General features: G+C 48.5%; 10 protein-coding genes across 15 annotated transcripts; 4 read left to right on the forward strand and 6 right to left on the reverse strand.

The window, feature by feature from the left end:
- The first annotated feature begins 3,366 nt into the window (after positions 1-3,366).
- ELOVL1 (ELOVL fatty acid elongase 1) lies at positions 3,367-17,205 on the forward strand. Of its 2 annotated transcripts, none has more exons than XM_033067083.2 (8): positions 3,367-3,408; positions 13,588-13,649; positions 14,058-14,248; positions 14,407-14,487; positions 14,697-14,753; positions 14,975-15,080; positions 15,235-15,371; positions 15,766-17,205. In XM_033067083.2, the coding sequence occupies exons 2-8, from the start codon at positions 13,604-13,606 to the stop codon at positions 16,018-16,020; spliced, it is 873 nt and encodes a 290-aa protein (XP_032922974.1). In that variant the 5' UTR covers positions 3,367-3,408; positions 13,588-13,603; the 3' UTR covers positions 16,021-17,205. The 2 variants fall into 2 exon arrangements, with proteins under 2 accessions (XP_032922974.1, XP_032922975.1); XM_033067084.2 differs by lacking the exon at positions 3,367-3,408 and adding an exon at positions 11,643-11,773.
- Positions 17,206-20,217: 3,012 nt separating this feature from the next.
- CDC20 (cell division cycle 20) lies at positions 20,218-25,041 on the reverse strand. The gene is made up of 10 exons (XM_033067085.2): positions 24,849-25,041; positions 24,153-24,298; positions 23,422-23,518; positions 22,774-22,902; positions 22,241-22,437; positions 21,813-21,907; positions 21,266-21,497; positions 21,030-21,155; positions 20,768-20,885; positions 20,218-20,477 (listed from the first exon to the last, which is right to left on the reverse strand). The coding sequence occupies exons 1-10, from the start codon at positions 25,039-25,041 to the stop codon at positions 20,299-20,301; spliced, it is 1,512 nt and encodes a 503-aa protein (XP_032922976.1). The 3' UTR covers positions 20,218-20,298.
- Positions 25,042-25,696: 655 nt separating this feature from the next.
- On the reverse strand, positions 25,697-31,423 carry MPL (MPL proto-oncogene, thrombopoietin receptor). Its single transcript, XM_042779555.1, has 11 exons — positions 31,161-31,423; positions 28,979-29,108; positions 28,463-28,638; positions 27,985-28,244; positions 27,451-27,902; positions 27,009-27,181; positions 26,763-26,905; positions 26,456-26,615; positions 26,190-26,277; positions 25,987-26,074; positions 25,697-25,900 (listed from the first exon to the last, which is right to left on the reverse strand). The coding sequence occupies exons 1-11, from the start codon at positions 31,411-31,413 to the stop codon at positions 25,697-25,699; spliced, it is 2,127 nt and encodes a 708-aa protein (XP_042635489.1). The 5' UTR covers positions 31,414-31,423.
- A 1,714-nt stretch (positions 31,424-33,137) lies between these two features.
- TIE1 (tyrosine kinase with immunoglobulin like and EGF like domains 1) lies at positions 33,138-46,603 on the reverse strand. 3 transcript variants are annotated; one of them, XM_033067086.2, is made up of 23 exons: positions 45,657-46,600; positions 44,903-45,190; positions 41,413-41,523; positions 41,148-41,303; positions 40,927-41,058; positions 40,498-40,638; positions 40,162-40,290; positions 39,641-39,786; positions 39,353-39,497; positions 38,950-39,108; positions 38,710-38,847; positions 38,309-38,599; positions 36,990-37,280; positions 36,149-36,462; positions 35,838-36,048; positions 35,576-35,686; positions 35,281-35,471; positions 35,060-35,173; positions 34,824-34,894; positions 34,555-34,595; positions 34,336-34,432; positions 33,987-34,086; positions 33,138-33,748 (listed from the first exon to the last, which is right to left on the reverse strand). In XM_033067086.2, exons 1-23 carry the CDS (start codon positions 45,700-45,702, stop codon positions 33,677-33,679), a joined length of 3,495 nt encoding a protein of 1,164 aa, XP_032922977.1. In that variant the 5' UTR covers positions 45,703-46,600; the 3' UTR covers positions 33,138-33,676. The 3 variants fall into 3 exon arrangements, with proteins under 3 accessions (XP_032922977.1, XP_032922978.1, XP_032922980.1); XM_033067087.2 differs by having other exon boundaries at positions 36,269-36,462; positions 45,657-46,599; XM_033067089.2 differs by lacking the exons at positions 33,138-33,748; positions 33,987-34,086; positions 34,336-34,432; ... (2 more) ...; positions 35,060-35,173; positions 35,281-35,471 and having other exon boundaries at positions 35,618-36,048; positions 45,657-46,603.
- Positions 46,604-49,637: 3,034 nt separating this feature from the next.
- C9H1orf210 (chromosome 9 C1orf210 homolog) lies at positions 49,638-65,000 on the forward strand. 2 transcript variants are annotated; one of them, XR_004418728.1, is made up of 4 exons: positions 49,638-52,145; positions 52,770-52,916; positions 53,361-54,737; positions 64,937-65,000. XR_004418728.1 is itself a non-coding variant. In XM_033067828.1 (3 exons), exons 1-3 carry the CDS (start codon positions 51,734-51,736, stop codon positions 53,693-53,695), a joined length of 894 nt encoding a protein of 297 aa, XP_032923719.1. In that variant the 5' UTR covers positions 49,638-51,733; the 3' UTR covers positions 53,696-56,979. The 2 variants fall into 2 exon arrangements, 1 of the variants encoding a protein (XP_032923719.1); XM_033067828.1 differs by lacking the exon at positions 64,937-65,000 and having other exon boundaries at positions 53,361-56,979.
- TMEM125 (transmembrane protein 125) lies at positions 56,911-60,070 on the reverse strand. The gene is made up of 2 exons (XM_033067829.2): positions 59,866-60,070; positions 56,911-59,758 (listed from the first exon to the last, which is right to left on the reverse strand). The coding sequence occupies exon 2, from the start codon at positions 59,442-59,444 to the stop codon at positions 58,782-58,784; it is 663 nt and encodes a 220-aa protein (XP_032923720.1). The 5' UTR covers positions 59,445-59,758; positions 59,866-60,070; the 3' UTR covers positions 56,911-58,781.
- Positions 65,001-67,881: 2,881 nt separating the features above from the next.
- On the reverse strand, positions 67,882-91,176 carry CFAP57 (cilia and flagella associated protein 57). The gene is made up of 22 exons (XM_033067585.1): positions 91,020-91,176; positions 90,623-90,939; positions 89,013-89,299; positions 88,681-88,846; positions 86,648-86,800; positions 85,478-85,617; positions 84,655-84,820; positions 84,152-84,265; positions 83,440-83,652; positions 82,562-82,735; positions 81,244-81,405; positions 80,652-80,807; positions 78,475-78,568; positions 77,681-77,871; positions 76,782-76,955; positions 75,913-76,071; positions 75,366-75,509; positions 74,154-74,270; positions 73,075-73,209; positions 72,848-72,991; positions 68,936-69,062; positions 67,882-68,659 (listed from the first exon to the last, which is right to left on the reverse strand). The coding sequence occupies exons 1-22, from the start codon at positions 91,174-91,176 to the stop codon at positions 68,511-68,513; spliced, it is 3,639 nt and encodes a 1,212-aa protein (XP_032923476.1). The 3' UTR covers positions 67,882-68,510.
- A 67-nt stretch (positions 91,177-91,243) lies between these two features.
- EBNA1BP2 (EBNA1 binding protein 2) lies at positions 91,244-95,739 on the forward strand. Its single transcript, XM_033068013.2, has 9 exons — positions 91,244-91,347; positions 91,431-91,514; positions 91,749-91,906; positions 92,556-92,679; positions 93,898-93,987; positions 94,218-94,293; positions 94,553-94,643; positions 94,934-95,114; positions 95,458-95,739. The coding sequence occupies exons 1-9, from the start codon at positions 91,267-91,269 to the stop codon at positions 95,506-95,508; spliced, it is 936 nt and encodes a 311-aa protein (XP_032923904.1). The 5' UTR covers positions 91,244-91,266; the 3' UTR covers positions 95,509-95,739.
- On the reverse strand, positions 95,698-99,174 carry FAM183A (family with sequence similarity 183 member A). 2 transcript variants are annotated; one of them, XM_033068015.1, is made up of 4 exons: positions 99,057-99,174; positions 98,273-98,332; positions 97,268-97,371; positions 95,698-96,241 (listed from the first exon to the last, which is right to left on the reverse strand). In XM_033068015.1, the coding sequence occupies exons 1-4, from the start codon at positions 99,154-99,156 to the stop codon at positions 96,137-96,139; spliced, it is 369 nt and encodes a 122-aa protein (XP_032923906.1). In that variant the 5' UTR covers positions 99,157-99,174; the 3' UTR covers positions 95,698-96,136. The 2 variants fall into 2 exon arrangements, with proteins under 2 accessions (XP_032923906.1, XP_032923905.1); XM_033068014.1 differs by having other exon boundaries at positions 99,031-99,174.
- A 235-nt stretch (positions 99,175-99,409) lies between these two features.
- PIF1 (PIF1 5'-to-3' DNA helicase) lies at positions 99,410-105,711 on the forward strand. Its single transcript, XM_042779581.1, has 11 exons — positions 99,410-99,883; positions 99,961-100,273; positions 100,371-100,524; positions 101,071-101,185; positions 101,261-101,367; positions 101,775-101,914; positions 102,587-102,693; positions 103,480-103,567; positions 104,076-104,221; positions 105,122-105,313; positions 105,624-105,711. Exons 1-11 carry the CDS (start codon positions 99,410-99,412, stop codon positions 105,678-105,680), a joined length of 1,893 nt encoding a protein of 630 aa, XP_042635515.1. The 3' UTR covers positions 105,681-105,711.
- The last annotated feature ends 13,409 nt before the right edge of the window (positions 105,712-119,120 follow it).

The raw sequence follows: 119,120 nt of genomic DNA on the forward strand, positions 1-119,120 counted from the left end.
TTTTTGCCAAATAAAACTCTCACCATTCAATTGATCAATGTATTAAAAAATAAATTCGTAGTTATTAATTAATTGAATAAGAGAATATAAATTTACTATATAAACCAGGCATGATCAAAAAGATATTTTAGTTCCCCAGGAAACCAGGATTTTTAGAATTTCTAAATTCTCAGAAAACTGAGAAACTTGACACCTGAGGATACTGAAACCTCCCTTTTCCCCACCCAGCTGCATGGTGAGCCTAAGCCAGTCTTCAAGACTGGCACCAGAAAAGGTGCAACACTGTACCAACATCACTCATTACATGCAGAAAAAATTATCATTACTGATCCCTGAGGTCATAACCTCTCAATGAACTTCATTCCTTTTTCATTGCTTAGTTCTTACAGACCGTCCCATCTGATAGTCTGGTAATTGTGCGCACTGAGATGGCTTCTGTACTTGTGCCTTCAGCAAGTTACACTAGCCCACGCCTGCTTTTTGCACCAGGGCAGAGCCATGAGGGGAAAGAGAGATGCACTTGGCTCTGCAAGAAGGAAGAAGACAAGGACTGGTGGAGGGAACAGTGCAAAGGAGGAATGCAGAGGCTCCCAGCCACCTCCATCTGATTGGATCCCCACGCTAAGAAGGACCCTCACTAAAGCTGAAGTGAAAACTATGTGTTGTTCTCCAGGATAAGAAACAGATGAAGGAGCTTCAGCTTTTCCAAACTGGAGCCTGGTGCAGCCCAGGCTGTTTCATGAATTGCAGGTGAAGAGTTAATGACTTGTAGGACTTTGCCAGCTGCAGGAGCGGCTAGTGCAGGCAGGACTCCCTCGTGCAGGCATGTGACAGGATCATCTCTGGTCTGGTGGTCCCGACTGTAGTCAGGGTGACACACTTGGCTGGCTGTGAAAGCTTCTCTCTCCCAGATTTAAGGTCAGATGGGCAGAATTCAAGATGGAAGCAGATTATCCATCCATAAAAGATTCTGTCCCAAGATGCTTTGGGTAGATCAGCCTGTACACAACAGGTCACATCACTTGTCTCCCCCACCTCCTTTATTTCTGAGGGATTTTATTTTCTATGTGTTCTTGTGATACCCTGCTTCCAAAGAGGCTGGAAGGCAGAAACCCAGATCCACAGCGTGTAGCAGATTAGTGAAATCCTTGTTGAAGGCCTGTCCCCAAATTTTAGTCTGGGACCCTGCATCCCCCCCTTGGACAGCACAGCACCAAATCCGTGTCCCTGCAGCCAGAGTGCCCCTGCAGAGCAGGGTCCTTGCTCCAGCTGGAGCTCCTGCCCAGGCTGCTGCAGTGCTGCAAATGTTGTGGGAAGGGTGAACACCAAGGAGCCCAGACACCCACTAAGCATGAGAAGTAAACAAAGGCCAACATGCAGACAAAGGGAGCCCATCAAAGCTACTGACTGTGAAAAGAACAAACTGATGGAGGAGAAATAAAATAGTAAAATCTCTTTGATGTGTTGGAAAATTAAGGAGGAAAGCAGAAGATGCAGTAGAAAGGAAAAATGAATGAGCAAATACGACACAGAAATGATGGTGGGGGTGGCAGACACAACAGAGAAATAGAGTCCAGGACCAAGAGAAGAGAAATAAATTGCGTTCAGAGCAGAAGAAAAGAGAGTGACCTGGAAATTAATTCCAATAGCAGGAAGAGGCTGGGCTGTGCAATTTGGGCCTCATTGTTAGATCCTGACAAGCCTGCCAGCAAGGGTGGATCCAGAGGAGAGAAGGAATGCTTGGAGAAAGCTATGAGATGCAGGATACAAGGTGGAAAATAATCCAGTACTAGGAAGTGTGAAGGAACCCACTGATTTCCAATTTCGTGGCAAGGTTTCCACTGACTTTGATCACAAATCAAATGAAAATAGAGAAATGTTACAAAATAAAATTAGTACAAAAAAAGAAAAAAATGAAGAGTAACAAACAGGGCTGATGTCTATACTTAACAAGGGAGAAAAAGTGATCCAGACTGCTTGGGCTCTGCCAGCCTGGGGTTAACAGTATCCAGTTAAAGAGTAACACAGCACACAGACAGGAAATGGAGGATAGAATAGAGTTTGTTTTATCGATTAACTTGATAGTTAAAAAAAATTCCTTTCTGTAAAGCTATAGGCCCTGCACGACTCCAGGGAAGTAGCTCTGAACCTTGGGACCAATTAGTAATTGTGATAGGTGTTGGGGCAGAAACAAACACAGGAATTCCACGTGCGAAGGAGAGGTTAAGGTCAAGATGACAGCAAAGACTTAGGAAAGGGAGCATATCAGGACACATGTTATTATTGAGGTTATTACTGAGGTATTTTGTGGATATTTTTATAAATTAATTTCCTTAAGGACTGGCATAAATATAAGGGGTAATCTGATGAAATCAGAGTGTTGTAGCGCATTAACAATGTAAAGGAAAGTAAAAGAATGCTGTACCACTAAAAAAGAGCAATAAAGTCACCAGGAGAGGCACTGACCTACCTGCCTCTGCAAATGCAGCCCTGCCTGTATCCAGATGGGGAATTCTCACTAGGTGAGCTCAAAACTGCAACTGCTCCTGGTCACCTATCTTCAGGAGAGGAACTCTGAACAGCAGTACAGCAAAAAGAGCTACCATGGCATTAGGTGCAGGTATGCAGGCTAGTAAGAAAATGCTGGAAAAACTTGTTTAGTCCTGCCTGTAATGGCTGAGAGGGACTTGATTGCAGTCTCCAAAATACACTGTAGCATGAACACGAAGGCAGAACGTGGGTGAGATAAATTACAACACCGGCATAGCAACAAATGTTTATTAACCAGCCATGCATCAAATTAAGCTGGAAATGAGAAGATGATTCCTAACAATTAGAGTAGTGAGTTCTGAAAAAGCCTTCAGCCCAGACGAGCGCGAGTCAAGTCCTGGCCACTTTTTCGGATGCACGTTGGCATGGCTGTGCAGGCGCCACAGGATGGAAACCCTCTGGAAACTGCACGCGCTCAGAGTCGGCCTCTGCGTTCTGCCCGGTGTCTCCGAAAGTTCCCGGTGCCTGTTGCGGTGTCACGAGGGAGAAAAAAGCCCATGATCTGCTGGTTTACGGACCTGTACGGGTCTCCCTTATGCCGTCACTACGATTCTCGAGCCAGCCCTCCGCACCGCACGCTGCCCTTGCCCACCCCACATCCTTCCCCAGCCATTTTCACTTCACCGCTCAGCCCGCGGGTAGAGCCCGCCCGGCTCCCGCCGCAGCCCCGGCCCCTCACGGCTCCGCGAAGGGCGTGGCCACGGAACGGGCGGGACGCGGCGGACGCGCCGATTGGCCCCGGCTGCCCTGGGGGCGGAGCTCTGCACTTTCTGCCAATCGGCAGCGATGAGGGGGCGGGGCTTCTCGCTTTAATGGCTGGGGCGGCCGTGGCGGCTGTACAACGGGGTGCGGCTGGCGGTGAGTGCGGGTGGCCGTGGGTGGCGGGTTCGAGGCATGTTCTTTTCTGGCGGGGGTGGGCTGGGGCTGTCTGATCTGTTCCAGTGGTCCTTTGGGGAATCTGTGAGTGGGGAGTTTGGGTGAAGGCGTCCGAGGTTAGCGGAGGGTCGAGGCTGGTCGTTGGGGTGTGCTGAGGGGGTTTCGGAAGGTTGTTGCAGAGCTGGAGGGTACTGAGGAGGCCTTAGAAGGGTTCAGCTGCTTTGTGGGGGTTAAGCTTTGCTGCCAGGAATGTCGGGTCCTGCCCCGGGGAGCCATGTGCTGGCTTGGCACCTGTTAGCTAGCCTGCTGGAGGCGGCTCGTGTGTGTCTATGTCCATGTTCCCTCACCTGGGATGCTCGTGGCCATGGGAGGAGGCGTGTGGTGTCCCCTCACCTCAGGGCTGGAGGGGCGCGTCGGGGGAGGCGGTGGCCTGATGGGTGGGATGAGTGTCGTGATACTGTGACGTGCCCTTGGCGGGTGATCACGCTGGGTGCGGCTGTAGAGGCTGTCATCCCCCGGAAAGGGGGTAACCGCAGTACCGTGTGGCAAGTCTATAGATGTGTAAAGCTGCTCGTGTCAGACAGAGAGACACAAGTGGAGTCCGAGTTGAGTTGTTGAATTTTTTTTTTCTTAAAAGTAGCGGGGTCCTGGCTGTGGTAAGGGCTGCTCTGCTCCATGGCTCACAGCCTGTTGCCGCTGCCCCAGCGCACCCATGGTGCCAGGGAAGGGTGCAATTCCCTTTCCGCAGCCGGCTGCTCCCCTTCGGGGCAGAGCCGGCCCTTCTGTGCGAGGCTGGGATGCCTTCCCGGCTGCCCGGGGGGAAGAACTGTCCCTCCGGGCTATGCGCCGTGGCACAAACACTGGCTTGTCCCCCCCCGCAGGTCTCTGCCAGAGGCCGCGCTGGGTCCCGGCCGTGACGGGGCTGCCTCCCCACTGCTGGCCGGTGGCCCGACCCAGGGTACGCCCGCTCCCGGCTCAGGGACCGGTGGCTGCGCAGCCTCAGGAACGAGATCGGCATCGCCTTCCTGGCCTTTTGGCGGGACTGTCCCAGCTCCGCAGGCAGCGGAGCAGCCCCGCAGGCTCGCTGAAAGGTGGCTGAACCCCCACACATGGTGGTGGCGGCGGCGCGGGGCCTCTCTGGCCCGCTGCGGCCCTTCCCCGCCGCGCAGGCCCCGCTGGGCCGCGGCCCCGCTTCCGGGCCCGTCCGCGCCACACCCGAGCCGGGCCGGGAACCTCCCAGGCAGGGGGGACCCGGCGCTCCCTCCGGCGGCAGCGAGGCCGGGGCCTTTGCCAGAGGGACTCGCAGGGGTGGCAGCAGGGCTGAGCGGGGCTGCCCGGCTCCTGCCCTGGGCACCGGGCTGAGAGCTGCAGGTACTCTGAGCAGCCCAGGGCTGTGGTCTCCTGCGGCTTCTCTGCAGCGGGGCGCGAGCAGCCCCCGGTGGCTGGGGAGCTTTCTTTTAACCAGCTCTCGGCATCAATGTAACCATTCAGATGGCTCTTCCCTCCTCCTCCGGGCAGGGTGGCAGTACCAGGCCTCCCCCGCTGCTGCGACACAATGTCAGCTTTGAGTGCCGGCTCGTGTAGGTGCTTGGCCTCCCGCTGGCCCTCGCTCTGGAACGCGGTGGCAGGAGGGAGGAGGTCACTGTCACCCCCCTGGTGGCAGCAGTTGCCTGGCCTCGGGCTCACCTGGCACTGCTATGGTCGTGAACAGGGGGCTGCGCTTCCTGGGCCACTGCGAGCTCCATAATCACTGTCAGTACAGGGCTTGGTCTGTAGATCTCTTTAAGTGGGCCAGTTACTCTATTGTAACGAAGGGGAAGCTCGGAAAGCTACTTCTTTTTTACGTTGTAACAGACTAAATGAGGCAGCATATGTAGACGTTGCAACAAGAGGTGAAACTTTGCGGGTGGCAGTCTATGCCTCGGAGCCTGGGCTGCAGCCTGTAGGGGGTCTGTCAGCTGCTTTCACTGTGACTGATCATATTGGTTCTGAAGACCTAAAGGCAGGGAGGGAGAAGTGGGGTGAATACCCCTTCCTGTGCTCACTGGGCAGCATGGGATAACACAGGACGCTGTACCTGCTAGTGCATTTCCTCAGAGCATGTGTTCCCCTCCTGAAGGCCAGGATTGCCTGTGCAGCAGGGCATCCATCCCACTGTGCTGTCCCAAATTGACCACCTTCTCTTCTACCAGAATGCAGCCAGGGCAGATTCCTAGCTGGATGGAGCTGACCTTCCCACCAGACCTGCTGGGCAGCTTCTTGAGGATAGTTTAGAGTCAAACAGCTGGCTGAGCCCTTGGGGCTTGGCTGATACTGCTGTGCCTTATCTCTTTCCTAGGAAGCCCCTCTAGCTCATGGGTGTGAGCTGCTGCTAACAGCCCATTCCTATGAGAAACAGTAAGATGCCAGCTGTTGCAGCATCTACTTGCTGCATCTTGCTGCAGGGATTAAGCTATGCCACCCACACAGCCTGGGACTCTGTGGTCCTGCCTTATGTTGTATTATTTTTGTGTCCTGAAAGTCTGTTCGTGGGGATGATTATGTGGTCTTGCAGGGAAGAAGTGTAATATGAGAGAAAGCACTGTTAAAACTGGGACTTGGGAGTAAGAGCTCTGACCTAGAGGTGTCTCGTACCGTAAGTTAGAGATAAAAAATAAGGGAGCTTATTGAAGTTGCATAGTGTCTCCTTTCTCTCTTGATTCAGAAAAGCTTTGCATCCTGAGGAACCTCTGACGCTGGTGTCAAAAGCAGGTGCTTGGCTGGGTGCTGTCCTTGAGTGTTCCAAGTGAATGCATTCTCCCTTTCTGCTGGGGGTTATGGCACAGTGAACACTGGGATGCTTAAAGGAGCACTGGGAGTGGTGCCTGTGATGGCCTGAGAGATGTTCTGTGCTTTTGTGTTGGAGTTCTGGTAGTGTGCGCCTTACTGGCTGTCAGATGGTGGGAGTACTTGGGCTGGAAAGTCTGGTTCCTCCCAGTTGAACAGGTGAGGCAGCTTGGGCTCTTACAGGGAGGAGACAGTCCCCAGGAGCCAGGACTCTTCCCTGCAGGAGTTGTGGGGCTGCTGTTGCTGAGATGACAAGTTACAGCCGCCACAGCCTATTCCCCACCATCAGGCTGTTGTCTGCGTTCTGAACCTTTAGTGGCTTGATGATGGAGGAGGTGGTAACTGGATCTGATGTTTCTTGATTTCCCTTAGTGTTTTATAGGGTCAATTCTTCATTTTGGGGTAGTAAGCTGTCACTGGCAGCAAGTTCTCCAGCTGTCTTGCAAGGAGTGCTCTTTACCTGTGGATCAGATCAGCTAGCTTGCTCTGATAGTTTAAGGTTTGCTCCATACACACACAGATTTTGTAACTGCTGCTTCTACTTAACCTTAAGAGGCTTTCCCTGTCTGTACAGCAGTAGAAGCAAGTGTGCTGACATTGAGTGCTCCATCTACACCTGTGTTGAGGTAACCAGGCTTTGTGCTTCACTTTCTTTGTGCTTGGAAGGTTGTGAACCTGTTTGAACATGGTAACCATCAAGCTCTAGGTGTATATACTGTGCTACAGGAGTATGACATCTGCATATGGTCAGAGAACATCCTGCTCTCTTGTAAGAATATTGTGACTGCACTGCCTTCTTGGTGTGCAGGGTACAGGACCCAAAGCTGCTGTCATGGTAAATTCCAGGCAGTGGCCCTTTGTCTTGTTGAGAAGTGGCTCTGGGTTCACACCTGTGCTTCTTGAATAATCCAAATAAAGCTGTTGGAGGGGATTTGAGAGTCTCTCCTTTCTGCATCTTGCTATGTAGATTTTAATGTCCATCATGTCTTGATGTGCTTGTCTAATTAATGCAGGGACCTGAATTGGGCAGAGCACACTAATCATTACTGTGTCATGATTATAGCCAGGGCTGTGAGAATAGAGATGAAGCCTTGTATTGAGGCATTTGCATAGTGATTAAAACCAGAGATGAATGCTGTGGTACAGCATGTCCTGCCTCCAGATAGGGGTACTCTATTTATTTGCTAGGTGGATTTAGAAGGCTTGACCTGATTTTGGATGCAGGTGTTAGAAGTTGGTCTTGCTCAATGTAGCCTTGCCTGCCCTCCTGTCACCTGCTTAGTTCTGTCCTTCCTGAGAGTGCTCTGTGCACTCTGGAGGGCTGCTGAGTGCCTTCACTTCAAAGAGGGAGCTCAGCCATCTCTACCTTCCCCCTTCATCTGGTGCTGTATGAGGGAGTGACATACATCAATATGGTTAGCTCAGAAAGGAAATACCTTTTCCACTTTTGTTTGTGTCTCACATTGTTTCTTTTCTTACTTCAGTTCTTCACTCCACTGTTCCTTGCTATGTTAGATTTTCTGCCTAATGTTGCCTTTTCTGTCTTTTTTTTTTCTCTGGCTGCTTTCATCTCTACTGGTATCAGTTCTGTGAATATGCAGCCACCAGCTTTGACTATGATAAAGAGTAAACCTATTCTTAACAGTTTGGGAAGGTGCTGCCCCTGAAAAGATCAGCTGTGCATATTAAGCCTCTTACTACAAGGTATGCTCTTATGGGACCTTGAAATCTGATTATCTGCCTTGATTTTGTACAAGGTTACCAGTATCCTATTGCAATGGGTGTCTTCCTTTCCCTGAAAGCTTGTAAGGTGCCATACTGACTGTCAGTCAGAGCTTTCCTGCTAATCTGGGAGTCTCCTCTTGCTTTCCCTGCTACCAGTGAGCATGGGAAGTGGAGAGCTTAATCTGTTTGTAGGATGCTATCCAAAGGCCTCAGGGTTTTGCAGCCACTGAGAGAGTTGTAGGGTATTAACACATGCTTGGTGAAGATGAGGAAACTGCTCAACTTCAGGCAGGACACTTCCTGCCACTTGGATCCAGTGTGCCAGGAGCAGCAGCCAGCCAGTGTGATTCCCACACTGGTTGCAATGGCAGCTCTTGCAAGAGCTGTTACGTATCACGACTTTGAGAGTTTGCATCCCTTATGTGAACACAGACCTCCTGTACTGACTTCAGAATATGCTGGCATAGAACATACGGTACCAGGTGTTGGCCATGTCCTTTGACACTCAGCATAAAGTAGATGAGCCAGAGGAAGTGACCAATGGATAGGATTCAAATAGGAGGACTTACCTGGTAGTGCTAGCATAAAGTTTTCTTGCAGTCTTTGTAGTTATGTTGTAGACTGAGTTCTGGAACTGGGTGTTCTCAAACTCCAATCAGAGTTTGCCCTGAGTCCTCAGGGCTGAGGTGCCAGGCTAGCAGGGCTCTTTACTGCTCTGCCCTAATCTGTTGGTATGGCTTTCCATACTTAAAACATAGAAACTCTGGCAGTCCTACCAGGCTTGTCTTCTGTGGCTGGTGAGCTGTTGACAGGCATGTTTTCAGGCTGATTTCTTTTGAGAAAAAACATGACTTTAGGAGCATGTGGACAATGCCATCTTGAGTTTTCAGTGAATGGCTGAAATTATTAGCAGGAATGCAAGCAGACTTGAATACAGACAGCTCTCCTGTTCAGTGGCCTCTGCTGCATATGTTTGAGCTGGTGTTAGGAGATGCTGTGTGAAGTAAGTGTGTACTGCCTGGCTACAAGCCCCTATTCCTTTCACTGGGCACAGAGCAGCAGAGGAGATCCCAGTTCAGTTTTCTATGCTTCACTGTACATTTCAGTCTTAGAGTGATCCCCCTGCAGAGCTGATAAGAAACAGGGGTTTGCAGCTTATAGTGGGCTGGGCTCCTTTTCCCTCTTGTCTTGCTCTGACTGCCTTGCTGCCCGTGTGTTTTTTGGGGCAGATAAATTTTCATGTTCCTCATCTTGCTGGATTCAAGATAAGCATAAGCTCAGGAAAGATTCTGGAGTTGTGTCTGTCAGCTCTTGGTGATGTTTTGTGATGCCAGCCTCGTGTGTGCAGTACGCACTCCTATCTGTGCCTAGCCTAAGCCTGGCTTGATCAGTTCCACTCCTCTACAGGGAAATATAGTCATGCGAGGCTGTGTGCAGGCCTTGCTGGACCCCACAGTGACTTTCTGGATCTCCAGGCAACTGGGCAGGTGCTATGGTGGGGAGCTGGAGGAGGAAGATCTCTCTTCCTGAGAGGTGGTGGAGCTCACAGCTGCACCAGGCAGCAGGTTTTGATGCCAGCCTGTAGGACAGGGATGTGAGTTAGTTTCACATCTGGCCAAGTGATTATCTCCTGACCTCTGAGGGCTGCTACTCCCTGGGAACTCCACAGGGGCCAGGCCTGCTTTAGCCAGTTCAACAAGGGCCCTGTGCCAGCTCTCCCTGGGGTGGCAGCTCTGTGACCACTACCAGATGGTTTTGGTGCTGCCTTTAATTAAACTAGTAGGGAGATGAGGGTGTTTGCTTTTGCACTTATTATAGGACTGATTTCTGACCTGAATGCTGAGGGGTAGGAGTGCTCAATGTCTGGGGCAGAGTCTGTTTCTTGCAGGTAGTTGTCGTGTGGGGAGATGTGTGCCTTGCAAGGCTGTTAACAAAGCTAACTGGGTTGAGCTCTAGTCTCTGTCAGTGTTATAGTTCTGACAGTGCTGTGGTCTGACTGAGGTTGGTCATAAAAGGCCTTGCTGTTGTTGCTGAAGTTGCACTAATTAGCTGTATAGCTTGCTGGAAATATGCAGTGTACACATTGCTTGGTGTAAGCAAGTATTTAATCCTTGATGTTGGTTACTGGAGCAGATTGTGACCTGATACTCTAGTTTGCAAATAGTGAGAACTTTTTCTCTGACATGGGGAAGTGACTCCCTGTTGCTGAGAGATAGAAGATGTGTTGCAAGGTTTCTCTGTATCACGCAGGGTGTGTTTGGGCCCCTAGGGTTCCTGCTCATTTGGGATGCTTGGACCTATTTATCTTCAGCTGTTCAAGGCTCAGCTTTGGGTTCCTCATCTCCTTACAACTCCTTGTCTAAGAAGGTCAGGACTTATGAGGAGTCAGGGGAAAGTAAGTGTCCCCCATGTGCAGAGAGGACATATCCCACCACTGAGCCTCCAGTATGTGATGTGGAGTGCAGTAAGGGTAAGATCAAATGCCTGTCTGGATGGTGAGCTCCTCTCCAAGTGCAGAGGGGTGTTGTGCACAGAGGAGAGTTCAGGTTCCTGGACAGTTGATGCTCTGTGCTGGAAAACCCCTGCCTGCAGCAGAAAGGCTGGCTTGGAGCAGCCATGGTTTAAGCAGGCCAGTGCCCTTCACATCCCCCTGCCTAGTTAAGGTAACTCTTGGGCCTGCCCTGCAACTCCCACTTTGCTGTTCAACTGTCAACACCCCAAGGCCAGTGGCTGCTCCTTGAGGGACAGAGGAGGGCAAGACAGACCTGCATCTGCTTACTGAGCAAGGCATACTTTGGCTTCTTTGATGCAGGATCATGTAGCATGCCAGTGTGAATAGATGCCAGGTCTTGCCAAGACCTGAAGACCTCAGGGTTTCACTGGAGATGTGGTTGGTCTGTTAGTTTCATTTGGCAGGATGTTGTTCTGCCAAGAGAAACTGAGGAAAACTTATAACTTTCCATAAAGGCCCATAGCATAATTCTACTGTTTCTGTCCTGGTAGATGTCTTGGTGCTTGCCCAGAGCCTGTGTTCAGGACAAGTCCAATGCCTCCCAACTTCCTGTGGCATGTGAGGCTGTAGGAGTGTTGGATGTGTGTCACAAAACAGCAATAAGAGACTTGTTGCTCTTCATGCTGGTGGGGACTTCTGCGCTAGTCCTGGTTTGAGATGGGCTTCTCCCACTGCTTGCTTGGCACTGCCATAGTTGTCATGGGCCCTGAATTGTTTTGAGCTGGAGTCCTAGTTGGCCAGTGCTACTGTGTGCTTTGGCCCAGGATCAGTGAAGCGATCTGTAGTGCCTGAGCTGAAGTGTTTTGCTGCAGTGTGAAATGTAGCTTTGAGCTCAAAGGCAGTTCACACTCTCTTCTTATCCTAGCCTGCCCAAAATGGGCAAGTACTTGGCAGGATTTTTGTCTCTGCCCTGGACCTGTGGCAAGGCTGACTCATTCACCTTGATAAGATAAACACAGACCTTGAATAGTCAGGTGCCTCTGCTGGGAGCTGACTCTTGAGGGCTCCTCAATCTAGCAAATAAAGGTGTAGCTGGATGTAGTGGTTGAAAGCTGAAACTAGACAGACAAGTTTGGAGCTTGTTCTTAGCCATTAAAGCAACATAAAGCTCAGCAGCTTTCCAGACTTGTACTTACTGTATTTCCCACAGCTGAGTCTTGAGTGTCTCTTAAGGATGCAGTAGTTCCTGCTACACTTTCAGCTGGCCTTTGCTGCGTGTGGACAGTGGATTATCTTGGCAGTGCCCGGAACCTTAAGTATTACTGGCATCACAGTGATACTAAAGTGAGTACTACTTGCTATTAAACCCTTTGAAACCTTGGGTTTGGAGGGTGAACATATATTTTGATGCTGAGGTGCTCCTGATGTGTGGGGGAATCAGTCCTAAGTGGGCTTTGTCCTGTTGCTCTATCTGCCTCCGAGGTGGCACAAGGAACAACCTTCTGTGCGTTCTGAAACACAGCAAAACTTATTAGGCTCTGTCCTTGGGCTGCATGGCTGTGCAGGCTACTCTGGAGTCTTGCTTGGTGGAATGGGTCTTTTGGAGGATTGAGGTGAAGGAGGAGACTTCTTCCTGCCTACTGCTCTTGCAGGGAGGTTAGGTGGCATTCTCCTGGAGGAATGCAGAGGGTATGACTGGGCAGGCACAGAGCCAGCTCTGCTGCTGCACCAAACTGATTTGCAAGGAATGGTGAGCCAGAACAGTGTGTGCCAGGCCCCTCTGAAGATTACTGCTAGCAAAGCCTGCCATGGAGGTGCCTGGTAGCTCTGCACAGGCAGTGTCTACTGCCATCCTGCCTACAGTGAGGATGACATGGAGTTCTTCCTCTTGCTGTGAAGCTGAAGGAGTGGTGCTGGTGTTGGCTGGTGAGGGCTTGAGGTGGCAGTGGCTGCTGAGTACTCGGGGACCTTACTGGGAAGAAGGGTACTCTGGCTTCAGCCTCCTCGCTGCTGGCCTAGAGGAGGCCGTGTGCTTCCTGCTGGTGACAGCAATATAGCTCCTGGGGAGACTGGGCTGGGGACCCATTTCCCCAGGCCATGTGTGGGCAGTAACTCCTGTGCACCTTCTTGGAGGGAAAGGGTAGGTGGGGTGTCTGGTAGCAGCTGTGGGGAATGCCTCCCTCGAAGATGGATGAGTCAGGCCTATGCTCTGCCTCCCTTCCTGCTGCTCTGGTATCCTGTGGGCTGGGGAGAGGTTGGGAGCACAGGGGGATGGGTGAGGGTGTTTCCAACTTGCCTGAAGCAGTAAGAGCCTCGGCCCTTCCTGCTTTTCTGGAGAGCACCTGCCCAGATCACTTTCTGGTGTGTGCTCACACTGAGGCTGAGCAAGTGTAGGGAGTACCAGTCATTCTCCCTGCAGCCTTTGTAGGGCTTTCTCTTGTCCTGAAGGTGAGTGGAAATGCCATTGCTGAGAAGGATGCACCTGGCCTCTGAGGTACTAGGTTATGTGGTAGTAGTTTCTTCTCTTGAGGGTTCTGTGCAAGGATGTGAAACCAGGAACTTTCACACCAGAAACCGATGTTTGTTTTTGAATCTATGGATTTCCTTCCTCATGTAATGGGCCTGCCAGTGATGCTACTTCTGTGGTGGGAATAGGTTGGTAGGACCCCAAAGCTGATCATAAAGGCACTGCACTGTGGAGAGTGTGGGCCCGCCCTGTATGCCTGCATCAGGGTCAGAGAGAGACGTGTGCTGAGTAGCTATGGCTGCCAATGCTGGTGGCAGTGTCCTGGTGCTTGTGGATGGTAATACTTGAGCTTGTACAGCAGGAGCGAGATTAAGGGGCTGGAGATAGAGTGCTGAGGTTGGAAGCTTTTCTAGCTGGCTTGAAATGCTGGGTTCTTGTCTTGGAAGGACTGCTGGCATTGGATGATGGGGTTCCCAGCAGAGCTGGGGAAACAGGGCCAGGCTCTGTGAGAAGTAAGGTCTGTGGCTTAGCTGGAAAGTGGATGCTGGTGTGTGATCAGCTGAAAGCAACACTGGCACAAACACATGACTGTCTAAAATTGGACTTGGAGTTTGCTGATCTGCAGGGCTATGCTCTGTAGGCTGCCCTGCTGGAAAAATAGGTGCTTGATCTTCCCTGCCTCTTTCCACAGGGATACTGCCACCACCATGGAGGGGATTGTGACTATGTATCAGGACTTCATGAAGAAAGCAGGTGAGTGGCTCTGCCCACCTATCAGACAGGTAGCACTACAGGCTTTACTGCCAGAGGCACTGGAGGGTGGTCTGTCATCCCTGGAGCATCCCTGGGTCTAATTGCATCCTGTCTTTGCCCTTACACAGATTCAGCTCTGGGGTTTTTGTGCTCAGTGCCTGTGCAAATAATGTTGGGGCACTTGTGCTCTCCTGGGCAGATCTCCAGGCTGCCGTGCAGCATGGCTACAGGCTGTACTGTGCTGAGTCTGGCTGATTTCACCAGCCTCTGCTCCCAGACTGCTTCCCTACTTGCACTTGTGTCCTAGAACAGGATTGCTGTGCCCTTGCCTCTACTGTGGCAGTAGCACTGCTGGCAGCAGGCTGGGGTGAGGATGCTAACTGCTCTGCACTGTGGCTCTTTCTGCAGACCCCCGCATCGCTGATTATCCACTGATGCAGTCCCCATTCCTTGTGATGGGCATCCTTCTGGGATATGTCTACTTTGTCTTATCCTTGGGTCCCCGGCTAATGGCTAACAGGAAGCCTTTAAACCTGAAGAAGTTCATGGTGCTATACAACTTCTTTCTGGTGGGACTCTCCCTTTACATAGTCTATGAGGTGAGTTGTCAGTAGCTTGGTCGGGCATGTGTAAAGCAGTGTGTGCAGGCTGTGTGGGTGATGGGGAGCCCTTTTTCTGGCTGTTCCCTGCCCTTTGTGCAGAGCTTGATATGCAGTGGGTGATGTTAGGCCTCACCCTGATGATGCTCTTGTTGCAGTTCCTGATGGCAGGGTGGCTTACTGGGTACACCTGGCGATGTGACCCTGTGGACTTCTCACAGGACCCCAAGGCCCTCAGGGTGAGTTCTCATCCCTCTCCTGATAAGTGGGGATGGTCTTTAGTGCTTATGTTTGGACAGCAGGATTACAACCACTGCCTTTCCCGAGGCAGAGAATGTGCAGTCTCTGGGCCTTGATTTCATGCCAGGGTATATCTGTATGAAGCCCTTTGGTCACCCAGCTTGTTCAGGCTGAGATGAGTCTCTAATGTTAACCTGTTCTGTTACAGATGGTCAGTGTTGCTTGGCTCTTTGTTTTCTCCAAATTCATCGAACTAACAGACACGGTGAGTTACTGAGAAGGCCTTGTCACCACAGGGAATTGAGGCCCAGTGTATTTGGGGTAGGTGCTTTTGCTACTCCTCTAGAAACTGTGGGGTGGCCTAATGGGTGGTAACAGTGGATGTGGAGGGAGGCATTACTGAGACCAGATGCTGAATTAGTGGCCTAGCCTGCTCTAGCTGCTCCCAGGGCTGCAGGTCCTTAATGTATTGGGCTTTCATTGCAGGTGATCTTTGTCCTGCGGAAGAAGAATGAACAGGTCACATTCCTGCACCTTTTCCACCACTCTGTTCTGCCATGGAGCTGGTGGTGGGGAGCAAAGTTTGGTCCAGGTAAGATGGCAACTGTCTGGGTGGATGGATTTGCGGTGAGGTTACCCCAGCATTCTGAGAAGGGGGTTTTGGCCCTGCTGTGCTCTTAGCAGCTCTGTGTAGTGCTGATTGCTGTAGAGTATTGACTTACACTAAGAAAAATCTATCTTAACAGGGGGAATGGGCTCATTCCACGCCATGATCAATTCCATGGTGCATGTTGTCATGTATTTCTACTATGGGCTCTCAGCAGCAGGACCTGCCTTTCAGAAGTACCTGTGGTGGAAGAAGCATATCACAGCCATCCAGCTGGTAAGTGTGTGTGAGCAAAGCATGTGCCTTATGTGACGGGCAGGCCAGCCTTTTTACCTTTTGAAAGGTGCAGCCAGTAGCAATATTTGTCTCCTCTGTAGCATATATTGTTCTGAGTTTTTAGCAGCTCTGCTCCACCATGGGCCTCTGATAGCCTGGTTGGGGTGTGGGTGCTGTTCAGCTCCTGGGCTGCAGGCATGTTGGGTGGGTGAGAGACATGCTGCTCTGAGACTGGTGCCTGCCTCTTCCAGCTGCTGCTGACTGCTTCACCATAGGGACCTCTTGCTTCAGACTGGGAAAGGAGTCTAGGTGTTGCCTTTAAAAATAAGGTCTCTAGTGGGTTCCCTGACCCTGCTCCTATGAATAACCTGTTCTTACTTTGCCTTGCTCCCAGGCACAGTTTGTGATTGTCTCCGTCCACATCTCCCAGTATTACTTCATGCCCAACTGCCAATACCAGTTCCCCATCTTCATTCACCTTATCTGGATTTATGGGACCATCTTCTTCATCCTCTTCTCCAACTTTTGGTACCAGTCCTACACCAAGGGCAAGCGGTTGCCCAGGGTGGCTCAACAAGCAGCCCAGCACAACGGTAGCAGCATCCATGAAAATGGCACTGTCACCAATGGCAAGGTCAAAGCCAATTAGAGGGTAAAGTGCTCCCAGAGCCAATGAGAGCCCCGGGGCAGAGGCAGCTGGGACCTGTCCCTCTGCTCCTGGGTGCCACTAGCCAAGTCAAGTGCCTACAGACTGTTGTACCCCTGTGCCCAGTCCTGCTGTCCCCTGTCTGCATGCTCAGCCCCTCTGCTCTGAGCAGCCATGTGCCACTTCTACTCCTGGGAGGGCTTGTGCTGTTTCTCAGTGTTGCTGAGCAGAGAGGCAGCTGCCTGCATCACAGCTGTGGGACTGCAATCCCATTCCAGTGTTTCCAAAGGAACTTTCCCCAAGTGCCTACATCTGGCTCTTCTGCCTAGGGGCCATTTCCTTCTGAGTAGGACCAAAAGAAGAGACTGCTTCCTGTCCTGGTGCCCTCTGCTCTTCCCTGTCTCGCAAGAGCTTGTGGGGATAAGCAGATTTGTCCCTGGCTGCTTGTTACTGCCAGCTCATGTGTGAGTGCTCCTGCTCTACAATGCCTTGTGCCACTTTGTTCCATGCCACAGTGCTGCATGTCCCTTCTGGTCCCTGTGTGCCCACCTTGAGAGTCCTGCCCTGGCATATCTGTGCCGAGGTGTCTGTGGAGAACGTAGGGGCAGTACTTATGGGACTTAAGGGCCCAGACCTGCCCAGTACGGTACACACGCCCTGTGCCGAATACATAGAAGGGGCTGTGAAAGCCTGAAAGGCTTCCCCCACATGGTTAGCCCAGGCTGCCTTGCTGTTCTTGTGCCTGGGCTGGGTGCTCTGTGTGTGCTTAAGCCACACTTACCTGATCCTCTGTGGCAGCTGGTGCCTTGCTCCAGAGTGGGGGTGACCAAGCTCAACCTAGTCTTGGACCACTTCCATTCCTGTAAATTCAAGACTTGAGCAATAAGTGCCCCTTAAATCAGCTCCTGGGCTCTCCTGGTTGGGACCAGTCCTGGTAGAGGGTGGTTTTAGTGTGCTAGGCTGTGGTGCAAGAGTGAGCACCTGTTGCCTCTGTGGATCTGACTGGGCCTGTGTGAAGATGTGCTCTGCCCTTCAGCAGGGCAATGCAGCAGCTCTCCTGGCCTGGTGCCTGTCACCTGCTCTGGCTGTAACCAAAACATGCTGATGGCCTTGAGGATGAGGTGAAGGAGCCAGGCCCTGTCAGATTGGGCTGCTCTTCTATCACAAATAAACCAACAGAAGGAGAAATGGCTCTGTCCTCTTGTTTTCTTGGCTCAATGTAAGCAAAAGCTGTTCCAGGTGCTTGGTCCTGCCCAGGGTGGTTGGAGGCAGGGCTGGGAGAAGCAGCTGGTGTAGCAGGTTTGTGCTGGGGGACGAGAGTGATAGTTGTGTGCTGATGAAGCAGATGGCAGATTGTTTCCAAGTGTTTTGGTAGAGCAGTGCTCAGGCTGGACGTGTGTCAAGACTTCTGTTGTGAAAGTGACTCCACCCTGTCAAAAAATGGCTGGGGTGGAGTGTGGGTGTGGGCTGGGCCCTGGGCCACCTGCCCAGGAAGAACTGCCGCTTTTCAGAAATCATGTGGATTTAAGGTATGGCAGAGCAGTGAATAGAAGCTTTGGAAACTTGTGTTTGGGAAACAGCAGTTTGTTGCTTACAGCAGCTGCTGAAGCAAGAACTGCCATCTGTGAATGCCCCTGCAGCATAGATCTGTGCAGAATGTAGCTCAGCTTGGTTAGAGGAAGGTTGATGTTGTTGCTGCATTGCTTTTGCTGCATTGTTGCCTGGCTGGGCTCTGTTCTCTTTCTAACTGTCCCCTCAGTGCTGTTGGGGTGGAGGGCTGCATTCCCCATCACCCCATGACTGGGGCTCTCTTGAGCAAAGGCCAGCCTGGATGCTGACTCAAGCCTGGGAAGAAGTGTGGGGAGCTAGCTGGTCAACTTGTGACTGGGAGTAATGTGTTAAAACAGCACCTTCCAGATGCCGAGTTTCACTGAAGGTTTGGTTCTGGGGTGGCAGGGCTTTGGTAGATGTCCAGCCAACGCCCTGGAGCAGAGTTTGGTGTGAGAGAGCTCTGCTGATAAGACCTGATCTGACCTGTACACCTCTAAGGGCATGCTCTGAAATGTAGGAAAGCATCTTCAAGTGACCTGAACTGGTGTGACTAATATGCTTAAACAACACAAGGACATCATCCTCTTCTACAGCCCTCAATGTCCTTGTATGCAAGAAGTCAAAGTGGGATCTGGCTGCTGTACTGTGCTGTGTTCTTCCAGTTGTTGATGCTTCTCTGGGAGTGAAGGCTTGGATGAGAATTTGTTCTTATCTGTGCAGAAGTGGTGTGTAATGTTAGTTTAGTGCTCAGAAGTCACCCTTGCAGGAGCTGTGGGTGATGGTCCAGCTGATATAGACCTTTTCCTGTCAAGCCTCCTTTTCTCCCTCCAGCTGGCTCTTGGTAGAGACAAGACTGTCTTTGCTTTTGCCCAAAATAGTAACAATGCTTTAAACTACTTATGCTTGGTATTTTAGAATGGGCTGCTCCCTGCATGTGCTCTGCTCTCCCTTCCTCCAATTGTTCCTGTTAGCCGTGCTGTTCTATGGCCTGGCCATGGCACTTGGAAATTAATATGCTGTCATGCTGTGAACTGAATTCACACCTTATAGGGCTGTGTTTGCTGGGCCTGCTGGATCAGTGCCCACTTCCTTCCTCTGCTCCTCCTCACTTCAAGACTGTAAGGGAACAGTATAGAGCCAAAGACCCTATAATATCATAACCCTGTAGTAATGCCCAGAGGACCGTCAAGGGCTGTGTAATGCACGGCATCTGCAAGTGGGGTATATGCTGAGAAAGAGCCTGTCAGAGAAAGCTGAGCTGCTCTTACCTTGGAGTGAAAAAATTATAACTACTGTCAGGCATATAAAGCCTTCCTTCCAGGTCAGGGACCAGGGAAGGTTGTACACCTGCTTCCCCATTAGGGGCAACTGAGGCTTTGTGTCTGAAGAGGGAGAGCTCCTGCTTTGGACCTCCTGTGGTCTTTCCCAAGTGGCCCAGGGGGATGTACCAGCAGCGCTGCTGCTGCTGGAAGACTGTGCTCCCCATAGCAGCTCTGTGTGTGGTGGGGGTGTTCTGGTGCATGTGGTTACACCCTTACTGGCCTTGCCAGAGCACAATTTGGAACCTTAGAAGGTTCCAGCCGGTGTAAATCTGAGGAGACAGAGCTGGTGCTAGGTACAGTGTGGTACTGTGCTGAGAGGAAGGTGAAAACAGTTAATAATCTACCCTCAGCTTATCATTGAGGGCTGGTGGGAGGCACAGGCTTGGTGGAGCTGCTTTGAACAGGCCAAGGTGCTTATCAACTGTGCAGTGGCCCCAGCAGCCCCTGGCAAGGCTGGTGCAGCTGAAGGACAGGCTTGATGGGTCTGGTGCAGCTCCACAACCTCAGACACAGTGGCTCCACAATGCAAAGCAGCAAGGGTGAGCTGGCTGGTGCTCAGGTAAGGACTCAAATATTTCCTGCAACTTGCTCCAGCACAATTCAGCCTGGAAAAAAAAGGCGTTTTTTCCAAGTGCAGGGGACTCAAGCTCTAACAAATCTCAGCTAAGCCCTGGTGTCTGTCTGCTCCCCTGCATGAAACCTCAGCAAGGCACCAGTGCTTCCTGTCAGCAGGAGGGGAAGACAGATGAGAGCTGTTGGAAGAAGAAGTCACTGAAGGCTGAGCAGAGGGTTGGTGGTGCTTTGCCTGGCTCTTGCCTGACATCCAAGCTGGCTCTGGCAATGTAAACCAACCTTTTGTTTTGCATCAGGCTTTATGCCAGTAGCAGCCCCTTTCTGGCCCTTGGGGTGATTATAGCTGTTCCTCTTTCCCTAATAGCAATTCAGTCTGCAAAAGCAGCTGTTTCTGCTCCAGCACCATAAGCAGGCCGTGATGACTGAGGGTTGCCTGCAGAGCCACAGTAAGGGAGCTGTGGTTTTGAGACAGGACACAACAGAAACTGAGGCAACAGAGATGCTGTGCTTTCAGTTGAGCCTGTGGAGGAGCTGCTGTGCTTGTAGTCAGCATCTAGATGGGGCAGGTGATCTGTCCCAGCTAACAACTGACATAAGCAAAAGTACAGCCATTGCACTTGCACAGCATCAGGGTGCCTGTAAACTGGTCCTAAAGAACTGAGGGCTCCAGGCCTTGCCCAGCTCCCCAGCCTCAGAGAGAAGGACTTGGGGCTGGGAGCCATGGCTTTTTCTTCCATTGGACTCCATTAGGAAAAAGTTAAGCAGTTTATTAACATTTAAAATACTGTACAGTATGTAAACCAAGTGTCCCCCTCCCCACAACACCCCAGTGCTCTCAACGGATGCTCTGGTGAATAATACTGCTTTTGGCACTGTTTGCCTTTTCTTTCTCCTTCTTCTTTATGGGGTCCATCTCAAAACAGCGCCAGAGCCGCAGTGTTTCATCAGCAGCTACTGAGGCTACTGTTGTACCATCAGGGCTCATGGTCAGGTTCAGGATTCTGGCAGTATGACCTGAGGAGGAAGAATGAGCAGTCAGGCCTGAGCTGATCAGCACATGCCCATTTATTTCTATATGCTCCCATGAGCCCTGCTAGCTTGCATAGCTGTCCCCCGCAGTGGCTGTGGCAGTGTGATTTCAGACCCCAAGCATACATACAGTATTTCTTCCACAGTCTGTGGGCATGCCTTACTTCTAGCAGCCTGCCCCTGGATCCCATCCTGTATCAGTGATGCTCAAAGCAAAGAGTGCAGCTGCCTTCTACCTCTACCAGCCCCTCATCATCCAGGCCCTGTCCACCTACCTTGCAGCTCAGCAACCTTAGTCATTGTTGGATACTTCCATAGAACGAGCTGATTCTGTGCAAAGCCATGGCCTGAAATGAACTCCTTGTAGTTTGTTGACCACAGGATAGAACAGACCTGAGAAGAGGCAGTAACACACGTAAGACAAGCTGCTTGTGCAGGTTCCCTCCTTTCTCATGCCTTGGGGCCTGAAGAGCCAGCAGCTCTGTGTAGGTGTGCTGCCAGAAGGTGTTTGTCTCCAAGCTGATGTTCATGTCTCACCTGTGAATGGGCATCAACAGCACTGAGGCAGGCGCCAGAACACACATTCCAGATGCGGATATGTCTGTCACTCGTGCCACCTCCAGTGGCTAGAACATTCATCTGCCATGGGCACCACGCCACAGCCTGAGAGAGAAGAGTTCATTTTAAGACATACAAGAGGCAACCTGCACCCAAGCCAGTGCTGCATGTCTGCCTTGCACACAGATATCTGCCCATGGCAGCCCTGTGCTCACCTTGACAGCACCCTGGTGCTGAGTGAAGGTCTGTACAGGAGCAAAGTCTCCACCCCCGCCTTGGGTGCATGGCCAGACGTTTACTAGATTGTCATTGCCACCACTGGCCAGGTAGCGGCCATCTAGAGACCATTTGAGTCCACACACCTCCTGTGTGTGGCCAGTAAGGGTGGCCACATGATGCTCAGCCACTCGGACATCATGGTGATGGATGTGGCCAGTCCGTGCCCCACTGCAGAGAGAGAAGAAAGCTTGCAGGGTGAGGGTGACACATTTCCACACAAATCCATTTTTGTTGTTGCAAGACTGCTGTACCTGCCACTGGATTTCAACCAGTGCAACCAGCAACACCCACACAAGCTCTTTATGACTTCAGCACAAAGTGCAATAAAGAGGAGAGGCCTTTTCCCTCACGGTCTCAACAGATAAGGCTGAGTAAGAATCCCAAGCCAGGAAAAACTCTGTGCCATCCCCAACCCACACCATGCATAGATTGAGGGATAGGAATTTGCAACACCTGGACACTGCCCTTGACCCAGTACTTTACCTGGAGAGGATGTAGCTGTTCCAGCTGAGGGTTCCCACACGGGCGCAATGGCTGGTCATGTTTCGGAGGCGTTTCTGCTGCTGAATGTCCCAGAGCTAGAGAGGCAAAATAAAAAGTTCTCCAGAGGAAACACAGCCCTGTTGCTATGCCCTAGGAACCTCACTGCACAGGCCTTCAGCCATCTCATTAAGAGAACAGAGAAAATGTGTATCTCACAACTGTACTGTAGAAGGTAACACCACTTAGCAGAAAACCCCCAAACCAAACCCTGTCTTGCACTCTGCACTGGGCTGGGGCAGTTCCACCCCACATCAGGAAAGACAAGTCAAGTGCATGGCATCCTTCCTCTGCCAGCCAGGCTTTTGTCCCCAGGCCCCACAGTTCTGTGAATCCCTAGAAAACACCTCTAGTTTTACTCCTGCATTCACCTGGACCTCAGCACTACTTGTGCCAACAGCAAGGTAGTTTCCTTCTTTAATCCATGACACAGAGGAAATGTAAACATCTGGATGCTCCATCTGCAGCAGCTGGATAATCTCCCCAGAAGCGTGATTCCACAGATAAACAGAGTTGTCCAGAGCCACTGCCAGGAAGTTCTGGGAGCTCCAGTCTATGAGATTCAGATCTACAATTTGAAAGAGCAATGCAGGTCACACACCATGCTTACCTAGAGAGCCCTGCCCTTCACCCATGCTGATGCAGCAAGCACATGCGCACGCATGCACGTACAAGTAAGGGGCAGCTTTGTGGGTGTCACTATGCCCAGCTCGTGGGGTCAGATTCCCTGCTCAGAGTCATCTGCACAGTGCCCTAGACCACTGTTCCTGTAAGGCTACACAGGGACACTTTGGAAGTGGTCTGTGCTAGCCTGGGCACATAAAATAATACAAACAGCCCAGTTACTCTGTCCTAGGAACAGAACTTTCCAGATGCCTAGCACTGAACCAGGCAGCCTACTTACAGTAGTCATTGCGGATCTCCGGTGCATCCAGGATGCGGTCGGGCATTGAGGGAATATATCTGCTATTCTTCCTGCTGGATCCAGGCGTCATTTTCTGACTGTAGAGCACTTTCAGGTTATTCTGATAGCCTGTGTGCAAAGGAACAGGTTTGTTAACCTGAGTTAGTTTCCTGCCAGCTGAATGCTGCTCATCCAACTGGGAATCCCTTGGAGGGAAAATAAAGGCCTAAGAGATACACTCACAAGAGTGCAGTGTGCTAACATCACTGGCAGTATGAACTGCTAAACCAGGGTGAGCTACAACTTCTTCATTCACGGAAACAACACTTGGGTTTTTGCATTCCATTATCTTTAGTGGGTTAAGCTAGAAAGTGCACAGCAGAGTTTGATGTTCTTACAGACCTCATGAAGGTTTGCAACCTGCAGTACAGGTGAGCAACTGGCAGTCATTGCAACTTTCCTAAATAAATTCACTGTAACTGTTCTGCTCTCCCTCAACCTCTGGAACCCTAAAAAAGAAGACTCAAGTGTGTATAACTCTAAGAAACCAGTTGATTTCTCCTGTGACCATACACAGAGCCTCTGTGTTGCTGTTCCCCTGAGCAGCTCCCCCCTACTGATTCAGCTCACACAGACCCTGTATCATACCTTCTGGAGCATTTTGTGGTTTTCCACTGAGGCGGAGGATCTTTGCCTCTTCTACATCAAAACCATTCAGATTCACTGCCCAGGCTTTCTGTTGCTCCTACAGAGACAAATCACTCTCAGTGCAATGCATTTAAAACAACTTCCATACTGCAGTTAAAACAGACACCCAAGTCCCCTTCTCTTAGAATCAAGAGGTGTTCAGCTGTGCTGCAAGAGTCAGTCACAGACAAGCAGGTCAAAGCAGTTTTTCCTAAGACTTTCACACATTGTCCTGCTCACATTTTCATACAAATTCAGTGTCATTGCCAGCAGGAAAAGCCACAGCCACAAGTGACCAAATGCTTCATAAACAGATTTCAGAACACAGTGCAAAACATTCCAGAAGCGTTCCTTGTGTAGACATTGTCCTAGAATAGCTACCACCAGCAGTTTCACTTTGCATAGGCTCACAGCTTTGTGTTTTTGTTGCCTGCTATATTTTAAAGCCTCATTAGTCAAAAGCCAAGTTTTGCTGCCAGAAGCAGCATAGGCTAGAGTGCACAGCAGTCTCTACAGCTTCGATCTCATCCTAGGCTCCTGAAGCCCAGAGTTGCAAGTAGCGATGGCTGGGGCTTGTCAGTCCCATGGGTCCACCTGATTGAACCTATAGTTTACCTCTCTGTAAAGGGGCAGGAAGGATTAGGTGTTTGGTAGTGGTTGTTGAAGTAATTGTAACTTAGCAACATACTCACCTTCTTGGTAGGGGATTCCTCAGCAGGGTCATTCTCTTTGGTTAGGAGGAAATTTGCCATCTCCATCTGCATAGTGCTGCGGTTGGGAATGTAGCGATCCCCCCCAGCCTTTGTGGGGGTGCTTTGAATTTTGGATCCAGATTTACCTGCATTCACATACGAAAATATTGTCTGTCTTACAGCTATTTACAGCCTGTATTAGAGCTTTCACCCAGCACCCTTCCACATCACACCCACCAGACAAGTTCTAGATAAGCAGAACTCTGAGATCTCACACCACCCAGTCCCAACTAGCTTATATTTTCCCCCCGCCACCAAGCTCCGGTTAGGGACTGTCAGGAAACAACTCCTTGGGTCTAGTGCAATAATCCCGGTGTCTACAGATGAGGGGAGGATACAAAAACACTGTTACAGGATGTAAAGTGTCAGCTGACAGTCCCGCCCACACTTGTCCCAACATGCAGCTGTGCCACCAAGGCTCAGCTGGGGGATCAGCAGTTCGCCAGCCCCAGTGCTCAGAGCTCTGCCCCTCATGCTGGAAGGAGGTGGGCAATTGCCAGGAGCACAGCCCACCTCCTCCTGCCTGAACAGCAAGCTGCTGGGGCAGCGAGGCCAGAGCCTCATGGCTACAAACAAGCAAAGCAGCCTGGGCGAGGCTCCTGCACTCAACCTCAGCCGCTGGTGGCCGGCGCTCACCGGGTGTCTTGGACGGCGTCTTGCTGAAGCTGTGGGAGCGATTAGCTGGCTTCATGGGCGACACGCCGACGGGGCTGGGCCCGGGGCCGCTCTCCTTGGCCTTGCGCTGCCATCGTGCCGGCGGCGCGTTCGGGATCGGCGTGTCCAGCTTCAGCAGCCCGTGCAGGTCCGCCTCGAACAGGAACTGCGCCATGGTCCTGCGGGCGGGCGGCGTCAGCCGTGCCCACCGGCTCCGACAGGCCGCTCCAGCCTCCCCAGCACCGGACATTCCTAACCCTCCGGCCGTTCCTCAGGGTCCTCCCCACCACCGGACACCTCCCGTTCTCCCCAACCGCTCCTCGGGGCACTTGCCATCTGCCGAAACACCCTCCCTCCGCTCGTCGGGAGACCTTTCTATCAGCCGACACCCCTTCTAGCCGCTCTCCGCTAAGCGACATTCTCCCTTCCCCTCATCCGCTTCACCACAGCCTCCCCGCTCGACACTGCGCCTCAAAGCTGCCTCCCCAACCACATCGCTCGCTCACCTCCGCCGCGCCGCCGCCGCTCGCCCGCCCCGCCTGCGCCGCAGCATTTTAAACGGCGCGCGGACGGGGTCCCGGTTGGCCGCTTCAAACCCAACGGCCGCGCGCTGCCAGGCGACGGCCGCGCGACGCAACGCGATTGGCTGAGCGGCGGGGCGGGGCGGGGCGTCCCCCGCGTGCAGTCAGGGGGCGGGACCGGGGGCGGGGAGTTCATGATGGGGCGGAGCTATCGGGGCGGGGCGACCAGAGCGGGGTCCGGAGCGATCCGGAGGCGGGACCGGGGCGGAGAAGGAGGGTCCAGGCGGGTGCTTGAATGTGGACGCGTGTTTATGGCGGGGTGGGGGCGGTCGTGGCTCCCCGCGGCTCCCAGCCGCTCATGAGCAGGTACGATTGGTTGGCGATGTCGGTGCTGGACAGGCGGCCCCCAGCGGGCTCCGGCGGCGGGCCCGCCTCGCGCCGCGGGCTGGGCAGCACCTCCAGCAGGCAGGGCAGGACGGCCTCCTCCGGCGGCTGCTTGTCGAAAGCGCTGACCTGGGGGGACAGGGAGTGGGCTCGGTAGGGGCTGCCGTTCGGGCTGCCCCCGGGAGGGGCTGAGCCGCCCTGCCCCAGCCCCTTACCTGGCCGTGCTTGCCGCTCTCCTGGATAAAGCTGCCCAGAGCACGGTGCAGGTCAGGAACGGGCGGCCAGAGTTTCTGCTTCACGTTGCTGAGTGGGGAAGGGGCATCTAAGGTACCCTCAGATTTGGGGTGCCGTGATGCCCCGTCAAGGTGCCCAGGCTTGGTGCTGGACCCCCTAGCCTGCCCCTGGCGCAGACCTTTACCTGTAGAGGGAGGGGAAGGTGCACCGCAGCCCCAGAAGCACTGCTGAGAGGAGCAGCGGCACCATCGTGACACTGGGGATGAGCCAGCCTGCATCGGAGGAGGAGCGCTGGAACTGTAGCCCTTCTCAGACCCCCCACTTCTGAGCCCTTCGCAGCTCCGTCACCCTCTGCCCGGTGCTCCCACCCCATTTCCAGCACTCTCCGTCTCCTGCGGTCAGCTGTGCGGCTCCTCTGGCCGCAGCCTCCAGCCCTGCCCTGTCCCTTACCCGTATCGGCCACGGCATCGACCACAACGGGTTTGGACCAGGCGCTCCAGCTGCCCTGATACCATGGCCCGCTGGGCTGGGCCCGCACCTGGGCGTGGTAGCGGGTGCCAGGCCGCAGGTCCAGGACTTCTTTCCTAGCTCCTCGTGGAACCTGCAGGACCTGCGGGGCAGAGCCGAGCTGAGGCATGGCTGCTGTGGGGTGGCCAAGGCACCCAGGGGCAGGTCCCGATTTGCCTGGTTCCGTGCCTGCCGTGTGTCAGCAGCGGAGGCGGGCAGGGCTGCTCGGGATATCCTGGCCAGGCCTTACCTTCCAGTCATGGCTGTTCTCAATGGCGTAGCGGACCTGGTAGTCCAGCTGCTCTGCCAGCAGCTCCAGGGGTGGCAGCCACTGCAGGCTCAGCTGGTTGTGCGACACTGTCGCCTGCACAAGCTGTGGGGCATCTGTGAGCACTGTTGGTATTGGGGACAAGCATGTGTTGCTCCTGTGAAATGGGACATGGGACACTATGTCCCCTGTGAACCAGGCAGGGGCTGTGGCAGTACTGGGACTCACCAGCTTGGTGCAGCAAAAAGGGCTCCTTGAAGTAGCTGAGTGTGGGCAGTTTGTGTGTCCGGGTGACATTCACCAGGACAGAGATGGCACTGCCAGCCTTGGGCTGGAAGGTGCAGGAATGGGTGCCCTGTGCCCCCCTGCTCACCTCCTCACACTGTTGCCATGCATTTTCCCTGCGGGAGGAGTGGGGAGCCAGTCAGTCCAACCAAAGCTTACCCACAGCCAGCACTCTTCCTGCACTTGCCCAGGAAAGCTACTACTGCTTGTAGTCGGAGATGCAATGTGGCCAGGAGAGGTGGTGAGGAGGTATGAGATTGGTGGTGGTAGGGCAGGACAGAGCAGGGCATGGGCAAGGGGCCCAGTGTGGGATATTGGGACATGGCAGGACCAGTGGTCCCTAGGATGTGCCTCCTGAGTGCCATATGCCTGCCATGTGCCTTACCTTGTGCCAGCCCCGCTCGAAGGTGGCCGGTAGAAGAGCTGGTGGGAGCTGTGGGGCTCTGCAGGGTCCCAACTCCACTCGCAGTGCACGTGCCGCAGGTCAGGGGTACTGCAGCACAGCCCAATGTCTCCTGGGCAGGTGAGAGCCATGGCAGGGAGGGGGCTGCTTCCCCTTGGCCCCCCAAAACTTGGGTGTTGCACCTCACCCACAGCAGGACCCCACCCCCTGCAGTCCCAGGCGGGGATGCCTCCCTGCTGTTCCTGCCAGCAACCCTGCAGAGGGAATGGCTGCTCACCGGAGGAGCGGGGTGTCTCTGCAGCCACTGCCTGTGACCAGGGCCCCCAGACACCGTCCATGGAGGTACCGTCGGGCTTGCTGCGCACCTGGATGTGGTACCTCACCCCTGGCTGCAGGTCCCGGAGCACCACCCAGGTGTTGGCCTGGACCAGCCTCTGAAGGAGAGGGGCCAAGCTGAGGAGCAACTGCAGGCCCCAAAGCCCTCTGCCCATGCCCATCCTTGACCCCTCTATGTACCTGCCCCACTGCCGGGGAGGATACCCCAGCCCAGGGTCTGTGAGTGCTGACAGCTGACTGAATGGAGGGGTCTCCAGGGTGCTGCCCACCAGGATTCAATGTGGTGCTGCAGGGTGTCCCTGGGGAGATGGCAGGGCAGCACTGCACCTCGTAGAGGAAGAAGTTCCATAAGTCAGCGAGTGGTGGCTGCCACGACACGCAGAGCTGCCCAGCAGCCCCAGCCCAGCGGGCTGTGATGTTCTCTGGGGGACCAATGAGACCTGCAGAGAACATGCCAGGGTGTTTGCCCTCCTGCAGCAGCCCTGGTCTGAGCAATGCCTGGTCCTGCTGGGGGACACATGAAAGTCCCCCCAAGGCTGCCTGTGCCCAGCATGCTCAGGTGTTGCCAGCCCTTGTAGTGGGCAGAAGGTCATGGGGCCCAGATCTGGGGACTGACTGTCCTGTTGTCACAGGGTATTGCCCAGTCAGAGGGACTCACCCACTGCATCCACACTGAGCTCCCGCCAATACTTTGTCTGGTTTGTGGTGGCATCCAGGATGCATAGGTGGAGCTGGGCGAAGAGCCTCACGTCCTGGCTGGGGAAGACGCAGACATGTCGCTTCCCACCAGCCCCATGGTGCCACATGGAGACCACGCACACTCTGGGCACATCCCTGAGGAAAGGAGAGCAGGGTCTTGCAGCACCTCGCATCTCCTGCCTCAGGCCAAGCTTGAGGAGAGGGAATGTGGGACACAGCACTGAGACCTTGGTGTCACCAGCTCCTTTCCTGTGCCACCATCCACTGCAAGGCACTATCCTCATGGGACTGAGGGACAGCCAAGGCCCCAGCCCTGCTGCAGGGTGTGCAGTGGCTGCTGTTTAGCTTCTGTGGGCTCTCCATCTCTCCTTGTAGCTTGGAGCCACTGGGATGGACCAGATTGCTGTGACACCCTGACCCTGCTGCTCCCTGTGCAGAAAGGAGGAGGCTGGGCTGTATCTCCATCATCTCCTACCTGTTGTACCAGTAGTAGAAGTGGTACATCTCAGTGGTTGTCTCCTCCTCATCCCAGAAGCAGGTGAGGTCCTCGAAGGAGCGGGAGAAACAGAGGATGTCCTCGGTCACGCCTGCTAGCAGTGCAGCATCTGGGAGGAGTGTGGGCATGAAGGAGACCCTGGGCACAGACTCGTCCCCATCTCACCTGTTTCCACCTGCCCCATGCCTGCTGGCACGCGGGGCAGCCTGAGCATGGCTGTGGCACAGGTGCTCTCCACCAGCTTGGCACACTGGGGAGGGACATGGCACCCATGCTGGCTACTGGTTTGCACTGGGGTCCTGGCTGGTGCAGGGCTCCCCCCGGCTCCACCATGCCCCCCTCCTCAGTACACGAGGTCCTTGAGGACAAACAAACATCCCGAAATAGCCCTGCGGTCAGAGGGGAGCTCAGGGCCCAGCGATCAGGGGGAAGCACTCATGCCGGAAGGTGCGCGGAAGCGAGATAAGGAGGAGCAGCACCCCAGGGAAAGGGAAAGGGCCTGGGGGCTATGTGGGGCATTTGAGCAGCGGGTGTACCAAACCCCTGCCCAGGGACAGCGCTGGATGTATGTCTGTCCTCTAAGCTGTGCTCCCTGTCGTTATGTGGACAAACTGGAGCATCACACCCTGCAGGATCTCTATCCTTTGCTGACATATGGGTGTCTGCCCCTGTTGTCGTGGAAGAGGGGACAGCCCCAAGATGCAGATGTGTGATGCACAGGGGTGGTCTTGCTGCCCCCAGCATTGCTTCAGCAGTCCATTCTCCTTCACTCGCTCTGCCCTGGGACCTGCTCCAGCCCTCTTCCTCCTCTTCTTCCTACTGGTGTTTGCTGCCTTGCCCAGGGGCTGCCCCCAGCTTTGGGACCCCACGCTGCCGATGTTTGCTGCATTTGCTGAGTGTTTCCATTCTCTGCTACACACCCACTGCACTGCCAAATGAGCCCACCCTGGGCAAAGAATAAGTCACAGTTCTCAAATGTTCTCAACACCTTCTTAGTGTCCTTCTGCTCACCCTGTCCTCTCTCTTGGCCTGACCGCCCCAACCCAGTTCCTCATTTCCCAGCCGTGTGTTGCTTTCTTCACCATGCCCATTGTCCCATCTCTGCCACAGCCCCCCACCTGTTCTCTTTTTGCCCCCCGTTACCCCACCCCAGGCCTCATGCTGGCTCCATGACCTCACCCAGCTCCAAGCACCAGGAGATTAAGTGGCCAGGTCCCATCACCTCGGTGGCATAGCGACCCATGGCATCAGTGGGAGGCCACCCTGATCCTGTGGGTTATCAGAGCATCTTTGCTGAGCACAGCCCAGCGCAGGAAAGGCAGCTGCCCAGCTCTGCAGCCCACACCAGCCTGAGCCAGCGGAGGGCTCAAGGCACAATGATTTTGCAGAGGCTGTGGGCAGAGAGGATGAATCCAACCCTGACCCTTATCCCACTGCTCCTATGCAGGTGACTCAAAATGTGCTCCCGAGTCTGTCCTGACCAGAGACCTGGGGTGGGGCTGGAGAAACAAGCAGGAGATCAACAGGGATTTATTCAGTTAATGCTTTTCATGGTGTTACAGAAAGTTCTAAAGGGGGTAAAGAGGTGCTCAAAGAAGGCATGGAGAAGCCTGAAATGAGACAAAGTTGGGGAGTGGCTCTGGTAGATGCAGTGAGCCAGACTGGGGCCAGCTATCAGCTAAGACAAGGCTGTCCAGCAGGACAGTAAGATCATGGCAAGGCTGGTGCAGGAGCACTGGGGCTAGCCTGGAAGTGCCACTGCATTGCCCACGGTGCAAAGCTGTGGCAGAAGATGTTAACTTGAGTCTTGCTCAAATCCTCATCATGTCATAACTCTCAGAACTTCTGATGAGTGAGGAGCTCCTCTGCTACCTGAGCAGGACTGGGAGCACCAGGCTGCCACCCTCAGGGGCAACCTATGGGCAGCCAAGATCTGCTTACAGAGACCATGGATGTTCTTTTACTCCAAGCATCTCAGGGTATCCAACAGGTGAGAAGGGCACTCCATAGCTTGCCCTGAACACCCCCTGCACATCCTCCTGGAATGCCCCCCTCCCAATCCTGTAGATTTTGGCTGCTGTGGGTGCTCACCGCCCACACCTGGGATTCTAGCTCCTCTCTAGCCCATGCTTTGGGGGAGAAAATAGCCCCAAGGACCTACCTTGGGATGTCACTGGCTCAGGGGCTGACGGTGGGCTGCGGAGGCTGAGCAGGATGGCAGGGAGCAGTGAGAACTGCCAGCCCTGGCACAGGCAGGCTGCCATCCTGCAACCTGTGTGCCAGAGCCACACGTGCTGCAGTCGACCCTTTCCAGTGTCCTGGGAGCTGCTGTGGCTCCTCCAGGCGATACCTTTATCTGGGAAGTGGTGGCTGTGCAGCTCAGGAAGCCTGGCTGGGGGCTCCCCCTGCCCCATTACCAGCACTTCCCTGTGCCTGAAACCACAATGCCACAGCCCCTCTGCCGCCGGCCACAGTGCCAAGAGAGACTGCTCCTATCAGATAGGCGGCATGTCCTGCCCTTGTGGCTACTGGCATGCTGGGAGGATAGGAAGAAAAACAACCCTCGAGAAACTAGGGAGGCCCCTATGTGGGGCAGGGCAGGCTGTTGGGGCTGCTGCCACACGGGAGCACGGGATATGGCACAGCTGATCTGCCTCCGTCGTGTCCTGTGCCACCTGGCACCAGTGTGCTCCAGGTGTGCTCTGCCAGCAGCACTGTCCCCGTGGCTGTGCTGGGAGCAGAGCTGTAGGCACAGGGGACAGAACATACACAGGTGCAAGTGGTGGTGGTGCAGGAGCAGGACCACCACAGTGAGGTCCCGCAGTCATGCTCAACCTCATGCCAGTCCACTATTTCTGGTGGCTGGAGGGTCTCCCACCCTGCCAGAGCACAGCACTGTTGCATAGTCTGGGGGGCACCAGGGCACAAGGAGCCACTTGCACACATGTCCCCTGTGCACCAAGGCCAGGTTTGCATCTTCAAGCCCAGCATCTGAGGACAGCACCAGAGATACTGAGGGGAGACAGGAGCAGCTAGCCCCACCTTGCCACAGACAAATTTTGTCCAAAAAAGCAGAAAGACCTAGATGTGAGCAGGACTGGTGACACTGCCAAAGACATTGTTCCCAGCTGGGAGCAGAGAGGGTGCAGAGGCAGTGGCACTTGTTGGTGTCACAGACAGTGGCACTGTGAGGGCCAGTCCCCATCACTGATTTGCTGGGGACCTCAGGGATGAGGCAGAGAGGCTGCTCACTAACAGCTCCAGTTGACACCAAAGAGCACTGGATGCCAGAATGGAAAATCAGAATGATATTGTCAGGGCTCAGAGACCTTCTGGGGATAAAAGACTTGCCCAGGACAATGCAAATGCAAGGATATCTTCAGCAGGGATACCAGGCTCTTCAGGAGCCACTCTTGCTTCTCATGGGACTTCAGAAGACAGACAGGGAGCTGGGTGGCATGTCCAGAGCTGAGTAAGCTGAAGCCAGCAGACGTGAAGCCCAACCACTCTCAGGGTAACAAACAGCAGCAGTGCAGGTGAGGGACTAAAGCCTGGGACAGGAGCTCCTCCAGGTGAGTCAGCACAGAGCCCAGGTGACCCTCCAGGGATGGGCATGTGAGGATCATCCTGGCAGCACACGTTCAAGCAGGCTGGTCAAACACAGCCGTCACTTTGCCAGATGGGCAAAGTTACCTGATGGCTCAGCACAGTGCTGGGAGGTGCCAGCTGGCCAGGGTGGGAAGGGTGTGGAGTTGCACAGCTCCACAGGACCCAGCTGGAGGAGCAGCCAGCTGAGAGGAAGCTGCATGAACAATTTTCAAGCATGCAAGAAGCAGCTGTGCATAGGAAGGACATAGTCTGTTTTCCACATCCCTTTGGGGACAAGACCAAGTCTTAAATTGTGTGTGTGGGAAAATATCCCAGTTGGATCCTAAGAAAACCCATCTCCATGGCATGATGAGACCCAGAACTTGTCTGGGAATGCTGGGACATTCCTGGGGATTATCAGAGGACCCCAATGGGAGCAGGATTCTGAGGAGTGCCCACCACAGCATCAGATCACTGGGCCCTCATATCCTGTTCCCCAGTGCTGTCAGCAGGGCAGAGCTGGGTCTCCACCAACACTCCTCAGGACCCGGCTATTGCATGATCTTTATTGTCCATAAGGCAGAGCTGACAGCTTCAAAGGGCCACTGCAGAGCTGGAGCTGTGCACAGCCAACACTGTCCCTTTGCACCTGCCAGGGTGGCCCCATCCCATACCAGCAGCACTGCTCACAGCCCCTGGCACCACTTCAGGCCCAGAGCATGCTGAGAGCTGCAGGGCAGGCAGCTGCTGTGTTGCTGCTTCTTCCTCTCGCCCCAAAGCTTGAGCATTTGTGTCCGTGGGCTTAGGCAGTTCGCCGGCTCCTGAGGGAGGCCCTCTCCTGCCTGCTCTGCTGCCAGCACCCTGCTGCTGCTTGTCCTTGGGGGCCATCCCAGTGTGTCCCCAGCAGTGTAGGGTTGTTAGTGGCCGGCACCATACAGGGAGGGATGGCACAGTCCTGCTGCAGGAAAGACACTCTTGGGAAGGGTCAGTGCCATTTGACTGAAGTGGGACAAGCAGCCCCTTGTCCCCACAGCACTGTTCCAGCAGGCTGGGGCCAGCGTTGCCCCTCTGAGCGGTGCCAGCGCAGCCTCACGCCTCCTCGGCGGTGGCATCGATCCCCGCGTAGGTGAAGTTCTCAAACAGGGCCATGTTCACGTAGGCCTGTGGGAGAGCCCCAGTTAGGAGCCAGTTATGAGCATGTTCACACTACCTCCCAGCTCCACTAGCATGCTCACAGGCACTGTGCCCTGCTGTCTCGCTGCACCCAAAAAGTGATGGTGGGGTTAAGCCCCACATGTGGTTCTGCTGCTGGCTGTCCAGTCCTTGGGCCCAAGGGATGCTCCAGCATGCGGAAAAGCTGCCCCGTGGGCATCCCTCCCACTGAGCTGCTGCCACTCACCTTCCTGGCCTCCAGCATGCGGATGAGCTGCATGGAGATCTGGGCGAAGGGAGGGCGCTCGTAGGGACGGTCGCGCCAGCACTGCCGCATCAGCTCGTACCTGGGGGCAGAGAGTCGTGGGCGGCTCAGTGCGCACAGGGGGAGAGGGGACAGAAAAGCGCTTTGTGGGAGATGGGGGAAGCAGGCGGGAAACTAAAGCCCAGCAAAGGTGTTTGGGTGTGGGACCTCAGGCCATCCCTCAGCCACAATGCAGAGCAAACCGTGCAGAAGCTACTACACATTGGTGCAAGCCCTGTGGGGCAGTGGGGTTACAGGGCTGCCACCATCAGCCGAGGCTCTGTCCACTTACACCTCATCGTCGCAGTTGCGCGGCTTCTCCATGCGGTATCCCTGGGGAAGCTTCTCATAGAGCTCGGCACACGTCATCCCACAGTATGGTGTCCCCCCTACAGCCAGAGACACACAGGCCCTGAGGAGGTGATAGTCCCTAGGGTGTTCCCCCTGGGGCTCCAGGATAACCAGACCTACGGGGAACTGAGTGAAGGCAGGGGACGGAGAAGAACCTTACCCAAGCTGACTATCTCCCAGAGCAGGACACCGAATGACCACCTGAAAGGGGAGCAGCCGAGGCTGTGATAGAGTACCCAGCTGTGCCCTGGTGATGGGCACAGGGCAAAGCCCAGGATGGAACAGACAGCCAGGTCTTGGGCTGAGCCAGCAGCTCCTCAGAGAGATGCACCAGCATCACCTCCCACCCTTGTAGCACCCAGAGCAATAGCACTGCCTCTCTGTCTGTGCCAGAGTGGGGTGGAGGTGGCGACAGCCTGCAGCACTTACACATCGCTCTTGGTGGTGTACACGCTGTAGTTGAGGGACTCGATGGCCATCCAGCGAACAGGCAAACGGCCCTGGGGAAAGGGAAAGCCACCATCAGGGCTGGGGGAGTGCCCCCTGGGTGGAAGACAGCTGTGATCCAGCCAGTCCTGCCATGGTGGGTTGGTCACACTGAGGGGTGGGCATCCTGCCCACCACACTGGTGCAGGCCCTGTGGAGATGTTTCACTCCTGGCTCACCATTGTCTTCTTCACATAGACCTCCTCCCCTCTGGAAAGGCCAAAGTCAGCAATTTTGGAGGCCAGGTTTTCTCCCACCAGAATGTTTCTTGCTGCCAGGTCCCTGTGAATGAACTGAAAGGGAAGAGCATTTAGCAGGAGCTTCCTGCTGGCCCCACAGACTTCATGCCTCCATGGGGAACCCCCAGGCCTCAGGGAAAAGGTAATCTGAGGGGATGTACCTGCTTCTCACTCAGGTACTGCATGCCCTTGGCCACGTCTGAAGCAAACTGGAGGAGCTGCTGGGATGTGAGGGTGGAGGCAGTGCCGTGCTCCTTGGCAAAGGCTGGGTCTGTCTCCAAGACTCGGCTTTTGCGGAGGAAGTCGAGGAGGTTTCCATACGGAGCATACTCAATGGCGATGTACAGGTAGCCTGGGGGGCAGGAGGAGGTTGGTCTACTGAGGTTCTCCCCAGCAAAAAGGAATAGACAGCTGGGCAGAGGTTGTGAGGCCTGGGTAGAATGGGACAGCCCTCACCCTTGTTCTCACAGGCACCCAGCAAGTTGATGATGTTGGGGTGATGGCCCAGTTTGCACAGCACCTCCAGCTCCCCGGCAAAGTCCCGATGGTCATTCTCTGAAGCAAACTCTGGAAGCAAAGAGGGGATGAACACTTCATGCCTACAACATGGCCTTTCCTCTGCTTCTCTGCAAAGGACTCCTGATGCTCCCCTGACAAGCGTGGCTCAGGACACAGCCGCAGCACTCAGCCCACCCTGCTTGCCTCCCCCAGCACTCACCTTTCAGCATCTTGATGGCTGCATTCATTTTCAGGCCGTCCTTTTTGATCATGGCCCTGATTACCTGCCCAAAGTTGCCCTCCCCGATCATGTCCTCAAACTTGATGTCTTCCCACTCCAGGATGGGGTAGCTGAGGGGCTCAGGCTGTGGCTTGGGCCGGCGTGTCAGGGTCAGCGTTCCCGAGTTGAACTGAAGGATGGTCTCTTCCCCCTGGCAGATGGAAGCAGGTGAGGTTAGAGGCACCAGGCACCTCTCTGCCCATGCGGCATCCCAGCAGGACAGGAGTCATGGGCAAGGGCGGGCTCCGCACCCTCTCCGTGTGGAAGTGAGGTCTGGCTGCATCCGGACTGGAGGCTATGGAACGTGACCTGGATCGGGCTGGGACGTGGGGAGCAGGGGACACGGTCCTGGTGGGGCAGGCAGCACTCACCGAGCCAGACTGGTAGGTAAAGGTGCGGCGCCGGTGGAAGAAATTCTTCTTGATGAGGAAAAGTGCCAGGAGAGCAAAGAGGATGGTGAAGCAAGTGACGGACACAGAGCCAACAATGGCCAAGAGCAGCTGCTGGTCTGTTCCTGCCTGCTCAGTGCTCTGGCTGCCCAGGCTGGGCGGCACACTCAGCACTCCTGCCAAAAGGGAGGGACAGAGGGTTGTGGTCCATGGTCGAGCCTTGCCTGGCCTGCATTAGTGGCCAACCACCATGACAGCAGCACCTCCTCTCCCAGCACCCAGGCCCCCAGTGAAGATATCATAACCACATCTTGAGCTCCTGGTGCCACAGTGGCACAGAGGGGAAAGTGTCACAACCCAGTTCCTGGCACTTAACCACTGGCTTCTGGAGCTCCAGCCAGCTCCAGTCATGGTCAAGCCATGATCTCCTCCCATGCTGGCTCTCCTCTGCTCCCCTAGCCCCTTGATTCACATCTCCCTCTGCCCAAGGCAGACCCACTCTGTCATCATGCCACCCCTGCCCCCGTAGGACTAGGATGAACAGGTTTGCTTAAGACACCAAGAGTTTTGGTCTTGGGCTGCTGCTTCAGAGCCACACTCAGAGGTTATCACAAGCACCCCAATTATTCTTTGCTGACCCAGAATCTGAGCCCAAGCTGCAGCAGAGCTGTGAGCCCCGTGCCTGCTGGGACACCCCTCTCACCATCCCCGAGGGTCTTGGCTTTCACAGGCTGGCTCCATTCCCCTGGAACATGGGAGTTGGCACGGACACGAAACTGGTAGCTGGTGCTGGCGTTCAGGCCCCCAATGATCTTGGTGGTCTCAGCGCCGCTGTCGGTGTCAATCCACTGGGGTTCACTGGTGCCCCCCACCTGCTGCAGCTCCACAATGTATTTGGTGATGCCCCCGTTGGGGTACTCGGGCACCTGCCAGGACAGCCTGACAGCAGTGTCGGACACGGGCTCTGCCGAGAGCAGCTGTGGGGAGGAGGGCCCTGGGACCAAGAGAAGAAAGTGTCAGTCCCTGAATGGGGCTCCTTGTGCTGCTGGGCTCAGTGCTGCTCTTAGCACTGGACCCTGCAGATGGCAATGGCAACCAGAGCCAAGTCAGCTTTGAGGGACCTTCAGGGACCCCTGGCCTCCACTTGGAGAAGGTGGAGGTGCTCCTCATGTACCACAGTGAAGCAGGACTGAAGTGCCCCCAAATGTTCCAGCCACACAGGCCATCTGAGGTTTGGATGCCTGTGTATTGACTAGTTCTTGTGACATTTTATTTTTTCAGGCCTCTCTCACATACTGTGCTCCTACCACCTCCTCTGAGCCTTCTCCTGCCTGCCCATATCCCTAATCCCAAATTCCCAAATCACACAAAGCTCTTACAAGCAGAGAGCAGAAGAAACCTCTCATCCTTCAAGCCAGTTGCTTACCAGTCCTCTCAACGTGTACCATACAGTGCCAAGCCTTCCCAAAGGCCACGTGCATGCCTTTTCCCTTGGTTGCCACAAAGCTTGGTTAGGTTGGTGCTCCATCTGCCCATGGTCTTCCACCTACTTCAGGGACTGCATGTGTGTGTGCCTACAGGTGGGACTGCAGGGGTCCCCAAGCCCTAGTGACCACCCAGCAAAATTACCTTGCAGCAGGGTTAAAGAAAACTAAAGGAAAATATTTTTTTCATGCAGAGTATAATTATATCAAGAAACTTGTTACTACAGGGTATTGTAGAGGCTGCAAGTATAGACAGGTCCATCAGGGTTTGGGCAAAGGTGCAGAGAACAGATCTGTTTGTGAGCATCACTCATGATGGCCTGAATGTCACATTCAGTTAGGATGTTTCTCAGCTCCTTCGTGCTGGAGGCTGCAGGGTCTAGTGAGGAAAGGAGGGCCCATTTTCCCCAAAAAGCTGTTCATGTTCTACCAGAGATGGGATAAGGAGAGCCAGACCTGGGGATGGTTGCTGTTACAACTATAACTGATTTATCATTGTGATTCCCTGTTATAGTTCCCCGCATCCCACTGGACCCACCTTTGCTGTTGATCATGACCTTATAGGGGTCAGAGGGTGGCCCCAGGCTGGTGCAGTGGTACACCAGCACCTCCAGCCTGTACTCCTTGTTAAACTCCAAGTCTCCAATGCGGGCAGAGAGCACAGAGATGGATGTGATGTTTTTCTCTGAGACCAACCGTCTTGCAGAGTCGAAGAGGTGGACAATGAACCCATGTGCTGGCTCATGGCTGCTTGGCAACTTCCAGTTGACATGAAGCATGTTTTTATCTTCTATGGACCAGCCTTCGATCACAGGCTTGACTGTGGGCTCTGCAAACAAAAGGCAGCAAAACCTCACAGCACATCAACTGTGAGACTTTGCAGGCTCTCTGTTGTGCAGGGTCAGGGTCAGGGTCAGGGTCAGGGAGATGGAGGCTCACCGAGGCAGTCAGTCACCATGATGGCTTCAGGACCCGTGCTGCCCTCTCCACCAGCCCCTGGCCGGCTCAGCTGCACCTTGACAATGTAGGCAGTCACTGGCCGGAGGTTCATGAGCGTGATGTTCTCGCTGTTGTCCACTGTTGGCCAAAGGAACATGTCAAAACCACAGTCTAACCTGCAACTGGCATCCTCCTCAGCCACAGGTTCCATCTGTGTGCCCCAGCCCTGCAGACACATACCCACAATGGATGACCATGCTGAATTGTCATCCTTGGGCTTGTAGAAGAGCTTGATGGAGGTGATGGGTCCATCACCAGAGAAGCTGTCCACAGGTGACACCACAAGCTGGCGACTCTGCTTGGCCAGCAGCCGGGGGGCACTCAAGGGCACTGGTGGCACTTGGGAGGAAGAAGGGAATGACACTGGTAGGACTGGGAGCAACAAGGATCTGAGCATGGATATACCTGCCACATCTTGGTTCCTTCCAGCTTTGTTATCAAAGTCTTTTATAATTACCCAAACCTGTCTGCTGGCACTGCAGCCCACGATGGGAGGCACCCAGTCTGGCACAGCGGTGGTATTGCCACACCATGCTGGCAGCCTCCCTCAGCAACCGTGCTCATGCCACCACACTTTCCTCACCTCGGATATTGACCTTGACTTTCCGGCTGTCCTGGCCCCCGGTGGTGGAGACCCGGCACTCCCAGAGCCCCGTGTCTGCCTTTGTCAGGTGCCGCACCTCAAACTCGCAGGTGATCTGCTTTGGCTCGATGATGGTTTTGATGACCTGTGGCACAGAGGGTGCTGTCAGCCCCTCCACAGCCTCTGGCTCAGCCCCGCCATCAGTCTGACACTCCCCAGCAGCCCCAGATACTCTTGAGGGAGCTGTCAACATGGAGATGGTGGTGGGGCAAGGGCATGGGGCAGTACCTTGAGCACGGTGCCGTCAGCCTTGCGCAGCTCCACGCTGTCCCTGGTAGGCAGTGGGTTGCCAATGGCCACGCAGCTGATGATGGGTTCTGAGCCCAGGTTGAACTCCAGCTCTGACGCCAATTGGATGATCTGGGGGTACCGGTCTGGTACACAGAAATCAACATTAGAGCTGACCCTGCTCCTCCCCTGGCACAAGAAAGCCTGGCACCTTTGCTTGGACCCAGATGTGGCCAGACTGTGGTGCCAAGGGATGCTGTGGTAGAGCTCTGATCCCCACTCCACGTGCTGGGCTCAGCAACCCTCTCAGCACAGATAATGCTGGGATGCCAGACCAGATGCTGCCCTTTCAATGTCCTGGTTTCCACAGACTTGGAGGCTATTTCTGTAGGCAAGGGGTCCTGCTGAACCAGCTGTCGAGACCAATAGCCAATGGCCCTCCCAGTCACTGGTGAGGAAGGAGCCAGTGCTCACTTGAGGGTGAGGGATGGAAACCCACCACAGCCCTGTGCCAGTCTCACCTGACTTCTCACAGTGCTGCCCATGCCAGCCTGCAGGGCAGACACAGCCACTGAAGCGGTTACAGCTGCCTCCATTTTGGCAGGTGCACTCCAGGGCACAGTCAGGGCCATAGAATCCTGAGGGACAGGCTGTGGGAAGAGAAGAGCTCACTGCTACCCCTGGACATGGCAGAAGTCCACAGAGACAGCAAACAGCTGATGCAGGCAGCAGTACTGCTCAGCCTTTGCTGACCCTCAGATGCAGAGAGGTTTGCAGAGGTGCTGCTGGAGAGCAGCCAGGCCCTGGAGGAAGCCCAGGGTGGGGGGGAGAGCTGATGGACACCCACGTCCCTGTACCTTGGTCGCAGCGGGAGCCACTCCAGCCTGAGGCACAGGAGCAGCCGTAGGGGTCGAGCAGGCAGAAGCTCAGTCCCCGGCAGCCCTGGGCTCTCTGGCACGTCTCCTGGCAGTTGCGGCCAAACTGGCCTTCCTGGCAGGCTGAAAAAAAAAGCATGGTCTGCCCTCGCCCACCATTCATCCATGCACTTACTGCTTGTGCATGGCACAGAACTGGCTCGGGTGCCCCAAGCCCTGTATCACCACCTTGAGGAGACATGGGACCCAGGTGGGTGGTCTAGTCTAGCCCAGAAACAGAGGGCACTGAGGATAGGGAGGCACTGGGGATGAACACGGCATTTCTAGACACAGTGCTCAGGTCTAGGGGTGCAAGAGAGCCCTCACAGATGCCCTGTGCACAGTACCCAGTGCTGGGCAGCTGGAACCCACCTCTCTCACAGCGGGTGCCCATGAACCCTGGAGGGCAGATGCATTCACCAACATGGTCGTGGCAGATGCCACCGTTCAGACAGTCAGGACAGTCTTTTTCACAGGATGGTCCCCATTTCTTTGCAGGGCAGGCTGCAGAGAGAGCAGAGGGGGCCAGAGTGCCACCTGCCACAGGGCAGGGTATGGCTGTCCCCAGTCCCCAGGCAGCCAGGGCAGCTCACCTCTCACGATGAGGCGGTAGAAGGCACTCAAGAGAGGGCTGTCCCCCATGAACGCGGCACTATAAACACCGTTTTCATTGACACTGACATTGGGGAGTGTCAGAACAACATGGTCATCCTGTACCTCGCCTCGGTCCGTGGTCTGGTAGTAGGTGCCTGCAAGAAGACAGAGGCACAGATCTGTGATCTCCTGTGCTCCCTGGGCCAGCGCCAGGCACCAGCTGGGAGTAGCTCCAGCTCTGCGTCTGCTCCTGGAACTACTTGCCATTTCTTTTCCACATAACATCTGTCTCCTTCCTCTTGAGGATCCTGGCAGAGAAGGTGGCTGTCTCGGCAACATTCACAGACTGTGTGGCCTTCACTGGGAAGAGGTGGGCTGCAGAGGAGGAGGAGGCATACGTTGCACAGCAGTCATCCCCAAGGGCACTCACACGCGAGGGCAATGCTGACACCTTCAGACCAGTCACACTAGGACACACCCTGGCACAGCCCAGCACCCACCACGTGTTTCTGCTGGAATGTCATGACACATCTCCCTGTCTGCTCCATGTTGGACCCAGGACCCTCAAGCCTCTGCAGGGAGAGGGCTCCCTTCCTGACCCCTTCAGCCCCTTCAGGCAGACATCAAGGAATGGGATTTGGCACCCTGCCCTCTGACTAGCCTACCATCTGCACAGGATGCTGGTGGCAGCAGTCTGGGGACGTGACATCTGGAAGAAGTGTGGATGGTGCACTCTGTCTGCTGTTCAGGTGTGGAGTGCTGCAGGAAAAGCAGGACGGGGGAATTAAGTGTGCAGGAGGCTGCACTCCAGCCCCCAGGACCAGTATGGTCATGGCTGTTTTCCTGATTCCCCAGGTGCTGGGGCTTGCAGCAGCAATGAACTCCCGGAGTATTAATGTGAGTCAGCCAGACCCCAGCCTGAGCACAAACAGGGCTATAAATACCTTAAGGCCTGGGAAACCAAGCCCTGGGTGTGCCAGGACAGACACAAAGGAGGACACAGGCGGCTGCTGGCTTTTGGAGCCTGGCAGTTCTCCAGCTCATACACACTAAAAGGAGCCACGCCGGGTTGGAGCTAAAACATATCCAGCCCTGTGTCCTGCCTCTGTGAGGCCAAGGACCAGGAGGAAGCAGCACATGCCGCAGACGCCCAGGGAAGGGCACCGCAGGTCACACTTGCCAGTAATTTCCCCAAATCGCCTCCCCACCTATCCCTCTAGTTGGGATCATTCTTCCATGGACTTTGAAGCCCCCAGTGGTGGGCTCACAGATATAGCCCTCACTGTTTCACTCCACCTCACTCCCTGGAACGAAAGGTGACAATTCCCTGGAGATGCCTAAACACAAAGCTTTGCATTTGTGCACACCAATTTACCTGTCAGCCCATCACTGCAGCCCTCCCAGACTGCATTTCTCCCCTGTCCCTCTGTCACTCCATAGTGCATTCATCATCTCCTCAGGCAGCTCAGGGGCAGCAGCCAGCACGGCTGCTTGTTCAGCTCTTTGCACCCACAATTGGTGACACAAGTCCATGTAAAGACCTTGTGCCATGCCAGTGGGAACTCCCTCATGTGGCAAGGATTGCTCCTATTCCTAATCGCCTGTCTTTTAGTCAGTTATTTACCCATGCAAAGATCTCTCCTGCCACCCCCTGGGTGCAAAGTTTCTCTCAAAGAACCTTTGAAAGGGAGTTTTCCCAGTTTTCTCCAAGAATCTGAAAAGACAGTACCAATTTGGTCTTTCACAGCATCCTCACTGCTGCCACCCCAGAGACCCTACCACTGCAAACTCAGCTGCCTCTTTCTCAGAGGCCACATAATCTGCTCTTTATTTCAGTTTCTGCTAATTTGCCAGGTTTTGACTTGAGTTTTCAGGCCTGTAATTCCCTGCCCAGATGTTTTAGGAAGGTCTGGTTTCCCAAGGGCAGCAACACAGCCTTGCTCACTGCATGCCCATCCTACCAGTGTTGTGCTGCTCCGTTCTGCTATTTATCACCTATCTCCTGCTATCAACAGTGGCATTTTAGACAGATCCCCCAGCAAATTTTCCCAACATTTCTGTTGTGCACACAGATACAAAAAATTTAAAAATGTTGCTTTTCTTTGTTGTTCTTCTGGGTGTCTTTCTGCTCTGAATAGTGTAAAAGATAGTTTATTGAAAGATTTAAACAATTCTGAAATTGCTTCTCAGTATCTCTTTGGTTTGTTTTACTTTGTTTTTTTAGCAGTGCTTCCAACATTTATCAAACTTCCTAAGTTCTTCTCCATGCATGATCTTTTGGGAGCTGCCAGCTTTCCTCTAAGAGCATTCCCCACCCACTGTTTCATCACCCTGGCCTGCTTTGGTGGGCTCTCAGGCTAAACAGAAGAGATGACACACACCAAGCCCCTTCAGTGGGTTCTGTATCCAGCCCTCTTGCAAACACGTACACTTTTTTGCTTACTAATTCCTTTAGTTTTTTAACTTCTCCTCTAAACAGAACAATAGCAGCTTCTTTGGAACTTGTGAAAGAGCCACATTTTTGGCACTCGTAACTCCTGCAGGGGCTTGAACCCAGGTACAATTTTGGCCTGGCTGAGTGGACCCAGGAGTGGGGGCTGACTGAGAACACCCCACCATGGGAAACACTGTCCCAAGGATTGAACCCCAGAGCTATGACCTCCATCTATGATTTATAAAAAAGGACATCTGAGGGTGCAGAAATCCCTCTGTGCTCCTCACCCCTTGCTGCTGCTCATCCCTCTCACACTGTCTCCATTTGCCTCTGCTCTGTTCCTCAATGCTGCCCTGCTTGTTCAGACCAGCCAGCTCTGTTCCCAATAGGATCACTGCCATTTTACAGCCTGAGTCTCTTTACAGGGACAAAAGCTGAGCCCTGCTCCCTGGGGGATGCTTGGGCCTCACCAGCAGCCTCTGTGCCCCAGATTGGAGACACTTGATCTCCTTGCTGAAGCTCTTGTCTTAACACGGGCAGGGAAACTTCTTTGTCCTCCTCTTATTCTCAGCAAAAGGTCAACTGTTTTAGCTAGACTTCCTAAAAAAGAGCTAGAAAGCATCCTGAGGCAAACATCACAGATAAGTTCAGTCCTAATAGTTTTGCAAAGTTTCAAGCACAGGGAGGGGGGGGTCTGAGGGGCAGTATGGGAGAGTGCTGCCCCAGATGGTATCCCTGCTGCTGGTCAGCCCAGGGAGTCCCTTTTTATTCTTATGGCCAAAATAGGAATGGGAGACGAGCCCAGCACTGCTCTTGCCTACAGTGCAGTCTGGCAGTGCCTCTCTGCAAGCCCCACTGCTGGAGTGGCAACGTGCTGCCCTGGGATGGTGTTTGTCCAGCACCTGAGGAGGTTGCCAAACATCTGCCCCAGCACTACTTCCTCCCCTTGAGCCTGTGGTGGGGGCTTGGGTTGGCACAGCTCTGAAGGGCTGTCCCCTGCTCTGGTTAATGATTTCCAGGCCTCACAACTTCCTCCAAGGGCACTCAACTTCCTCTTGGACCTTGCCCTTCTCCCAGGCACCATTACAAATTTAGACGGCTCTTCCATAGGGCTCAGCCTTGCTCCTCCAGCTGAACATTCCTTCCATCTCCCTCCCATCTCCACCCCACTGGTACTGGTGGACCCCAAACCTAGCTTATGGGTCACCACTGTCCCCCCACACCCTGGCTGGTGCTGGGATTGTGAAGCACAGAGCAGGCAGGTCCCTGTGCACCTGACTGGCAGGTGGGGGCCTTCTGCTGCCCCCAAAAGCCACTCACCATTGTGGCTGTTGTGCACATAGACCACCTGGGCCTGCTCGGTTGGGGTGCGCCCCAGGCAGTAGAGGATCCCCACCACGTCGGTCTTGGAGAAGCCCCTGGCCTGGACTTGGTTGCTGCGGTTGCGGTAGTTTTGGAAGCCCATTTTGGGGTGCGTCATCACGATCTTGTTGTCCCGCTCAATCTGCAGGTCGCTCACGTCTCGCTCCCCCACGACACAGGAGAGGAAGAAGTCAGAGCGGGACAGGCTCTGCACGTTGGCAATCAGGGTGATGTCCAGGAGGGCCCCTGGGGTGAGGGAGCACAAGGGTGCGTCACAACTGGGCAAGAGCATGGCCGCACCAGCCCTGCCTCAGGGCCAGATCCTCTCACCCAGATGTCTCTCCCTTTCCAGCACATTTTTGCCACCCCCAGCCCAGAAGGGCACAGCTAGGGCAAAGCAAGGTGCATGGCATATACATTGGAATGACACAATGTGCATTTCTGCTCTCCTTTTGTAGACCCCAGCTGGATCAGCTCCCCAACATGAGCCAAGCATGCATCAGAACGGGGGTCTTGGGGTGCCTCTCCTCCCATGTCAGAGAGAGGGAGCCAGGGGCCTCTGAGGGCTCCAAATGCCTGATCACAAAGGGATATTTCCTCCCTCCCAACCCTGCTCCGATGGCGCCACTGAGCTTCCACAGCTGCCTCATCCCACCAAGCCACCCTGAGGCTGGGGCTGCGCACTTGGGGCAGGTGAAAAAGGGCAATTTACCTGTCAGATGTGGGAAGAGAAGTAGAAGATAAACGTGGAGTCCCATATCCTTGGAGCTTGTTCCAAATCTGGCAGAGGTCAGAAAATCCCCAGCATTTCCTGGCTTATGGGGGTCAGAGATGGAGGCTGTAGCTGCCTAGGAGCTCCACGTGAGCAGCAGCTCAGGACAACTGCTCCCTGTCTGTGTCCCCCATCTCTTCTCCATGCTGTTGCTTGACTTCCAGGGCAGCTGGGACCACCTCCTGTGGTGCATAGCCTGGGCACGGACAGAGAGATGCCCCCGTTTCTGCTGGCTCAGTGGCCAGCCAGCTGCTCAGGAGCAGGGCGTGCTGGCCAAGGTGTCGCTGGGCTCCCCTGCCTGGTGGCAGCTCTTCCAGGGAAAGGCACCCGCCCACCCCTCCAGGGCTAGGGCTGCGTGCTCAGGGCTCCCTGAGCCATGCTGAGCCCCTAGCCCAGGCAGGAGGTGTCCTGACCCTGCTTTTCGTCCAAGGTTCAGAGTGCCTCATGCCCCAGCCCGTCCGGGCAGCAGCATCCCCATCCCTCGGTGCAGCCCCGTGGCTGATAGCTGTGGGAAGGGCTCTCTGGAGCCGGGAAAGGAAAGGGGCCAAGGGGCCGTGGCTGGCGGCGGCGGCGGAGCCAAATCCTGTTTCCCATGCGGCGTTTCCTGCTCTCCACCCATTGTTTGGAGACGGCCCTGACTCCAGGAGTCGTCAGGAGCAGCCCTGCACAGGCTGTCCCCTGGGGAGCGGCGTGCGCTGAAGCTGAGGCCGCGCACACCTCGGGACACCGTGGGCCTGCTGCGGCCACGAGCCGGGGTGCGAGGCATGGCCCACCCGGGTTCCGCGACATGGCCCACCCGGGCTCTGGGACATGGCCCACCCAGGCTCCAGGACATGGCCCACCCGGGCTCTGGGACATGGCCCACCTGGGCTCTGGGACATGGCCCACCCAGGCTCTGGAGCATGGCCCACCCGGGCTCTGGAGCATGGCCCACCCAGGCTCTGGAGCATGGCCCACCCGGGCTCTGGGACATGGCCCACCCGGGCTCTGGAGCATGGCCCACCTGGGCTCTGGGACATGGCCCACCTGGGCTCCAGGACATAGCCCACCTGGGCTCCAGGGCATGGCCCACCCGGGCTCTGGAGCATGGCCCACCCGGGCTCTGGAGCATGGCCCACCCGGGCTCCAGGACATAGCCCACCTGGGCTCCAGGGCATGGCCCACCCGGGCTCTGGAGCATGGCCCACCCGGGCTCCAGGACATAGCCCACCTGGGCTCCAGGGCATGGCCCACCCGGGCTCTGGGTTGTGTCCGGCCCTGACTCATCCTGCAGCGGCCCAGCGTGGGGACACTGCCCAGACTGAAAGGGCCTGAGTAGGAGCACAGACAGAGCTGCCCAGCTCACAAGGGACAGTGGCCACTGCCCAGGGAGAAAACTCTCTGTGTTGCGGTAAACATATCTGGGGGGAAGTGTAAGCAGAAGAAAGCTCCTGGCTTTCCCTGAGCACTTTCCCATGCACAGTTCTGGCATGGGCACAGCATGGCATGGCCTTGCTACAATCCAGCCTCAGTGTCTCACACCCAGCATGGAGGCTGTGCCAGTCACCAGCAGGCTTCAGGCTCTTTGCCTGGCAAACAAAAAGCGTTCCCCAGGAAATCAGCGTAAGCTTCACACTCCAAACCTCACACTGCTTCACAAATCTAACTGTTCCCATGTGAAAGCCAGGGCTGCCAGGGAGTGAGCCTCATGTTTTGATGTGTCCTAAGACCATGCTGTATCCGGCCAAAAATCTAAAGCACACATGGAGAGGAAAGGGAAATCCATTCATCGCTTCCGACTATTTACAGAGTGCTCTGGGGCCGTGTGGTGCCCATGGCATGCAGAGGGAGGGATGGCAGTGAGCCGGGGCACCCACAGTGCAGCTGCCTGGCCACCCCATGGCAGGAGGGGTGGAAAGCATCTGAAAAAGGTGACAGAGCTGCCATCATTTGCCTGGAAAATGAAGCTGTCTGTAGAGGCCAGTCAGGCTCTGTGTGCTTACATGTGCAAGATGTGCTTACTGTGCTTCCCTGGCAGCTGTGGGGGAGCACATCACACAGCCTGAGTTACAGTGCACTCTGTGAAATGTCCTCTTTCAGGGGGATCCGTTTGAGGATGGGATTATTTACACAGCATTTTTGTGGATTGGGATCCATATGGGGTCATTCTCTGCCATACCCAGGAGATCTCAGGGATCCATTCAGGATTCTGATCCAATGTGATTTGTTCGCTTGTTTTTGTTTTTTTTTTCTTGGAGCACCTGGATAAGAGCTATGCTGTCTGTGCAGATTCATTCAGCTGGAGATAGGGTAGGAAACCTTTCTGGGGAGTTTTATGGGGATGCCCCACCAGGACCTTACAGCTCCAGTTTAAGTTCATCTGTCTCCAGAGAAGGCACCAGAGACACAGGCACAGCTGAATACAGCCAAAGGACCTCTCCACACTTGCTCTCCTGCAGCATGGAAAGCTCCAGTTGCCCAGTCCACAGGACACTATAAGCACCTGAATGTCTGCTGATTTCATGGACCTCAGCTTTTTTGCTGAATCACAATAGACTAAAAAAACCCAAAGGCTGACAAAAATACCACTTTTTGTTATCATTTGCACATTCTAATGCACAGCATGACATTCCAGAAACCATAATGCACAGATACATTTCCTGATAGGAAATGCAACCACCCTGCAGATCCACCAATGGACAAGGCTGCCTCAGCAACATTTTCTAGCTCCGTTTCTCTGGATGCTTGTTTTGTTTTACCTGCTCAGTGGGCCGTGGGGACACCCCACAAGGCTGGGCTAAGGACTGCTCCTACCAGGCATAGGATCATCCTGGAAGCAGGGTAGTAGAGCATCCCCAGCCCGCCTGGGAAGCAGAGGCTGTCTGCTGTGTTGGCATCCAGCACATGCCCACAGGATGAAGGACAGACTGCTGGGAAGCCCTTTCCCTGAGGAAAGGGTGGGACGTGTGGCTGAGGAGGAGCCCTTTGGCAGCTGGGGGAAGAGGGGCCGTCCTGTCCCAGTTGCAGACAGCTCCAAAGTGCTCTTGCTGGCAATCAGCTTCCTGTTGTTTGAGCAGGCATGAGACCAGGGAATGGGGAGCAGGGAAGAGCGCTTGGGGCTCCCTCTTGCTGCAGAGGCAAAGGCAGGAGCAGGTGCATCCAGCATTTTTCCTGCCTGGCCTGTGGCTCTGCCAGCCTTGCCCACTCACCCACCCCATCACTCGTAAGCACAGGAGCAGGTCTCGTGTGCCAGCAAACACCCATGAGATGCTGCTTTGACATGATTTCTCAGACTTTCATTGGCCCCACGGCAAGACTCGCAGGGAGAACTAGTGTTAAGCGGCAGGTCTGCCACTTAATGGGGGAGCCGAAGGGAGTGGGGCGCTCTCATCCTCTGGGACCCTCACGGACAGCTGCTGCTCACTGCCAGTTTGCTGCTTGCTTTAACCACATTTTTGCTGGAATTCCAGCAAGACTTTTATTTTCTTTCAGACACTTTCCTGCTGCCTCAGCCCCAGCTTTCGGGGCTGGGGCTGGCTGTAAGCGCCTGTCCCAGGCGTGCGGACCAACACCTGTACCGGGCTCAGGCTGCTCTCCTCCACCCCGGAGTCTCAGGGCAGCCGGCCCAGACGTGCCCCCTCCTCCCTCTGGCAGCCCCTCCCAGTGTCCTGCTGCCCTCGGGCAGCCCCACGGCACCCCAGGGCGCAGCAGGCAGTCCTGGGCACGGATCAGGGCGGCCACCCGGGTGGGAGGTGATGGGGCGCGGCTGTTAATGTGTAACTGGCCCCGCCACCTTTCACCAGCCCGGGAGGAGCGGGGCCGGGCGGGAGCCGGGCCGGGTCCCGGGCGCTGCGGGGCCGGCTGTGGGGACTCGGTGGCGGCCTGAGCCGTGCGGCCGCGGCCACACCTCGCCCGGCACGGCCGGCTCTGCCGGTTCCCAGCTTTCCCCGAGACTTGTTTTTGTGGCCGGAAGTTTCCTGGAGCCAAATGGCTCCTACCTGCCTGCCCTGCTGGGTCTGCAGCTTCCTCTGCGTCTGGTCAGTGGTGATGGGACACCCCTGCAGCCTTGACCACCAGGTAGGGGGGCCGTGAGGGCTGTGGTGTGGGCAGGGCTGGGGTGGGCAGGGGCCCCGCTCCTGGTCCTGCCAGCACGGCTGGGGTGCCCAGGGCAGCTGGGCCTGGCAGGCAACTCCTGCTCTGCACTGCTCAAGAGAAAATGAGCAATTAAAACCCATGGGAGTTAATTGGGAGATGTACTGTGCCAGTGGTCACCAGCCACAGGGGTGGTTCGCCCATGTCCAAAGCCTGGCTGTCCTGCTCCCAGCCTTGGGCTGAACATGTCATGTTGTCCAGCCTGTTCACCAGAGCATGGCCTGGCAAAGCACTGTCTGATCCATCGCGTTTCTGACTGTGGGGGTCTCGGCTGCAGGTGTAACACAGCTGCCCATAAGGAGTGCATAGCAAGCTGCATGAGACACATCCCTGAGGAGATCCCAACCCCTCACTCCCCTCCCCAGTGCATGGTGATGCCGTGACTAAAGCCAGGGTGATGGCAAGCATGGGGCCAGGATCCCTGAGCACCCAGCACAGAGCAGGAAACACAACAAAGCCACTGGGATAAGCACTGCAGCCAGCAGTTTGGCTGATCAGGCAGGAGCTGAGAGAATGAAGGAAAGTGGCTGTCATGGGTCACTGACCTTTCCATTGAGCTCTCAGTTATTCCACCCAAAGCTTCGCACTGTTTTCCAAAGCCTCCCTGAGCCCAGCTGTGTTTGAGCTGAAAACAGGACCCATGTGGTACCCCCACGGCCCAATTATAACCCAGTCCTCAGCACTTCAGGTTTCTAAGGGCATATCTGTTCCTCTACCAAGCACGAACAGCAGGGTCTGATAGGAGATTTATGTGGACAGGAGGATGAAAGGAGAGGTGAAAGAAATGGAAAGCCCAGCTGGCTGGAATGTAGCCAAACACAGAAAACCCAGGACTATGGAACACAGTAAATTTAAAGCACAGCATCTCTGCTTGCAAGGTCCAAGCACAGCACTTAGCAGGAGCTTGTGCCTGCCCAACCAAACTTAAATTGCTGACCTGCTGTCTAGTAGCTTCAGTTTGGACATTTGACCCCCTCCCACTGAAAGCCAAGGCAAGAGCAACCCATGCAGGGGACTGCTCCCCAAAACTATCTGAGTTGGGGCACCCTATTTACTAGTAAAAAAAAAAAAAAAATCCATCCTTGTGGGTTGACTGATCGTTCCATCCTGCTCTGCTGGTCTTTTGGGACAGTGAATGGTCCTTGATCTGCTTTGTTTCCTGATGCTGACACAGCCAGCCAGCAGTAAGCCACAGCTACTCACCATGTATCCTCAGGAACGTGGCATAGATTGATGCATTGGTGCACTATCATGCACATCCCCAGGGAGCTGCTCCTGGCACGAGTGACTGGTACAGGTGCCTGTAGCTCTGCAGCCTGGTCAGCTTCCTGCCTGCCCTTGCAACAGGCAAGGCTCGCCTGCTTCCCTGCTCCAGCTGGGAGGATGCCCCAGTGTCACACCAGAGCTCCCCAGGGGCTGGAGGTGGGGATCCAGGGGAGGAAGAGGAAGGCCCTCTGCAAACTGACCCTGTATGACAGCTGCCCTGTACGGAAGGACGGAGGGTGACAACCTGCTGCCTTTGTACTCACCCTTTTGGGTATTTCCCCCAGCCCAGCATGCTCGTCCTTTACTGTTTCAGTCAGCTGCTCTCAGTCCTGGTCTGTCCTGCTCATCTTTCTCCATTTATCCAGGCCCACTCCCATCTGGCAGCTCGTGTGTTTTTTTAAACATGTGTGTTTTTGCTTTTTTAAAACTCTGCAAGGGTAATTAAGACATTTGAACTCTTGGGAAGTCTCTCTCATGACTGCCCATTGTGGATAGCCCATCTCAGACAGTAGCTCTTTTCCCAGGGATGGGCTGACTGCAGTGGGAAGAGCCTTCAGCATGCTCCAAGTTCCCTTCCAAAAAACATCACCGGTTTGGACCTCTCCTTCAACTCCTTGGTCATGCCTCATCACAGCACTCTCCTGAAGCATTTCCCTTCCCTGCACTCTCTCAACCTCTCCAGCAATGCCAAGCTCACACTGAGCCCAGCAGTCTTCTCCAACCTCGCAGCGCTGCGTCTCCTGGACCTGAGCAGCTGTGGCATCACCTACATCCACACGGACACTTTCAAAGGCCTGGGAAACTTGCACACACTGCTTCTAAGAAACAACAGCTTGCAAGAGCTTGATGTCTCTTTCCTTTTGCCACTGAGGGCTCTTCTCCATCTGGACCTGCGTCACAACGCGCTGGTCTCTGTGGACACTTGGAGCCTGCAGCTGATGGAGTCAGTCCCACGGGTCCGTCTGGAAGGGAACCCCTGGGTGTGCAACTGCAGCGTGCACCCTCTGCAGCAGTGGCTGCAGCGCAGGCCAGGTGAGTGGAAGGGATGGGTGCCAGGGGATGTGTCAGGCAGGCAGAACCCCGAGAGTAGGAGTCTTGCTTGATCCATTTGCACTGATCCCTGGGCAAGGTGTGAGATGGCTCTCTGTCCTACCCTGCTGAGGGACAGCAAACCAAAGGTGATGTGTCTGTTCCTTGCTTGCAGTTATGCAGTATACCGAGGATTTCTAAGAATATCAACAGGATAATTTGGCCACTGTTCTGGGAAATAGGCTGCACTATGCTTGGGCCTCTAAATCTTTCTTTATGTGTCTTTGTGGAGTGAACACATTTTCATTGTTGAGGGCTTGGCAGCTCCCTCTCTGGAGCCAGGTCAGGCTCCAACCATCTGAGTTCAGCTCCAAATAAGAGCAATGGGGTTTCTGTGGGTATCCATGAATTTGTCTGTATCCAGTTTAAAGGAGCTGCTGCTAATCAGGGGATTTTCCCTTGGGTTGTTCCCTACAATATGCTGAGGGTCAGCAAGTCGGTAAGGGTGAGCCAGGAGCACCTTGCAATGCATCCCGTCAACCCAGGAGCAAGCGGGAATCATCTTCTCTAAACTAGAGAGGAGATGGGCACAGACCCCTATCCCACCTTAGCCCATTTGTCTCCCAGATGTGCAGGTGACCTGCGTGTTGCCCCCGGGGCTGAGGGGCCAGGAGATTGCAGCTCTGGATTCTCAGGACCTGGGCTGCCAGATGAAGCAGCGGTTTGCTCGTGAGCTCAGCACAGTACAGCAGATCACAGTGACTGAGAACAACAGTAAGTCGTACAGATTCAGAGGTATCCATAAGGTCTAGCACCTTCCTGTCCTCTGTCATACTGGATGGGGCTGCAGGTGGAGACCCCCTGCTCTGCCCCACAGTCCCAGAGGCTCAGGCTGCTGGGCCACGCTGGTGCAGTGGCTTGGTGGGAGGGTGGCCAACACCTGGAGGTGTTTGTTTGCTTGCTTTGTGACAGGAAAGTTACCAGGTGCCACAAAGCCACATGGAGCACAGACTCCACAGTGATGGGCAGCATCAGCTGTCGGGCAGTTTTGCCCACAGTGTTCACAGCCCTTGGTAACTGGCTCTTGGTGAGGAGCATCTGTATTGCTCCTAATGAAGTGATCTAGTGCTGGCTGCACACTGCAGGCAGGCACAGGGCTGGACAATGGGGAGCGCTGGGTTTGCCACAGGCTGACCATGTGCCTTTCCTGTGTCACAGCCATTGCACTGCCTGCTGGGAAGGGGGGAAGGAGCTGGCCATTCCTGGTGGGATTCATTGTGACAGCAATTGGCATCTCCATCCTGATTGCACTGGTTGCCAAGTGCAAACTTGTCCGCAAGAACTTCGCCAGCTACCGCCACCGGCCGCTGCCTGAAATCAGCTCCATCGGAGGCAGCCCCATGGAGGATACCAGCAGCTGGGACAGGGCCTCCATACCTGATGCTGCTGACCTGCAAGCTGAGGATGATGATGGCTTCATCGAGGACAACTACATCCAGCCCGATGAGCAGCTGCCAACAAAAGAGGAGCAGGAGTTGCATCGCTCCATCTGAGCTAATAGCTTACAACTCAGCCACCACTGCTGTGGCCTCTTGCTGTCTCCCTAGCTCCACTCCTTTCCCACCTGCCTTTGATTTTGGGCCATACATATTTGGGGCAGGAGGAAAGGAGCAGAGAGCAAAGGAGACAGGGATGGGCTAGGAATGGTGTTGGAAGCTGAAGGCAGCCGGTCCCAGAGTATCCCAGCATAACACTAGGCTGCACTGTCACAGGGACACCAAACCAGCTGCTGCTTTCCCAGCCTTACCTGGATGCTGAGGATGAAGGAGGTGGTGCCTGTTGTGCCCAGGAAGCTGGGTGCAGTGGGGAGAGGAGCCTGCCCTGGTGCTGCCACAGGGTCTTGGGCACTGGCCCCACTGCCCCATGGTGCCAGTCCCAGCCCTGCTCAATGTGTTGTCACTCTGAGGTGTGATTAAAGCATGATTTAGCCCTGCCACTGCCTGCACTGGTTTGTTGGGACTCTCCCAGTGGCAGTGCTGGGAGGAGACCCCCAGCCCCACAGCTGGCATGTGGCTTTTTTTGCATGTGCTTTCAAGGACCGGGACAACATTCCTCTAACTGTGGCAATGAGAGATCACATCTGTGGCACAATGAGTGCTCTTGTCCAAAGGAATATTTCACCTTCTGTGGTGCAGACAGCCTTGGTGCGTCATCACAGGGATTCTGTGCATGTCTCTCCAGCCATGGCTCTTCTTCCTTTTCTCTCTTTTCTCTCCAGAAAGACAAGCTAAAAGACACCTTTCCCTGTCAGCTCTGCAGAGCTGAGCAAACTCATCAGTGCTGCCACTTGCAGTGCCAGGCACACACACTGGGGCGAGATGACCCTCTCTCCCAGCACTCGTTACAGAGTTCCACACGTCTCTTTAACTGTGGAGTTGTATGAATGTGATCATTTTTACATTCCTGTCATCTTTGTGGTACAATGAACAGTACATGAGACATGGGTAACTGCAAGTTATTTCTGCTGGAGTTGGTCGTGCCTTCATGGGTTACACTGGAGTTAAAAGCAGAGAGCAGCTGTGGCATTCACCTTTGGTAAGTGATTCATAAGGCTGGTACCAACCGGTTGGGAAGATTTCCCAGGGCACAGCCCAGTCATTACTGTCCCTGATAGCTCAGGAGTCTCTTCGTCATGCTCCAGAGCATGAGGAATCAACACAGGACAGCGTTTCTCAAAGCTCTGCCACACAGCTAATTCCCCCACTTCCTTCAAATCTCCATTTTACTGCTAACTGCCTTTCTATTTCTCCACTCATTAAAACAAAAGTGTATAAAAAACATAAATAATACACCTCAGAGAACATCACCCAAAGGGGACAAATGGGTCAGGCATTGGATGGGTGATATAAGCCAGAGAGTAAATGTGCAACTTGAAGCCATGAGCAGGAGGAAAAACTGCTGGCTTGTTTCAGTAGTCAGCCTGCTTTTGCTCTTAAATGCCATATTTCTAAAGTGAGCTTTATCTTTTCAGTTACTGTCTCATTATTTGTCTTCTGGGCTCAACAGCTACCCATGAAAATACACTATATACTGTATTTTTTGGGAATTTCTAATCTCTTTTGGGTAAGAGATTTAAATCTGAGGACTGCGAAAAAGCATTTCAGTTACCTTTTGGAGGGTATTTTTTGGGCTTTTCATCATGCTTTTCAATCACACGAATTCATCCTAAATGCAGTCTTTTCTTTTTAGTCTCAGTGTTGTCTTTAAAGCAGTTAAAAATACAAGTGCCCAGGCTTATTTGTCCAAGATCTCACTCACCAGTCCCTCAGCACTTAGTGGATGGATGGCTTGTCTACTTTGACCCTGTTGATAGACCCATTTATTTTTTAATCAAGCAGGCATGGCAGGTTTTCTTGTGTTTGTGCATGTGTGTGTGGGGGGGGGGGCATTTTTCTGCCCCTTCTCTCAGCCAGCTGCAGTGCAAGTGGGCAGGAACCTGACAACTCATCTTTGGGGGGAAATATAACTGGCATGCAGAGCTGGGAATACAAGGGGTCAGAGCATGAAAAGGAGGATCCTTCTGCAGGGGTCCACCCAGGAAGCTGCTGTGAGGCCTGGCTGAGGCTGGCGGGGAGCAGGAGCAGGTATGCAGGCAGACTGGTTCCAGGCTTGTGTCAGGCAGCAGCTGCTGCCTCGAGGCTCAGCCCTGCCACAGGGTGAACAGCTTCTAAACAGTAAACAAACTAGCCAGCACTGACATATCCAGGAGGCTTTGTGTGCTCCACGTGAGCCTCTTACAGGCACATGGCCAGGTCTCAGGTTCACAGAGCAGTGGTAAGGGGATCTGGATATGTCCGGGTTCTTAAGCAGAGAGATTTACATGCATCTGGGGGGAGGGAATTGTGTATCAGGAAAGAAGTACATGCATTTTTGGGGCTGTGGTGGCATTGCCACACTATCCAAAACCACAGCCATGCGAGGGACTCTGGGCTGTTGTGATTACTGCCCCGGGCTGAGGCCAGCCCTGAAAAGCCCTGACACCTCCTGCTCTGCAGAGAAGCCTGCATTCAAGTATCAGTCTTCAACACAATCAACTTCTCTAACACTTTATTAGGTATGTACACACACAACACAGGCACCAAGAAGCAAACCAGCACTGTGCTGCAGAGGGGAGTCAGTGATTGGCAGCACAGGCTGTCCCTCTGGGCAGCTGGACACCCAACCACCATCTTCAGGCACAGCCTGTTCTCAGCCATTATCTCATTGGGTTGCTGTTGTGGCCCACAGTCAATCACCCTTTTCTGGCACAATTCACAGCCACTTGAGGCACATTTTAAAGGAGCTGTGGAGGGGACAGTATTCACTTGAACATGCAGGCAGCACAGACATGCGAGCTGGGCAGTCACACCTCTTCTCAGAAATGCCCAGATGTGCTAAACAGCTGGTGTGCAGGCAGCTGTGGCCTGTCAGCACAACTGGGCTGGTGGAGCTGGCAGTCACTGCTGGAGCACTGGTGCTGGCAGAGGGGGTGCAGCCTAGCATAACTGCACATGCACTGATGTGCAGAGCAGCAGCAGGGGTGATGGTGCAAAACCATTCAGCTCTGGCCTGTCCCCTCCTGTGTAGGCAGAGGGGTCCCTGGTGGACCTGGGGCCAAACAGCCCAGAGGGAAAGAACAGCTCAGCTTTGAAGAGATTTAGCACAGGAGGATCTGAGCTCACTACCACCTTCTGAGCTCTTGGACAGATTAAGGGAGGAGATGCAGAAAGAAGAGGAAACAGCAGTTTAATAAAATCTATAGATGATGTGAAAGTGGCAGAGGAAAATGTAGAAATAACAGAGATACAGAGAGAAAAGCCCAAATTATGTACTTGTACATTGGGGAAAACAATCCAAGGCTTCAGGCAAAGGAAAGTCAGCAGGAGCAGGGCAAAAGCAGGTGAATACAGAAGTGGTTTCATGAGATCTCACTGCATTGAGGATGGTAGGTCTGGAGCTGTGGAGGGATGAAGCCATCACTGACCAGCTGATGGTGAACTCTGACACTACCTCCAGGTGTAACAAGGACAGTGATTTGTGCCATTAACAAGGAAATCAGTAGCATCCTCTTCCACATGAATTTGCTACCAGGCACCAAAAACCAATAGCTCAGTCTCATTCCATTGCAGAGGAAACTTGGCAAATAATGAGCAAAACCAACATCTGGGGCAGAGCAACTCAGGTGAAGGAAAGATGGGAGCAGACAAGAAGAACAGAATCACAGAATAGTCTGAGCTGGAAGGGACCCAGAAGGATCATAGAGTCCAACTCTTAAGGGAATGGCCCACACAGGATTCAAACCTGTAACCTTGGTGTTATTAGCACCGTGCTCTGACCAGCTGGCTAAGAGGAAGAGAAGGTCATACAGGAGCATCTTCAGCGGGAGGTTGGGATCTAGATCTATGGAAAGGGCAGTGAAAGAGTTAGTGGATCTATAAGGGAAATTAGAATTTTGACAGGTAAATTAGACTTAAGTCACAGGAAAAATTCCTGGGGTGACTTGTTAGTCTGCCTCTGGGAGAGACACCTTAGTGATAGAACAAGACACCTTGTAGACATAAACCACCAAAAAAAGCTCTGGGTAAGGCCCAAGTGACAGTAGAAGAATTTTTCTGTCCTGCAGCAGCTGGAGCACTTGGGAGACAGAAGCAGCATGGAAACAAGCAGGGACTGGGATGAGCTTCAGGGCTTCTGGCAGCAGAGGTGCCTCTGCCTGGGAAACTCCTGTGGGAGGGCACAGCCCTCTCCCCTTGCACAGCTTTTGCAGAGGGCAGCCCCAGCTCCAGGATTCAGGCATCTCATCACCATCCCCCAGCAACTGCACCTTGCTGTTTATGGCTTATGTAGCTGGAGTACCCTGGCATGGTAACAGAGCCAGTTCACTCAGTCCAGCACACATAACCCATCAGGGCCTTGACACCAACACCCCTTGATCACCCCTTTGATAAACCACAGGTGATGGTGGGCTGCAGAAATGTAACATTGGAACAGATCTTGGCATTGCAAACACAAACAGCATTTCATGTGAAGTCCAGCTGTGCTGGCACACACAGTTCTGTGCAAATCCCACACTCACTCCCACAGACACCAGTGATTTCTTGGGAGCAGCTCCTGCAGCCATACCTCCCACCAGGCTCCCTTGTGCCTGCTGACATGCAAAGTATCTCCTGCCATTCACCAGCTGCTAGAGGCTCTACTTCACTCAGGAGCTGGAGGCTTTGCACAGAGCACAGGTTGGTTTTACACCACCCGCAATGACAGCCTCTCCTGCCAGGAGAGCATATGACACAGTTCCAGGAACTGCAGGAACCAAACAATTACTGGGGTCCCCAGGGGTACAGGACAGGCTCACCTTCACTCTGTAACATGGGTCACAGCCAGGCAGGCAGCAGCTGCCACAGGAGGCTTTGTGGAGGTAAAATGCCAGCCAGGTCAGAGCCTGTCCAGGCACCCTGAGTCTGTGCTGTGCCACCAGCCTGGGGCAAAGCAAATGCCAGTCATCTCCAGCAGAAACACAAGGCACACTGCAGCCCTCCTTCCTTTGGGAAGGCCATCACTGACAGGTTGTATCCGCTAAGGCTCATGCAGAGGTGTGCTGGCTCAGATCAGGTTGGCCATGCTGGAGGTGGGAGGAAGCCGCCTGTTCCCAGCGAGGCGGCCGGAGATGGTGAAGACACGGATGTCGCCCGTCTCCAGGCTCCGAGGAGCCGCCCGGCGGCAGGAGGTGCACAGCAGGTATAGCAGCAGGCAGAGGAGGATGGCACTGCCAGCAGTCAGGAGGATGACCCCGCTGGTGAACATGCTGGCCAGCGGCCGCGCGGGGCTGAGCTGCATGGTGGTGGTGGAGAGGATGGTGAGCACCATCCCGCACACCAGCAGCACCAGGGCACTCAGCAGCAGCACCAGGCAGTCCGAGAAGCCTCCGCTCTTCAGGAGCTCGATCTGATCCCGGCTGCGGATGCAGTTCATGTCCTGGATTGCAGAGCTCAGCAGCTGTTTCAGCAGCACTAGCAGGGCCAGGAGGCAGAGTGTGGTGCCCACGGCGAGCCGCCACTCTCCAGACCGGCTGCTAGTGCTGTATAGCAGGATGATGCCCCCAATCCCACAGGCCAGGATCAGCACCACGGCCATCCCATAGCACAGGATGGACTTTTTGGGGTCCTGGAACCACCAGAGCTCCACATGCTCTTCCAAGATATTCCTCTGGATGTGGTCCGCATCTGCAGGGGTGCGGGGGCTGCTCAGCTCTGCCAGCTCTGGCATGGTGGGCAGCTGTGTGAGGAGGGCACAGAGGTGGCACAGAGGTGGCACAGATGAATTTGCACCCTTACAGCAAATGGAGGGTCAATGCAGCAGTGGTGAAGGCAGCCGCATTTCTCCAGCAGTGATGTCTCGGTGACATTCTTTGGATCCTGATGGAATTTCCTTTTGTAGTGGTACCATCTGGAGAGCTATGGTCTATGTGCTGGGGTTGAGCCCACCACCGAGGCAGGTCTATGAAACATGATGGAGCATTTCCAGAGCAGCACCATAGGGGAATAGCCAGGGCTGTCTCCTTCTTTTCCTGTGCCTTTCATCTGAAAAAGTCAAGAAGAGAAGATATTAAACAGAGACCCTGCTCCCCTGTACCAAATGATCCTGTGCTGAACCCTGGGCCTTGGTTGCTCCAGGCTGGCCTGCAGACCTTACTGTGCCTCCCTCACAGAAGCCCCGTGTGCTGGAGAACAGATCAGCTGCACGTCTTCCCAGGAGATCTCCATGTGCTGTGAGGGAACCTCAGCGTGCGTCCTGCTCAGAGGCTGCTGGCACATTGCTGCCCGAAGGACTCTGCCTGCAGCTGGTGCTGGCAGCAGGGCAGGGACGCAGCAGAGGCAGGTCCCTCCTGGGATAAAGCCCCATTCACAGCTCGGGCTTCACATGCTCCCTCATCAGCATCAGCCTCTTGTCACCAACTGGCTCTGCTGCCCAGAACGGGAGGTGGGGGTCAGGACCAGTGTTTAACCCTTCCACTCTCACTCCAGTGGCTGGAAGAGTGAGAGCTGCCCTAATTGCATGTTCTCAGCCCTGTCCCCACCCCTGCACTGCCAGCAATTTACCCTCAGAAGCTCTCTACAGAAATATGGTAGTTACATCTCCAGTGATCTCAGCATTTCCCTGGAAAGAGCCCTTAGCTGTGGTCTGGCACCCTGAGATTTTGCTGTCCTTGCTGATGGTCTGTGAAGCACTTTGCCACTGAAGGGGAGCAGAGGAAGGGCAGTACTGGCTCTGAGGTGCTGTGCTTAGCTGGGCTCCCCTGGGCACAGCACCTTGTCTCAGCCCACCAGTCATGGTTCCCCAGCTTATGTCCCTGCTATCCTGGCCCTCCTCAATACTTCTTTGGGTACAGTTTTAGACCAAGAGTGGAAAGCACTTGCATTTCTCTCACATAATGTTCCTCCCTGGCATGTGAGGGCTCCAGCTGGTCCCACAGCACCACAGGGACCCTCAAGAACAGCTAGTACCCCAAACCATGGAGAAGAGCTGGAGAGGACAGCATGGGAGCATGTCAGGAGTGACTGAGCCTGGGACACATGGTGCAAACCCTGGAGACTCAAGAACAGCCTCCTTGGTTACTACCTAGACAGGATAATGCACCCTTGACCGCCACAGACACACACATGAACTGCTGAGTCCTGCAGGAGCCCATGGCAGTGACAGGAACTGACTCAGGTTCCTTGTGGCAGAGCTGTGTCACTTCCCCTGGGTGGGGGGACAGCCACCCTGCCTGCTAGAAATGGCTCTCAGGAGCCCATCAGCCCATGTCAAACGTTCTGTTTGTACCCTGCTCTGCTCAGCACTGGGGCTCAGGGCTCATTGTACACAGACAGGGACAATTTATGACCTCCACACACGGCAGCTCTGCACACACCAGATCTTTCCTCCTGTCGCCCTCCCTGTCTCTGCTCTCCAGACTGCATCCCCTTATGGCAAGGCAAACTCCTCAAACCCCCTCCATCGGGGCCCAGCCAACACGGGCAGGAGGGACAGGGAGCACAATTGTGTGGGGAGCGCTCGAACCAGACACCGCCTGACAGTGTCAGGCCAAGCTCCTCCTGAGTCACTCCCCGGCTGTGATGGAGCATGAGGTCACTTTGGACGTGGCTCAGGGCTGGCTGCCAGCAGCAGCCCGTGCCTGTGAGCAGGAAGTGTGTGAGCACGGCGGGATTGCAGGCCTGGGAGCCAGCGGCCCTGGGAGCCCACAGGGCTGCTCTGGGAGCCCACAGGGCTGCTCTGGGAGCCCACAGGGCTGCTCTGCACAGAAGGGCCGGGGCAGACCTACAGCTCCTGGCTGCAGCCAGAACAACCAGAAAGTATCAGAGAGAGAAAAGAGCTGTGCTCAAGCGTGTTGGTTTGTGCCTGATGGCATGCACGTGGATTTTGCATGAGACAGTAGATACCTTGTGCTGTTGTGCCCAGGACACAAGTCCACGGGAAGGTGAGGATGTCATGGGGCACTGTTAAAGTAGAGAGATGCGAGGAGACATTCAGTCTGGAGTTGTTTCTTCAGCCTATGCAAATCAGCTTGGTGCTCAACATTGCTCCCTCCTGCCTTTCCTTCTCTAAGCACAGAGGTGCCTTATCTCCTCCTCACCAGTGAATGGGTGAGCCTAGCAGATAGCAAGTTTGTAGATTAGATTGAGATTTTGGACTAAGAGAGCATAAAGCTTGGAGAAGTGCAAAGTCTGTGTTCTTCTGCTGCTTGACCCAAGTTACTTGAGTCAAACAGTAAACAAAAAAAACCACAACAGCATAAGCCACAATGAGGGGGAAAATGTGATCAAAAATCAAGGTACAGAACTGCATTCTCATGTTACTTTTTAAAATTTAACCATTTAAGTTTTTTATTTGCTCAGAAGAAGGACAAGGGAGCAAAATAAAACTATAGGAGCATCTGGCTGAGGAACAAAATTAGGTATCACCTCTACAACCATGTACTTCCCAGTGTTATATTAACCTCTATTAACATATGATTTGGAGAGTTTCCCAGTGCTACATTAACCCCTATTAAACAAATTATTTGGAGAGGAAAAGGCTTCCACTGAAGTGTGCTTTCATGTTTCCTTATGCCTGTTTGAAAATGTTCTGGGAATATAGTCTTTTGCTCTAAAACATCCATGCTTGCTTCTCTATACCTGAGGGTTTGTGCTGCTAATAACAATATTTTTACTCCCAGAATCACAGAATAATTAAGGTGGGATGGGACCTTGTGAAGTCACCTGCCTAAAGCAGAGTTCACCTAAAGTCAGACTGGGTAGGTCAGGGCCCCATTCATTTAGGTGCCAAGGATGGAGGATCTATAGCCCCTCAGGGATCATTCCAGAGTTAAATAAACGTCACCATGAAAGCATTCCTCCCTAAATCTAGCTACAGTTTCTCATTCCTCAGGCTGGGTGCATTGCCTCCCACCCTCTTCAGAAAACTCTCTTTAAATGTTAAGCCAAATCGGCCCTATCCTGCTTGAAAAAGGGATGAACCTAGATCTCACAGCAGCTTTGCTGATCTGCTTTCTTAGCATTGTGCAGCACATCATTGCCCAGATCAGATAGAGAGAAAGGAAGGAATATAGATGCCTGCTCTGCCACAAGGGAGGACAGCCATCCAAAACTGTTGTCCCTTATTTTGGTGTTCTTTGGGCTACTGGGTCTCACTGGTCTGGGACAGACCATAATAAGCCAATTGGCCCATCAGATTGGTGTATTTGATAGCGTGAATCACAGGTCATTAAACTCTACATTTAGTCACTACTGAAGCCAGCACCTTCTGTCCTCCCATCTCTGCATGCAGGAGAAAAAGGAGGAGGGGACCAGCCCAGCCACACAATGCTGTACATCCAAAGAGCACATTTCAGGAAGAAAGTGACATGCTCTCCTTCCCCAGTGCTGGCTGGCAGCTGTGGAGGAAGAACAGGAAAGAACTGGGAATGCAGGAAAACAAAAATATTAATGTTTTTCCTTTTTCATTGTGTTGGCTGTTTTTTTCTTTCCCTACCCTGACAACATTTAACTGGAAATTGAGGGTCATCATCAATGTGGTCCTGGCCACTCCTGGCTGCAGGTGTGGGAGATGCACACTGGTTGAACTCCTCAGAATGACACATGCATATACTGGCTGTGAGAAAGGAAGCTTAGTTTATAATTGACTTATAAACTTTTTGTGCCTGACAGACTGATATCTGACAGACAAGCCATGTACTGTATATTAACTAACATTTCAATTTCAGAGCCACATACCATTCAACTCTTGAAATATTTCTCACTTCCCTCCTCTCCTCAAACCCAGGGTACCCCTTGAAACAATGCTTACCCACAGGGTTCAGGAGGGGAAATCTGGGGATGAGACAGGCTCCTGCAGTACTTCCTTGTATTTCCAGCCTTGGAAGGGTTTATGCAGCTTTTATGTGGACTTCGTGAACCTCATGGGGACTGGGAGAGTCCAACAAGATTTGCTATAAAATAACAGTATGTAAAATGATTTACATGGGCAGCGGGGATGAGAGCCAGCAGAGATTCACAATCTCAAACAAATCCAAGCCATCTCAGCCCTCTGCTTTCCCAGTCCACCACAACTTACTTGCTTCTTTGCCTGGTCTGTCCATAGCCTGTTTGAGATGGACTTGCCCCCACTCTTTGCCTCACAAAAATCTTTAGTCCAGAATAGGCAAAAACATTTCCCCATAATTGCATGTAATTTTTTTCAATTTCCAATGCTTTAGGAAGCTTTTCTTTACCAAGAGAGTCGAACCTGAACTCTTGTATGTCCCTTCCAAGTGAAACAGTACATTCTATTCTGTCTATTGTATTCTAGTTTGTCTATTCTAGCCTATTGTGTTGTTTATTCTATTGTATTTCAATGGAAAAGGACCTGAAATGATCATCTAGTCCAACTGCCTGACCAATTCAGGGCTGACCAAATTCAAGAATGTTTTTTAGGTTATTGCCCAGAAGCCTCTTCAATACTGACAGGCTTGGGGTATCAACTAATTCTCTAGGAAGTTGTTCTAGTGTTTAACCACCTTTTCAGTGAAGAAATGCTTCCTAAGCATATTTGATTCAGTTCTAACTCCCTATAGGCTCAAAGAGAATGAAGCTCATGTATCTTGTTTTAGGATTGAATTACTGCCAATGCACAAATCAGAAGCTCTGAGTGTCATGGTGCTCAAGGCCTGTCTGTGCCCCTGGGAGCATGTGGGAAGGTTCCCTCTCTAAGAACTCAGGACTAGGGGTAGAGGAACCTGCAAGAATGGGAGTAACAGGGTTTTTATGTGGCATCTATCTGTCTCACCCAAAACTCTTGCAAGAGATCCACTCTCATTTGCCTGCCACACCAACCAAATGCTCCCAAATGCTCCAACAAATTCCCAATGCTCCCCCTTTCCTGGGCTGCTTAAAATCAATACAAACCTGTGCAGTTTGATCTGCACATCTGGGGAGAGCCCACCCTTTCTCCCCTGACAGATGGACAATGCTTTCCCAAAAGTGAGCGTCTGTCCCACCAGTGCTTCTGCCATGATGTTCCATTTGGGAAGCCCCAGGAAACCCTGGGTGATGGTGGATTGTCTCTTCCTTTCCCAAAACCTAGGGGCTCTGGGCTTAAGGATGGTGGAGGGCTTGTTGTAACAGGGTCAGTGCACAGCTGCCTTTTACACGGATCTAGACAGTTTTGGCACGCTCCATTGTAAAATGTCACGTTCCTCTTCCTCTCTGTATGCTCAACAGGTATCCATTATCCTGACCCCGCAGAGCCTGTCCTGAAGCACCTCTGCCAAGGCAACAAGAAACTCTCAAGCCTTACGTGCTGAGAGGAAACAATGGCATAAAGAAGAAACGAATTGGAGGCAAGAAGCAGGGTTTCTTAAGACGTAAGTCTGAAGCAGCCTCAAACCTGCCAGCAGCTCCTGCTGGAGCTCCTTCCCGCACAGCTCCCAGCGAGGAAGGGATCACTCACCTGCGGCAGACGCTGCCCACACGCGACAGCCCAGCACACTTCCCTGCTGGCAGTAGTGGTTTTTCCTGGTTTTCCTTCCACTGGATCCAGCTAACCAGGGAGCCCACGGGGAAAATCTCTTCCCTTCCTGTTACAAATGCCTGCCAAGACCCGGGTGAGGCTCCCCTGCCTTGGTGCGGCGGCAGCAGCGAGGTCCGGCCGCTGCCCTCACCTCCTGCCCGGGCAGGTGCATTCCCCAGCTGGGTGGCGTCTGAGCAAACCTGCTGCTGCTCTTGGAGACGCTCCAGAGCCGCGGCGAAGTGCAGGTGCTACCCCTCCCTCTCTCCTCGGGCAGGATCTGGCCTCTGGCCACACACCGATCCTGGAAGGTGGCTCATTTCCTCCCAGATGGAGGTGAAGGGGTGCCCGAGCCAGGGAGCAGCTCCCCGGCAGCAAGGCGAGAAGAAGCCTGCAGCCAGGCTGGCAGTGCTAGGGGACATTTGACACATTCAGCAAGTATTTGGTATTAAATAAAGTAGCTCATGCTACTTTGTGACAGAAGTTCAGGCAGGCACTCAAGTCGGGCAAGATGTCACTGTGGTGCCATCTTCCCACCAAAAGGCAGCTGCAGAACTCCCTCCCTGGGAGACAGCAGCACTAGCAGAGTTTATACCATGCTGCACAAGAGCTGATTTCCTGCTAATCCACGGGGGGGAAAAAAGGGTAACCATTTTGAGAGGAATCAGGAAAAAAAAAAAGATTAATTTAAGAGCTGAAGAATAAAAAAGGAGTAGCAGGAATGTTGAAGTCAGTAGAGGAATAGAATTGCCAGACTGATCAACATTCCCTTCTTCCTGGCCAGGTTTCATGGCAGCAGAAGGGATCATTACCGTTAGTCTGAGCAGCTGGAAAATCTCCAGGGAAATGCAGGAAGAAGAGAACAGGACTGAACAACTGCTCTTGCCTATCTAATGGAAAAGGAGGCTCAGTTATTAAGTCACATGCTACTTTTTTATCAGGCTGTGAGAAGGGAAGCTTAGGATATACCAAGCAAATAGAAACCAAGTAGTGTGACAGGTTCAGGAATTTGTCTGAGAAAAATCTGCTAGGTCTTTCGAGGCTTGTGAAATATCATCAGTCCAGAGGATGTTGTCCTACACTTAAAAAAACAAATGGTATGTGATAGGTTTTCCTATACAAACACCTTTGAACAATGAGCTTGACCCTATCCAGAAAAACCTGGATTTTTATTTGGCCCAGTTAGCAAAGAAGTCATCTAAGGGGAAACCTTATTCAGATAGCCATATAGTAATTTTAAAAAGTGGACTGTAGCTTTATAAGAGCATGAAATGCTTACCAGTTCCTTTAGGGAGGTACCAAAAGGAGAAACAGAACAATGCAGGTCAAGAGAGGGTGAAAGCAGAAAATGTTTTTGCACCTTGAGAGAATTCAGAAGACCGTTAGCACACAAAACCATAATCCAGTTACAACTTAATTCTAAAACATTTTTTTGAGTGTATGTGTGGGAGTTTGACCTTGGTCTGCTTTTCCCAGTAAAGAAGAGGCTTGTACATCTATTTTGCTTCCAGCAGGTCTGCTGAAGTTTAGCTGAAACACTCTGCTGCGCCTGATGTTCAATGCTCCCCTATACAAGCAATGTTTTAGCTGCCCCTTAGCGACTAAGAACAACTTCAAAATCCTCTTTAGCCTAGTCTGGCTGAAGAGACTACCTAGGCTTCATCTGGCAGGCTGTATATTGCCTTTAAAATTCCCAAATAAGGGTGACATAGCAGCATATTTTGGAGCATATCAGTCACCATTTAGAAATAATTTGCTATCTATATATGCATGTTAGGAAAAGATTCTTCTTTTTCAGAAAATTTTACTGCATTTCTCTAAACCACAACTATTAAAGCAGTGTGTTGTATGATTCTAGCACTCAATTTGTCCTGACAGAGAGAGGGGAAAATTATACCACACAAGAGCCTAGCAAATTAAAATGGGTGTGCCCTGAAAATTTTAGAGGGAACTGGTTTCTAAAATATTTGCTAATTACATTAATTACATCCTCTTTCTGTGTAGGAAGCATCAAGATGATTATATGGGGAGGGTAGGAGGAAGAAAGGATGTTAAGCTAGCCCATTAATAGACCATTAACTTCTTCCTTTTGCTCCTGTGAAACCTATGCTCCATACAGATTAAAGATGCAAAATGGGAAAAAAATAGACTAAAGAAACTTAATTCCACATTCATGGACAAAGCACTCAGCTGAAGTCTCCAAAATCATTGGAGCTCATGGAACCATCTATTTTGCCATGGTATTGCCCTGGAAATGAGTCTAGTATTCCTGGTGGTAATGCAGCTTATCTGCTACCCAGCCCTGGCTCCATCTTATTCTGTATAATATTATTAGGAGTATATAAAATAACTCATCACTTTTCCAAAAATCAGGATAGGAAATGAAACAGTAACATACTGGCTGTTGTAATAACAAATAGTTCCATGCTCAACCAGTAGCTCAGTCTTCTGAAATACTCCTCAGTGGGACAGCATGTCAAGCACTGACAACAAAAGATGAAAAATTTAGGGTTTTTCCCCCCTCATTATTAAAGAAATTACTCCCTGCCTTTTTCTGTGTATGAGTACTTTGCAGAGTGACTTATTAGGAGAATTTCACTGGAAAACTGAACTAACAGAATTGTGGATGTTGAAAAAAAGACAAACAAAAATCAATTTATCAAAGTAATAGGAGTTATGATATAAGGTTTGAACTTTATTCCAGATTTTGGGAATTTGAAACTGGTCTGCCTTTTTTGTCCTGCTGAAATTAGTGTAGCAGATGAGACAACACATCTCTAGTCAGGAGGCAAAGGCTTTACCAAGGGCTCTATCTTGGGTGTGCTTGAGTCAAAGGTTGCCCTCAAAAGGTAATTGTTTGTTAATCTGTGACTAGATACCTGCTTGGAATAACAATGACATTGGTTTTAGAAGCAGCAGTTCTTTACATGGACATAGGCAATTTAATACTGGAAAATAAAAGGCTGATGTTGAATTTTGTAGCACAGTGAATTCTAGCAGAAAAAGCTTACAGTTTGACCAGCTCTTCTGAAATACGACACATTAGTTTTCAAGAGAAAGATGAATACCTAGCATGAAGGCACAAAGATTAGCCTTAAAATAACACAAATTTATTTTTGTTTCTTTTGGCTCCTAAGTCTCATGAAAAGGGCAGGAAAGTAGAAGTGTTCAGAGTACTGATTGTTTCATAAATGCTTCTAGTGGAAGAGTATAGGATCATGTAAGTCTACTCTGCTGTGGCATTTCTGATCTTGCCAGGATAGTAACATAAGGCATCCTTGAATCACATCAGTGTTGCTTTGTCTTGTGGCTTCTCTCCTGGATTTGGTCTCGCAGATATTGAATTTCTAGCTGCTGCATTTCTATGATTTTTTCACTTTCCATCTCTGGATTCAACCTCAGGACATCTGGGCTGGACAGAAGTTCACTGGAGGGAGCTAGAACATAAAATAGAGAGGACATAATACACTAACAAAGGTCCAGCTCATACAGTTCTTTGGCATGAACAAGGGAAAGCATCTTTCAGGGCTGAAGGAGTAGATCTGAATTGTAAGAATCTGCAGGATTCAGTTTCTACAATTAAAATGTAACAGGAATCACCAGGCAAACAAGCTAGAATGAAACACAGATGGTAATAGAATTGTTCACCAAGGACAAAAAAGGGCTTCTGCCCTCACTACTAACAATATGGAAAATATACAAGAACTGTTCACCTGTGTCTTGAATTGCCTGTTTGTTCTTGTTTAATCCCAGTGCTGACTGAAGGCTGTGCACCTGCGCGTTGGCCACCCTCAGTTCTTGCCGCAAGTCATTAATTTCCTTAATCAGACTCACATTTTCCTGCAAAAACAACATGCTCTATAAGGAAAAGCACAGGTACTATTTGACTGGGCAATATGTATCTTCGTATCTTTGAGAAAGACACTGGACACAATAGAAACAGTATCCCAAGCAGAAGGTGCCAGGCAATCAGGAGAGTATACAACATTTCAGCTAAGACCACAGTAGATGTGATACAGAACATAGCAGCGTTCAAACAATGTTAGCTCAAGAAACTAATATTTGTTTTGCTTTTCTGACTGCAGCTGTACTCCAAGGTATCATCTTCCTTGCCAATTCCAAGGGGAAGCTTAGGGCCTTCCTAAATTGATCCAATTAATTCAGAATTAATGTGAAGTATTCCCATCCCTCCCTCCAGTATGTATTATTTTGCTTTTCATTTGTCACTATGTATTTGTTCACTTAGATTATCTCCTTGAAATTCTTCAAAGCTCTCTTCATTAATTGACAGACATCACTTTTCCACACTCCTTCCAAATTATTAGGAAATACATAAAGCATGTGGAGACTTGAGATACCTACTGCTAACATGCTGTTATAAGGAAATTTAGCAGTGTATTCATCTTTTGTTCTTGTTCTTCTTTTTTTGTTTTAGTCAGTTTTCAGCCCATAAAAGTTCAGTCCTCTAATTTTTTAGTAGCCTACCATGAAGCATCTTGCTGAAGGAGCTGTGAAAGTGCCAGTAAAAGGAATTTACCCATTGTTGCAACAGGTTCAAAGACTTCAGCAAAACCAGTATAGGTTAATAGGATGGTAACACTGCTCCTCATGACTTAGAAACAGGAGCACCATTAACTAAATATTTCTTTTTTGTATTCAAGAGAGTGAAGTGGAATTGTATATTTGGCTCTTACAAGGACAGTGAAATACCTTACCATATAAATAAGTAGGGCAATTGTTAAACAGCTCCAGCATACTTGAATCAAGAATAGCAACTATTTCAGCTACCTGTGGTGTTTTTTCAGAACTTTTGGAACACAGTGGCAATATTTAAAAAAGATAGATGGCAAAAAGGCATGTTTAGGGTACCTCACAATACCAGTCTCAAGCAGTAGGGAACCCACTAAAACAGCAGGTGATAAGAACAAGGATGGATGAATTTTTCCCAGGCAAATGGTGTCTTCAAATCTTGTTTTTTACTTTTGTTTTAATGATAATTTTGGTTGATAGAGATAATTATGTTGCCAGAAAAGATTGTACAAAGCATACAACTCAGTTCCTTCGAGTATATGTATAAAAGTGTTGGCACCACACAACTGCAGGCTGGTCAGTAGTGAAGTACAAAGCTCTCTGCACCTCTCAGGATGTGGCTGCACTCAAGGAGTTCAGGTTGGCAGCAATAACTGAGGGCACGTGTGTGGCAAGATTATCAAGACTTCACACTAAGGCAAGTACAGCAGCTGTGCTTTAGTTTCTCCTTAGCTGAAAATCACTGACTGGAGGAAGAGTGTGGGATTCAATAAGATCTGAACTTGTTGGGCAAGAAGGGTTGCTCTTGCAGTGGTTATGTTGGACTCTAAATGCAGCAGGAGTTGGTGTGCTCAGGCAGCTCTGGAATTGTAATATTTTGTGAGTCTGACTTGTCTAATTCAAGCCTTTAAATACAGATTAAATTTGACACTATGCATTTATTCCAGAGCTTGATCCTGAAAGAACACATGAAGAGGGTAACTTGCAATAATTAGTCAAGGTAATTTTCTTTTGACCAGCTTTCAGGGTTGGGTCATAGCATTTCCCTTTAGGTGTACTTTAGTCATGAGCTCCTTCATAGGTTCAGTCCAAGTGATTACCTGCTGCTGTCAAATGAAGACCTTGCTTTTGGTCTATCAGAAAATATAATACAGACTATTTTGTATGAAGCAATCTGGGCTATGTAGAAATGTCTTGTTTGGTTTGCTTGGTGCTAAAAGGCTGTTGGTTGACACTGATAATATTTTCCTGAAGAAGCCTTTTCTCCAGAGAGATTAGCCTTTAATTCAATATTTGCATTCTGACAGAATGCTTGCACTGCAATGCAATGTCACACAATGGATTAAAATAAATGTTCATGGGAAAACTCATTGTCACGGGATGTTGTGGCAAAGAACCAATTGTTTCAGGAAAGGGACTGATCAAATGCATGGATGATGAGGCCATCAGGTACAATGACACATCATATGGATGCAATCTACAGTCTAGGAAGTCACTACAGTGCTGTCAGAGACAGGTAGGACACAGAAAATTCATCCTATATGGGTTCAGTTTAAGGAGGACTGCTTCAAGGTTATTGTCTCTGTTTTTATGTATCCAAATAAGCCATTACAAATACAGAAGGCTGGAGGAAAAACTAATAGTTGAATAATAGGAACTTGTCAACTAGTAAGAATAATTAAATTATCTTGACAGTTCTAATCATCTGTTGCAGCAGTCACTGGTGGAGTGTACCTATGAATAATCTCTCAAAGAGGAGGGCATAGCTCTGAAAATGTAAGCGCAACTGAGGAATAATAGAAATACAGAGCTAGAAGACTGTTAAGATGTCATTTGCTTTTTCAAAGCAAATCCTCACAGAAGTTTGTCTAAACTAGTCTTAAAAGCCCCTGTGAAAGACTGGAAGGCCATGATAATTCCTGCTGGCTGTAAAATCTCATTAATCTACTGGACTTCAGAGAACTGCTTTTTCTTTGAAGAAACCAGGCTGGTTAGAATCTTTGATATCTTCATCTTCCAGATGTTTTATTAATTTGGTTTTAATCATCATTTCATGTTAGGCTTACTGATCCAAGACATCAAGTATTATCATTATGAACACCATCTGTCACCCTATTCCAGTAAGGAAATTCTTCAGGTTATTTTCTGAACCCGTCTCCTTTTGTGCCAAAGGAAATACCTAACTCACTGAAAGATTAAAAAAAAAAATTAAAATAGCGGTAGGGAAGAAGATTGCTGCTGTCTAGCCCTGAAGAAGCAAATTATGAATAAATAGCAAACAACAGATGACTTAGGAGGGAACTGAGATTTAATGATCCTGAGGAAGCACAATAAAGTAACAACACAGAAAGGGCTACTGAGGGGAAAAGGAAATGCTGACTGAGCAGAAGGAGATCATGTTAAGGAGAGACTAGAAAAGCTGTCCTAGGATGTCTGGTGTGGGGCTCTAGGTCCTTCCACTCCAGATGAAAACAAATTGGATCTTTGACCCCAGCAGTCACGAGTTTACTTTGCTTTGTAAGAAACAAGGATTCTGAGCAAGAGATCTTGGTACAAATAGACATATTCCCCACATATTTCTGAAACGTCCTAGAAAATTTTGGATGTGAAAAGCAGAAAATTTTTCTGAATTCACATTAGTAGGCATGGGACTATATGGACAAAGAAGGGATTTTATTTCTTTTCTTCCTCCAAAATTACTTCCTGAACATTACTACATAGCAGATACAGCTTGACACCCAAACAAGGGAAAATTGACTATGATGGCTATTATAAATACTGTTTGAAATAAGAAAAATAAGTACATTAATTTCCTTAAAAACATCCATGCAACAGAAGTTCCCATCTCCTTTTAGGGAGTGAGAGATAAACAAAAGCATCCACAAAAGAGCAGCCATTTCTGACTTCAGAGATCTTGCTCTTTTTGTTCAGAAAAGTTAATAGAAGCACTCGAAAAATTTAGGAATTTCTGGCAAGAAAGCCAACCAAAACTATTTCAAAGTCCTAAGAAACCATAACAGTAAGGTTACTAAAGTCTCTTTTGTGCAGCCACTTCCTTTGTTCCCCCGCCACACCACAAGGAAAAGGCTTATTACCTCCACGATGCGCATGTAAGCAGTGTGGTGCATTTCCTTATCCTTCATCACCTTCTTCCTTAAAATTGTCAAATTCCTCTCGTTATCCTCTTGCTGTTTCTTTAACTGCTGCTGCAAATCTGCATCTTCTGCTTGAGCCCCTACCTGAGAAGGCACAGCATGTTACCTCAGTAATTACACTACCAGACAAAGTCATGGGCAAGGAGAAGGCAAAGGTCCCAACTCACCACGTCGGATTGATGCACATACTTGGTGTAGAGTTCACAAATACTGTCTTTCATTTTTCTAGGATGGTGAATGAAGCTCACACAATTATGAAGATCTGCCTTAAATCGTTTGATGAGGGTTTCCATATCTTGCTTCTGCAAGAATGATGTAGTCACATTCTTATTTGGCTCATCAGAACACTCCATTGTGCAATTTTCTACAAAGTCTAGTAAGACTGGTGAAAACTCTCATATACTTTCTTCCACTTAATTAAAAAAAATAATTAAAAACTCACTGGGAATGTGAGCACTATGTGTTGAACAGCAGTGATAGATTTTAGGAGTAGTAATAAGCCAATATACTTTTATTAGGTAATATCCATGCCAGCTTCATCTGAAAAACAGAGTTGGAGGAGACCCACCGGGATAATTGAGTCCAAGCCCTGCACAGGACATCCCCAGGAGCCTGAGATGTGCCTGAGAGCATTGTCCAAATGCTGTCCTACCTTCTTATTTAGAAACAACACACCAACAGTTAAGAAAAGGCAAGGGACAAAACATATCAGACACATGCACAGTTTGCTGATTTCACATCAGGATTGCCTTCTCATTCTCTCTTGGCTTCTGCCAGCCTCTCTGCCTGCTAAGCTCCTCCACCTTCACCTGCAGTCCCTTTTCCTCCCTCATGTCTGATATGTTGTCAAACAAGGGGTCCTTGACTCCTCCATTAATGAGACCTTCCTTTATGTCATCCTACTAATGCCTAGGTGGTGTCCTCATGCTGCTCCTGTTCAGGCCAAGTGTTCCCAGATTTCAGGCTTGGGCAGGAACAAATACTACAGCATTTGCCTCACTGTTCTGTTAAACTCAGGACAATATGTGTTGATGCATAAATAACTATATTTAAAAAAAAAATATATAAATGCTCTAAGCTGGTTGCAGGCTTGGAAGTTTTGTGTCTTCGTCCCCACTGACCAGAGACTCTCTTGGTCCTTGGACACAGCACCCTTGAAGTAACTTTGTTCAGATTAATGCTTCACCAGTGTCCTGTCCCCACCAATGTCACTGTGTGGGACCTGTCTGGTGGGGGTACCCCATACCTTTTCCATCTCTCTGTGCACCTCACGAGCAGTTGCCTTCTGTTTCTGTTGCAGCTGTGTGATGTTCAGCTTCAGCTCTATGCTCTCCTTGCGGAATTGTTCCAGCTCCTCCTCCATCTGAAAGGAAGCGGGAGGAGGAAATCAGGGCCAAAAGGAGATGTGAAAAAACAACACATAACAGGAAAACCAGAGACTGGAAATACAGACTTGAGGGAATAGGTCCCCCTTGAGGTTAAATGACAACATCAGAAACATCAATTTTGTAACAACACTGCCCTCTGTCAGAATATACAGAAACCACAGAAATGAATGTCCAACTGTTGAGTCACGTTAATTTAAATTATATGATACCCCTTAAATTCCTTGAGCTGAATGGGAGCTCTGCCATTCCATCTGAATAAAAATGGATGAGGTGGAAATGGACAGTCAATACTGGAAAGAGTAAGGGCAACAATAACTAGAACCTGATACTGAAAAGAAACAAATTGATTGAAAACTGTGGGTACATATGCAGAACACACAGGAAAAAACAATAAGGGTACTACAGCATTTACTTATGGCATGAGATGGTCACCAGAACAGACAGCAAGGATTTCATCTTGCTAGTCTGAAGTAAATACAATTGTTCGTTAGTTTGCATTTTATTTGAAAGACTATATCACCATAGTCCTAGTTTGGCTGAGCTAAGGATACATCTATGCAGAGATCGTAGTAAGTTTCTATCATAAATAAGTTCCCTCAGTGAATTTGCTACATGCTAAGTATGAATATGTTCGAATTTCCCATGCATCAACTGATGGATATCATTTGTGAATGTACCTAACCCCTAGCAGGGCTATGTTTGAATAAATCTGCAACATTTCTGAGAGAAGAAATTTACTTTCTTCCACCAGATCAGTAAAAGGAGTGTCTTGCAAATGCTATAGGGTACATGGAGGGCCACCACATAAGGATAAGATCTACTGTTAAGCAAAATCTAGAATTACATACAGAAACTTAAATGACTATGTTGATCCCTGCTAGCCTGTGATAGAAAATTAAATAGCTGTTGTGTACAGATATTTTTATTAGCTGCATGGATAATCAATAAGTGCTGTGTACCCTTGAAAGAAGTCAAAGAACAACCAGGGTGCAATCTTTCATGGACTTGTTGGGTCATCTTTGTATTTAGACAACAGGCTTAGTAGCAGAGGCCAAATGAGTGTTACTCACCTCACTGATCTGTTTCTTCATTGTCTCAATATCATTTTCACGTGACTCTATTTGTTTCTTAAACTCCTCTATTCTGTAACTCAGTACAAACTTGAAATTTTGCAGTTCCTGATTTTTCATTTTCAGATCATTTATATGCTTCTCCTGGAAGAAATGGGTACAGAGATCTGAATCAGACCCAGCACTCTCAAACAGATCCCTAGGACAAGGAATAAATATGGAAGAGGCAAAACCAGCAGTCACAGATCTTGTGGAAGATTGAACTCCAGTTGCAAATCTACAGGTTAGATGGGAGGGGGCAAATAATGCTGAGCCATCTACAGATCCTAGAACAGGGGATGAGAAAGTCAACATCCTGAACTTGAGCTGCCCAAGAAAAGCTTAGAATGCCAACTAAAAACCAAAATCCCAAAGTGGATCACAAATTCCTTAAGGTGAAACCAAGTTTCCAGTCATGTGATACTATCACAAAAATGCTATTAAAATAAATATCTCTACTTAATTAAGGGAGGTGATTTTGACCTCATCCAATTGTTCACTTTCTCACCTTCTCTAGGATAGTTTCAGTTCTCTCTTTAATATCTGTCTTTAGTGCCAAGATGTCCTTTTTTAGTGATTTAATGATGTCTTGCAGCTTCTGCTGTTCCAGTCTCATTTCCTCAATATCCCTGTTTCGGTCCTTGAGCTCTTTCTGTAGGGTGTTCAACTAGAGAGGCAAAGTAGTAAGAATGTAAGTCTCCAAGAGCTGTGCACAACTTGGTCCTCCAATTCTAGAGGATACTTTGTAGACAGTGTGGGATAAAGGATATCAAATTAAGATATGATGAAGGAGCAGCACATCACTTAAATGCCTGTAACTCAAAAGGGGGTTGAGTATCTTTTTTTTTTTTAATGTATATTCTGACAAGAATACCTACTGCACTAACACCCTTAGGCAAATGTAATACCCAGACAATAAAAGAGGTAAAATATTTTATGCCTCCTTTAAAATCCCAGTAAAGCAAAAAAAGTGATGATGCAAAAAAAATACAGAGAATTAAGCAGAAGTATTTTGCTAATAAAGCAAAGTATTTGATGTTAGAAAAATTAAAAGTTAATTTCTTTCCTGTCATAGGATAAACAGTATTATTTATAGTTTAAAATTGTGTAGATCAGAGAAAGCGTACTAATAAAAACATACTTCTTGTATGATTTATCTCTAATTATATCAGCAATACAATCAACAGAGAGCTTTTCCTTCTGCCCAAATACTCTAAACATTCAAACTAACCTAAGAACGGGCTACTGTTTTCATATGAAATGCCACGTATTTACAGACTAGATTAATGGACTAAATTGACATGCCATTAATCACATTCAATCCTCAGTTAAAGGTTTTCTTGTGCAGGTCTGATACTAGCACAGAATAAAATATACCCTTTTATTCATGACTCCTAATTCTCCTTTCAGCTGCGCGTTGGACTCCTTTTCTTCCACGAGCTGTCTCTCATACTTGACTTTGAGATCCCAGATTTCTTTGTCTCCCTCTTCATAAATGAGTTTCTCCATTTCTTCATGTACTTCAATCTGCTTTCTCATATTCTCCTTTGCCTACAGTTAAGGAAAACAAACATTAGAGAAGGCAGGAGTAAGAGACCAACAAAGGAGAGATATAAAAGGTTATTTGTAACTGTTGGGAGAATCTATGTTTAGTGGTATATTGAATTGCAGCAATATCATCTAAGATAACTTTTTAGTGGATTAAAGTAACTTTAGAAATAGATAACATACACATTGATGTCCTTTTCTTCTTTTTTTTTTCTTTTTTTTTTTTTAATAATTCTTAAGTCTTGAAAGCTTCAAGTTAAGAATTGGCCCAAATACTAACATCAGCAAACTTTGCTGTTTCTGATGCATTAGGACCAATGAGCACTCAGATTTGCCTCAGTCTCTGCATGCCTCTCTTCCTACATTCTTTTCAAATTGGTTTGCAACACAGGACTGCAAATAGTAATGGTGATTGGATGTTATGACTCTAAATATGTAAGTATCAGTTATCTGGCTGCCTTTTGTCAAGCCAAGTCTTTGCCTTCAATGTGCAGGTGTTTTTTAAATAGTCAGGATATTTATCTTTGTTCCTCAAATTATGCAGGTAAGAACCTCAAGGACTCAGGAATGTAATTCACCATTTTCAAAATGTTATCTCTTCACTAGAACAACATGATTGAATCTAGGATTTTCATGGAAGATGCCAACTTCTCCTGTCCTAGGGAAGATTTTATCACAGTTGAAGATAAACTTGGTCAAAAAATCAAACTGCAAATCGATCTTCCTACCTCTTCCAACAGAACAGATTTATCTTTAAGTTGTTTCTCATAGTGTTCTTTGAGCTCTGCCACAGCCTTGGTTTTGCTTTCCTCCAAACTGTGCAATTGTTTCTCGTATTCCTCCTCCATCTTCTGGGATTTCACCTGAAGCTCCTCGTATTTCTCATCTTCCGTTGAGACTTTCCGACTCCTTTGAGATTCTTTTAACAGAAAACATATGGAATAGATAAAACTAATAGAAAAGAGGAGGGAATCCTATCCTTCTGCAGTTATCACTTCCTTATTATTTACTGTCTTTTTGGCAGCCAGTTGCAATAAATTACAAGCAGAAGTATTTAATCACTTTCTTCATCAGGTATACAGGGCTTTAGACTGTGGAGCCATGCAAAACTGACAAGTAATTTAGGCATTTCCTTGGGATGACAACCATGGCAGACTCTTTGGTACTAATTTGCATTATTTTTATTTTGATTACAAATCTGGAGTCCAAGTATTTCCAGGCTGTGTGCACCTTCTTGCTGAATTGGATGACTGCACTGTTCTTGTACAGTGAGCTGTGCATAAATAAATAGAGAAATTACTAATCTCAAGAACCAAACATCTAAGATACAAGACCCATGTGCATGTTCTCATCATGGGCATGTGTATGGTGCAGTTTAGACAAACATTTGGTCTGCACCAAATACCTTCATGACATACATCCATTTTTCTTTATACCTGTACTCTAGTAATTCCTCCCTGTCATATCATTTGCTAAAGCATTTCCCCCAGTTTCTAGTTACAAACACTTGTTATAGTCTCACCTAGCTGTTGCACCTCCCTGGCCTGTTTATCTATCAGCTCAGACAGTTGAACCTGGTGTTGTAGCTCCTGTTTTTCTTTCTCTTCTAGTAAAATCTGGGATAAAATATAAGAAAAATACATTTTAATTTGAAACTAGACAAAGTTTAGTTAAGTTAGACAAAGTTTGGGCATAATGTCCAAATTATCTGTGCTCTTGCCCCTGGTGAGGAATACATACACAACAGAAATACGTTTGCAATCTCTCACCAAAATTGAGATGCCATGTGTCACTAAAACAAGTTTTCCCACATATTAGTTTGTTTTGACAAGTTAAGCTAAGGAAAGCTAAGGAAAAGCAGCAAACAGAGTTCATATAATACAAGGTACTGATCCTAATCCAAAAAGAAAAATTTGTGAGGTAGAAAAATCCTGACTCCTTTATATATGCCTGCCTGAGGAAAATTTGCAGTTCCATAAATTATTGTCCAGATATTATTTAAGCTACTTCCTGTCTCACTTGAAGCAACTTTGAGGTGCTAAAATGCTGACATTTGCATAGTATGACTTAAACCTAAGCAAGAGTGAATTTTAGATGCCATTCACTTGGAATGTCAGCCTGTCACTGCAAATGACTTAATCTTCTATAAAAGCACAAAGAACTGGAGCAAGAAAACAGCTGAGGAATTTCCCAGAGATGCTAGGAATTGTACCGTAGTTACAATATTTTCATTTTCTTCTAGCAACAACTACATAGGTCTTGCACAAGCAGAAATATTCCATTTATCTGATGGATACAACTAGAAAGGTTAGTTCCAAGTCTAAAGCTGTAAATCACTTTAATCTTAACATGTACTGATACTTGAACAGGAAGTACAACTTGCCTGCCTAGAAAACTTTTATTCACCTTCAAAGGCATTTGTTTGCAAGCCTATAATCAACAAGTCTAAAGAATTTTCAGTGTAGCTGAGATTATTACAACTTTATAGCCAAGCACTACTTATCAAAAGACCCGAAGAACCACAGAAAAAAATGAAAAAAAACCAAAACAGCAGAGATTAAACAGAGGTAGAGTAATCTACCAGAATTTAAATGGCTTTTTGCACAAGGTTAGGTTCTACAAAAGAGAGAAAAAATAGAACGGTTAAAACTCAGATTATTTAGAGAAAAAAACCCACAGTGAGACAAGCCAAAGAGTCTGAAAAAAATACTTGAAGAAAACATTAAAATAAAAAATTAAACCTCCTCAAAAAATGAATATCAAGGACCTAGTAGAACAAAAGACAAGAGAGGTATAAAACGAGCACTTGAAAATTACAAACCTGTAAAATAGTACAACTAATAAGTAACTTGGCAAGCCTTCATACTGAACTCCTTTATGTGGAGTCAAACAGAAATTCTGCTTGAAGGGACTATGCACAGCTCGACAAAATAAGCAGTAACAAATCACCAGAACAGGACAGTGTTCATGCAAAAGCTCAAAAAGAACTTGAGGTTGACAGGATTGAATCATGATACATAATCCCTTACTTTGAGTTGTTTTACTGCCAGAGAAATTATTACTGGATCCCTTGACTTCTACATCTAAAAGAAGTCCAGAAATATAACAAATTACAGGTCAGAAATCCAGTGTGTGCACCAGACAGATGGACAGAATAGCATTATCAGACAGGGAAGAATCATCGTAGCCTTTGCTTTTCAGGGGAGTCCTGCTTCATGACCACAACAAAATCAATAAGCACATGAACAGAAGACCTCCAGGGAATATCTCTTATTTTTATTTTCAAGAAACATACAAGAAATCTCAGCAGACGTTCTTAAAAATCTAAGTAGATTTTTAAGGACATAAAGAAGGCAGCGTTAAGGAGAATAATTGTTAGAGTCTGCAGCAGCTGCAGCCTCATATGGGAAGGAGCTTTGCAAGCATAGTGCCATTTCTGCTACTGATCCTCAGTCCCAGGCAGTATTTATTGTGCTGGTTTTATGTGAAGATACTTACAGGGTACCTCTTGCATCTCCTTGTACCTATAAGATACTTGACTCAAAGGTAGTTTCATGCTTTATAAATATCAAGAACATCTTAAACTGGAAAGGAATGATTTCAGAAGCTGTATGGCATTTCTACACTCATAATGGAAGCTTGAATCCAATTCTTCAGTAAAAGATTTCTTAGTATTTGGTTCTGCAACATGAATCATACCTGGTATTTAGTTTTAAGGGAGTCTATTTCCAGACTGAAATTCTCTTCCAATGCTTTTATTTTTCCTTCACAGTACAAGTCCTTGAGACGTAGCTCGTAATCACTTTCTGTCTGTAGATCTTTCACACTAATCTGCAGGTCTAGTATTGCCTGACTCTGTTAGGACATTAATGAGAAAACAGTTTTAAGAGAGAGAATATTTGCCATTAGCAACAGCGTGTTAAGGATGTTTTATTTACATGCACATGTTTATGAACAACAGCCTTTACAGAGATCTTCAAACAGACAATCAAGAGATTCCAGAAGTAAAGTTCCTTTGCTGTCTTACAACATGGTTTATAGAAATGCATCTTTTGACTGCTCTACTCCATTAAAAGTGTTTTCAAGAGATTGGGGAAAGTATTAGAGAAAAATCTAATCCACACCTGCTGTTTGTAAAATGCTGTTTGCACATTGACAAGCCACTGCAGCAACTTGCTGTAACCTCTTTGACCAAAGCCATGCAGGCATATAGGACTGGCTGGTAACATGCATTATGCAAATGCAATTCACAGAAATCCTATGATTTATGTTCACAAGTTGCTCCTCCTACCTTCCCATCTATATCTGATCTCATGATCAACACTTCCTCAGCATACTTAAATTCCTCTTCTCCTTTCACTCTCCCACCTTCTTTATCATGCACTCTCCAGATAAATACACAGCCATCTTCTGAGGCAGTCAGTAGAAACTGGTCATCACTTGTTACTGTCATCTTAGAAGGAAGGGACAACAAAATAATAGATGAGACATGGAAGAATGGAGACACTTTTTTTTTACACCACGTATTTCTCCCCACCCACATACTCTCTTCATTTCTACCCCAGAAATTCAGCTGTGGAAATAATAACAGTCTCACTACCAACATTTTGATTATGTCTCCTATTCCTATTCCACCCCAGTTGAAGCAACAAAGGGAAGGGAAAGAGCCATAGGAAGATTTTTTAAAACCTGAAACAGAAAAGACCTTCTAGACAATTATAGCAGAGACAGACAATTTATATGACAATTCTGAAGGTCTCTAGTGTTTTTGAGAAATTGTGTGAATAACAAATGCTTAAATGTTTTCTTTTGAAACTACAACTAAGCCCACCAAGAACTATGTAGTAGTAACCGCTGTCCTCTCCTCCAGACCTCCTGCTGCTGTCTAATCTGGCATGGAGTACCTGGGAACTGATACAGCTCGCAACTGAGGTGAAAGTAGAGCTACAGTAACTGAAGCTCATATTCTAATGTGGGACTGTGCAAGGACAAGTCAAGGTGCTGTAGTTGACAGTGATACTTAAAATACAAAAGTTATGACCAGTTTTAACAACACAGAACTTGTGGCTTCCTACCAAAGCACACTGAGGGAGCTGGCAGAAGTGCTCACTGAGAACTTTCAGCCATGTGGCAACAGTACTGGCTAACTAGAGAAATCTCAGCTGTCTGGAAATGGGCAAATGTGATGTCCCTCTACAAGTGAAAGTGGTGCAGTCACCATCCCTGGAGATATTTAAGAGATTAGTAGATGTGGTGGCTGAGGACATGGTTTAGTGTGGATTTGGCAGTGCTGGGTTAACAGTCGCACTTGATGACCTAAAAGCTCTTTTCCAAGCTAAATGATTCTATGACAAAATTACTTTCCTCTTTCCAGGAGTTGTATCAAAGTTCTCTATTCAATATGCTGTGTTTTATAATCTGGTGCAAGCCACTTTTTAGCCAACAGTTTATTCCCTGACATATCCAGAGACAGGACTGCTGCAATATTCATTCTCCATGTACAGACTCAGCCTTAATTTTAACATATTATGCTATGAATGGAGGATAATCAGCCTTAAAGGAGCTGTTTGCAGCTGGCACCTCAGGGAAAAGAAATAACTCTCTGCTACCTTTGTAACAGCACCTGCATGGGCCTGGTACTCTTTGAAATCCTTCTTCAGAGTTAATGGGTACTTCATGGCTCGAATTGTCCCCAGGGATGTACCAACAAATATCGTGCGCCCAGAATGAGAGACAGCCACAGTTGTATAAACAACATCACAAGCTGGCACCTCGTGCTGGATCTAAAACATAAACCAACAGCACAAACCAACAGCATAAACCAACAGCACAAACAGCACCACACAAAACAAGAATATTACACTAAGTATTTGATTACCTATTGCATGAGCAATTGTTATACCTCTGCCTGGGGTAGCACATAATGCAGTTAAAAGAGTCTACATGCCTACAGAAGTATAGCCTGAACAGTAATTAGTATTAAGTTTTATACATTTAAGAAAATTATATTAAAAAGAAATATTTAGATATAAAACCTATATTTGTTATAGTTACCAGTATTAAAATTTCAATCCAAGTTGATGTGTGATCTAAAAGATGTAACGGTTATCACATACAATTTACTACTTTTCTGGAAAAAAAAAAAAGTAGATGTATCATGTATCTACAGTACCATGCACCATGTAGATACAGTGGTAGAAGTGATACACTTGTATTTCAGCAGAACACTTAATACAATATTGCCTAGTTAGTTTGTCAACTAGATTAGAAGATTTCTAGGTAAATCCAAGTAAAATTACAAAAATATAAAACTGCAACAAAATCTCAGGTTTCATTGTAAAGGACATAAGAACACAAAAGTGTCAGTAAATATCAGAGTTTTCAAAACCAGACCAATTCCTATTTACCAAATGGATGCTAAGGAAAGCAAAGTACCAGTACCCTCCCCAGAGAAAGTAGCAAAATCCTGGAGTGTTTGTTAGCTCACCGAAGATTTTGAAATTTCTTTGAGAGTTTGGTCAGATCCAACAGCAAAGATAATTTTGGCATCATAAGTCAGGGAAATGCTGCTGTAGCTGCAGGTCTTGAGCACACACTCTGACTCCTTTTTACCTGTCAACAAATTCCACTCATACACAGCACCATGTGTGTCACAGGAGACAAATTTAGCATCATCTGCACTCCATTTAATTGCATGTACCTGGCAAAAGCAAAACACATGAAGGAGCTTGATGTGTACATTATAGACATACAGCATGGAGTCATTGTATTGGTAAAGCCACAACAACTTCAGAATATACTTCAAAGATTTACTGAAAAATCTCTGGGTTTCACAATCAATTCTATTTTAGCATTAAAAAAACCCAAAAGCAGTAAGAACTACTTTATGAACACACTATCAGGAAAAAGTTCATTTCAACACAGAGTAGTAGATTTTATTTTTATAATATATTACTGGGATATTTTGTTTTGTTCAGCCAGTTGCCAATCATTCACCTTGAATTTAAGGACAGATTTTTCAGATGTATCTAGTGCATGAACATTTTGCCTTCTGACCAATGGAAACTGAGTTTTCTATTTCTGTTTTTATATTTTGAGGCCATCTCAAGAGCCAAAATTGTACTTTATCTCTTCAAAATGCATCTTATCAACTACTTAATACATTTATAAGTTGTACTGTGTGAGATTTGTTTACTAACCTTCCCAGTATGTCCTTTCAGATTAGTAACATTCTCAAAGGTAATGCTGGAATAAATTTGAATCACATTTCCATTAACTGCAGCAAATAGATGGCCTCCATTACTGAAGGAGCACTACAAAAAGAGCATAATCACTCATTACTGTAGATGGAATGGATAAAACATTCATGCATTGAATTTCAATTACATCCTTTAATATGAAATTGTTGCATGAAAAGAAAACTCCATGACATAATTAGCCACTTATTGTTTTCTTAATCGATGCTTTCCCCTGTAAACTTCAGTTCTGGAGTATTTTTGAGCAAATTATCCATTCTGCTGCTTCCCAGGTCCACAATTACACATCGGCCTCTGGGCCTGTTCTCCAACAGTCAACTCAATTTTTCTAAGCTTTGATATAGGCTATCCTACTAGGATGTATTGGAGAAGTTTTTATTTTCTGTCATGTCCTTCACACCCTGCTTCCCATAACTCCCCAATTTCATTTTTGTACCACTCCTTACCTCTCTACAATTTTTCACAGCAAACTCCTTGAAAACATGCATGTCCTCATACAGCAGAGTTATAAATCGTAGTTTGTCAGAAAACCCAACCAAACAGAAAAGGCCAGTGGGATGAAGTGATACTGTGTATGCTTCCTCCTGATATTCCTTACACAGCTCCAAGGTGCTGAAAGAGAAAACCATTGAGCAGTATGGAATAGGACAAATTTCCCATTGCATACTTTACAGGATATTATCTGGCCCGGCAAGGACACTTGCAGCTAAAATCTGACTCTGCCTTGTCCTTTAGGAAGTGTGTTGTTATTTAGTTAAGTAATCATCACAGAGATGTTACAGGAAACAAAAGCAAATTTGACTTTCTGGTTCACAGAGGAGGTGTGGAAGGTGCAAGAGCAAATCCTTGTGCACTGTAATATAATGAAGAAGGTAAATGAATTGCTGATTGCAATCCTACACAAGCATCTCTTGAGATTTTTTTTTTCCCCTCCCGGGAACCTCAAGAGCTGGAGTCATTTTGCTTAAAAGCTCTGCCTAAGAAGCAGGATACGGGACAACAGCATCTTAAGACAAAGTTGAATGAAAGAGTTTTTTCCAAAACACAAAAATAGCTTAATAGAAAAGGCTTTGTATTCTTCTGGCACCACTTTTAAAGTCACTGCATATTCACACTCCCCAAATCATGTCAGTAATACCATTTACATCCCACACTACACAAGAATTTTACCAGAACAACACTCATTCATATGAGATTGCTGCTGGTGCTGCCTTCTAAATAGAATATACAAAAAAACAAGAGGTAAAAACAAATACAAAAACTCTTTACTTTGTCCTGTAATTCCAGATGCGGACAGATCTATCCAGGGAACACGTAGCAAGAATGGGTTTCCAAATACACATGTCCAGACCAGTGATTGAATTAGAATGCAATGGGAAATTCATATATGCAAAATAAGATGTCTTCTCCTGAGAAGGAATGAGAACATTATGAAATCACAAATATTTCAGTGCAGGCAGTAAGTCAGATAAAAAAATTCTACCATGAGTCTTTGCATACAGTTGTAGAATAGACTTGAGGGAACTACTTAATCCTTTCACTGCACTGGTCTGAACATAACAATGTTAAAAACCTAACAATGCTTTTTATTAATAATCAGAAAAGTGATGCAGGGCAGAGCAGTGAGAGCAGAACATAACGTAGCTATATAAAAAAAAGGCAAGTTTAGATAAATAAATAAAACTGGACCTGTGAGAATTCAGTTAATACCTTCTGGTCATGCAGATATTTAAAAAAAAGTCAAGTGCTGAGTGATAGAGAACATCACTAGGATGTTCAGCTACCACATGCTGGAAGTGAACTACCAGTAAAATTTCAGGCTGCATGTGGAAATAGGACCCCTAACTACAACCCCTCTTCCTGTAAAGATATTTCTGTATGCCTGTACACAGGTTAGGTACTCAATTCCATATAAGTCTATTTCATGATAATACATTTTTCACTTGTCTTTGTATTAATAATTCCTTCAGAATTAAATAATTATATTTAATTATATTTTTATTTCACAAAAAGGTTTCACTTCTAACTAGGACTCCAAATGTGATTTTAGAGTCGAATGAGATTGCCATGGCTGTTCCAGCTTTATCATTGCAATAAAGTTTCTGCATATTACAGTGGAGCAAGGACCACACAGTTACATTGAGGATATCTCAGTTAAAGCCTTAGTAAAGTGGTTCATCAGTAACAGGCACCCTTAAATGGTCTGAAATGTATTCTATCATTCTGCTGAATAGCAGATATCCACAGGGAGGGATGCTTGAGCAAGGTGCTACAGAAAAATTGCCCTCAGAGAAGCACACCCAGCACTTTGTATCTTGAGCTTTAAGGGTTCATTTGAAGGATTTAATGAGAATTCATCACAGTAAAAAAACACTGACTAGCCTGGATCATTAAAATACTGGACATGGAAATTCTGGAAAGCGACTGAACTGAACTTACCCTTACAAGTTTGGTGGAGAACATAGTAAACATGTAGAGCTGATTTTTATTTGTGCTAACTACCATCGTTTCCTCAGAGGGGCTGAAGCATATACATGTAATGTCCTGTCTGCTTGACTTTTTTGGCTCAGTGCTGAACAGGTCCTGAGGAAGCTGCACAAGAAAGGTAATCCCATGGGTTGTGCCAGGTTTCCATGTTTTGGTAGTAGGCATGCAAAATTTTGTTGTAATGCTCTTCTAATAAGCACATGCATACCATCAGCAAGACAACTTGGATATTTAATAGTACATAACTATTAGCTAGCACATAACTAGCACTGCAAGGCAGGGAGTAGAGGACAAGAGGACAACCTAAAGGTATCTATAACATTACAGCTGAAATAAAGTACAGTAGTTTCACGAATACAAGCCGCACGGATTATAAGCCGCACCCCCGGTGCCTCGACAATGTTGCTGTCTTTGTCAATAGATAAGCCGCACCCCGAATATTAGCCGCACTTTCGTTCGTAGCGAGAATCCGTGCGCAGCTTTCACAAATTGGCCAATTAGTAACAGGATCGCGGCATAGCGGGCTTTACTGGCTCGGGGCGGGGCCAGGAAGGCTCGGCCCGCTCATGGTTGCCGACGGGGCCGGGTGGCCCAGCTCAGCGCCACGGCTCGGCGGGGCTGGCCGGGTGGTACTGCCGCCGCCGCCAGGCTCGCTGGCCCCCCTCTCCCGTCAGCACCGCCCCGCTGCCGCGTTCCCTAGCCCCGCCGCCGGGCTCGCCGGCCGCGCCGCGCCGCGTTCGCTAGCCCCGCCGCCGGGCTGCCGCCGCCGCCGCCGGGCTCGCCGGCCGCCCCCTCCCGTCTGCACCACCGCCGCGTTTCCTCGCCCTGACCGGCACTGCAGGCCCCCGCACCGCCGGGCTCCCCCACGATGCTGGCCCTGATTCTGCTGGGCTTCCCCCGCTGCCAGGCAGCCCCACCCGTCGGCCTTCCTGCTTCTGCCATGCTCCCCTGCACTGCTAGCCCCAGTTCTCCCGGGCTCCCCCGCCCTGCTGGCCCGGGCTCTGCCTCCCCCCTGCCCCGCCCTGCTGGCTCAGGCTCAGCCGCCCGCCCCCCACACTGCTGGCCCCGCCTCTGCCAGGCTTTCCCACCTCAACCGGGGCCGGCCGGGCTCCAGCTTGGCTTGGGGCTGCCGCGGGCTCTCACTTCCGTGTTGGCAGCTTTTAGAATTTTGTTAATGTATTAGCCGCCCCGGAATATTGGCCGCACTTCCGGGTTTCCACCAAAATTTTGGTCAAATTGGTGCGGCTTGTATTCGTGAAATTACTGTATTTCAGAAGTAATCTGAAGTACTGCACTAAACAAGAATTAAAATGGTAGTAGAAAAATATAAAAAAAAACCCTAGCAAGTGTCAGAATGAGAACTGCCTAAAAATTGTGATTTCAGAAAAACAGTTCTTTGTAATGTATCATTAAGTAGATAAGTCTTATTACAGGGTCTCATGCATAGGGAAGATCTGACATTTTAGAATAAGAGTATGAAGTCTTGACCAGCTCATTACAGTTAGATGTTCTTATCCAGATATTTCAGTAGGTCAATGCATACAGTTTGCTATAGAACAGTTAGAAGGATCATTTAAGAGTGCACAGGTCTCATGACAACTCTAATACATACCTGAGGGGAGAAAAGCTTCTCCTTGGAAAAAAGCAAGCAGACAAGTTCTTCAAAACTGATGTAAACTATCTCTTAGTCCCAAAAGTCTCCACAGATAAAGGTCTCTTAAAGGTTTCCTGGATTTTAGCCTCCTCAAAGCACAATTTATATGTGGGAAGGGAACATACAGAACTACCTTGCAAAAGGTCATCAGGCACTGACTTTCAGTGTGACCTTTGGCAGCTCCTTTCAACATCACCAGGACAGTTAGCTAATCCTCAAAATGCAATTTAGCAGTGTACTAAAAGTTATTATTAATAACTGAATCAGAAACACAGTTCTCTAAACAGGGCTCTGCTGCATAATGGCTTATAAAAGCTTTTTTCCTGCTTACCCAAACTTCTTGACTCTCCTTGTAGACCTCCTTTTCGTTGGTCTTCTCAAACAGAAGAACAACTCCTGGGCTAGGTGAGCATGCAAAGCCTTTGGAATATGCTGCAACTGCAGATATTTGAGGCAAAGAATGCTGTTGTAAACCATTATCTTCAGAGGCCAGTCCACTAGAAACACCAGAAATGCAATTAGGAAATGCATAAAACTTAAAAATAGAGAAGCACAAATCAAAAAACGCTAAGCAGCAACCAACATCAGAAACTGGACAAGAAGGAATAACTAATCTACAGGCAAAAGCATGGAACCATTACTGACAATATTTAACAGATTTACCTTTCGTATTCTTCTGTTGTTGTATCTTCTTTTAGTTCCCTGGGTGGTTTTCTGTACTCCAAACTTGTCTCCCAGTTCAGGTTTCCAGTTTCAAACAAGCTAAGTTTGCCTGTGTCAGTGCCACATATAACTTCCTCCTCAGACAGCCAGGCATGGCACAAGTAGTTTTCTGGTTCTCCCCTTTGCAAATTCATCTGCTTTAAATATCCTTCACTGTACTTGAAAAGTTTAAAGAAACCATTTCCAGTGATGCAAACCTGGGTATTGTCTTGAGGATTAAAGCTCACCTATGGAACAAAAAAAAAAAAAAAAAAAAAAAAAAAAAAAAAAAAAAAAAAGATATATTTTTTTCAACTGCATTCACAAATAAGCAAATATTATACCTGTTCTGAAGACTTTCTATACCAGATACAGGAAAACAAAAAAGGGAGGATGGTTCACAGAAATATACAGGAATACCAAAGAGAATAAGAATTAGCTACCATAACTACAAACTGAAGTTTTCCCCCTTTCAAAAGTGTATCTATCAAAATTAAATTACAAAAGTAAGGCCAAAATACCTCTTTACTACTGATTAACAAATTTTTCCAGTAGCAAGCTTCCTGAAAAGTGGGACCTTTTGTTCTGAAAAGGCCAGGAATAAGTTCTGTATTCCTGTATTTCAGACTAAAAGTATGCACAAGAATTAATGTAATTAGGTGTTTATTTGTGAAAATGATGGAATAGCCATCTCAATACTCCAACATGAAGGATAGGAGGGGTAGTTAGAAGTAATTTTTGTGCTTAATGGGACTTTATACAGCCAGAGTCTTTACACTCCCCTGTCTTTTAGAAATTGAGCTTATGAGTTCAATAGTTCAGCCAACCTCAGCTTGTAGCAGTACCCCAGAAAAAATGGCAGCTGGAATTCAACCCACACATGTACTGAAAGTTCCTGACCTCTCTACATGAAAGAATCTAAAAAGGGGCACCCAGAGCTGGATGAAGAAATAATTTGTGTGTCATCAGTCTACTCCTAGCCACTCTGCTCCTCTGACCTGAACTCAGAAGATGGAAGGAAGGAAAAGGTGCACTGAGAATTGCCAAGAAGTGTGTTACAGCTACTGAGCACAGCCAATATATTTAGTGTGTGCTTTTGCAGGGACACGAGGGACACATTGCACACTCACTGGCCTGTTGTACTGGCCCTGTAACATAGACCTCATGTGATACAACAGATACATGAGAATGTCCATTATGGGTCAATGCAGAACTTCATTTAGCCTAGTGTCCTGCTGCTATGGGAGGCGTAAAGCAGATGACAAGAAAGGTCAGAGAAAATGTAAGAAATCTACAGTGTGGAGCCCTCTCCTCCTCTTGCCGTGGATAAAAGCCATGTGGCCACGGGAAAATGCACTGTGCACATGTCCTGAAGGATGAACGTATGTCCAACCTCGCGCCTGCCACTTGTTGAACTAAAGTTTGATCGCTTTATCCACCTTTTTTAAAAAAGTGAAGTATGCTTCTGAAGAAGCATTCAGCTGCCCAGGGGAGTGTTCATAACGAGCCGCAGAGACGCTGGCACAGCTCGGGCTCGGAACTTCTGGAGCAGGCGGAGCCGGAGCCGTTACCTGGCAGGGGCCGTCGCCCGCGGCCGGGACACGGACGGACGCCGCCAGCTGCTGCTTCTCCCAGAGCCAACAGGCGAGGTGGCCCTCGGGAGGGGCCGTGGCGGCCGCCAGGAACCGGCTGTCGGGGGAGAAGGCGAGGGACACCGTCTGCCGCGCCGGCAGCTCGTCGGTGGCCAGCACCTTCCGCCGGCGCGCCCGCTCCGCCGCCAGCTCATAGACCGCCAGCACCGGCTGCTCCCCCGCCGCCTCCGACACCGCCAGGAACCGCCGGTCGGGGCTGACGGCCAGCGCCTGCACGCCCCGGCTCTTCTCCGTGCCTGCGGGGAGCAGAGCGGTCAGGGCGGGCCGGGACCGGGACCGGGACCGGGGTTGGGGTCGGGACCGGGGTCGGTGCCACCTGGGATGAAGTTGTGCCACTTGTACTCGAGGTGCAGCCGCAGGCAGCCCGCCCCCGCGGCGTGCAGCACCACCTGCTCCTCCAGGAAGCACACACCGCCGGCCACCGCCGGCCGGCAGCCGAACACGGCCACGGGCAGCACGGCCGCCCCCGCCATGCTGCCGCTGTCGCTGTCGCCGTGGTGACCGCGGCCCCGGCGGCCCCGGAAGCGGCGCGCACGCGGCCGGAAGCGGCGGTGGCGGCAGCGATGGCGGCAGCGGTGGCGCGGCGTGGGTCCTTCTCGGACTCCGGCTCGGACTCCGAGGATTCCTCGCTCTCGGACTCGGAGGTGAGCCCGTGGCCGCGGTGGCCAGGCCGGTGGGGAAGGGCCGCCCGGTGCCTGCGGCGCGGACTGACCGAACTCTCTCACAGCTCCAGGAGGCCTTCGCGAGGGGCGCGCTGAAGCCGGGGCTCAACGTGGTGCTGGAGGAGCGGCCGAAGCGGCGCAATGACACGGTGAGCCGGGGCTGCGGGCGCCAGGAAAACCCCGGCCCAGGCCCGCGGCCCCAGCGCCGGGTGCGGGGCGCAGGAGGCGCGGCGGGGCCGGGCGGGCTCCGGTGCTCTGCACTGCGGGGCTCGGGCGGGCCCCGGCGGCCCCGAGGGGCAGCCCGCGGTGTGACTCGGACCCTGAGCGGGCCACCGTGCGGGTGGTGCTGTGCTGAGCTGTGCTGAGCTGTGCTTTTCCCACAGGACGGCCTGAAGCAGTGCCTGGCCGAATTCAGGCAGCAGCTCTCGTGGGTGGAAAGGCTGGACGTGACTCTGGGCCCGGTCGCGGACCCCGTTTCTCAGAGTGCTTCTACGTCTGATGCCGTTGACCCTGAGAATGATTTCCAGAGAGAGATGAGTTTGTAAGTGTCAAAAGAGATTTCACGTGTGTTGCTGCGTTTTTGAAGTTATGTTTCACCAGTGTGCTACAGACTGCTACACTGGCTGTCACTGCGGTATTCTTGGCCATGTTATTGTACATTCGATGGCTCTGAATGTTTTCCAAAATAACTACAAATTAGTGCTAGTAAATTTAACTGCTGTGTGACTGAAAAGAAATAATTTCCCTCTTCATAGTAGACTTCATCCTTTGCTAAGAAGTTTATTTTAAAAGGTCCTTGACAGCAAGACTGTTTAACACAAGATAGGGAATTTTCTGTGTGGGTTTGTTTTGGTGCTCTTACAATACTCTTGTTTTGTTTTGCCTTTTATATTCCAGCATAAAAAAACCTATAACTGGAGATAAAATAAATGTGTATGTGCAAGATAGAAATGTTAATATTGTACTGTCACTTAAACTGCTTTCAGCAGCAGTGAATGTGCACAAAATATTGCTATAAATCCAGACTAACGCTTGCTAGATCCCAGTATGAGCCTGCTTGTGCAAGCAGTTTGTGTCAGCACTGTGGGGCGCCTGACACGTGGTGACAGGGGCCCAGTGCAGTGACAGGGCTGGTGTGGTGACAGTTCTGGTGTGGTGTGTGGTGACAGCTGGTGCTGTGCTCTCTCCAGCTATCGGCAGGCACAGGCAGCTGTCCTGGAAGCCCTCCCTAGGCTGCGTAAGCTCCAAGTCCCTACGAGGAGGCCGGATGACTACTTTGCAGAGATGGCCAAATCAGACCAGCAGATGCAGAAGGTGCGTGCAGTGAATGTCCTTCTTTCCTGTGTAATGTGTGTGTTTTAGCCTGTGATAGGGATTAAATTTAAGGTGTGATGTGTGGGTGTTGACCTTCATCTCTTTTCCAATTCCTGTGACAATGATTGGGTTTGGAGCTTTGTGACAGGAGATTTCTTTTTGTTTAGGTATTTTGGTGCAATGTGGGGATTTTTATAACAGGTTGGATGATAAAGTAGAAAAGCATGATTTATACTTTGTCCTGAATGTGTTTAATATTAAAAAGGGGGAATTTTTCTTAGTATGAGTAACAGTGGATGTAAAGTTGCCTGTGTTTTTGCTCTTTATCAAATCCTTTTTTTCCTATTTAAGTATCACCTTCTGTTTATTGTGTGTTTTGGTTTTCTGTGATTTTAAACTGTATGTTATTGAATGAGTCTGTTTTGGATAGAAAATTAGATTGGTGAAAGAAATAAAACTTTCACACATTTCTCTCTTGGCTGTAGTCTCAAAATGGAACTCTCTTTTTTGGTTTAGATTTGGACAAAAGACTACATTGCATAAATTAAACAAATATGAGCTGGAGTCTAGTTTGAAGGTTCATGTGTCATTGGGTTACTGTTTTGCTTTCTGATGGAACCTTTCTAGATAAGATGAAGAACGATAATTAGCTCGTGCTAAGGCTTAAGTCAATCCTGCACATTACTGTTACCTTCTTTTGCTGACTTCCATTTGAAGAACAGTTTTTGTCTCCTACTGGAGTTACTATACTGAATCAAGAAGATCTGTGTTGAAATCTTCATTAGGAAGCATCCTTATAAAAATGTTTGTGAACAAGGAGGGAACAGAAAAGATGTTTTCTTCAGGATCGTTGACTTTTCTTCAGTGCTTTACTTCTAATAATGACAAGAAAGAAACTATTAAGTCTTCTTTATACACCCAAATAGACTGACAAGACACTCAGTTCCATTAGGGCCTGTTATAAGGCTTTGTCTTCTCTGTTGTCTGAGTTTTGTCTTCTTAGCCAGATTTTGGCTATAGGTAAGTTCAGAAATTTCTGCAATGACTGTTCCTTGAGCTGAAAGGATGGTATGCCTTATAGGCATTCTCTGATTGAGATGTGTTTTCTTTTTTACACTCATAGATACAAATACTGACTTCAAGACTATACAGAAATTATAAAATTCTATTCTTTTTTTGTGTTACTGATAAATTTTGTTTTTTCTATTCCCCAATTAGATTCGACAGAAACTTAAGAGTAAACAGGAAGCAATGGAAAGGTCTGAGAAAGCAAAACAACTCCGTGCAATGAGAAAATATGGCAAGAAGGTGAGGAGCTACAAAAGGGACATGTGCAAAAGGATCTGTAACAAGAATTTAGAGCCTGAGTGGGGAGCTGGAAAAGTGGGACCACAGGAGTCTGGCTAAAACACACAGAATCTGTCTAGTCTTCTGTCTAGCTGCTCTGAAGGAAAAGAGAACAAAAGATAGGATAGCTTCAAAAAATTTTGTGTGGGACACTGCAAGGAACAACACTAATATTCTGCTTCTAATCTCAGGTGCAAGTTGAGGTTCTGCAGAGGAGACAAAAGGAGAAGAAAAATATGTTGAATGCAGTCAAGAAATACCAGAAAGGTAAAGTCAACTTGTCTAAAAGAGCAAATGTGTAAGGGCAGTAGTGGTGTGAGCAGTGTAGGGCAGTGTGATGTGGTCACTGTGTCAGTAGTTCTGGGCCTTGAGGTTGGAAAGCTTCTGCTGTGGAGAATTGTGTGCCAGTGGCAGTGAAAAACCTCCCAAGCAGCTGTTCTTCAATGAGGGTGACCTGTTGCTATTACTTCTTAGACTGAAAATTTGTATTTTCTGAGGTGTAGCTGTGATGTCTTCACTCTTGCAGGTCTCTCTGACAAGCTGGACTTTCTAGATGAAGAGCAGACGTCATCTCAAGGGAATAAAAAAGGCAATGCAAGTCAACGGACAAAGAAGGGGTGAGACCAGAAATGAAAGCTAGCTAAACATAGAATGTCTGATTTTCTCCGTCTTTTTAGAGCATAATTTTGGGGAACAAGAAAACTGTTCTGTTTAGTGTTAAAATAAGTCCAAGGTGGCTTTCTGTCTCTAAAGAAAACTATGGCCAAAATGGAACAGAGATTGAAATGTGCCAATTTCTGCATCTTTGTTTAGAGGGGAAAGGTTTATGATGGTTGATATATTTGTGTGTCTTGAGAGCTTTCTGAAACAAGGAATGTAGGCAGTGATGCTGGTTGGTGTTTTTCAGACCGAATGCCAAAAGACGATACAAAAATCAGAAGTTTGGTTTTGGTGGGAAGAAGAAGGGCTCAAAGTGGAACACCAAGGAGAGTTTTAATGACGTGTCCAGCTTCCAGTCAAAAGTGGCTCACAACAAAGGCCCAGGAAAAGGAGGAAGAGGAGGAAAAGGAGGGAAAAAAGCCCTTAATGTAAGTAAAATGTTGCATGACAATGATCCTGGTTGGATAGGAAGTCAGGCCATGTCTGGGAAGGAGAGATGGGTGCCTCCAGCATCTGGAAGTGATGCCTGTCTTTGGGAGCTAAGCATAATTCAGTTAGTAACAGAACTGGGGACAGTGGTGTGGTTTGGTTTTCAGCAGGAAAACAAGAAGGGGAGTTAAAAAGTGCTGTTTGCTACCTGTGTGCCAAAACCTCCCTCTCCACATATTCTGACAGATACCCTCTCCTTGGTATGCCCCCCAAGTTATAGAACTAGAACAAAGATGGAGAACATGAAAATAAAGATCTGAAATCTGTCCTTTTCCTTTACAGAAGAGACCTGGAAAGAGAGCAAGGCAGAAAATGAAGAACCGGGCCCGCTAAGAGAACTGTGCTCCCCATGGGATTCCTGTGTTTCTTTGTGTTGCAAGATTTGTTTCTGCTGTCATCAAGCAGCTAACTGTGGAGCAAGCTGGATGCTTTGCAGTAGTAAGGAGAAAAAGTCAGTGGAAACCAGTGCCTTATCACTAATTTCTTCTTACTGTCTGTTTTGTTGAAGGATTGTTTTCTACTTAAACCTTTGGTGTGTGAATGCATTAAATGGTTTGTACAGAACTGTGTGTAACTCATGTTGAGCTGTTCAATGAATGGTGGCTGGAGCCTGCCCTTTGTTCCCTGCATTCTGACAGCTTTTTCCACCACTACTGTTAAGACAAAGTTGAGTTCTGGGTCATGTTGCCAATGTCAAAATAAGAAGTCTGAAGCTTTTTGAGATGTTAGAGTGTCTTTTTAGACTGTTTGTGTAGATGGGTATAGAAACAGTAGTGAGACAAATACAGAGCCTTACGGATAGGTTTGTTTGTGCTACTGTTGTCAGTTTGCAAATCTGGACAGATTAAAGTTTCCTTTTTTCTATTGTCTCTCACTAGGTATCTGCCAGACTTGCTAGATAACAAGCAGGGCCTAACACATTAGATGTCACTAACATTCTATGTGTGCTTTTCCCCCTGTACTATTCTTGAGACTTCTCTCCCCGTGGTGCAGGGTAGCCATGGATGGTAATCTCAGTTGTCGAGCGTGGAAAGTAGAATCTGGTATCACTGTGGTCAAAAGGAACCTGGGAAACAAAAATGACAGTCATTAACTTATACCAAAATTATTATTAGTAGTAGTCCCTCTTGGGGAGAGTGATGCATGGTGTTCTGCTGAGGAATGTCAAATGACAGGAAGAGCAGGGTACCACTGTACTGTTCACTGCTTTGTCATGGTCAAACCTGCCAATTAAGGAAAACGTAACAAATTGAACAGCATCATGAGTTCTGACTCTAAAAATTGAACTTGTTTCCCTACACACAAGTTTAGTTGCCTCTACCCTGCCAGAGTAATCCTACCAGCAGTTCCTTAATACCTTAGAGCCCAGCTGGGATATCTGTCTCTACCCTTGTCATGAGTGACTGGTTTATTTGATGTATAATACAAAAAGTCAATGAAGACTGTCTTATTTTCTTATTTATCTTAGTTTTCTTTATAACAGGCCAAAATTTGCCTTTCCCAAAACACTAATTTGCAGAGTCACTTATCATCACAGTTGTTTGTCAGATATGATTGATGTCTCAGCTGGTTAATCGTATTTCTTTTCCTCCTGTTTATTCACGCTTCCCCAGATGAATCCTCACTGGTGTGTCTGCTTTGAGTATACTTACATGATTATTAATTTTATGGTTCTGCTTGCAATTTGTTTGAAAGATGCTGTTCAGCAGCACATTTCTTTGCACAGTACTTCTGTATGTCACTTCACATTGCTCACTACACCATTTCTCATGGCTGAATGCTTTAATAAACAGCTCTGAGTACACCTGTGCCATTCGGCAGTGTGCTGTCACTGTCACTAGATGTTTTGCAGTCAGGTTTCTCAAGGGAAGTGTACTGCTTCTCTCTTCACAAGTCTATGCCAGTGTGAAGAGTCTTAGGTGTAAATTTTGAAAACTTTAAAAATTGTTCTGTGAACAGCTCTGGTCATTCCCTGTAATTCTTGTTTTCCTTGTTTGTCACAAATAGTTTTTCTGTATGAGTATTATTCAGTGTGGCAGGCTTAGCATCTCTGAATCTTGTAAAGAGCTGAGTCTTTAAGCATCCTACTCACCAAAGGTGTTGTATGCCAGCCAATTTCTTGGCTTTCAGTTTGTGGCATTGGGTATTTCCTTCTTGGTATATCTGCTGCACGGTGAAGAAATTTCAGGAATTCATCTGTTGTTTTAAGAGACACAAATACAAATGAAAGTGTGTTTAAAAATCAGTGGACATGTGTTAGAATGAGACATCTTGACACTATCCAAGCAACAACAAGAGCACCAAGGGTAGAGGCAGCCTCTGTGCTTCTGTGAATGATATTGTCAGAATGCATGGTGACACTTCTACTTGAATATTTCCTGAGGAAGTTTCAAGATTTGCCTGACAGTACTGTCCTGTATATTCTGGTATCCCTGTTTACTGTACTGCAGCATCTTACATTTCCCACACCACATCTAGTGCAAACCAGTGCTCAATGACAGCTCACGACTTGCTCAGTTGCCTGAGACCTGCAGCCTTTCCTTGGTTTGTCCTTGAATAGAGCAGGCCAACCGTACCTGACCCATTAAGGTTTTTATACAAAATCAGCATGTTAGAAATAAGGGAGCAGCTGCCATAAGGACTCTTGTTACCAGTGCTCTAAGTAAGACTTGGCAGTCATTTCAGCAGTTTAACCTGGGGCTTAGGTAGAATCTGCAATGACAGGCAACATGTACGTATAGAACATGTTTCTAGATGTTTTTGCTTTCCCCTGAGAGGTTTAGATTCTCAATGAAAATGTTATAGTATGAATATAAGGAATTTTATATATTTTATAGTTTATACATATTTTAATTAAAAACAAAAATAAGAGCATAATTGCACGGATGCAAACTTGCTGAAAATGGAAAGTAATGGGAAAGGGCCTTCAAGTGGAAAAAAACCTGCTCTACAAACAAAAATCATAAGTGAGTTTAACTTACTTATATGGTCACAGAGGTGTTTCCACATACATATTTTAGACTGATTACAATTATTAAATCTTACATGTTAATAGTTTTCTTATGCAGTTATTACAAGCTTTTCAGAGACCTCTTACCATCTACTGGCTCTTGTATGTTCTCATGCCAAGCCATTGGCTTCTTAGCAATCATGTGAACTGGAAAGAAATGAGACAGGTGAATGACTTCGATCACAGCCAGGTATAGAATATGTACTATTGAACTGCATGTGCACAGAAAAAAATGAGTTAGAAGTAGTGATTAATGGCAAGTTCCAGGAAGGGAAGGGCATTAAGTGTGGTAAAGGCCCTTCAATAGGATGCTGCCTGTGCTCACCATATCAGAGTGCCACCCCACCCAAGGGGTAGTCTGCAGAATGCCAACTCTCAGGAAATTATTTTCCTTTGTTGTTTTATCGCAAAACCTAGACCTGAATGAATCTACTCACATTACCTGCCTGTGCTAGCACAGTGTGAAATTGGCAGGTAGAAAGCAGATCAGGATCTGAAGGAACACGGTGTAGTGTTGGGGCCCTGTACCCCATCTTGACTCTGTATTTACACAGAATTTTAAGTTCTACATCCTAAATAATTGCCTCATTTCTACGTGGTTACTAAAGTCACCATCTGGGCAAGTGGGTCATGTCTCTGTTCTGTCTCTGAGTGTGCAGACCGGATCCTCAGCCAAAAGGAAAGCGCACCGATTGCCATTTCCAGCTTTACCCCTCTCACTGGCCACGGCTGCCGCACTTGGGTGCAGCTCTCGTCCCCGGGCGCTGCGGGCCTGCCTCCGCCCCGCCCACGGCTTGTCTTGCCCCCGGGGCTTTACGCCAGTTCCCTGTGCCGCGAGGCCTCACTGGGATAGTACGGGTTCACGGTGTACTTGGTGAAGAGCAGCCTCCACCGGCGCTCCCTCTTGGCCCGCTCGGCGTGGATGCGGTTCTGCCGCACGTCCGGCGGGTCCCGCTCGCCGCGCGGAGCATCCATGGCGGCGGCGGCTCCGCCCGTCCCGCGGCCCTGGCAACGCCCGCGCGCTGCCGGCGAGCCCGCTGATTGGCCCGCGCGCTGCCGGCCAGCCCGCTGATTGGCCCGCCCGATGCCGGCCAGCCCGCTGATTGGCCCGCCCGGCGCTGCGCCTCGCGCCCCGCCCTCCCGCTTCTTATTGGCCGCCGAGTTAAAGCCCCCGGCGCCGATTGGCGGCGGCGCACGCGGCGCGTTTGAACGGCCGGCGGGGCGATGGAGGCGGCGGAGCTGCGCTGCACGGCGGCCGTGGAGCAGCCGCTGCCGGGGGGACTCGCCCCGCGCCGCCGCGTCATGCGGGACGCGACCGTGCTGCTGGGCCGCAACGAGCTGCGGCAGCCCGTGCTGCGGGTGGCCGGCGGCAGCGGCGCGGCTGCGGCGGTGCTGAGTTTCGTGCTGGCCGGTGACACCGTGAGGCTCTTCACGCGGTTCGCGGGCGAGGGGCGGGCGGCTGTGCGGGTGGGGCCGGACGGCGCCCAGGTGCTGCTGTCCGACTGCCCCCCGGACGCGCTGCGCCGCTTCCTCCGCCTCTTGCGGCTCAAGGTGGTGGCCGGGCCGCGGGACGCGCCGCGCCGCCCCCGCTTGCTGGAGCGGCCGCCGCCGTCCTTCACCGTCATCAGCCCGGTGCAGGAGCGGGACGTGCTGTGCAGCCCCGGCCGCCGCCAAGAGCGGGGGGAGCGCCCTGCCGAGGTGAGTCCCGGGGCGAGGGGCGGCCCCGGGCAGCGGCCCTGCCCTGCCCTGCCCCGCTCACCCCGCCTGTCCCGCAGGTGCCCCGCGCGGAGAGGCGGCCCCCGGCCAGGCTCTCGGCGGAGCAGGAGGCGGTGCTGGGCGCCGTGCGGAGCGGGAAGAGCATCTTCTTCACCGGCTCGGCAGGTGAGGGACCCCGGAGACTGTCATCGGCTCCCCGGGGCAAGTCCCAGCCACTGACATTGACCTGTTGCTTCTCCCTCGAAGGGACTGGGAAGTCGTTCCTGCTGAAGAGGATCGTGGGCTCCCTCCCTCCGAACGTCACCTACGCTACAGCCAGCACGGGAGTGGCGGCGTGTCACATCGGTGGCACTACTCTCCACGCCTTTGCAGGTGATGGCCTGCCCGACAGCGAAGGGCTCGGAGCTCTCACTCCCTTCCCGAAGAATCAGGAGCATGCTAAAGCATTGCTGGTTTTGTCCTGTGACAGGGATCGGCTCCGGGAAGGCACCGCTGGAACAGTGCATTCAGCTGGCAGAGAGGCCAGGGGTGCGCCAGCATTGGCTGGCCTGCCAGCACTTAATTATTGATGAGATCTCAATGGTCGATGGCAAGTTCTTTGACAAGCTGGAGGCAGTGGCAAGGTGAGCAGTTGTCAGGTCAAATTAGCAGAAATTAATTTCCCTAAACTTGTAGTCTGCTTCCTTTCTTTAGTTTTGTGAGTGGATACAAGGCAGCTGCTGGTACAGGATTGCTAGAAAGTACAAAATCATAGAATCTGGGACAATCTTTACCATGAGATAGGTTTTGGTCATGTCCACTCCTCAGTCACAGCTGTGGCTGTTTGGGTTGTTCTCTCCATCTCCTGAGCTAACTGCTGTCTATAGAGCTGAGTCCAGAATATACAGCTATGCCCAAAAGGTCTCTCTTGGCAGAGAGAAGTAGCTGTAGTATAGCAGCCACTAAAGAATCAAGACTGGTAATGACCACTGGGTAGGTAAGCAAAGCAAATTTAATGTCTTCTATTAGCATTGCCTAATTATTTAAGCTCTTCTGAGCAGCTGGGGATAAAAATCTTTCACTGCAGGTTGTCTAGATTTGAATATACTGACAGATTAAGTAGTAACTTCTGGGATCTGACTACGTCTAGATTCTGAAGGACATTCAAAACTTATTTCCATCCCTTTCAGGGCAGTCAGAAAACAGGACGAGCCTTTTGGAGGAATTCAGCTAATTATCTGCGGGGATTTCTTACAGCTACCCCCAGTCTGCAAGGCTAATGAAGAAACCAAGTTCTGCTTCCAGGTACAAAACTGTTCCTAAACTCATTCTCGTACATCAAGTCTGCCTCTTTCTTAACAAGAGAATGTTTTTTTCCAGGCAAAAAGCTGGAGAAAATGCATCCACATAAACATGGAGCTGACTGAAGTGCGGAGACAGACTGACAAGACCTTTGTCTCACTCCTCAGTGCAATCCGTTTAGGCAGGTGAGGAGAAGCTCATCTCTTTGTAATCCCTGCTCCCCACTGACAGAGCAGAGTAAAGAGCAGTTTGTCACTTTTCTGTCCTCTGTCAGGAATGTGTAGCTGTGGGCAAAAACTATAAATGCCTTAGTTTATGTAGACAGGTTTCATATATGCTGCTCTGGTAAGGAAGAACAATTCCTAGGGTCCCTCTGCAATTTCTGTGAATTAATTCAAAGGGTCCTGAGCTGGCAGTGGCTGGGGTAGGGCTGGGGCACACACTAGTTCTGCTTTCTGACTTTATCAAGTATCTTTCTGTCCTCTCTGGAGGCCTGTACCTTGCACAGACTGATCTAGCTGTGTGGAGGTTACTGATGCTCAAACATGTTCCTGATCACTTTAAAGAAGAATTTCCTTTTCCTGGCTACCAGGTGCACAGAGGAGGTTACCAGACAGCTGATGCAGACAGCTGCTCACAGGTCTGAGCGTGATGGGATCGTGGCTACGAGGCTGTGCACCCATAAAGATGATGTAGAAGTAACCAACGAGAGACGCTTGCACCAGCTGCCAGGTGAACTTGTGGAGGAAACTGCTGGCTTTGGGGCTGAGCTCTGTATGGATGCAATGGGGGTACTGGGGTATCAGCTGGAACTAGTGTTCTGTCATGCACAGCAGCACCAGTTCAAGCTCTGTGTGTTGGAGTTGAGGTGTCTAAGAAAAAAAAGTCACAGTTTTTTTTGTTTAAAAATCCACAATGTCACTATTTGGTTTGTAAGAGACAGAAAACTCATTGCTTTCTGTGAGGTAGGGTGGGTAATTTATTGCCTCCACACCCCTGCTTTTACTTTCTATAGCATCTTAGAAAGGCCATGTGCTATCTAGCCATGACTTGAATTAAAGGCTGTTTAATTTTTTGCCTCCCTTGCTGGCCCTTAGATTCTTCCTTAGTATCTTTTGGAGATCTGGTGTTGGTGAAACTGCTCAAAATGCTGTCTGCTCAGTTCTTATTTATTGCTGACCTTTCATTTCTGTGCCTTTTCATGCTCTGGAAGTTATATAGGGAAGAGAGGCAATAGTGGCATCTCTGCTGTAAGTTGTGACAAGGTTTGTGTGAGGATGCCTAGCAGTACAGCAGAATGGATATTAAAGGAGGAATTGCTGTTTGAAATAAGTGCTGAACCTCCTGTAATGCTGTGTAGAATGTGTTCAACAATTGTGAGTTCTGTTTTCCTGCCTTTAACAGGAGAAGTGCACGTGTTTGAGGCTTTGGACAGTGACCCAATGCTAGTGAAGTTAATTGATGCTCAGTGTCCTGTGGGTGGTAGAGTTGAGCTAAAGCTCGGAGCTCAGGTAAGTGTGTACATACATGTGTGATAGACCAGATCAAATGGCATAAGAAAAATGTAGGGATATCAGAGATGTATAGAGTAGATTAATACATAGAATGCAAATTCAGTCTAGAATGGCTATGCCAGAGCAACAGAAGACTCTATCCCAATCTTTATATTTTTTCTGCTTAGAATCTTATCCAGACAGAGGATGAGTTCAGGCCCATGTCTTGGGGACAATGGTGATTCCTGTGACTTTGACAGACATGTCCAATCAGATTTAGAAGCTTTCCAGTAGCAGAGAGCAGAAGCAGTCCTTGCCTGCAGTCTTGGCTCCAGGTACAGCAGCCCTCCCCACCTGTGAAGGTATGGCACAGCTTGCCATATCTTCTGGACTGGGCACCTAGCTCTGAGCTAGGGCTGTCAGAGTGGAAAGGATGTAGGATTGTACTTAGTAGTAGCACAGTTTGCTTTGAAAACTTTGTTTTTAAGCTGTTCCCAGAATCTGTATGTGCATAGGCTGGTGATGCCTGGCAAAGGGGAAATTGTTCCCTGAATCTGAGCTCACAGCTGTGGACAGAGATAGCTCAAGTAAAGTGTTCAGTGCTGTAAAATGATCTAGTTAGGAATCCTAGGAAGGACAGGCTGTGAAATAATTTCAATCAAATGGGAGATGGTGCTGCAATAGGCAGGATAGGATGATCTGGCCAAGTCAGCCAGGGGCTTATGCTTCCTGCAAGAAGCTTAGCTGCAGGTAGCTGAAGGGCTGTAAAAGCAGTACATTAAAGATTTTTCTTTTTCTCTGTAGGTGATGTTAGCAAAGAATCTGGATGTGTCTCAAGGGCTGGTGAATGGGGCACGAGGTGTTGTTGTAGGGTTTGAAAGTGAACAGAAGGGTAAGTAAGTCTTTTGGTCTTTTGTTGAAGGAAGTGGGAAAATAAAAGTGTGGTGGTGGGTGATGACATCTTAATTTTGTTTACATCTTGGTAATAATTTGAGGGAAAGCAGAGAGATCTCTGCAAGCTTGTGACTCTCATGAGCTGTGATGTCATGCACTGCATCAGCTATAGCTATCTGTAGGCCTCTTGTGTTCTGTATTCTGTATGTAAATGTGTATGCTCATTTGAATTTCCTGTTTGTTCTGTTGAAGCAAGTTTTGATGGATTTTTGTTTGTTTTTCTCAAAGAATAATGTTCTGCTACCTGCAAAATGTCAAAATGTATTTTTCTCTGCATCTCAACTGGTAAAATACCTGCCTTTTATTCTCCTGCTTAAGTAGGTGTCAGGCATAATTTGAGGACATGTTATTAACTGTCTGTGGATTTAGGTTTGATTTAGGCAGAAAAAAGGGCTGTTGAGTGTCAGGAATACATCCCTGTTTCTTTCCTGTTCCCATTCCTACAGGGCTGCCTAAGGTGAGGTTTCTCTGTGGGGTCACACAGCTCATAAAAATGGAAAAGTGGATCATCAAGGGACCATCAGGAGTTCATCTGAGTCGTCAGCAATTACCTTTAAAATTGGCATGGGCCATTTCCATTCACAAGAGTCAGGTGGGTGTTCTTGTGCAGCGGTCTATAGACTCTTACACCATCATAAACCTTATTTCCTGGGTGGGCTTGCATTGCTGGTGAAACAGGAGGGAAAGCTGAAAGGCCCTTGTTGGTGGGGGGAACTCCAGAATGTGTCTAGCTGCAGAGAGGTATGATCTCTTCTGCTTGTGGGGCTGTCAGTACTACTGGGGTTTCCCTAAGGGCACTGCCATCTGCAGGGTTGGCATTGGACTATAAAGCAGCATTATTTACCACTGTGGGCTGGTGAGGGTGGGGTTCCCCAAGAGCATTGGGAACCCCAAGCTCTGCAGTGTAACTAAGGAAGCTGCTGGAGCCACAGCTGTGCTCTTTGGGCTGGACTTGCCCTTTGGTGGTGTGCAGTGGGGATTTTTTCAATATAACTTTCAATGTAACAGTGTAATACTTGAAAAGTTCCTTCCTTTCCCGAAGACTTCATACTTGATAAGTACTGGTCTTGGAGACCTGTGGATTTGTTCCCATGCCACAGTTGAAACTAGGCCATGCTGTAAATTCTGCTGCACCTGGGACAGCCCATGAGATAGGACTGGCCAGGCCTTACCCCAACTCTCAGGTCTGCCAGAGGACTGCTTGAGAATGGTGTCTGCTGCAGTTAACTACCAAGAATGAAACCAGCAGGATTTCTTTCCCTGCTGTGTTGATTAGATAGGATTTATGGAGTTAGTTAGTGAATCATATTAGCTACTAGAAATTTCCTTACAGAGGAAAAATGCCTTTGCTTTCTACTGATTGCTTTTTTTAAAATCAAAACCTTTTACCAAAGATGGTACCTTGGACAGGCTCACAGGCCATGTTAGCATTGATACATCACAATGTTCTTGTTTGTTTGCTTTATAACAAAGTTCTCTGTGCCTTTGATAGGGCATGTCTTTGGACTGTGTGGAAATCTCCCTGTCTCGAGTCTTTGAAAGTGGGCAGGCTTATGTAGCCCTCTCCCGAGCCCGAAGCCTCGCAGGGCTCCGTGTTCTGGATTTTGACCCAAAAGTAGTGAGAGCTGATCCTGCTGTGCTGCAGTTCTACAGACAGCTGAGACGTCATCAGCTTCCAACCCAGGTAAAGAGAAATCTCATTGCCTGCCTTGTGCAACCAGGATGAGAGATGTAGGCATGAAGATGTTTATTTTTCTTCCTAAGCAAGATCAACACTTGTGGTGGCAGGAGAGATGAGATTGCGGAGAGGGCATGCAGCAGGGAAGCTCCTGGGACAAAATACCCACTGTAGTGTTGGGGTGGTGTGACACTACCTGGTCCTCTGGGTGAAAGGATGGGTTGGGATTTTTTCATCTTCCTCTTGCAGTAAGGAATGAAGAAATGGGCACAAAAGAAATTTCTGGTATTTTTTGTCTTTTTCTTTCTCCTTAAAGGATTCACTACACACCCATTCAGATGCTGATGAGAAGGAGAACTGGAAATGCAACTGAGAATGCTCTTCTGGTTTCTGTGAGGTGTCAGCCCAGACTGTTGAGATGCAATGATCTTGTTGTGTATATTTGATAACATAGACAAAGCCATAGATTTTTTAGATCTTTGCTTCATTCAACTGACTCTGGATATGTAGAACTATCCTCACCTAATGTTTCTGGAATTTGGAAGGCTTCTGCAGACCCCTTCTGAGCCCCCAACCTTGAGTACTACTGTGTCACAAAAGCAACTCTAGCAAACAAAATGACAAAAGGATGTGCATGAGAGATGTTTTTACAGTTTTATCCTGTCTGAGGGACCTTCCTACTGCTCTCTCCTACCTGCTATTTGTATTTTATTTTCTGCACGTACAGACTGAAACCTGTGTGCCTTTCTTCAAGTATACCACTGCTGAGAGATGGAAAGTGTGTGTCCTCTTTGCTTGGATGAATTGTTCACAGGAGCTGCTGACACAAGGGAAAGCACTGCTAAATATCTGGAATACTGGATCTGCCTGCAAGAGCAGAGCTGTTCTTGCTGCCTGATACCAGGAGGCTTTGCATAACTTCTTCCACAAGCAGAATTGTCAGTGTGCATTGCCTGTTATGCTGATACATAGCATTTTTTTAGTCTGTTGCGTACAATGAGGTGATTCTTTTTTAACCTTTTGAGATGAGCTGGCACTATTTAAAAATAGGAGGAAGTCCTACATCTTACACCCATAATTAGGGAGCTATAAGAGGATTCATTACCCCATGAGCAAGAAGGGGTGAGAGGAGATGGGTGTTGGTGAGACCCCTTCTCATTTAAACACATGAGGCTCCCATTCAGATGGGAGTTTTTCCAGGAAAAAGTATGTTTGACTAATAAGGTGCAAGTTGAGTGTGCAATAGAGTAATGGCTAAGGACATGTGAAGTGAGCTGTAACTTCACTTGTTTCAGCAAAAGCAGAGACAAACAGAACTAATGTACGGCCTTTTTAATAAAGGAGAAGCTTTGGTTTTTGTATTTTAGCACTTTGTTTAAAGATCAGGTAACTTGTATATTTTAAAATGTTTTACATGTGGGAATAGCATGAAATAACATCCAGCTGAAATTTGTCTCTTGCAGGGGAATTCTCTAAAAAAGCCTTTGCAGTGTAAGCAAGTTGAAGGCCATTTCTTGGCAGCTGCTCTCCTTGAAGCCAGGAAAGGATGTTGACTTGCCAGTGGTTAACATAACAGAAAACAGACTTTGACAGGATTTAAAAGTGTAGTTTAAAGGGTTTTTTTGTGTTTTATTTTGGGTTTCTTTGTTTGTTTTGTTATTTTTTTCTGAGCTTGAGAAGGTAGAGTCTTGGACAAAGCAACAGTATAAGACAGAAGTGTGACTATTGTTCAGAGAGGTTCTTAATGTATCAGCACATTGTTTCTTCAAAGAAGTTTGGTGGGGAGATGATAGAAGTACCTGGAGGTGGAGCTGGAGTCTATGGAAGGCAAATCCCAAACCCTGTGCTTGGCCACTGGGCTGGTTTCAGTTAGCACTCTTACGGGTTTTTAAAGATGAGATACTGCAGTATAATGAGGGCTTTGTGTTGCATTGGACTTTAAAGTGTGGGGTCTGAAATGCCCAGCATGTTAAAGTGAGTTTTACTGTTGGGGTAGATGGCTACAAAGGATATGCCAGGCCAGTCCAGTCATTGACAATAAATTGATTTATTGACTAATTATATAAGTGATGAGATAATGCAGGCTCAAATCTTTTAATACCTCTTAAAAAGTTCCTGTACCCGTATAATTGCAAGATAATTTAGAGTGTAAGAGTGGTGATCATGTACACTGCAAATAAACTTCTAATTGCGTCTTCTTGTGAAGTAATGTATTTAACTACATTTTTCATGAATTTAGTGACTGAAATCTTTCCAGTTGTATTGGGAGGGTGGTGGGTTGATGCCAATTTGAGATAAAATGCTAAACACAACCTAAAGATGAAAAGTTTAATCAATATTTTATTTAGTATTAAATTATGTGAAATATCGTGGAGGCATTCTCAATGATGGAACTGTGGAAGCAGAATTGCTGTGGCTTTTGAAGGTGTGGCAGCTGTTGTGAGGCCAAAAGGTGTCCATCTGAGTAAATTTTGGATGTTCTCACTTTCAGCTAAAGCAGATATGGGGATGGGTGCTGAGTTTGAAGGCTGCTGTTTAAATCCCAAAAAGAAGCAGTCAGGCTCTGTCATGGCTTCCCATTGGTTGAGATTTTTTAAATGGAACAATGCTTCCCTATATATATATAAGCTAAAAAATCTTGTAATACAATAAATATCCCTTCTACATTCTCCATAACATTATTTTTTCATACAGAGGTACTATCTAGAGCTAGAACTCAATACATCACCATGGGATTTAAAAGAAAAATATCACTACTTTTTATTGTGGTGATTGTACTGGAAGAACAGAGATACTCCTCCTCCTCCTCCTCCTCTCTTCATTAGTCAGTCAAATGAAGAAGAATCTGGAGACCAAGCAGCTTTTTATGGGAGGGTGCCCCAGACCAGCCTCAGCATCTCTGGTGCTGCCCTTGCTCTCAGCTGCGGAGGTGAGGTGGGCTCAGGGGCTGGTATGGGCAGAAAGATTCTAACAATAGTGCAGAAGGGAATCTTTCCTTATGAGCTACAGCTGTACTGATTGCTGAGGAGTGGAAACAGCCTTGCTTGTCCAATGAGGATGGGGGTTATAAAAGTGTGAGCTAGCTTGTTGAGAATGAATTGTGGTTGGAGCTTGAGAGTGTGCTGGGGATGGAGTTGGGGATGGAGTCCGCTGGCTGTGCTGTGAGGAGGAAGGGACGGACGGATGGACATGTGGTTGTGTAAGGGACAGACAAGGTAAGAAGATGCCGTGTGAGGGACAGACAGGGTTAGGCGGCTGGATAAGGGACAGCTTGGGGTTAGCCAGGTATGTAGAAGGAAGAAAGAAACTTGTAAAGAGGAGAGGAGTCAGTGCTGTGTGGGATTGCCTGTAAAAAAATGAGTCAGAGTTTCCTGAAAGAAGGCATGTAAAGCTTTTAATAAAGGACTGGTGATGGTGTCAGTCCAATCCATCTTGACATAATTACTACAGGTGGGTTTTTACAGGAACAATTCACCTGGCTCAGGACAGAGCCAGCACCGGTGCCATCCTCAGCTTGCACAGCTGAGAGCAAGCAGAGGCTGCAGGATGTCCTGGGGGGCTGAGCAAAGGCTGCAGGTGCTCCAGGGAGGGGACAGGGACAGGCAGGAGCTGGCCCAGGTGACAGCACAGGCCCCATGAGGGCACTCAGCTGTGCAGTGGTGGCAGGGTCCCATCCCTGTGGAAAAAGGCTTCCATGACTGTACTCCCATAAATATGGGAGTGAATATTGTCTCTCTTTGCAAACTGAAGAGAAAGCATTTAAGCATTTAAACATCTGCCTTAACTGCAGCTATCGTTAAGTGAATTAAACTAAGAGTTTGATTCATAATTGGTATTTCTGTTAGCACAAAGTACAGCCATTCTCATTTTGCATACGTTAAACCATAAGAAACTGCTTGATACCAGCTAAAGCTCCATAATACATTTATGTGTTATTGGAAGCATAATTCACAATTGGAGTGTTATTAAAACCTTACCAGCTTCTAGTTTAAATCTTTGTATGGTGATTTAACACCCTTCTCATTCTTTATGTGGCATTTTCATTATAATTAAACAAGAATGTGCTCTCATAGTCTGTGCCCACAAGTCCTGTGAGCACAGGAAAGGCAGCAATATTCCTGTTGATCTTGGATGCTGTAATAAAATTGCGTCCAGGAATTAGACCTTCATATGTAGAATTGCTCTGAAGGGAGGAAAAAATGCCACTCTTAAGTAATGGAAATACAGTACATTATTGGTTGTGCTATGAATGCTAATAATGCAATTTTTCTTGCAGATATTTTAAGTTTCTCATTTTATATTAGGCCACTCCGTGACATGTAATTGTCTTCTGCTGTTAAATCTAAGCAGTTCTATTATTACCATGAGAAAAGACCTGAATTGCTAAAGATTGTATTTAGATGTGTAAAATTTCCATTTTACTGTTTCCTATATGACTGTTTTATGCTTGTTTCTATTGCAAATCATAAGATGTTGCATGGAATATTTTAGCTGAGCTAATGACTAGTGTATAATTTATGAGATCTGGTTATAGAAGCCAAGTAAGTCAATAATAAGTCTAAGAGTAGTTTTTCACTTGTAATTATTGAATACTGCATTATTATTTTTTTAATTTGTTCTGGTGTTGATACAGGGAGATGTCAGAATGTGAGAGCCCTCCTGGGGTGGCAGCTGTGTAGGCACCATCGGCTTCTTAACTGGTGCCACGTGTGGGCAGTGGGTTCTGAGATAATACATGTTCCTACTAAATTGTTTATTACAATATTTCTGCAATGCAAGCTATGATACAGACACCTCTGACAGAAATTTAGGATTTTTAGTTTGGGGGGGGGTTGTTTGTTTTTTTGGGTATTTGCCCTTTTTTGTGGTGGGGATGGTTTTTGGGGGTTGTGTTTTTTATTTTTGTTGTTGTTTGTTTTGGGGGTTTTTTTTTGTTTTTCTGGGGTGTCTTTTGATACTGAATCTTGAGCAATGAGCTAGTAATTAATTGCCAGAATGTCAATGCATAATGCAGAGGAATGTTACTAGATCAAATTTGATAATAAAGAAGAAGCTTTGAAATTGTTTGGGTTTTACCTGCTTCCTCTCCAGATAAGAGAGGCCTTGCAGTAACTTCAGGCCTTTTCCTTGTGATGGTAGCAAGCTATGGCTATTTTAACATAAAATCTCCACTGGAAATAGAACACATCAGATGATTCATTCAGGTCAAAATGACAAACTTTCATAAAATGTTGTCCCTTTGTCTTCATTAGCCATAATTATTGCTGTCAGTTAGACTTCAGGATAAACACTACATGTCTTCCTTTTGTTTTAAAAATAAAGGATAAAAATGGCTCTGTAGAAACAATTTTAAGTTCATGTTCAAGAGACAGTAATATTTTTGACAGATTGCTGTGAAGTCTTGTCCACTCTTGGATCTCAAAAAGTACAAGGTCAAAAATATTGTTTGTGATGCCCTATATATTTTAACAGAAATATTGTCAGAAGAAATTATAATCAAGTTTTGACACTTGTCCTGAAAGTGTCAAGGCCTCCATAAAATATAATACCTCAAAGTTCAGGCAAAAAGTCTTGAGTTGTAATATTCATTCAATAACTGTGTAAGGTATAGATCATCTTGCAGTGCTCAGTTTTGGGTCAGGACATTAATGTGAGAAAGAGGTATCACCCCCTTAACAACCTTTCCTATGGATTTCATGAAGTGCTCTTTAAAAAAAAAGGTGGAAAGACACAAACCCCCTATAAAACCTACCAAAAGGGAAGATATTTTATTTCCAGAGCTCAGTTAGTAAAGCATATTTTGTCTTTACCTCTCCATTCACGAAGACCTCATCTTGCTCTCATTGAAAACATTTTCTAGAAATCACAGGTGAATTCTCTTAACCTGCACACAGGAGAGAATACTGCATTATATCTCCTTTTTCCCCCCCTTCTTCTGGAGTTTGGCTTGGGGGTTCCTTATTTCAAAGGGAATTTACTTGTGCTAAACTCCTACATGTGTATGCTTTCTGTAGTGAAATGAAAACTACATTTTTTCCTAGTACTTGTTTTGCATACTTTCCAATAACTGAGAGGAAAAATGTTATCTAACACATTTGAATAGAAAATGCTGCTCAGGAAATAGACTAAAACCCAGCCCTTTGTTGGAAGGGAAGTTGGTCTGATGTGACTGAACACTCCAAAGTAAATAGCTCCTGTTCAATTCACTTTTTCAGAAGTGTGGTGGGATTGTTTTCAGCCTCTAAAACATGTGGTTTCATTAAAGAGAAGATAATTGACACTAAAAGCAGGGGCAGAGCGTACATTCTGATCCAAATGCTATGTAAATGATATAACATCAGAAGAAAACTGCACTGCCTACTCAGCAGGCTGGAAGCTGCTCTTATTTTCTATCTAACAAGAGTTTTAAAAAAATCACTTTAGAGCTTATAAGTGACATGCAGGCTTAATTGTTTCCTTATGCTCCATTCTGCAAATATATTAAACAAAGTCAACTAGCTGTTGGTGTGCCAGACTGTTCCTTAATGTGAAATGCCTGCTCTGTCTTAATTTTTGCCCTGAACAGGTAATTCATAATATCTTACAGTCTTAGTATAATCCCAGCTAAACATTTTGATAATTAGTCCCATGACTGCCTCTTGCAGTTCTTGTGCCAAGGGGTTCCTCCACAACTCTCAGGGAACAGGACATGCACCTGGACATGTGCAGATGCCAGTGTGAGACAAGTCAAGTGGAAGGCCTGAAGTATGTGATAAATACTGCATGCAATGCAAATTCTGTTGACAGAGATATCTGAGGGAGGGTGAGATTTTTATCTGGTTGTTTGGAGGACTCTGTATGGAAATGAACCACTGGTGGTGCTCTAGGAATTGCCGTAGTCCATCAGAACACCGACTTTGATTTCTTGCCCTCAGCAATGCCTACTCCTTTATAATCTGGTTATACAGAGAATGAAGGACTACCCTTCTACAACTATGCCAATTGAAGTCACTCAGAAAGCAGCTATACTTCCTCAGGGATGGAGAGATAGACTCCTTGTTGATTTTTTGGGTGCTTTGTTTTGTTTTCTTGGGGGATTTTTTTTGGGTTTTTTTTTGTTTTGCAAGCCCTGCCCTCCTTCCCTGAAAGATGACAGTAAAGTATCCTCAAAACATGCACACATTGACATGTCTACAACAGGTCTAATGACTGCACTTTAAAAGAAACTCTGCAAATATTTTGTGTCCAGTTTCTTTAACTGCAATTGGTGCAACTTTTTACCTGATCTTATCTGGCATTTTCCCTGTTACACCAGCTGAGAAAAAGCATAAATTTCTCACATTTCTTTTTCAAGTGCATCAGTTAAAACCCTTTCCTTAAGTCACTTACTGTGACTGGTGTTTAGAAAGACATACATTTTTTCTTGAGTTTGGCTGTTCTTCAGTTCCACTGCAGTCTGACCTACTGGGCAAGGTCAATCAAGCTTATAGGGACTGCAGCTGGGAGCCTGCATGCACAGAGCAAACTGCTATCTTCATTCTGGTCAGACATAACCAGTTTTCAGACATATACTTTGGATACTTCAAGCTAAGCAAGTGTAGTCTCAGTGAACCTTACCAATTTGCTGATTAGGTCCTCTGCGAAGTGTGACTGTTATGACAAAATGCCCTTAAACCTCCCTGTAGGCGGCAGTGGCAGCTTTGCACAAGGGTTTGCACACATGCAGACTTTAACGGCACTGTTACGTTCTCCTTTATCCTAAAGAAACTTGTTAATTCTAAGGATCTTTATTTATTTTCTAATTATTTCTTTTCCTTCAATTTCTTACAAGGAAGATTGAGGGCATGTGGGACCTATAGTCCATTTTAATCCAAATTTGTGTCAAAGCATATGACAAGCTATATACAGATTTGTGAATATATATTTAATCAGAATATATCAGAATATAGCTTTTTCTTGCAGTTTTCTCTAACAGCTGTTGGAAAACAGTTATAGCCAGAGAAAATATGGAAAGATATGAAACTCAAGGCACACTAAATGCAATGCTGATTAAATTCATAGCAAGATCATTTCCTGTTCAGCAACGCTTGCTCAGCCAGCCAAGAAAAAACAAGAAAACAGATTCCCAATCTGCCTTTATTTTCAGTGCTCGAATCTTGTGCATTTCACCCTCAAGGTTCAACAGTGTGTTTACACTAAAGCTTTAGTTGGACCTGTACTATTGAACTATCTGTCCTGGAGAGAAGTTCACAACACATTTCCCCAGAAATCACCCCTGGCAGTGAAAATCTAAATGCTGCTTAATTGCATAAATATAGGCAAAACTCAAGGCATCTACAGGCTGCAGCAGGGGTGGCTTAAAATAACATGTTCACAAATTGCTCGGCTCTGGTAACAACTGATAACAAGAATTAATGCATAACACAGCAAAGAAATTATACACATTTATATCTATTTCCTCTCTACAAAGAGCCATAAATGTTGTTCTTTCAAAATGTGTAACTGCAATGTGTGAGACTTGACTTGACATTGGTGTGACAAGATAAACTATTTAATTGGGGTTTTAGCATACTAGCAATGTACTTATCACAGTATTTGGCATTCAGTGACTGGGGAGCCATGGAAGATTATCTTTCCTGAAGAACTAGAAAACGGCATCTCCTTTCCACTTGCTGTCCTCTCTGAATATCCTATTTACCTTTTGGAATCACCTTGTTTTTCTCTGTGTCCAGTTTCCAAGGGGAAGTTTATGTTGGAGTTGCTCTCCCAGGTTAAACACATTGCCTCCATCTATTTCTCTAGCCAGATGAAAGCCTCTACTCATCTAAAGGTGTTTCAGCTGTATTAACTTGTGCTTTTTCTCCCTCTGCAGTACATTGCCTGCATTCAGAAGGCAACTGCAATCAGGGTGGCTTTGGGAGTTTACTGCCTGAAAGATTTATGGTGTGGATCACACAGAAAGAAAAGGAAAAAAAGAAAAGCTCCATGTGGATGTCTAGTGATTCTCACAGGTTCTGGGAGCATCCTGCTTTGCAGATGTGTGTATTCAAAATTTTGTTATTAAGTGACAGGACAGGTGGAGACAATTAGACAATTCAATTTTGTCTTAAAAATACTGGATAAACTACAAAGTAGCTCTCTCCCCCAGTTTTTGTCTCACATCCAACAGAATGAGGCTTTTTTTTTTTTTTTTTTTTTACTGCTACATACTAGTGCGGTCCAGTTTACTCAGGCTGTCTTTGCATTTCCAGAGGCAGAAAAAACTGATCACAATTGAGAAACAGCAGCAGAACACAGGTGAAGGCATTATCTACTGTTACATGGTCTTGAGGATGAGGAAAAGTTAAAAAGGTCAGCATTGAACCTTTCCCACCTGACAAAACAGTCTGAAATAGTTTCCTTCATTTTCACATTTGTGGACATCATTGATCCAATCCAGAGCCTGCAGCATGATACAAGTGGGAATGGACTAATTTACAAACTCAAAGCACTTGTAACTTGTAGCTGGTGTTTAATACACACATACTCAACTCCTCCTCTGTGGCTACCAAAACCACCAAGCTTCAGTCCTGTTCCCATTTTGGTTGGAAAGGGGAAAGAGTAGAGTGTGACATAGTTTTGGTATTTAACTCTATCATTCTGATAGCTGCAGTTGTCAGTGGGTGGGGCAATTACTAAAGGAAAATAGAAATAACCTTGAATCAAGATTCTGCAATAAACTGCCATATTTATGGGTACTAGAGAGAATATATTTTGTATTAAAATATTTATTATATTTATGCAGATTTGGAAACTGCTGAACAGCTGGGCAGACAAGTCACAGGGTTGTGTATGTGGGTATCTGCTTGTGCTTTATCTTCTGCAGGAATACAAGAATTCCTACACCAACCATTTGCAGAGATGGGTTCTACCAGCTGGAGGACACAATAACTAACCTTCCTTTAGGTACACCCATCAAGCATCTGCCCAGCAGCCACCTTAAAAACCCAGCTACTGCAACACTTATCACTTTATTCCTCTTCACAGATATGTCTTACCCCTAGATTCTTAGAGTGTTGAGTTTTATACCTTTCTGAGGCATGGGACACAGATCAGATAATTTTTTCTGTTGGCTTCAACTTGTTTTCCCAAAATGCTTTACTCTTACTGACAGTCATTGTCTTCCATACTGCCATCCCACTGGCTGGCCTTCTGTGCCTTTTTGATTTAAAGAGCCTGATCTTCTGCTGTGCCGACCTCCTCCCATTCCACTTGGCTGCAGCTGGCATTGTGAGCACTCAGCACTATTGTAAATTAGTCTCCAAGAGTGCAACTGGTAGCATGTGTTCTTTGTAAGCACTGGCTCACTTGAGCTGAGCTGCTGCTTTTGTAGCTTTGAACTTTCTTAAGCCACTGAAGAACAATTCATTTCCTGTTGGAGTTTATGATTGTATGGGAAAATCTTTATCTTGTAAGAGACAAAGGAATTGTAATCTTCTTCATCCTGTGTTTTCCTAAGATAATTTTCCTAACACATCCTGTTAGGCAGATCACTACCTCATATGACTTGCAACCTAAGGCTGACAAAGACACTTTCTAAATCATATTGGCTTAAATGTGTAACTGCTTATATGAACAAAATAAATTACCTTCTGCAGTGGACAGACTTAACACATCAAGACTGTTTCTGCAGTTCTGTGGTGACACAGTTTTCAACTAATTTAACCTCACCATCTCTAGAGCTGAGCTTCCCAAGCCAGATATGCAAGATTCCCAGGAAAGCTCCCAGCTTGCTCGGAGAAATCTCTTTTTTGCTGTATAAGACACTGAACTTTTGCCTCTGCTCAGGCTGGTAACTGGTGGTAGTCACAAGTGCTGGCTGCAGCTGTGTGCGCTTGTTCCCAGAACACAGCAATGCATTACCAGCCTGCCTCAAGTTCTCATCAGCAAAGGCTGCTCATGAGCTATGCCAGCTAAGCCTGTTTGTCTCACCTATATTCCATTGTAATCCAGCTCCATTGTTTCTGCAGGAGTCACTTCTGGCATGCTACATAACTGCACTATTTCAATCACGTAGTACAGAGGATGTTAACTAATGGGATTTCACTTTCTTTCACTAAGGTGTTACTGAAATTGGATGGCCACAGCAGAATGGCTGTGGGGCAACTGTTTGTAGCTATATAAAAGAGATGCTGGGATGCACAATAGCTGCAATGATTGCCTGCTTAGCACACACCAGCATAATTCATCCTGACAAGTTTGTCCCGTGGCCAAGGCAGGTTAAACGATGTTGCAAACACTGCTCAGAGAGAGAGATGGCACTGTAGTCCTCTAGCTGGGACTGCTAGTAAGGACAAACCCTGAGTAGAAGATGGAGGAAGAAAAGCAATGTTTAATTGCTAACTCATCCTTTGTACTTATCTATTTCACCTGGGAGAGTGCCTTCTAATGGAACAAAGATATTTTCAGAGCAGAATAAAACCACTATGAACATGAATAGCTAAAAGGTGGGTTGAGGTTCCAGTACCAGAGAACCATATTAGAGGGGGCAGAAATGGAACATTTTTTCCCCCCTACACATCCTTTATTTGCACTAGAAGAGCTTTCCATTATAGTATTGTGTGGTCTGTGATTATCTGTTGAAAGAAAAAGCTACAGAACACTTAAGTCACAACATAAAATCAATCACCAAGTACAGTGGTCATGCTGTTTCTTGTTCTCCATGACTGCTTGTGGTAGTAAATGAGAAAAAAATTTCTTTGGCACTTCCAAAGAATTTTAACATCATTTATGTGTTATAAAAACAATTAATTAAGCTTCTTCAGGAAAAACATCTGTACCTTTTGCCTCCCACATCTTTTCCTTTTGCAGTCAAGTTTCCAACTCTGCAGATCTGGGAAACTCCTTGTATGAAAGAATTTGGGAGAGATTCTCTGACATAGCAGATACAACCAGCAGGAAGGGCCAAAAAGATTGTTGATTTTTCCATTTACATTTTGGCTATTCCATTGATGAAGATAAGGGAAGTTAGGGACTACTTGGTTGTGTGACTGACTCTATAGTGATTTTCTGTGGGTGGCTTTGTGGTTAAGATCAGCACTCATCACTGCAAATGCAGCTCCAGATGTGCCAGCCCTGAGTAGTGCCTGACCCTTTCTCTCTGCAGGAGCTTTGATCAATCAGCCCTAAACGACTTCATAGAGGACACTTTCCTCCTATGTAGTCGAAGTATTTTTCCAGAGAGACACGTGAGGGAGGGAGGGAGGGAGGTGGTGGACTTGCCAGGTGCGGCAAAATTGTTTTTCCTAAACTTGGAGAGTTTATGAACTGGAAGAGTTTCTCATGATCTCTGTAAGTAAGTGGTCAGCTGATGGCAGCATCAGCATAGTTTGATTACCTAAATTAGATCCCAATCGTCCACCTTGGTTTTATAGCTTCTACTTTAAAAATAAATTAAATGTGAAATGAGATAGCAAGCAGAGTCCCAGCTGTAAGCTACAAGTAGGGATCAATTTGAACTATATAATCTAACATGAAGGAAAGAAGAAGCCAGTACATACTGAGAGAGCCAGGGAAAGGAAGCAAAAAGAACCTGACTGGAGATAATGATACAAATGAGTTGTTTGTGCCAAATAATCAGATTAACTCTAACTGGAGCTGGGAGATGACAGTTTGCACAGAATTAAGGCCTAGAGCTGCAGAGAGTTAGTTGTCTGACTTAGGTTGTAGTAAATGAGTTATATGCCTAAATACCTTTGAAAACCCAGTCCTTAAAATGCTTCAATGTATACAGCTGCTACAGAATTTGTAAACATCCTGTAGTTACTACAGAAGTGAGCAGGTAGGACAAGACAAATACACTGATTGACTTTGCAAAACAGCTGGAGAGCAGAAGCTCTGATTGTGGCAGTCACAGCTGCCCCAGGATTGCCCAGGAGAGTTTGGGGTGGTTTATTTGCTGCCAGGTGCTTCCCCAGCAGGTTGCTCTCCACGGCTGATGTAGCTGTAATCCAGGGCAGGGAGCTGCTTGCTGCTCCAACAGCTTCTCACTCAGGGTTTGCACTCAGGAGACCAAGTTGAGCCTTGTGCTGGGTAAGTGTGGAAGGAGTAGGATGTGCTGATAAAAGCTGGTTTGCAAATGAAGCTTGGGTTGGTGAGGTGTTATTAGGAGTGTTTTTTTCTGGAGACATTATGTGTGCAGCACTGGCTTTCTACTACTAACACGTTTCAGAATATCTTCAATTGTGTGGGCTATGCTGTCTCTCCAGCAGGCCTGGAGTTTCACGTGCACATTCAGGATTATGAATGTATATTGTATTTATTTCTCTTTTCTGGAATTTTAATTTTTTTGTATTAGAAATCCTTTCACTTTATTTGAAATCATTTAACTAATGTAGATCTTGAGGTGTCATGAAGATTAGATTAAATATTTTTACTGAGCTTGCTTTGAAGATGTAGAATACTATTCAAGTGCTAAGATTTAAATATGGGCTGTGAAGGAAGTGCTGCTGATTGAATTTTTAGAGGCAGCGTGTTAGATAATGCTGAATTTGTTATTTAAAGGTAAAATGAAAGCCATGGAGAACTGCAAAGTATGAATAATAGAGAAAACTTCTTAATGACTTTGTAGAAAACAGTATAAAAACCAATTTGTAGAAAACAGTATTCTACATATTTCTAATATGTAGAAAACAAATTTATGGATGCTTAAAAACCTTTAGGGTTTGATATGGATTCGGATACTTAAGGGATGGTGATGGGAATGGCAGTCAAAGCCCATCTCTTGGCCTGAGAACATTTGTTGTTATGGATGACAGATATAACTTATGCTTTAAAGCTTTTTGTTGTTGTAAAT

The sequence above is a fragment of the Catharus ustulatus genome, chromosome 9 (genome assembly GCF_009819885.2).
Source record: "Catharus ustulatus isolate bCatUst1 chromosome 9, bCatUst1.pri.v2, whole genome shotgun sequence".
Taxonomy (NCBI): Eukaryota; Metazoa; Chordata; class Aves; order Passeriformes; family Turdidae; genus Catharus; species Catharus ustulatus.

Coding starts and splice junctions, on each gene's coding strand:
- EBNA1BP2 (XM_033068013.2), top strand. CDS start 91,267: ATGGCGGCAGCGGTGGCGCGGCGTGGGTCCTTCTCGGACTCCGGCTCG. Junction 91,907..92,555: donor TTCCAGAGAGAGATGAGTTT/GTAAGTGTCAAA, acceptor TGCTCTCTCCAG/CTATCGGCAGGCACAGGCAG. Junction 93,988..94,217: donor TGAGAAAATATGGCAAGAAG/GTGAGGAGCTAC, acceptor TTCTAATCTCAG/GTGCAAGTTGAGGTTCTGCA.
- CFAP57 (XM_033067585.1), bottom strand. CDS start 91,176: ATGGCGGGGGCGGCCGTGCTGCCCGTGGCCGTGTTCGGCTGCCGGCCG. Junction 74,271..75,365: donor TGAAGAAACAGATCAGTGAG/GTGAGTAACACT, acceptor GCTTCCTTTCAG/ATGGAGGAGGAGCTGGAACA. Junction 72,992..73,074: donor ATGTGCATCAATCCGACGTG/GTGAGTTGGGAC, acceptor GTGCCTTCTCAG/GTAGGGGCTCAAGCAGAAGA.
- C9H1orf210 (XM_033067828.1), top strand. CDS start 51,734: ATGCCTCATCACAGCACTCTCCTGAAGCATTTCCCTTCCCTGCACTCT. Junction 52,146..52,769: donor GTGGCTGCAGCGCAGGCCAG/GTGAGTGGAAGG, acceptor TTTGTCTCCCAG/ATGTGCAGGTGACCTGCGTG. Junction 52,917..53,360: donor CACAGTGACTGAGAACAACA/GTAAGTCGTACA, acceptor CCTGTGTCACAG/CCATTGCACTGCCTGCTGGG.
- ELOVL1 (XM_033067083.2), top strand. CDS start 13,604: ATGGAGGGGATTGTGACTATGTATCAGGACTTCATGAAGAAAGCAG. Junction 13,650..14,057: donor GGACTTCATGAAGAAAGCAG/GTGAGTGGCTCT, acceptor CTCTTTCTGCAG/ACCCCCGCATCGCTGATTAT. Junction 14,249..14,406: donor CCCTTTACATAGTCTATGAG/GTGAGTTGTCAG, acceptor CTCTTGTTGCAG/TTCCTGATGGCAGGGTGGCT.
- FAM183A (XM_033068014.1), bottom strand. CDS start 99,160: ATGGATGCTCCGCGCGGCGAGCGGGACCCGCCGGACGTGCGGCAGAAC. Junction 98,333..99,030: donor CGTGAACCCGTACTATCCCA/GTGAGGCCTCGC, acceptor ATTTCTTTCCAG/TTCACATGATTGCTAAGAAG. Junction 97,372..98,272: donor CATACAAGAGCCAGTAGATG/GTAAGAGGTCTC, acceptor TTAAAACAACAG/ATGAATTCCTGAAATTTCTT.
- PIF1 (XM_042779581.1), top strand. CDS start 99,410: ATGGAGGCGGCGGAGCTGCGCTGCACGGCGGCCGTGGAGCAGCCGCTG. Junction 99,884..99,960: donor GGGGGGAGCGCCCTGCCGAG/GTGAGTCCCGGG, acceptor CCTGTCCCGCAG/GTGCCCCGCGCGGAGAGGCG. Junction 105,314..105,623: donor GTCATCAGCTTCCAACCCAG/GTAAAGAGAAAT, acceptor TTCTCCTTAAAG/GATTCACTACACACCCATTC.
- MPL (XM_042779555.1), bottom strand. CDS start 31,413: ATGGGGCAGGGGGAGCCCCCAGCCAGGCTTCCTGAGCTGCACAGCCAC. Junction 29,109..31,160: donor TGAGCCAGTGACATCCCAAG/GTAGGTCCTTGG, acceptor CACTCCTCCCAG/ATGCTGCACTGCTAGCAGGC. Junction 25,901..25,986: donor AGAGCGGCAAGCACGGCCAG/GTAAGGGGCTGG, acceptor CTGTCCCCCCAG/GTCAGCGCTTTCGACAAGCA.
- CDC20 (XM_033067085.2), bottom strand. CDS start 25,041: ATGGCGCAGTTCCTGTTCGAGGCGGACCTGCACGGGCTGCTGAAGCTG. Junction 23,519..24,152: donor AGGAATCCCCTACCAAGAAG/GTGAGTATGTTG, acceptor TTGTCTCTGTAG/GAGCAACAGAAAGCCTGGGC. Junction 22,438..22,773: donor GGAGATCCGCAATGACTACT/GTAAGTAGGCTG, acceptor TTCAAATTGTAG/ATCTGAATCTCATAGACTGG.
- TMEM125 (XM_033067829.2), bottom strand. CDS start 59,444: ATGCCAGAGCTGGCAGAGCTGAGCAGCCCCCGCACCCCTGCAGATGCG.
- TIE1 (XM_033067086.2), bottom strand. CDS start 45,702: ATGGGACTCCACGTTTATCTTCTACTTCTCTTCCCACATCTGACAG. Junction 39,498..39,640: donor CTGACGGCACCGTGCTCAAG/GTACTGCCCCAT, acceptor TCTGTGCCACAG/GTCATCAAAACCATCATCGA. Junction 35,174..35,280: donor AGTACCTGAGTGAGAAGCAG/GTACATCCCCTC, acceptor CTTCCCTTTCAG/TTCATTCACAGGGACCTGGC.